We start from the raw sequence: 143,604 nt of genomic DNA, 5'->3' as shown, positions 1-143,604 counted from the left end.
TCAAGAAAGGGAGAAGCGGTCACACCAGGGAGGGACAAGAAACACCCCCGAGCCTTATGGGGATTCCAGCTACACCTCTTTGTTTGCTTTGTTTTTCAAGATAGGCTTTTGTTGTAGACCAGGCTGGTCTTGAACTCACAGCGATCTGCCTGCCCCTGCCTCCCTAGTGCTGGGATTAAAGGCGTGAACCACCACCACCTGGCCCAGCTACACCTCTTAACACACTGGGCTCAGCCTTGCAAACAGAAGTGCTTACCCGTCACCGTCGCTGTGCTTCTGGACAAAGCGACGCCAGATGCCTTTCTCCTCCCCAGTTCCACTGAGGGAAACTGAGGCAATAAACTTCCTTTCAATAGCCTGTAGATAGACTCGGGCTAGCTTTCCAGTGGCTCATCAGATAATAGCAGCGCTATTTATGTGTTTTGTGCGAAGTGCGGTGAAAGGGATCTTTTTTTTTTTTTTTTTTGGTTTTTTTCAAGACAGGGTTTCTCTGTGTAGCCTTGGCCATCCTGGACTCACTTTGTAGACCAGGCTGGCCTCGAACTCACAGCGATCCGCCTGCCTCTGCCTCCCGAGTGCTGGGATTAAAGGTGTGCGCCACCACGCCCGGCTCGGTGAAAGGGATCTTAAGGAGCTAGGATGCTACTATTTCCACTGCTCAGAAGAGAAGAAGGAAAGAAAGTCTTCCAGGCTCACATGTATCTGGAAACCCTGTGCTGAGGCCCAGCAGCTCACTGGCATAGACTGCCCACCTCTTGGGAAAAAGCAATTAGTAAGAGTCAGGCAGAGTTTATCCTCTGGATGCGGGACCACAGGGTGGGTGTGTTTAGGAGACTTGAGCCTAGAGCACATGGCTGAGCCCTCTGTGACAGCGTTTAGCCAGGATGCTGGAAAAGCCAGCTGCAGTGGGGGAGCCATGGAGGAGAGAGTGAGTGAGAAGTCAGCTTGTCCTGCAGGAAGTCAGGACAGGAGCCACAGAAAGACTGTATAAGAGCAAGACTTGCCGGGCGTGGTGGCGCACGCCTTTAATCCCAGCACTCAGGAGGCAGAGGCAGGTGGATCGCTGTGAGTTCGAGGCCAGCCTGGTCTACAAAGTGAGTCCAGGATAGCCAAGGCTACACAGAGAAACCCTGTCTCGAAAAACCAAAAAAAAAAAAAAAAAGAGCAAGACTCAGGTCCTGTGGCTGACCGCCAAGTTAGCAGCTAGCAGCAGCTGGTTACGGACCTGAGCCCGGCTGCAGTCCCTGGGTTTGGCGGGCTGGGCCCACTTCAAAGGCCTCTGGGTCTGTAGACAGACCTATGCTGAGTGTCTGCAGAACTTGCGGGATGGGGGACAGCTCTCTGCTTTGCTTTGCTCCCCGCATCTAGGGTGTGTCCTTTATCTTATTCTAACTTATTTGTCCCGGTGCCTGCTGCAGAGAAGCTGGGCTCATAGCATCAGGCATGCAGGAGAGCAAGCTGTTCCATGTTGAAGGCAGGGTCACTGTCCTGCAAAGGCATGCAAGCAGCCACAATGGTGGAAGGGTCTGAGCAATATAACCTCCACAGGCCAGCAATCCGTGTCTCCTTCACCAGTGAGAATGCACTCTCTGGAACTGGGCAAAACCCCTCAACACTCTCCAGGAGAACCCCACTCCCCTCTGAACAGTAAATAAAGCTAGTCACTAAAACGTGTCTTCTGGTCAGCAATCAATCTCAAGGAGGTTTTAGTTTATGGTCTGGAGACAAAACAGGGGAAACGTACCTCCTGTCACTGAGGAGGCAAAACATAAAAGACCCTTTAATGGACCCAGACATCTCTGGGCCAGCATGACAGTATGTCTCCTCCCTGGCAAGCACACAGGCTCCTTAACTGGGAACTTTATTGCCAGCAGCACAATGGAGCTTTGTTTATAGTTGCAAAAAGGTCATAGGAGGTGCAAGATGTCTTGAGGCCACGAATCTTAGACTCCTCCCTGCCCCTGTCTGGGGTTGAAAACAGGGATGGTCATCCATGTGTGCCACTGTGCACCTTGATCTGTTGTGCCTGCTTCCTTGTCAGGTGTCTCTCTCCAGGACCAAGTGTCTGCCCTAACTAAGATCCCCGCTGGTGTGTCTCTCACAGTGCACTGTAGGGTGAGACTACTCAGTCCAAAGCAGGTATGCCACGGGGAGCTGGGTAAGGGGACCAAGAATCACAGGGTTCACTCTGCCTCAACACTGGGGTGTGTGTGGACTGCCTGTGCCTTGTAGGACACTTGGCAGTATACCTGCTCTCCACCAGCTTGATACCAACAGCAGGCTGCCCACCTGCTGGACAACCAAAACTGCCCCCTTCACATTGCTCGGGGACAAGTTACCTGGCTGAGAACTGGAGCTGCAGGTGGGTATGGCACTAGTCTGTGGATAGAAAGTGTTGAGAGCTGTCTATGATGGCTCAAGCCAGTAACCTCGCAGGAGGCTGAGGCAGGAGGATTTCCTTGAGTTCAAGGGCAGCTTGGACTGCTTTGTGAGTTCTAAGCTAGCCTGAGCTATAGTTTGAGACCCTGCCTCAAAACAAAACAAAGCTAAAAACAAAAAGAATGATGTGTCAGGTTATTTTGTTGTTGCTGTTTGTTTTGGTTTTTCAAGACAGGGTCTCTCTGTGTAGCCTTGGCTGTCCTAGACTCACTTTGTAGACCAGGCTGGCCTCGAACTCACAGCGATCCTCTTGCCTCTGCCTCCTGAGTGCTGGGATTAAAGATGTGCACCGGCCACTACTCCCGGCTGAGGTTATTTGAATAAGAATGTGTGGTGGCACACACCTTTAATCCCAGTACCATTGCTGTGAGTTCGAGGCCAGCCTGGTCTACAAAGTGAGTCCAGGACAGCCAAGGCTACACACAGAAACCCTGTCTCAAAAAACAAAACAAAACAAAACAAAACAAAAAAATGGCTTCCACAGGCAGCTATGTTTTGAATGCTGGGTGGAACTGTTCAGGGAAGGATTAGGAGGTGTGGCCTCATTGGAGGGGGTGTGTCACTAGGGGCCCAAGCCAGGCTCTTAGCTACTGCTCTAATGCCATGCCTGCCTGAAGCTATGCTCCCAGCCCTCTGAAACAGTAAGCAAGCCCCCAATTAAGTGTTTTCTGTATGAGTTGCTTGCTCATGGTGTCTCTTCATGTCAGTAGAAAAGTAGCTAAGGCAATGAATACCAATAAAAGTGAGAGTTAGCCGTGGTGGCGCACGCCTTTAATCCCAGCACTTGTGAGACAGAGGCAGGCAGATCTCTGTGAGTTTGAGGCCAATTTGGTCTACAAAATGAGTCCAGGACAGGCAAGGTTACGCAGAGAAACCCTGTCCTGAAAAACAAACAAACAGACAAACAAACAACAATAAAAACAAGAACTGCCACTTACAGAAAGCAGAAGCACCAGGCTCAGTTCTGAGTGCTTCACTCACAATAGCGTCAACTTTACAGCATCCCCAGTGTCTACGTGACCAAACCAAGACTTGGAAAGTTTCTTTTGGCCAAGGTGACGCAGCTAGGAGCTACAGTGATGCTGATAACAGTGTTAAGTGAAAGAATCTGGTAAGAAAATGGTAGTTAGCTGCGCGTATCTTTACTCCCTGCACTCGAGAGGCAGAGGCAAGCAGATCTCTGAGAGTTTGAAGCCAGCCTGGCCTACAAAGTGAATTCTAGGACAGCCAGGGCTATTACACAGAAAAACTTTGTCTCAAAAGGAAAAAAAGAAAGAAAGGAAGAAAGAAAAAGATACTCACAGTTGTTAGCATACCTGCCCCCAGGTTGCTTAGCGACCTCTGATGTCATCACCTGCCGCCACCACCACCTGCCCAGGATATAAAAAAGACAAACTTACCTTGTCTCTTCCTCTCTTCCTCTCTCTTGCTGTTTCAGTCTCTCTTGGGCGCCCTCCCTTTTTCCTGCTCTCCCCATGCCTCTACAATAAACTTCTTCATATCATATTTTTTGCCTGGCATCTTGGTTTTCATATTTAATGACAGTATGGTTTCATTTTTAAACACATACATGCTGCCGGGCGTGGTGGCACACACCTTTAATCCCAGCACTCGGGAGGCAGAGGCAGGCGGATCGCTGTGAGTTCGAGGCCAGCCTGGTCTACAAAGTGAGTCCAGGATGGCCAAGGTTACACAGAGAAACCCTGTCTCGAAAAACCAAAAACAAACAAACAAAAAAACCACATACATGCATGCATGCAACTATCACAAAAAGACGTATTAGTGGTGATGGGTTAAAAGATTGCAAGGGAATCTTATTTTACCTTCTTAGACAGACCCTAGTCTTAGAAGTAAGGTCTCTATCCCAGTTACTTCCTATCGCTGTGATAAAACCTTCCAAAAGGAGGAAGGTTTATTTGGGCTCACAGTTGAAGGCACACTCTATCACAGGGTGTATCTGCAGTCAGGAAGTAGAATGATGAATGCTTGCGCTCTGCTCCCTGCCACTCACAATGGCCAGGTCTCCCCATCTCAGTTAACCTACTCTCCCATGTGCCACAAGTATGCTCAGAGAGAGGTCCATCTCTTGGCTAATCCTGGATCTCAGTAAGTTGTCAACTGAGGTCAACCATCACAGTGTCCATGCACATGACAAATAAGCATGTTAGCTCTGAATGAGGCAGACCCTGATGGTTCGGCCTGTCCACAGAACCCTGTGTGGAGATGAAGGGGGGGGGGGTGTACAGTAGCAGCTACCTTAGTGGCAGTCTCTAGGGAAGCTGTTTGCCAATCTTTTTTAGAAGGTGTCAGGAAAAGGGGGTGCTATGGTTGGCATTTTAGTATTGGCTATTAGAAAGCACTGAATCTGGCTGAATTGCCCTCTGGAGGCAAGCCATTGGTCGTAGGGTGACTGTTCAAGGTGTCCAGCAGGCAGGGATCCGGGCAAACGAGTTGGCCTAAAACGATGACCTGTGTTAAAATTATGGTAATAGCACCCATGACATTTTTTAAAAAGTATTTATTTATTTTTATTTTATGTACATTTGTGTTTTGACTGCATGTATGTCTGTGTGAGGGTGTCAGATCCCCTAAAACAGGACTTACAGATAGTTGTGAACTGGGAATTGAACCCAAGTCCTCTGAAAGAGCAGTCAGTGGTCTTAACTGCTGAGCCGTCTCTCCAGCCCCCGTGACATATTTTTTATGAGAAAATTATACGATAGATAGCATATCTTACTGTTCCTAAAACACTCAGCTTCTTTTACATTTGTAAAAGGAATTTGAAAATATAAAATAATTACTTTGAAAGCTTAAAAAAAGCGTAAAGGCTAAAACTAATGGGAGCAGAATAGAAGCTGTGGTAGAAATGGACTTTGACATCAGAAGGATCTGAACTGATCCCCACGGCACCAGCGCCAGTCCTTCCTTGAAGAGCTCAGGGTCCTTGGCCGGTATGGATGAGGAAGGCTGTGCGTGGCTGGGGTTCTCTCGGGGCACACAAAACCTTTTTCCTGACACAGTTTTGTTTAATGAATAATCACTGTTATTTTCTTTTTATACTTCAGTCAGATAGATATAGGCATAATTATTTTTAGAATCAGGGGGGAAAAAATCTCATGAAACAAAGTAAAGGTGGTGAAAGGTTTACAGGAAGCAAAGGGCAAACCGGGAGCCTCTCTTTAGAACGTGCTCTCGGGGCTGGAATCTGACATTCCCTGAGAGAGGCTGAGCAAGGAGGAGGCGGTGCAGCTCTCGCAGCTTTCCCGACAGTGAACTTCCTGCCTTTGAGCCGACTCACCACACTCCCCTTACAGATCTCAGGGAAACCCCAGCGCCACGGTGCCACACACCCCCGCACGTACACCCACACCGGGGCCCAAGTATCGGGTAGGATTCTTACTGGGACTTGAAATAGCCTGTGTGGTCTCTTGTTCTCAATTACCCCATCTCATCAGCAGGGGCTTCCCCAGAGCAAAAGATGTCATCAGCTCAAGGGGACAAATTCATTTGTTGTTGTTGCTCTTTTTCTTTCATCATCTTTCTTTTACTATGCTTTATTTTAAATATTTTAAGTCCTTCCATTAGATGAACTGTATTTCATTAAAATGTCAACTTTGTACATTAAAACGTGATCCACAGAGTAAAAAGACCACACATAAGAGAAAATGCAAATTATGTATCTGATTAAAAAAAAACAATGTCCGGGATATACAAGGAACTCCTACAAGCTGCCATCATCAAGAGCAACACAAACCAACTCAAACATAAGCAATTGCCGGGGCATGGTGGCGCATGCCTTTAATCTCAGCACTCAGGAGGCAGAGGCAGGAGGATCACTGTGAGTTCGTGAGTTCCAGGCCAGCCTGGTCTACAAAGTGAATCTAGGACAACCAGGGCAACACAGAGAAACCCTGTCTCAAACCCCCCCCCAAAAAAAAGAAAAAGAAAGAAAGAAAAAGAAACAAACAAACACAAGCAACTAGGCAACGACTTGATGTTTTCCCTACAAGTCATAAAAACGGTCAACAACAATGAACTGGACACCTGAGTCACAGGAGAAATGCAAATCAAACCCACAATTAGATTTGATCTCATGCCCATCAGAGCGCTATCATTTAAAGAGATAAGTAATGTTGGTCAGATGCCCTGGGCTCTCTAGGTGGGAAACGAACATGACTGCCTCTGCAGAACACAGTTTTTTTCTTGAAGAGAGGAAGGGAAAAGAGAAGAGAAAGAAATAGAATTATGGTATGGTCCAGCAATTCCATTTGTAGGTAGGAACACAAAAGACTGTTTTAAAAGTCAAGGAGGAGAGCCGGGCACAGTGGCGCACGCCTTTAACCTCAGCACTCAGTGAAGCAGAGGCAGGCGGATCGAGGCCAGCCTGGTCTATGAAGGCTGAGGCATGGCAGAAAGGCAGGGTCTAGCTCTATCTTCTGAGTTACCTGGCAGCCATTGTGGCCAAGTTGGTATTTTGTGTGGAAGGTGGTGGCCGTATACTGCATCGATATTTTTGGCAGTTTCTGCAGAAACAAGTTAAGATAACTGGCCTTTCATGGAATACAGATGGACACCAGTCCTTCCGACCTTGGCTTGAAGGCAGCCATTTCAACTTCCCACCAAAGAAAGAGGGGGGCCTGAGTGCTGGAAGAAGGGGACAGAGACGCTTTCCTCCAGTAACATGCCAGAATATTCCAGAATTCAGACTTTTGAGGTCTGATTCCATTTCATAGCAAAGCCCCCTTAAGCCCACCACGAGCCTCCACAGTGAGGCAACACCCGGTGTCCAATCCGCGCATTTGCCAGGCACCGTCACAGGCATATCTGGCCCAAGAGGAGGGCGTGGGTTTGAGTAAGACCCAGGCTCTGTCCCCATTTGACCCAAGTGTCAGATGGATCGCAGAAATATGAAGTGGTGATGTGGAAACTCGCACACAAAAAAACTGGGCAAAAAGCCAAAACAAAACACAACACAAAACAAAACTCTCCTCAACTCAGAAGTGGCTGAAATTCAAATATGCATTTCCCCAAAGAAACCCAAATGGCCCATAAGTATGTAAAAAGAGGCAGGCATTATTACTCAGCTGGAAAATGCAAATCCAAGCCACAGTGACAAGCCACTTCATGTCCACCAGGTTAGGAAAAAGGACAGATGCTGTCGGGAAAGGTGAGGACATTGGCATTCTCTCTCTCTCTTTTTTTTTTTTTTTTTTTCCCAAGACAGGGTTTCTCTGTGTAGCCTTGACTGTTCTGGACTCACTTTGTAGACCAGGCTGGCCTCGAACTCATAGTGATCCTCCTGCCTCTGCCTCCCAAGTGCTGGGATTAAAGGCGTGCGCCACCACTGCCTGGCTGACATTGGCATTCTCACACAGAACTGGTGGGCACATAAACAAAGCAGCTATCTTCAACAGTTACCTTGCCAGGCATGGTGGCACACGCCTTTAACCCCAGCACTTGGGAGGCAGGCGGATCGCTGTGAATTTGAGCCTGGTCTACAAAGCGAGTCCAGGACAACCAAGGCCACACAGAAAGACCCTGTCTGGAAAAACAAACAAACAAAACAAAAAAAGAAAGAAAGAAAGAAAAAGGAAAGTTTTAAAATTAGGAAATGAAAGTTGCAAGTGAGTTAGGATTCTGAAAAGAAAAAAATCTAAGACTTTATACTCAAAATGCATTGCTTTTCTTCCTGGCAGAAAAAAAATGAAACATAATCCTTAAAAATCACTATTTATTAAATTTATATGATAAATACATGTAAGCCGCATTGGACTATTTTTTATTATACTTCTAATTTATCTAAATATATTTTGAGAATAAACAACCAAGGAATTAGGAATATTAATAGATTTTATCCATAGGGATTTCCCCCCTAAATCTTGTATTTAAATCAGTAGTTCTCAGCCTGTGGGTATCGATCTCTCTTACAGGGGTTGCCTAAAACCATCAGAAAACATAGATATTTACATTATAATTAATAACAGCAAAATTACAGTTTTGAAGTTACAACAGAAATAATTTCATGCTTGGCGGTCAGCACACCATGAGGAAGTGTATTAAAGGGCCCCAGCATTTGGAAGGTTGTGAACCACTGCTTTAAATGTTTTCTTTTTAAAGGGCTGGGGATAGCTTTGTTGGTAAAGTGCCTGCTGCAAAAAACGTAAGGGCCTGAATCTGTATTCCTAGCACACACAAGAAGCTGTTAACAGCAGCTGGTGCCTGTGACCCATCACACTGGGTAACCTGTGCCCACCCTCTGAGCCAGACACTGAACTGCATACTAAAAAAGAGCACGTGTTGGGCTGGAGAGATGGCTCAGAGGTTAAGAGCACTGGCTGTTCTTCCGGAGGTCCTGAGTTCAATTCCCAGGACAAACATGGTGGCTCATAACCATCTATGATGAGATCTGATGCCCTGTTCTGGCCTGCTGGCTCTCATGCAGACAGAATACTGGTAAATAATAATAAATCTTAAAGAAGAGAGAGAGAGAGAGAGAGAGAGAGAGAGAGAGAGAGAGAGAGAGAAAGTGTTATGTTCTATGATTGTATCTTTATTTTGGCTTTATTTTTCCAGAGCTGAGGACCAAACCCAGAGCCTTGCCAGAGAGAGAGAGATTTCAAAATGCTTACCATTTCAAACACCCAGTAACCATAGTATCTGATGGACTCAACACAAGGCCCAGGATGACAGCCCCTCTCCAGCATCCCTCTTAAGGTCACAGGCCCAAGAGCACCTGTTCCTCAACAATACCACTCAGTAGAGTCTTAGGAGCTGGTTCAGCAGGCACTGGTCTTCCACTTGTCCTTGCCTTGGCTACATTGGTTCCTGCGTATTGTCGCAGATTTCCCACACCTCCACTCCATCTCTGATGCAGGCCCAAGATTGGGGCCGGGGAGAGGTGTCAAAGGTAAGTCACAGGAGTCAGAGGAGGAAAGTGGGTCTGAATACAGGATGGTATTAAAGGAAAGGTGGAGACAGAAGATCAGAAGCCAAAGGCTGGGGCTTCCCAACACGACAGTGGCACACCAGGCTGGTCTGATCTGCCCTTGGCTAGGAGGTGGGGCTTGAGGTGGAACCATCTAAAGGAGACACTGACATATGCACTGAGGAGAAGACATAACAGGTGGCAGGCAAGGGTCAGAGGTCCTACTTCCACAGGCAGAGAAGGGAGCATAGGGCAGCCGGAGTGTAGACAAAAAGAGGACTCATGAAGGATCCTGACTCTCAGGCTATTTCTTCCCACACAGAAGCCTTGGAGCAGGACGCAGAGGTGACGATGGTCTCTGGGCCAGCTGGCCTGAGGTTCAACTTCGCTTTGCAAGGAGGATGTTTATTTAAAGCAAATCGCTATGTTTACTCAAAGCTTTGTGCTGTGGGCCCTCAGTGAGGAATTATCAGTGAAAGCTAAGCTATTAATCAATTGTGTGGCCTGGCTCCCCTTCCGGGAGCCAGTGAGAGGGACAGAGGAGATAGGGAGGAAGGGAGCGTGAGGGCAGTGTGGGAATGAGTGCCCTCCTGAGCAGGAAGGTCGCAAGGGAAGTGGCCTTGAGGTGGTGCCAGGGGCAGGAGTGGAGTGGAGGGTGGTGTTCCATGGCTTGGCAGTCATGAGACAAAGCTGGCCGGAAATCACATTGTGGGACACTTTCTGGTCAAGGCCAGGCTGCCCAGAGAGGAAGGACAAGTTTCCTGGACAGACACTGTGACACTGTGCCCTGGGGATGGGAGCCGTTATGCTGCTGGGCAACCGAGTTTCTCCAGGCCAGATTTCTGGATCTTGTTCAAAGTCTAAGCACAAGATGTTTTGCAGGTACCTATGCTAGACATGGAGATGAGGTCCACCTGCACCACCTCGTGCCTTCCCATGTGCCCTTAGTCTTGCTTGGCTAGCCTGGTTTGATGAAGCTGTTGGCCCATACTACAGGTGAGCAGGCTGGGCAGGTAGGGTAGGCTCTCACAACAGTGCTTGGCTAAAAGGCCTACCCTGGAGCAGCCTCAGAACTGAGAGAATAATTAGCCCATAAAAGCATGTATGGAGGAAGACATGCTCACATGTGCACCTGGGACTTTGAGCAACTTGAGCTCACCCACTCTACAGTAGCCAACACAAGGTCCTTTTTAATGCACTTGGACCAGAGCAGAACAGGTTTTTCTAGGAATCTGGACCATAGTTTAGGAGAAACAATGCTGTGTGAACTCCAGAAGTATTAGGTGGGTGAGTGGATGGATGGATGGATGTGTGAATGGATGGGGAGGTGGGTGGTTGGGTGTATAAATGGGTGGATGAAGGGATGGATGGATGGATGGGGAGGTGGGTGGTTGGGTGGATAAATGGGTGGATGAAGGGATGGATGGATGGATGGATGGATGGATGGATGGGGAGGTGGGTGGTTGGGTGGATGAAGGGATGGATGGATGGATGGATGGATGGATGGATGGATGGGGAGGTGGGTGGTTGGGTGGATAAATGGGTGGATGAAGGGATGGATGGATGGATGGATGGATGGATGGGGAGGTGGGTGGTTGGGTGGATAAATGGGTGGATGAAGGGATGGATGGATGGATGGATGGATGGATGGATGGATGGATGGAGAAATGAATGAATGGGTGTGTGGATAAATGAATGGGTAGATGGATGGATGTGTGGATAAATGGGTAGATGGGTGGATGAAGAAATGGATATATAGGTAGATGGATGAATGGATGGGTCAGGAATGGGTGGGAGGATGAACGAATGACTGGATGGGTGGATGGATGGGTAGATGGATGTATTCTAGTCTCACTTCTGTTGCTGTGATAAAATACCCTGACAAAAGCAGCTTGGAGCTAAAGGGGTTTGTTTCAGCTTTTCCAGTCCAGGTTGTAGTCCATCCTTGTGAGGAAGCCAAGGCCAGTTCTTTCAATAACCAGTGAGGTCACATCCACAGCCAATAGCAGGGAGAGAGTGAATGAGTGCTGGCTACTTGCTGGCACTCACGTCAATTTCTACACTCCTTTGCAGTCCAGGACCCCTGCCTAGGGCATTATACCTCCCACAGTGGGCTGGTCCTCCTCTATCAACTGATTTACTAAAGACATCCCACCACAGACAGTTCCTCACAGAGACTCTTCCCTGGTTATTCTAGGTTGTATCAAGTTGACAAAACTAACTGTCTCGGATGGATGGATGGGTAATTCTTGATGATGATATCAGTAATACCTACGCTGTCACAGTGATGGTGAAAAAAAATGCAACTACAGGTAAAGCAAAAGGCGGAGGACCAACTAACAGCTCAGCAAATGCCACCAGTGTTCTTACTACAGTTGCTTTGGGCATGCCAGGGCTTCATGTCTCATGCCCACTTCGCTCACATGAGTGCCTCTTGCCACACAGACCCTCATGAACATTCAACATAAACATTCAACTTGCTAAGCTGGGTGTGCTGGCACACACCTTTAATCTCAGCACTCGGGAGACTGAGGCAGGCAGATCACTGTGAATTAGAGGCCAGCCTGTTCTACAAAAGCGAGTCCAGGACAGTCAAGGTTACAGAAACCCTATCTCGAGAAAACAAAACAAAACAAAACAAAACAAAACAAAACATTCAACTTGCTGTTCTGGGCTCATAGCACCTAGATACCACCGGATAGCTGCACGATCATGAGCTGCTTTCTTTAAATCCCTATACCACAGTTTCCCTGTAGGCAAAATAAAGGAATAGACCAACACATGTGACGTGATGGCTGACACTCACTCTTAGGGATGTGAGTGTTCTTTGTGTTCCTGTTCAGACACGTGGTGAGGGCAGGGGCAGTGGGCTTGCCCCTACCCTGGGAGCCATCACCAGCTCTTAGAGTTTGAACACAGAAATCCAGGTTAGCAGAGGCGAGAGGGGCCCACCCACACCAGGTCAGCAACCCCAATTCTTCTTGGAAAATCTCTTACCTCCTCCTTGAATGAGGTCATCTCATTCAACCAGAGACCTGCACAGATAACAAACTCCAGTGATGCCTCCTGCACCATTTAAGCTTTCACATTCTGTGAACACGAAACAGGAAACTTAAGAAGATGGCCCTGGCCATGGGCAGGCGAGATGACTCAACAGGTAGAGCAACTTGCTGCCAAACTGATGACCCGAATTTGATCCCTAGAGCCAGAGATGGGAGGAGAGGACGGACTCCCACTTGCATGCCACGGCCTGGATGTACCTGATCTCATACACATGGAGACAGACAGATAAACTTTAAAACCTGGTTTCTCTGTGCTGTCTTTTAAAATGGGGGGTGGGCTTGAGCATGTGGCACAGCAGAAGCCCAGGAGTGTTCTTGGTGGGGAGGGGAGGGTGGTTCATGGTGCATTGGCTGGTGGCTGTGGGAGGTGGAGGTAAAAGGTGAGGGAGCCTATCAGAGGTGGTGGGAGCTTTGGGAGATTTTCCAGGTCTTGGCAGAGTGAATCTGTCCCTAGAAGCTCAGTTCTGCTCCATCAGTCCCCTTAACGCTCTCCTAGGGGGAGACTAAGCTCTCCTGGGGCCCTTCTGTAGGGCCTGGTGCCACCAAAGGCAGGGCGGGAAGTTCCTGGAGCAATGGCTCCTCCTCTTCCCCTGCTTGCTTTAGCTATGTTAATAGCTATGCTTTAGCTATGTTAATAGAAAGTTCTGTTCCTGACAGCTGTGGGAGCCACTGAGGATCCTGACAGGACAGGCTACAGGCCATTACAACTTTTTTGGGGGGTGGGGGGTGTTCAAGACAGGGTTTCTCTGTGTATCTTTGGCTGTCCTGGACTCACTTTGTAGACCAGGCTGGCCTCGAACTCACAGCGATCTGCCTGTCTCTGCCTCCCGAGTGCTGGGATTAAAGGCGTGCGCCACCATGCCTGGCTGCCATTACAACTTTTATGGACATTTCTTGTCCTTCCCCCTCTTAGACCCTCACCACTGCTCTCTGAATACCTAAAGATCCGAAATAGCTGAGCATGGGGATCTCAGCATGTGGGAAACTAAGGCACACGGGGTGGGGTTGCGGGGATCCAGAGTCAAGATCTCCCTGAGGTATATTGGGAAACCTTGTCAACAATGAAAAACGCCAACCTGGTCTACAAAGAGAGTCTAGGACAGCCAAGGCTATGCAGAGAAACCCTGTCTCGAAAAACAAAACAAAAAGAATGAGAAAAACAAGGAAGGAAGGAAGGAGGATGGATGGAGGAAGGGGGAGAGAGGGGAGAAGAAGACAGCCATGCAGAAGCCTCCTTGGTTTGCTGGAAGGCTAAGCAAGAGCCAAGCTGCCTCCTCTCTCCAAGTTGGCACAGGGGGTTGGGGTAGGGCAAGGCTGCCCATACTCGACTGATCGTGCTTGAGTGTGGATCTAAGCTCTGCCATTCCCACAAGGACAGCGCAGCTGTAACTCATTGCTGTGTTGTGTGTGAGGCTCGGTGCTGAGCATCCAAGTGTGTTCTTTCCTGGAGTCTAGACATCCCATAACTTTTAGATACAGATGAGAAAAATCGAGGCTGAAAGAGAGAGGCTAAGTAACTTGATATGGGCGAGTGACATGGCTGGCACATAGCAAAATCAAGATCGAAACCCAGAGCCGGAATAAGGGACGCGCACTCATTCCTAAAGGACATGTGTTCATTCCTTTTCGGCTGACAGGATCCCATGAAGGAATCTGCCTTCAAATTCCTTGTCTAGCACAAATCCTTAAAAGGACCTTCCTGCTTTCTAATTATATTTATTTAGTTATTTTGAGCTTTTCTTCCTTCCTTCCTTCCTTCCTTTCTTCCTCCCTCCCTCCCTCCCTCTCTCTCTGTCAGGCCTGGAATTAGAAAACTCTCTGCTTAGCCTCCTGAGTGCTGGGATTACAAGCACGTGGCCCACACACAGCTTCTCTCTGCCTTGTGTGGAGGGGACAATGAGACTGTCCCTCATGTGATTAACCACTTGCGTGCCCTATGCCCTGACACCCATGGCTTTGGGAGGAAAGGCCTGGGGCAGAGTGTTGCTGTGTGTAAGCTAAACTGACACTTTCTTGTGCTGTAGCCCAGGCTGGCCTTGAGCTTGTGACCCCTTGCCTCAGTTTCTCACGTGCTGGGCTTAGGGGCCTGTACTGGTCACATCGTAGGGCTTCCCTCAGCCAGTACTGACCACAACATGTCTCTGGGGCTGGCTCATTCCTGGCCACAGCAGACTCCTCTATCTGTGCAACCATCCATCCGTTCATCCATCCACCCCGCATCTGTGTGTTTTTGTGTGCACACTAAGTCCTGAACACAGAGGGTGACAGAGGGAACCGGGAACGTTCGAGGCGCCTCCAGCCTGGAGAGAGAACCGGTAACGACTCAAGCAGAGAACCAGGAGTTTCTAGGTAAAAGTCAAGTGAGTTTCTATTTCCCCTTCACACCACTTAGACTTCTCCTCTCGCCCACAGTGGGGTAGGGTGGGGCGGGATGAGGTTTATCTGAAAGGGCAGCTAGCTTCTCAGGGGACTGCTTCTGCCCTGTGGATCTGAGTCAGCCCAGAGGTCTGTCAGTGATGACACAGCCCCGGACTCCGCCGAGAGCTACTCCGTGTCACTTCCCTGAGACACCGAGACAGGAGAGAAGGCCCGTCATGCAGCCTTATTTCTGTTACTTCTACTTTCTTCTACCACAACAGACGCCATCATGAGTGACGCTGAATTCTTTGTTCCTCCAAGAGCTTTCTACATGTGACACAAAATGCTGGGAAACCAAGGCTCTTCAGGAATGTTTCTCAAGTGTTGGCCTCTTCTCTTCTCCTCCTATAGGAAAACAAACAAAAAAAGATGCCATTGAATAAGTGTTGAGAGAGCCGGACGTGGTGGCGCACGCCTTTAATCCCAGCACTCGGGAGGCAGAGGCAGGAGGATCGCTGTGAGTTCGAGAAACCCTGTCTCCAAAAAACAAACAAACAAACAAACAAACAAAAACAAAAAAAGAGAGAATAAGTGTTGAGGAGAAGAGCCCAAGAGAAAGGAGGTTGGCAGGGGTCAGGCATCGTGGCACGCTTGCCCTCACAAAGACAGCTCTGAGTTCAGCATTGAGGTGTTACAGTTGAGCCCCGCCAGACCCCACAGAGGAAGCCCATTTCACAGATGGCAACACTGAGAGCTCAGAGAAGATAAAAAGAACCTGAGTTCATGACAACAGAGGCCCAGGGACAGGGTGAATCTGCTGCCTGGCAGGGGTGGGGTGGGGGTGGGAGGGGGTGGGGGCATTTGCATAAGGGCAGCCCAGGCCCAGACCATCCAGACTGAGGCTTGGCTACATGCTGCTCTGTGGCCTTCTTACCAGGTTCCTGACATGTGCCGGGCTCTGCCCAACCCTCAGGCCCATCAAGTTCCAAGATAAAAGATGGGTCTAGTGATCAGCAAACTTCCGTTTTTCTTTCAAAGCTAAACTAGATGTGGGGCTGTCTGAAATGCAGTCCTGGGTGGGTAAGGGACAGAGTTTCATCTTTCTTCATATGGAAAAGGTCCAATAAAAGATTTAAGTTCTACCCGGGGTAAGAAAATAGGGCAGTAAGAATGCCATGCTCTCTGAAGAGAGATTAGATCAACCTCAGAGGTCTGAATCAGGCTCAGTGAGGAAGGAAAAATCACAAATTTGAAGCTCAGCTGAAGAGTGCTTAACTAACAAGGCCCTAGGTTCAATTTAGAAGGGGTAGAGCCCTTTCTAGCATGTGTGAGGACAGTTTGGAAACCACGTGTGCCTCTCACTGCCCGCTGAGGTCCTGTGTGTATGGGAGGGGCCAGAAGCAGGGGCAAGCAGGGGCTCTAGTCAGCAAGGCTTGCGAAGGGATCACTGAATCACAGGCAGCCTTTGCCTGAATCTCACTTAATCCTTATTGCAAGAGGAAGATGGCCAGGCATGGTGGCGCACGCCTTTAATCCCAGCACTTGGGAGACAGAGGCTGGCAGATCGCTGTGAGTTCAAGGCTAGCCTGGTCTACAAAGTGAGTCCAGGACAACCAAGGCTATACAGAGAAACCCTGTCTCAAAAACAAACAAACAAAACAAAAACAAAGAGGAAGATGATGCCCATTTTTGCAGATGAGGAAGCAGGGTTAGAGGGCCTATATCTGCCGAGTGTTAGAGCTGGGATTTGGGTTCTGGTGTGACTTTAGAAGCTGTGAAAGCAGAGTTCTAGAAGTCTAGAAGCCACCTGGGTAGGAATCTCCCAAGGCTGATCAAAGCACTGTGTCTAGGGGCAAAAACTCACTAAATCAGAAGAACTTAAAAGAATGGGGCCCAGAAGCTGCCCATGGCAAGCCTTCCAGTCTTTCCAGGTGGTTCTTACGCATATAAAGCTGAGGTCTCCTGCCTGTGCATCAGTAACCCCTGCACGGAGACAAGGGACAGGTGGAATACGGAGAAGAAGGCCCTAGGCTGCTAGGGTCCTCAGACATACGCTGACGGAAGGAATTACTTCTGTGACTTTCGGCAAGCCCCTCCAGTCAGCTTCCCAGCCCGAGCCTGGGGACTAGTGGAAGCTCATCATCTCGGATAGGCCGGCCGGCCAATCAATCTCCCCAGTAGGGCCTGTGCTGGGTTACAGGCATGTGCAGTATTACGGACATCTGCAGCATTACATGCCTGGCTTTCACATGAGTGTGGGGACTGACTAGACCCTTGTGCTTGCACACGAAGTGCTGGGTCCCACAGAGCCACCTCCCCAGCCCCCCCCCCCCTTTTGTGCTATTTTTATCTGGCTTCGCCTGATCTGGGTGGGTGGACAGGATTTGTTTGCACAGTTCCATTAGCGGGCCTGGTCCCGCCCAGGAGAAGAAGAAGGCAAAGTCGTCTTCTTGGAATCTTGAAGAATCTCCTGCAGGAACTTAGGAAGAGGCTGGGACCACCAGGAAGGGCACTCCATGCAGACATCTGCAAACTGACAACTGCAAATCACCTGACCACTCCTGACCCAACTGCATGACCATGTTCTTCTTGAAATGACTATCAGTACCCATATCTGTCTGTCTGTCTGTCTCTAACCTATCTTTTCTTTCTTTTTCTTACTCTGTAGCCCAGGCTAGAATTAAGCATGTAATCTTTCTTCTCTAACCCCCCAGATGCTGGCATTGCAAGCTAGTGCTTCAGCACCCTATCTTTTTTTGTTTTTGTTTTTCGAGACAGGGTTTCTCTATGTAACCTTGATTGTCCTGGACTCACTTTGTAGACCAGGCTGGCCTTGAACTAACAGAGATCTGCCTGCCTCTGTCTCCCAGTGTGCTGGGATTTCCAGTGGCTCTCAGCACCCTATCTTAATGACATCTGCAGCCATGAAGGACCGCAGCCCTAGACCCTCTGGAAGCAGCCTAGACCTCTCTGTGATGACAGATGAGGCCTCCTCCTCATGTCTTCCAGAATAAGAAGGATGCAGTCAGACAAGAAACACTCTGTCTGTTTGGGGATGGAAGATCCAGACAGCAAGTTCTGTTCTTTCTCCATCTGGCTTCCGTGGTGAACTTTCTCCTGAACTCCTTCCAGCCTGTGGGCAGCTCTTCTGCCAGGAGGAGCCGGTGCCAGGAGAACAGAGTAATTGCCTCTCGTGTTGTGCATGCAGAGCCTTCATTAACACATCCGTGGAGTGGCTTTTGCCGCCCTCTGCCACAGCATCCCGCCACGGCCCAGCGTGCAATTCATCACGCTTACATGCTTACACCTCAGAAGAGCCAGTTGGCTTTCTGCTTCTGTGTGCTGCCTCACTGGGATCGTCACATGGGGTGATAACGCAATGGGGTGTCGTCTACAGAGAAGACCATTGGCTTGCTCGCTCAATGGCACGTGTTAGTGACCAGGCCCCGACACACTCTGCTTTCCATCCTACCCTCTGCGTAGGGAAGTGGTGCTTTTATTCCATGAAGCTCATGGATGCCAGGCCGTATTCTGAGGTCAGAAGACCTGGAGTTTAGTAGTTAGTAGATCTGACAAACATCTATGCACTTGACTGTACACTTCTGAATGCCGTTTTCTTTATATACAAAACAAGAGGGATGGCATCGACACACAGACTGCCAGAATATAGCCACCTGCCATTTTATACAGAGAAAAACTAAAGCCTAGAGGTGGCCCTTTCAGCTCATCCAAAGTCATAGCTAAGATAACATTAAGACCTGAGATTTCAAGCCTTTGAGATTTGGATGAGATCAGACAAAAGGTGTGTGTCATGTGTATGTGTGTGTGTGTGTGTGTATGTCCGTCCAAGAACCCAAGTCAGGCCATCAGGCTTGGAGTCTTGACTCCGTTAGCCATCTTACTGGCCCAAGCTATACGAAGAGGCAAGGAAAAGATTCCTTTGTGTGCAGCAGCGACTATTGGGGTGACTTCCTTTGTGTGCAGCGGTGACTGTTGGGGTGACTTCCCTCCACTTGACAGGTCCCGCTGCTTACAGTGGCTAATTCTTTCCCAATGGCAATTGTCCCTTGATGGGATGTTTTTGGTTGTTCTGACTGGAGTGGGAAAAGAAGCAGTGTGAAGGGAAAATTCTACCTGGCCCACTCCTGTGTCCAAGCGGTGATCGTTTATGAAGGGTGATCGCCAGAGCTGGCCACTCTGCTAAGCTTCCATCACCCCCTCTGCTCTACCACACTGGGAAACAGGCTCCCAGTGCACGCTCATATCCAACCCTCAGCAGGATGGACACCTATATAAATCTCTGGGTCCACTAAAAGTACTAAAGAAGTCTGATTAATCTCTTTCTACAAATATCAACAGTGAGGTTGAAAAAGCACCATGCTTCCCCCAGGTCATGTGATTCTTGAGAGGAGGAGCTAGGATTAGGATTTAACCCCAGGCACCTGGTGCCACAATCATGTATGTATTCCTTCTTGAAGTTTTTCAGGCTCCTTGAAATCGGCCTGTGCCTGTCCACCTGTCTCTACACCAAGAGGCAGAAGGAGCCGCCTGTGGTCCAGGGAGGCCCCAGGCAAGGCAAAGGGAGATCATAGAGTCTACCCTGACTCCTTGGCTGTGGGAACCTCTGACCTGCTCTATGAGTTGCAAGGTAGCTTCGTGGGTGACAGGTGTCCTACCTAAGGTTACAAGATGCCAAGCACTTTCAGGCCCGTGGGCTGGAGGCATCCGGAAGCCCATTCTGTAGGTGCTTGCTTCCTGATTTCTTGCATTAAGTGTCTCATGGCGGGTGGCCATGTGTGAGCTCACCCTGCAGACATCTGTTTGTGAGAGGGACAGTGTCCTTCCTAACAGAGGCAACGAACTCTAGCTGGTTAGGAGGGCAGGTCTTGTCTGGGCTATGTCAGGGGAAGACAAGTGTGTCCTTCTTAAATCATCAGCCCTCCCTTCCCGGTCAGGCTCAGCTCTGCTTGCCAAGGTTCTGAAGTTGTTATTTGTGAAACTTCCGAGGGGTTCATTCCTGTTTCACAGTGTGGCTGAGCCTCTAACTCACCTTCAGCTCCACCTCAAGGCCAGTTCTGCCAACAAAGCCATCATCTTAAACAAGCCTCAACATCTCCATCTACAAAATGGGACCATCACTCAACCTCAAAGAGCGTGAAACTGATGCCAGAGAAAAACTAGTGTTCGTTGTCGCCTCCTTTCCAGTGGGGTGGAGAGGGAGAGCGGATGGCAGGGCACTTGGGAGACATGGGGGTTGGATTGGGGGTGCTGGGAGGGGCAGGCTTCGGAATAACCTGGTCCCTCCAGACTTGTTCCACCTGGAGCTATGGTGGAGGGTAATCTCCCCACTGATGCTGACAGCCTTGCTCATACACACTCAGCTATTCACGCTGACTAAAGCTGCTGCTCTCACTGCTGTGTGAGCTCAGAGTAGTCTCCATGAGGAAGTGGTTCGGAGGCTCCTGGCTGCCTGGCACAGAGGATCTGCCATTGGTCAGCCTGTTTTCCCATTTGTTAATGTGGGTTGTTGATATCCTATTGGTTTCCTGGATTAAGTTAGATCCTGTATGGACTGGGCTGCCTCAGAGCCTGGCCTGTGGGTTGTGCTGTATCAAGGCTACGAGATATTTACCGTTGTTGTCATAGCAGTCCTAGCTACAGATGGTGTCCTTAGCCTGACTTAGTCTTGGAGACATGTCCGCCGAGAGAGTGTAGCTGGTTGCCCTGGACCCACCTTAGTCCCATTGCCTGAGTGGCAGCCTGCTGAGCCAGCCTCACCCTGAGGAAGAGCAGCGAGGAAGATGTCAGCAAGGGCTGCAACAGTCTTTCTTGGTAGAAACTTTAAAGTAGAAGACACCATTCAGGGAGGAAGGGAGAGCATTCCACAAGGCCAGCCCTGTTGACTATTAGGTAACCTTGCCTGAGGTCACTGCAGAGTGTAAGGAGGAGCAATGATGTGACTGTGTTCATGGCCGCCTTGAGGTGGATACAGGATGGGGGAGGGTAGGCTGAGAACAGAGGAGATGAAAGACTTCTACCTTAGGTCTTTCACAAGGCTCCTGAAAACAGAATTCTGGTCCTTCCTCCAGAATATCCTTGGAACAAGCCTCTGAAAGCCATGTCCACCTCCCATGTTCCTCCTCCTAATCCTCGTCTCCTGTTCCTCTTGAGGAAGTGTCTGGGCTTGGGGTGAAGCTCAGTTGACTCTTCGGACTGATGGACTCTCCTGGTACAGTGAGGAGCCTTGGAGGCCCCCCATGGTGACACATACACAGGGCCTGGATCCTTCAGCTGGGGACTTCCAGAGCAATTGGGGAACTGACCTCACACTAGGTCTACAGGTCTCAGGCTGAGAAGAGCCCTGAGCTTCTCAGTGCAAGGAGAGGGAGCAGCCATATAAACAAACAGCTAAGTCCACAAACCAGTTCCGGCTCCTCGTTTGTACTAGATGAACACAAATGAGTCACTTGGCTATCTGTGCCTCAGTTTCCTTCTGTAAAAAAGGGGATTCAGCCGGGCGTGGTGGCGCACGCCTTTAATCCCAGCACTCAGGAGGCAGAGGCAGGCGGATCGCTGTGCGTTCGAGGCCAGCCTGGTCTACAAAGTGAGTCCAGGACAGCCAAGGCTACACAGAGAAACCCTGTCTCAAAAACAAAAACAAAAAACAAAAAACAAAAAAAGGGGGGGATTCAGCTGTGGCTTTTCCAGTTTCAGTTATCTGAGGTCCGCTCTGATCAGAAATATTGAAAGCAAAAGTCCAGGGGGAAAAAAAACAAGTTAGAAATTTCAAATAATTTATTGTAGTATATTTTTATAATTTTTCTATTTTACTGTCAGTTGCAATGTTGATATCTTATCATTTCTAACGTGTTATGTACACAGGGAAGGCACAGTACAGAACACAGCCAAGCACCGCTTGTAGTTTCTAGTATGCCGCCTTGAAAGGTGTCTCCTACAGATGAAGGGACTCATGCACCCGCCTCACTGTGTGGATTTCATGAGAATTAAACGATGTTATATGAGACAATCCATTTAGAATAGGGGTGTGTTACACATTCTGTCCTCGGTGATGTGTTCAGATGCTGCGGGCATGGCGTAGTGATCAACTGGAACAAAGAGAGTCACTGGTGCTGAGGTTGCTAGCGGGGTTGCTGCAGGCTCTTGGAGGACTGTGCTTATGGGATGGCTCGGGCAGAAAAGCACCTGCTGGGCAAGTGTGAGGGTCTGAGTTTGGTCCCCAGCACACACATAAAAAGCTGGGTACGGCAGAGGCTTCTAATCCCAGGGCTAAAAAGCCAGAGAGAGGGGCAGATCCCTGGGGCTCACTGACCGGTCAGCCCATTAGTGATCTCCCTAATCGGTGATCTCCAGGCTAATTAGAAAGAAAAATCTCTATATAAGGTGATGAAACCCAGAGTAGCAACACTTGAAGTTATCTTCTGGCTGGCACTCACTCACACACACACACATTCACACACTCACTCACACACACTCACTCACACACACACATTCACACACTCACATACACACGTTCACACACCCACACACTCACACACACATTCACACTCACTCACACACACACACACATACACACACACACTCACTCCTACAGAAAGTGATGCTTTGAATATGAGCTGTTAATGATGGGACGGTGAACAGGGCTAAAGGTGGGACACAGGCTGGCACCCTATGGCAGCCAAGAATGGTTTTGCTTTCCCCAGACCCTAAGGTGAGTTTGGAAAGTGCAGCCTGGAGATGGGCATAAAAGTCCATCCTGGACTGTCTTGGAGGTTAGGCCGAGGTGAAGAAGACCGCAGTGGGGCAGGGAGGGAGGACAGGCAAGACAAAGCTGGAGGCAGGAGGCCCATCTTGGACAGGAGGGGGCTGTCAGGGTGAAGAAGTGGCAGGAGTGGCCTGGGTGACAGGAAATGAGATGTACAGAATAAATACACATAGTTCCCCAGGCTGCCCTATGTGCTAGTGAGAGGGGGAGGGGAGGCCACTGCCTGCTTCTGGCTGGGAGACTGGAGGGAAAACAGTGCTGTTCTAGGAAGTGGGGCAGCCAGGAGAAGGTAAAATGACAGGTTCTCAGGGAGGACGTCTAGTGCCGGGTACCATACTTAGAAGGCTTCACCTTGCTCTCAAAATGTCTCTAAAATGTGCCTTAAAATCAGCCTTAACCAGGAACTGCGAAGGCTCTAGAACTCTGATGTCAATGGGCATGGTGGTGCACGCTTTTAATCCCAGCACTCAGGAGGCAGAAGCAGGTGGATCACTGTGAGTTCGAGGCTAACCTGGTCTACAAAGTGAGTATAGGACAGCCAAGGCTACACTGAGAAACCCTGTCTCAAAAAAAAAAAAAAAAAAATTAGAATTCTGATTTGAAATTCCTTATCACATTGCCTGTTTATCTTCCATCATCTCACAAATCAAGCCTGGGGGCACACCTCCAGACCGTTGAATCAGATGTTATGAGTCAAAGCTGTCTCACGGAGCTTGTAAACGCTGTAACTTCAACTTTGTTCAACTAAGCCAAGAGCAGCTAAGAGCATCGTTCCTGGGCAGTTTGTTCATGAAACCTCAGAATCCAGAGATGCAGCCTCTGAGCAGAAGGAAATGGGCAGGCTCAGAGGTGAAATGTATTTCCCGTGTGTCTTAAGAAGGTAGAGAGCTGGGAGCCCAGGGCTCTTGTGAATCCTGGGCTTTCATCCGATATAGAAAGCTCAGTTGCTCCCAGAGTGGGGCAGAGCATAGGCCAACTTGTCATGTGGTAGGCAGAAGGTACCAGCAGGTAGTATTTCTACCTTGAGACAGAGCCAGTGGCTACATCATTTTGTTACTTAGGAAGAAGGTAATTCACCGATGTTTACTGAGTGTTGCTTCAGGTTTCCTCACAGTAACACGCATGAGATTTTCTCCTCAAGGATGAAGACCCAGGACCTCAGAGATGCTGAGATCCGTCTAATTCACACAGACAAGGGGACGTGGACTTAAGGTTTGCATGGGTCCAAGGAGTCCTCCACAGCCCAGCTTCTTTCAGATGTTGCTTTTCTTTTGTTTCTTTCCCTTTTTTAGGTCTTGGGGTTGGGGTTGAAGACTGAAGGTGGGGTTTGCTATTTTGTACAAGGGACCTGTCTCACACGTCATCCAAACCCCAAGTTCCGTTTGCGGAGGAAGTGAGAGGTGAGAGAGTCGGTCATGCAGAACGCAGCTGGGCTGCCTGAAAGGGAGACCGAGGTTGCTGTGAAGGTGTGGGCTTGGGTAGCTCTGGCTTGAGTCACAGCAGGTGCCACTCCCATGTCAGTACTCATTAGAGGGTCATTGTCCCACTGGCCTTGGTCACTCACTCAGGTCATTTCCTCCCCAGTCTCTGAAGTCCACATGAAAGGAAAAGAAGGAAAGAAAGAAAGAAGCAAAGAAACAAAGAAAGAAAGGGCTTGGGTAAGGAAAAGAAAAGAAGCAGGAAGCAGCAGCTGCCCAGGCATCCTCTGCGAACATCCCAGACCCAGGAGTAAAAGGTTGTAGGCTTCATGGGGTCCAAGGATTTGCAGTTTGAGTCATCTTTTAATAAAAAAGAATATAAAACTATGGGAACAAAACTAAATTAAAACAAATATTTATCTCACAGGGAGGCAGAGGCAGGTGGATCTTTGTGAGTTCGAGGCCAGCCTGGTCTACAAAGCGATTCCAGGATAGTCAAGGAAACACAGAGAAACCTTGTCTCAGGAAATAAATAAATAAATATGGGTAGGAAGCACAGTGTCAGTGCCACCTTAGAGTCACACCTCTTTACTACAGTGTCTCTAGAGGTGGTTTACCACAAATGAAAGCGTTATACTTCCTGTTTGTGGCTGATCTCCCTTCCCCAGGACCCCCTGCCCCTCCACGCTGTGTGAGGACCCAACACTTCAGTAAATACACTTATGATACACTTATGATGTCATTGTCAGACCTGAACATTGTGGGCTTGTGGCTGTCACCCAGACAGGTGTTCCCAATTTTTGGGGGGGAATTGAATGACAGCCACAGACACCTTTCTATATGTTTCACATGCAATTTGAGGGGTTCTTAAGCCCTCTAAAGCATATCTGTGAGTCTCAGGAATGAAACCTTAACCTAGCACATTTCTCTTAAGTAGCACATAGTGTGTGTTCGTGTGTGTGTGTGTGTGTGTGTGTGTGTGTGTGTGTGTGTGTGTGTGTCTGACCCAGGAGGCTAGGACACAATAAACAGCACGGGCTGGAACTCTGACTCCTCCCCTCCTCCACAGTGGCTGCTCTGCCTTTAGGACCCAGCAGAGTGAGCTCTCTGAGAGAGGAAATCCTAAATTCTACCCTCTCCCCTTAGAAGTTCTGTCTTGTGTTTCTCCTTTTCAGACTTGTATTTTTGCTCAGTGTAAGGCCAAGGGCAGAAATGACGGCGTGGAAACACACAGGCAGGAAGCAGGGATGCCCCCGTGTCTATGAACATGTTCAGAAATGAGAGTGCGGGGGAGGAGGGTAGTACCAAGCATCTCTGCAGAGACAGAACTTAGCCCTGGGGAAGTCCCAGGAGAGTCCAGCCTGAGTCCTGAGCTCTCTCCTCTCCTCCGCAGCGTGGGTGGTCGGTTGGGGTGCCCTCGGGGGCCCCATGTGGTGCGCTCTGCAGGTGTGCCGAGGACTCCGTCCCATTCTTCAGCTCACCACCTCCCTCCCCCAGATTTGCCTACTTCCTCTAAGCCACCAGTTAAGGTCTGGCGCCTCACCCTTGCCACCTGACCCTCTTCTGCCACAGCAGAGTGATTTTCAGTTTTGTATATGTTGGTTTCAGGCCCGTGTGCTGCTCCATTAGGCGTGAAGTTCAGTGTGAGCAGGTTCTGGATCCTTGGTATCTTCGGTCCGGTACATGAGGCTTTTCTACAGTCATTTAGTAATGTAAATAAATGATGGCATGGGGTAGAGTTCTAGATTCCTTAGGTTGCTGTGATAAAATACTCTGACCGAAAGCAATTTAGCGGAGGGAAGGATTTACTTGGGTTACACTTCCAGGTTGCACTCCATCTTGTGGGGGAAGTCAGGGCAGGAAGTCAAGCAGGAGCTTGAAGCTGAAGCCACGGAGGAATGTTGCTTGCTGATTCGGTCTTAACTAAACTTTCTTATTCAGCCCCAGAGCCACCTGCACAGGGAATGGTGCCACCCACAGTGGGCTGGGTCCTGCTTTACCAAGGAACAATCAAAACAAGTCCCACAGATGTGACTACCAGCCAGTCTGATCTGGCCAACCTCTCACTCGAGACTTCCTTCTTGGGTGACTGTAGGCTGTGCCAAGTTCACAGTTAAAGCTCCTGGAATGAGTGCCCTCTGCCCCTCGTTTCTGAAGTCTTAGACAGGCCTGCGTGTAGCTGGGTACTTGCTTCAACTCCTAGAGTGGGGAGTGGTGCCCAGCCTCTCAGAGGAAAGGTTCCACCCAGCAAGGGCACACATCCGGACTGGACTCTCTGGAGTTATAAGTCTGCTCTTTTTTTAAAATTTTATATATATATATGTATATATATATATATATATATGTGTGTGTGTGTGTGTGTGTGTGTGTGTGTGTGTATATAATACTTTTATTTTATTACACATACAGCAGGGAGAACCATGTGACAATCATGAGAATAATGAGTTCTATACATGTTGCATTCATAGTGACTTGGCCACTGCATTCATCTCGTTTGAAGTGTTTTTCCTGTCTTGTTGGGTCTAAATTTCTGAAAGAGATTCAATATTTATCCTATCTCAACTCTAATACCTTAACTTCTTTATCTTGATCTAAAATAATCTTGTCCCCTCACCGTCTGCTCTTTTTTTTAACAGCGCCTTGGAACTGTGGGAGTGCTTTGTGGCCCTCCTACCCGCAGCTAGCCTGCCCACTAGCAGGCTAGTGAGGGGCTGTCAGCCAAGGTTAGAAGCATGGGACTCCCTTGAGGCCCGCAGGCACCGAGGCAGAATTAAGAACTCAGAAACAGGGCCTTCTGCCTTCTGGGCCTGTCTCCAAATAATGGGGCTGTGCAGAGAGAAGACTGTTAATTCACACACGGTAATGTTTTTCTTTCTTTCTTTCATTCATTCATTCTTTCTTTCTTTTTTCCACTTAGTGTGGGGTGGAATATATTCTTTTTTTCTTCCTTTTTTTTTTTTTTTTTTTTTTTTTACCTGACACCCACAGCTTCATAAGCTGTCACACTAGCAAGGCAACCCTGACGACCAAATATTCTTTGTCCTTCCTCTTGTTCCTCTCAGTATCGGGTGGGGGTGGGGAGGCGAAAGATTGACGCCACAAAGAAAGCCCTGAGGCACAGCCTGGTTTCTCCTCCCTGGCTCCAGCCTGGGGAGTGGGAGGTGTGGGTGGAGAGTACTGGTACCAACCACTGGGTACTAGCCTCCTGAGCAGTCAGGTCCTCTTCTTTCAAGTGCCCCCAGAAACAGGAAGGTGGAGTCTGACCATGGCATGCATCAGGGAACCGCAAGTGCAGGGGGCAGGTGAGTTCCGCTCAGTAGGTAGGTCGGCCCCTATGGCCGGATTCCTCTTCAGTAAGCTCCAGTTCCTGCCTCCCGCCCACCTCAGGTGAAAAGATGAGCATGAAAAGACTTTGCCTTTCTGCAAACGTCAAGTCTTTACTTTTCTTGTACCAATCACCTTTGCAGGAGAATGAGAACTGAGCTGTGATAGGATAGTCAGGCAGCCGAAGACAGCTGATTGGTGCTAATGGGTGTGGGGCGTGGGCTGCCCCTGTTCTACCTTCTCTGGTTAATCACGGAGGCTTTTCGCGGAATCCAACAACCTGGGTAGACGCGAACCTTCCTCACGACCCGGCTGACTAGTCTCGGAGCGTCGTGATAGGGGCCCACAACATCCCGCCCCGCCTTACTCAGCTGGTGACTCTGTCTTAGATCACTGCTCTGTGGCTTGAGCACTTTGTCTCTGTTCCGGAAGAGGCTTTGCTCTGTCATAGATCTCCTCCTCCGGAGGCCAGTGCATCAAAAGAGAGTCAGCACCCTGTAGAGTTGGGTTCCTAGGTGAGTGAGTGGCAGGCGTTGGTTGCTGAGATTAAAATGTTAAGAAAATGCCTAAGGAGAAAGAAACAGTTGGTTCTTTGTTTGAGCATTCCACGCCGGCCTCGCTCCATACCTTCTGGAAGGGACTTTTGAATACCTAGGATTCCTAAGGCTGAGAGAAGTAGAGGCCCTGGGGGGGAGGCGGGGGTGGGAGGTGGGAGGGGAGCCATACGCAGCCCAGGGGGAAATCCTGCCTCTGTCTGCTGTGCACTAGTTGTGTGAACTCCAGAACTTGATCTCTTGGTACCCCTAATTTCCTCATGAATAAAATGGGGGTGACAATAATAATAATAATAATAATAATAATAAATTCTTCTGTGTAAAGCATTTTAAAAGTTGGCTGATACACAACAATCGTTGTACACATATGCTGTTATGAACACTAAGCTGTAAGTCTGCAGAATTCCTTACTACCTGTAACTAGGAGCTGTGACTATTTTTCTTTATTTTTTCAAAGAAAAAAATGTTTTAAAGATTTCTTTATGTCGCTTGGCATGGTGGTGCATGCCTTTAATCCCAGCACTTGGGAGGTAGAGGCAAGTGGATCTCTGGGAGTTTGAGGTCAGCCTGGTCTACATAGTGAGTTCCAGGACTACTGGGACTGAACTTCCGTCCGCTGGAGGACGAGCAAGTGTTCATGATAACGGAGCCATCTCTCCAACACTAAGACGTGTGTGTGTGTGTGTGTGTGTGTGTGTGTGTGTGTGTGACTTTTGAGACCAGAGAAGCTGGCTGTTCCTGGAGCTGGGAGTTAAAGGCAGCTAGGAGCTGCCTGACATGAGTTCTGGGAATTGAGTAGACGGCGCTTTTAACTGCTGAGCCATCAGTCCCGGCCCTCACCTTAGAGACATTCAATCCTCGCACCCAAATGGAGCCATCTAGTGGAAAGGAGTTATCCTGCAAGCCACAGTTTGCCAACTCCTGATCTGTGGTAATTCCTCGCAAGAACATTGTTTGCCATCCTTTCTTTACCAGAGTCTTCTGCCACAAAGCTTGACTACGGGGCTGAGTGTTTGTTTTTCTCTAGGAGAAAATTACAAAACATACAGATGTGGGAATTTGGGGGTTAATTCTGGGAATTGATTATTTATTTAATATTATATTTTTGTTGTTGATTTGTTTTGTTTTTCGAGACCAAGTTTCTCTGTGTGTAGCTTTGGCTGTCCTGGACTTTGTAGACTCCAGGCTGGCCTTGAACTCACAGAGATTCGCCTGCCTTTGCCTCCCTGAGTGCTAGGATTACAGGTGTGCACTACTGTACCTGGCTGGGAGGTAATTCTTTTTTTGTTTATTTGTTTGGTTGGTTTTTGACGACAAGGAAGTAACTCTTAATGTCTACTCTTGGCTGTAGCAGGGAGTGATGAAACAGAAGCTCCGACTATGTGTATGAAAACCAACTTCCTTCCAGAAGTTTAAGTCTTCCGTTGGTCCATCTTTCTGGCTAGCATCTTCAAAACGGATTTAGAACGTTTTGTTTTGTTTTGTTTGAGACAGAGTTTCTCTGTGTAGGCTTGGCTGTCCTGGACTCACTTTGTAGACCAGGCTACCCTCGAATTCATAGAGATCCACCTGCCTCTGCCTCCTGTACTGGGATTAAAGGCGTGCGCCACCGCTCCCGGCATTTTACTCCCTTTTATAAGGTAGTTTGAAAACGCATCTGGAGTAGACTTGTTAGCTGGCGCATGGAGTTCTGTGCGCTGTCTGATGCTGCTCCACTGGTTCTCCTTCCGCCTAACTGTGGGCCCCCAGCAAGCTCTAAGCTTCTCTGGTGACTGCTGTTGTTTTCTAGGGCTCATGGTGAATGGATCCTACCTGATCCAGTCCTGGCATGCATTAATCTGGTATGTTAGCATCCAGGGCCTAGGACTCTTGCAGGAATTTCACTGTGGTGTGCCCCCCAGAGGTTGGAGGATAGCTAATGGTTGACCAGCTGGGTCCCCACGGGAGTCAAGGAAGAAGAAAGAGCACATTGGACTATCCTGCACCACTCTGGTCATCAGTGACAGGAGCTGGTGTATGGAACAGCCACCGAAGAGACCGAGAGAAGGTAATAGGAATGGAGAGACGGCCTCCACCCCAGCTCTCAGCCTTGTTCTGAGCATCAGGCCTCGGGGTAGAACTGAAGCGTGTGGCTCACATTGAGTCCTTGTAGAACACAAACAGCAGCCTCACTGGATATCCCGGTGCACCCCTCCCGAGATGATACTCAGGGATGGGGTGTTGGGGGTTGGCCTGATGTATTTTGATGCTAATTAATAAAAAAGCCTTCGCAATTGGTGCAGGACAGATATTATTCTCCTAAACCACTTCCCGTAGTGGGGCAGGTACGGGATACCTGCCCCAATCCCATGCCATCTGCTTCTAATAATTTCTATCAATCTACCTCCCAGCCATAATCCCAAATACTTGCTAATGTTCTTCATCTGGGCCAAATCTCCATCCACACTGGCCACGTGCTTCTCTTCCATTGCGGCGCAACCTTCTTCTTCTCTCCTCGGGTCTCCTTTTCCAGCATTCTCTCTGTCTCTCTCCAACCCTGGGAACTTTAGCCATACCTATGTCCTTTTTGCCCTATCCAAGTGATGGTCTTTTATTGGTCAAAAGATGGGTCTCCAACAATGGGGGCAACCCCAAAGGCCACCACTCTGTAACTCACACTCTGGACATTTCTGGGGCTTTGCTGTAGAGAAAAAGGCAACTCCCCGCAACCCTGGGCTCAGGGGACCCATGTGAATTAGACTGGGAACAGCTCTCATCATATGGGGAGGGTACAGACAGAGGCAGCGAAGGACTAGGCTGCTCCCTGGGGCTGGCATCAGGGTAGGCCTAGCGGCGGCAGATCTCCTAAACACAAGTGCAGTCCCCGCAGGCACTGTCAGACCGTGCAAGGTGGCCTGGCCTGGAGGTCACTCTCAGCAGTGGAGATGGCTTCCGATTGCTTTTGCTTAGTGCATCCCACTTTCATTTAAAAATAGCAATGATCCTGAGTAGGTCAGGAAAAATCAATGGATCCACGTAGACCTCAAACAAAAAGCAAGTAAGCACAAAGTTTTCGGGAAAGAACAGGGAAAGCTATTCTCCCTGCCCAGCTAAATGTCAGTTCTAGGAGATCAGGCCTTTGAAGAGGGGACCGTGAGGAGGGCCTCCACATGTGAGCAGCTGGAGGCAGACAGCTTGGCCAACAACAAGAGATTTGGGCCAAAGCGCTCCTGGAGGCTGGGGAGCTTTGTTCTGCTTGAATGTGGTGGACACGTAAAACCCAGTGAGAAAAGAACAAATGATGCTACAGACACCTGTAAGTTGCTGAGGCATTGTGGGAAGTTCAGCTTAGGTAAGGGGCTGGATTTTATGAGTGAGCCCCACTGTGCACCAGGGCCTTCATGCTGTCTTTATCCCAAAATGCTCCCATCGAGTGTGGCTTGGTTTGGACCTGAATCCAGGCCCTGACCAACATGACCTGCACGCCAGCGCGGGGCTGTGTCCTCTGCTCTCGTAGGTTTGCTAACCATTTCCCTGGGTATAGTGAGGCTCACCAGGCATCAGGGCGTGGTGCCTGTTCCTGCAGAGTGCCTATCCCTGGGTTTTATCCATTTTTGTTTGAATCACCTTTCTTCCTCCCCTCTCCTCCCTGGACAATTCATGTATCACAAACCTCCACGCACGCTAAGACTTTTTTTTTTCTTTTTTCTTTTTGGTTTTTTGAGACAGGGTTTCTCTGTTTGGCTTTGAGACAGGGTTTCTCTGTTTGGCCTTGGCTGTCCTAGACTTGCTTTGTAGACTAGGCTGGCCTCAAACTCACAGTGATCCACCTGCCTCTGCCTCTCAAGTGCTGGGATTAAAGGCGTGAGCCACCACTGCCCGGCCTTCCATAGAAAGATTTTTACATCTATTTTAGTGCTTTTCAAACTATACCAGGTGATGGATCTAGTTTGTCTGTTTATTGTTTTAATTTCCATAGTTGCTGACTAGTATGTTGTAATAGGTGATTAAGATATTAAAGAAAATTAAATGTAAAAACCAAACTCAACAAAAAGTACTAAATTTTCATGGCAGTCATGAGTCCTGTTCTGTGACTTTCCTTGAAGTAAAGCACCTGTGCCCCAGACACATTTGCATACTCAACAGACACTTTAGAGTTGAGAATAGAGAGGATCAAAATATCACGCAGGTCTGGAATGGGAAAATGGAGCTGAAAGGAAGGAAAGCTGGCAGCCATTGAGATGGTCTAGAACCTTGTGCAGCCAGAAATGAACAGGCAACACTGTGATCTACCCCATTTACATGCCATTACCCAGGATGCTCTGGGGCTCCTTCCTTCCTTCCTTGTTTTAAGAATGCTGCTGAGATGTAATATGAATAAATTAATTAAAAAAAAAAAGAATGCTGCTAATGTCAGAGCCTGGCTACAAAAGCAAATTAATTTTAGATATGACAAGATTATCAATTCTAGTTGCTAACGAGATTGTTGGTTGACATTTTGGGGTTTATAACACCTGATGTCAATTTGTCCAAACGATCAGGTAGCTTCTGGAGTATTCTCTAAACCGTAAGGCTCTATTGGAGGAAAACCCAGAATGGCCCATTCCTCCTTTAAAAGCCATAAAACAAGTTAACTTTTTGTTGAGCTGACAAGTGAATGAGTCGCCTTTCTGGGCCAGCTTTTCTATAGTTAAAGATGGAGGTCGAAAGAGAGGGGCCAGAACCGAGACTCCACAGGGTCCTTACGTCTTCACATGTAGGGACTGCCTGCCTGCTATCTCCTTTCCATCGGTCTGCGGGCAGATAAGGCATGAAATCAACGTTGTAGAAGGCAGATAATGTTTCCCTGGTTCCTTACCGGTTGTCACCCTTCTGGATTGGTGGGCAACAGTCAAAGAAATCCCAGCATCTCAGATAGTGAGCCAATGCTACCTATCTGCATGAACGCTGCCCGTGTGGGCAGAGTGTGTGTGCTCAACGTGTCTGTTGTCTACGTATATGTGTTGAGTACATCAGTGCGTGCTGAGTATGGGTGATTGTGTGTGCGGGGGGTGGGGGTGGGGTGGGGGGTGTATTTTTTTTTCCTTGAAAGCTTTTTGTTTATTCCCTCCCAAAAGACCAACTGCAATCAAATGAGGTGAATCAAAGCTCATGATTTATCGTCTTCATAACAAAATCGGCTTAGAGCTGGATCGCGTGGCCCTTTCTCATCCCCTCCCAGTTCAAAATGCTCCCTCTCTTAACAGCCAGCACTCTCTAGATCTGCGCTTGGGCTCCACACGCTCCAGTCTCAGCACAATCTTCTTTGTAGCTTTAGCCTTTTTGCGGAAAATAGGCTTAGTCTGCCCACCATAGCCACTCCGTTTCCTGTCACAACGCCGCTTTCTCTGGGCATATAAAGAATCCTTGTCCTTCGTGTACTATGTCACTTAGTGGAGTTGGTGTTTGCCACATCTCTTGCAGGGGTCTGTGTAGTGATTGTGTTTTGGATGTGTATTAAGTGTCTGGGTGTGAGTGTGCATGCCATTGAGTGTGGAATGTGTGTATGCATGGGCAATGCCTATGTGACTCCGTGGCCTGGAACTCACAGAGAACTGCCTGCCTCTGTCTGCTGGGATTAAAGGTGGGCACCGCCACTGCCTGGCTAGAAACTCATTTCTTTTGTTTGGCTTGCAGTTTGGCATAAACAAGACAAAGAAGACGGGGACCTTTTTATTAAGCGGTAAAAGCAGAGGCCGTCAGTGCTGCTCCTGTGATTGCTGTCTTTTCAGTGTTTCTTCACTGTTACACAAAGGCTAGCCTCTTCCAAGTTAAAAATAAACTACTTAGGGGCAAGCCACATGACTCAGTGGGTAAAGGCGCTTGCCACCAAGCCTGAGTTCAGTCCTTGGGATCCACACGGCAGAGGGAGTGAACCAACTCCCACGCAAGTTGCCCTCTGAGCTCCAGGTATGAGTCATGGCTTGCATGCCACCGCCCCCCTCTACACACACATAAATAAGTAAATGCAATAAAGTGTCTATTTTAAACTCTCTCTCTCTCTCTCTCTCTCTCTCTCTGTGTGTGTATGTGTATGTGTGTGTGCATGTGTACTGTGTGTGTGTGTCTTTGGGTGCCCACAGAAGCTAGAATCAGGCATCAGATCCCCTGGAGCGAGAGTTACTCGGGTCTTCTGCAGAAGCAGCACATAGCACATAATTAACCAAGGAAACTCTAGACCATAAATTTAGCAACTTTTGTTTTGTTTTTGCAAGACAGGCTCTTAAATAACCAATTACAAAATAAATAAATACATGAGAGCTGGGTGTGGTGGCACACACCTGTAATCCTAGCACTTGGGAGGCAGAGGCGGGAGGACCTCTGTGAGTTCAAGGCCAGCCTGGTCTACAAGGTGAGTCCAGGACATTCAAGTCTACACAGAGAAACCCTGCCTCAAAAAAAGCAAAGCAAGCAAAGAAAAAAACAAAAATAAATGAGAATGAATGAGTGGCCCAGTGAACAGTAGCTGACATGTGATCGCCATGGCTCCCAAAGCCAGTGGTCCTCAGAGCCACTTGGGGAGATTTCTCCATGTGACACCTAGGAGCCCAGAGATTCCTTAGAACAACACAGCAAGAACTTGTCATCACAAGCTCCCTGTGACTGCCGTGTCCAGCCAAACTTGGGGACTACTGGCCTCAGGTGTGCCAATGCTGTCAAAATATGTACTTTCTGTGGTGTTTGTCCCAGTGGCCTGTGAAGATGTTCAGAATAAAATCCATGCAATGCAGAGGCTGCCTAACTCGTCAATAGCATGTGTCTTCTGTCTCTAGCCTACATGGAACGTAACTCCAGCCTTCTTCAGACCTTTCCTTCGGGTTTGGTTTGGTTATTGCTGTCATTGAGGCAGCAGCCTCTCACTAGATAACCCTTGGTGGACCATAGCTTGCTATGTAGATCAGGCTGCTCTGGAACACACTCCACCTGCCTCTGCCTCTTCTGGCCCTTCTACAGAAAAAAGAAAGGATGTGAAAATGTTAACTTAGACACCAAGTAGTCGTAAAACTGTCTCTTGGCATCTTCTGGGAAAAACTCTGATGACACCTGAAGAAGAGAGTCTTTCCACGCTTTCCTGGGCCTGTTTAAGGGTGGTGCTGGACTTTAGGAGGGGAACCCTCCATCAAACCCAAAGAAGCTGTATGTCTCCTCTCTAAATCTTGTCTGGGGTTACAGCTGGAGAAAAGAAAATTTTATATATATATATATATATATATATATATATATATATATATATATATATAGAGAGAGAGAGAGAGAGAGAGAGAGAGAGAGAGAGAGAGTTTCAGGTTGGCCAGAGCCCAGTGGAGGCCTCCAAACCTAGAGGAGGGGACCAGCCTCCCCAGAAATGAATACAGCCTGTTTGACTGCTTGCTCAGAGGGCCGTGTGGTGCTGGAGCACAGGACCATTTCCCACAATCAGACTTGTAGCCAGCTGAAACACCCTGGGCACCAAGGAAAGAAAGGACAAGGACAGAAGAGCTAGGAAGTGGGAAGGCAAGGCCCGGCCTCCCTGCTGTCCCCATCCAGCCTCCAGGGCTCTGAGGAGCCAGCTGGTGCAGCATCACTTTCCCACTTCTCAAACCTAGAACCAGCACAGGAGAGCACAGTTCCGTTGGCCTTCCTCCGGGGGAGAAGGAGGGAGTGGAGAGTTCAGGATGCCTTGCAATCTGGATCTCTGGAATGCAGAAGGAACAGGCTGCCTGCTGCCTTGGCGCTGTGCCTCCCCTGAAATTTGACTCATCCTTGGTGGTTCATTGTGTTTTCGGCTCCTTTTCCTTGTGACACAGGAGTAGGTGAGTAATGCTATCTGCCGGGAGAGAAAAATAGATCCTCAAATGCCTTCTATTATGCTGAAGGCCTTGTCACCGGCTGTGGTGGCAGGGGGTGTGGTGACCGTGCATTAGCACAGGCAGATGCAGAACCCCACTCCCTCTGATGAGACTATTTGTGATTCTAAGAGCCCGAGCAAGCATAGAAAGCCAATAAACACAGATCAGGCTAAAAGGCCCTGCTGGAAGTCTTGGGGAGTCAGAGTGGTCAAGAGTCCTCGGCTGGGGTGGGGGGAGCCCAAAGCCCACTGCTGAAGGGGGCACAGTTAGACCTCCTGGCTCGCCCCTTCAGATAGCTGTAAGGACCATCTCTTCCACCCACGTCCAGTTCCTGTTACACGCCAGGCTGCCAGGCTCTGGGTGGAACATTTCCTGTGTTGTTGTTATTCATGCACACACAACATGGATATACAACCTTATGAGAATATCCGCTTGGTTAAACTTGGGTGTTTGGATAGTGAGCAAGCGAAGCGAGATGTTGTTGCTTCATTTGTTTTGCTCTATAGACCATCACCGTTTCGTGCCAGAGACTGCACTCCTGACAGACAGATGGGTCAGCCCAGACTTCCTCAAAGCATGTTTGTGACTATCAACAAGGAGAAAAAGAGGCTGAAGTCACTCTTAGCAAGGAGACAGAGAGCACAGATAATTAATGATCTCTGTATATATATACCCCGACCACCCCCAGGAAACTTGGGGTTTGGATCTGGGGAGATGATCCAGTAAGGAAGTGTTTGCTGACTGACAACATGAGGAATGAGTCTGGATCCTGGCCTCTGCATAAAGTCTGAGCACTCAGCACCTCCAGTGCTGCGGGGTCGGGAGGGCAGAGACAGGCACATCCTCAGGGACGCCAACAAGTAGTCTAGCCAAAACAGCAAAGCCTCAGGTTTAATGAGAGATGCTATATCAAAAAATAAAGGGAAAGGTTATTAAAGAAGCCATTCCAGCTGGGCGTGGTGATGCACGCCTTTCATCCCAGCACTCGGGAGGCAGAGGCAAGTGGATCGCTGTGAGTTCGAGGCTAGCCTGGTCTACAAAGCCAGTGCAGGACAGCCAAGGCTACACAGAGAAACCCTGCCTCAGAAAAAAAAAAAAAAAAAAAGAAGAAGAAAAAAAAAAAAGCCATTCCAGTGTAAACCCCCTGACCTCTACATATACCCAATGGGTGAATGTACCACCCCCCCATACACATATAGTGAGACTTGCCTTGTTTTGTTTTTTTAAACAGGGTCTGAGCTGGCCAGTGATAGTGCACATCTTTAATCCCAGCACTCAGGAGGCAGAAGCAGGTGGATCTCTGAGTTTGAGACCAGCCCGGTCTACAGAGGACAGCCAGGGCTACACACAGAAATCCTATCTCTGACCCTCCTGAACAAAACAACAACAACAACAACACAGTCTGTAGGCCAGGCAGCCCTCCAACTCCTTATGTAACCAAAGATGATCTCCAATTTCTGACCCTCCACCTCCATCTCTCAAAAGCTATGGTCATGGGCATTGTAAACCCTGGCTTGCTTGAGAAGTGCTGGAGACTGAATCCAGGGCTTCAGCACTGCCAGGCAAGCACTCTACCAACTGAGCTACATGCCGGCCTTCCCACAGAAACAAGACACAAAACAAACGCCTCAAAGCCCCATCTTCTCCCAGACAGCTCAAAACATGCTCTAAGTTCTATCAATTCCAGAAACACCTTTGGGCCCTGCCCTGCCCAGCAGGAGCCATGCTGGGAGAAAAAGAAATGTTTGTCTCAATAGCACTGTCTTATTCAACTGACTTTTTTTTTCCCCCAAGCATAACAATAATGCTCAAACATCTGAACACCTAATTATCACTATCTTTTTGTTTTCCCTGTCATTAACCTCACAGCTGCCTTGCTGGTGTCAAGTGGGACCACAGGGATGTCAGTTCCTGAGAGGCAGAACAGGAAAGAGGCTAGACCTGTAATTCTCAGCAAGGCTGCAGCAGCGCACACATGGGAGAGACCACTGTGGAATAGACAGGTCCTTTCCCACTACAGGAAGGATTCAGGCTGGGGGCGCTAAGCAAGTCGCCCAGGCTCACACCGCTAGTCACCTTCAGTGCTGGACGTGATGCTCAGAGCTCCTGGTTTCTTGATATTTCTGTTTTCAGCTGAAGCATGCGCATAGAAAAGTGCGCACATCTAAGGTGTATGGGCATGGAAGTTATCTTTACATGAACACATCAGTAACCCCCGGGCAGGTCAAGGGGCAGATGATGTGCAGCGCCCCGCAAGGCCTCTGGCGCTCCCCTCCCGCTTCCATGAGAGTTCCTCCCAGGCAACCACTGTCCTGGGACCACAGGTTGGTTTGGTTTGGTGATGCGCCTCCCAGAACCGGCTGGCCCATCTGCTCTGCTGCTATTCAAATCTAAAGAAATGAACTTTGGGCAAGTGAGGTAGCTCATGAGGTAAACAGGGCCCACTACCCAGACTGACAACCTGAGTTTGATCCCTGTGACCTACAGAGTAGAGAGAGAGAGAACCGGCTCCTGCTGGATATCTTCTGACCTCTCAGGAACACACCAAACGAAAATGTAAATAAAAATTTAAAAACAAACTTTATCTTTCTTTTTTATTTAATTTTAATTTATGTGCATTGGTGTGGGGGTGTCAGATCTTGGAGTTACAGACAGTTGTGAGCTGCCATGTGGTTGCTGGGAATTAAACCCGGGTCCTTTGGAAGAGCAGGCAGTGCTCTTAACCACCGAGCCATCTCTCCAGCCCCAAACGTTATCTTTCATGAAATATATTAAAGTAGGCACTAAGGTGGCATGTTGGAGTGGGTAGAGAACTAAGATGGTGTCTGGGAGTTGCTACAGGGCTCAGGGGTCTACCGTTTATCTACAATGCAGACAAATCCAATCTCCAAGATTTTGATACAAAATAAGTCAGTAAAGTCACACAAAAACTTGTCTTCAAAGAAAGCCGCCTGCCTGCTAAGGAGGAAGGAGGAAGGAAGGGTCTCCTTCTAGAAGCTGCTTTGGAATAGACAAGGGGACTGTGCTGCACCTCCCAAGTACTGGGCAGAACAAACTGCTTACTTTTTAATGATTAATTTTGTGTTATATAAATTTCATTTCAAGTAAAATAAAACCTCATCACTTAAGACATGTGTTTTGTAGCTGGGAGCAGTAGTGCATGCCTGTAATCCCAGGGAGGCAGAGGCAGGCGGGTCTCTGTGAGTTCCAGGACAGCCTTGTCTACAAATCAAGTACAGGACAGTCAAGTCTACACAGAGAAACTCTGCCTCAAAAACTAAAACCAAAAATAAAAAATAAAAAAGACATGTATTTCATTATTTGTAAATTTAAACAAACAAACAAACAAACAAAAAAACCCTGCTGGGCAATGGTGGTGCAGATCTTTAATCCCAGCACTCAGGAGGCAGAGGCAGGTGGACCTCTGTGAGTTCGAGGCCAGCCTGGTCTACAGAGCTAGTTCTAGGATGGCCAAGGCTACACAGAGAAACCCTGCTTCAAAAAACCAAACCAAACAAACAAAAAAATATCCAATTCTTGGAAAAGGATGTCTTCTCTCTGCCAGGGGCCATCAGTGTATCCCAGATTTTACCTACTCCCCACAGCCTGGCCAGGAAACCTCCTGAGATCCGCAGGGCACCTTCCTCCAGCTCTCTTCTTGCACGTGGCTGTCATCCTCAGCCCTCCACCAGGCAGGGGGGCGTCTTACCAAACCTCACGGTTAGGTCCTCATCTTAGGCAAGTGAGCATATCCCCGCTGGGCAACAGCGCACTCGCCTAGGCTTCTGTGACACCACATTGGTTTGCTTTTCTTTCTTCCTCATGGGCTCTTCCTCACTCTTCTCATCTTTAGAATGGGCAGTACTCGGAGCTGTGTGTAACTGTATCCCCGCTGTCCTTTAACTGGGTGACCCTGTTCCATTCCTCTCTATATCTGTGTCTGTGACTTACACCTAAGTACCCCTAGACTAAACATCACCCCTCAACTCTGGCCACGCTCTGTCTTATGGCCATTTGTCATCACTGCTTGATGTCTCACTGGGCTGAGAAAGATACCCTGAATCCCTTCCGACCCTAGCGAAGGCTTCTCATTTTTGTAAATGACACCAGCACTCGTCCAGCTGCTCAGGCTAAATTGAGTCACGCTTGAATCATCTGCTTCCTCACACCTCACTTCTAGCCCACAGTACCTCTGAGCGCCTCTGCCTCCGGTGTGTCCCGACCACTCTGCCCTCCCCGCATCCCTCTCCAACCCTGGTCCACCACGCCTTACATCTTCTTCCAAGCTCCCCCCCCCACTGCTCCCCTTATTGCAGTGCAACCTTCACCCTTTAGCCAGCCTGATGCTTCCAAAGGTAAATCGGGTCTTGGCAGCCCACTGAGTGCCCACTGCGCTCAGAATGAAGTCTAAACAGGATCTAGGCCATCGCCTTTGCATGTCCCTCTATCCTAGTTTCTCTCCTTGTCTCCTCATGCACAGTGCTGTAGCCACAGTGCCTTCTCCGTGTCCCCAGTGCTGGCTGCTCCGGCTCCTGTTTTGGATTTGGAGTCTCCCTCCTGCCTCGGATACTCTACTCCAGTCTCTGAACAGCTGCGTCTCCTCATCACATGGCTGCCTCAACTCAAACTTCCCTCACAGAGAACAGCCTCCCTGCTTTCACAGGTGTCTCCTGTTCACTCTTTTTTTAAAATTATTTTTAAAGATTTGTTGTTGTTGTTGTTTCTCGAGACAGGGTTTCTCTGTGTAGCCTTGGCTGTCCTGGACTTGCTTTGTAGACCAGGCTGGCCTCGAACTCACAGAGATCCACCTGCCTCTGCCTCCCAAGTGCTGGGATTAAAGGCGTGCGCTACCACACTCGGCGATTTATTTATTTTTATTCTATGTATATATGACTGCTTTTGCCTGGATTATATTTCTGTGCACAATGTATACAGCCCTAGAGCCCAGAAGAGGGCATAAGATCTCCTGGAACTAGAGTTACAGATGGTTGTGAGCCAACGGTCAGTGCTGAGGAATTGAACCCAGGTCTTCTGGAAGAGCAGCAGCAAGTGCTCTTAACCACTGAGCCTCTCCTGTTCAATCTTGATAGTTCATTTCCAGATCTGAATCTTCCCTAGGCGTTTATGGTTGATGTTTGATGTTACTATTAACGGCAGTCTCTTCCTGCTGTAATACAAGGTCCCTGAGGGCAAGGACCCTCCCTCATGCTCTCTCACAACGCTCTGGCCAGCACCTTGTAGCAGAAAGCACTGTAAAGTTGATGAGACGGACCTCAAGGACCCTGAGAAGACAGAAGAACAACACCTGTGAGGTGTGTCACACCAGCCTTATCAGATACCTCCTACTCTTGTGGAGGTAACCTTTATCAGGCTCCCTTCTGTCAGCTGATGTTGAGTTTTATGACAAGAGCTGGCTGTCAGGACCAAGTCAAAGGTCTTCCTCTTGGCTTCCCCAGTGCCCAGGCTTCCCAGCCTCCTCAGCTTGAAGCTGGCTGTTGCCTAGCGCCATTGTTGATCTCTCCTCCCTGCCCTGCTCCTTGGAATCTGCTCTCTGGTCAGGCCAGACCTGCCTTCATTTCTTTTTCTTTTTTTTTTTTTTGGTTTTTCGAGACAGGGTTTCTCTATGTAACCTTGGCTGTCCTGGACTCACTTTGTAGACCAGGCTGGCCTCGAACTCACAGTGATCGCCTGCCTCTGCCTCCCGAGTGCTGGGATTAAAGGCGTGCACCACCACTTCTTTGGTTCACTTTCCAGGCTACTCTTCCTCCATCCCTGTGGTGAACCCTTATCCTAGCTGCTCTTCTCTGGAGATGTTACAGGCAGGCCATGCGGTAGACTGACCTTAAATAAGACTCCCAAGCAAAACTCCCTCTATGGGAGATTGTCAATCAGTTTAAGAGGCACTGGATGGCCTTTAGTAGAAGGCATCCTCATGTTGGCTGCTTTAAGTAGACAGAAGTTGCAGGCCTGAGCTGGGCCTACCCCTCCTGATCCTTTCACATGGACATCTACACTGGGTAGGCTGTTAGTTTCCTCTGCTCTCGATCCCACTCACTTACTAAATCAGGCCTGGGTATGGGAACATCTTAAGCCTGTAATCTCAGTACTTAAGAAATAGAAGCAGGAAAATTAGGAGTTCAAGGCCAACCTTGGCTACACAGTGAGTTAAAGGCCAACCTGGTCTACATGACTGTCTCAAAACACTACAATAAAACAAAGGTAAAAGAAACAACGTTTTCCTAACTCTTTTACACTGTGGCCCCCAGCTCTTTTCTATAGTTCCCTGTCTTGTGTCTGGGGGCTGAGATGTCGGATCAGGAACACTGTAGCTTTTCCTCTGAGTCATAAACTCAAGGGACAGGCTTTTCTTCAAGATCTCAGCTGTCATTTCCTTTTTCTTTAACTGCAGAAAGTTATCCTGGCAATTAGGTGAATTCCTGAACAGTCAGCCTGCGGCCTAAGGGCTTCTAGTCTAATCTCTTGTATTGGTGGAACCTACTTGCAACAGTAGAAACAAAAAGCTTGTTTATCTAGAAAGGCTGCTAATCTGACACGCAAGCCAAATTTTATTCCCACAAGAACATAGACTTGAGGCAGGCGGATTGCTGTGAGTTCGAGGCCAGCCTGGTCTACATAAGCGAGTCCAGGACAACTAGGGCTACACAGAGAAACTCTGTCTTGAAAAAACCTTAAAAACAAACAAAAACCCGAACAACAACAAAAACATAGAATCTGTAAGGACAGCATCTTTGTTTAGTCATACTATACCCTCAGTCCTCAGCATATTCATTCATTCATTCATTCATTCATTCATTCATTCGCTCATATCGTTCCTAAGCAGAACACTGTCAGGTGACGCCTGAAATAAGAGAAATAAGGGAAAAGGTATCCAGGAGTGTATTTTGGCTACAAGTAATAGAACTAGCTTAATCAGCAAGGCAATAGTACCTACAAAAAGACAGGCCAATTTAGACAGCTCAGGTTTCTGTTCAACCCACACCATTTAGGAGCCGAGTTTGTCTGTCTGGTGTGTCTGTATGTTAACATGCACGGTCCTTCAGTGATGGCAAAGGACTGGGTCTCCTCTCAGTGGGTTGTCCAAATCACCAACAGAGTGGTTCTCGTGGTCCTCCAAAGTGATGAGCCCTTAGACATTTGTAGTTTTGAGTGTGTGAACACTGCAGGTTCAGCTGCCTAGCCAGCACTGCACACTTAGCTGTCAGCTAAGCAGCACCATCCAATGGGTGTACAAATGAGAACTGGCCTAGTCCCCGGAAGAGCTATAATAATGCCAATGAGCAGATTTTTGACAGATGTCCGAGGCGGTCAGAGAAAAAGCTCCCCACTGGGCAAATATAGAGCAGGGAGCTTGGGAGACAGCGGGGCCTCAGGAGATGAGTAAGTCTTTAGAAGACAGGGGGAGCAGTGTAGCCAGAAGGGCACAGCATGAGCAGGCAGGGGAGACAGGGAACATTTGTCACACTCATGTGTCATCTTTGTCAGAGGACAAGCTGATCTCTGGCTCATTGACATATTAGTTTGTGGGAAAGGGAAGTTTGCTCATCTTGAACCAACAACTAAAGAAACTGAGGTTCATTTCCAGAGCCCAGAGAATCAGTGTGCCCTGAGATTCCCTGATGCTTTGCCGAATTGTTTGCTAAGCTTCCTCTTTGAGCACAAGGGGGTTTTAAAAGGCAAACCTGGGACTTTCACATACTTGTGTTTCTAAAACCCCATCCACTAAATGGAAAAACCCTGCGAGGTCACCTCTGCAAGCTACCCAGTCATCTTCTCAGACAAGATGGCGTGGCCAGTCTTCTTCAACGCCAACAAAGATAAACAGGCAGAACTAGAAGCCTACGGAAGTGATTAGGAAGGCTGCTGGGAACAGTCGCAGAGTACCAGAAGTCGGCACCTTGGCTGGTGATTGGATTTTATGTTAGGATGCAATTAGCTCAGATTCGGACCAGAGATGTCTTCAGTGAGTGAGCATGCCAACCGCCAGGCAGGGACCAGCCGCGACGATAACACAGAATGTGATTCAGCCAGCCCTGGCTGAGTCAGCCAGGCTGGAACAAATGTCACCCACTCGCTTTGATGGATGCACCCCATTCATAGAAATATGTGGACAGATACTGATTTTTTTTTTTTTTTTAACTCCACCGTTACTCAGTGTTCTTGGCGACAACTTGCTTCCTTGGCTTAGCTTTGTTGATGCTATTGTTGCTGCTAACAAATTGCAAGTTAGTAAACCAACCACAAAGGAGTCTCCGCACAACCTGGACTCCAGAGCAGTGGTCTTCAACCTGTGGGTCACGACCCCTGGGGGATTTCAGATGACCTTTTCCCAGGGGTCCCCTGAGACCATCAGAAAACACTGATATTTACGTTATGATTCCTAACAGTAGCAAAAATTAGTTATGATGTAGCAACAAAAATAATCTTTTGGTTGGGGGTCACTATAATATGAGAACCTATATTAAAGCGTTTTGAGAACTGCTGCTCTGAAATACTGCTTCTCCCAGGTTTTCAGATCCTTACCTGTTATCTAGGACATAGGAACTCTGAGGTAGTCAAAAGAAAGCTACAGGGAGTTCTAGGGTGATAATTAGCTTCTGAAGCAAAAAGAAACCATCTGCGTATCTTTCTTTCTTTTTTTTTTTTTTTTTTTTTTTGGTTTTTCTTTTCAAGACAGGGTTTCTCTGTGCAGCCTTGGCTGTCCTAGATTCACTTTGTAGACCAGTCTGGCCTCGAACTCACAGCACTCCACATGCCTCTGCCTCCCGACTGCTGGGATTAAAGGCGTGCGCCACCACCACCCGGCTCTGCGTATCTTTCAAGTAAGGGCCATGACGTAGCCTCTAGAAGAGGTGGCTGCCATTTGGGAGGACTGTGAGAAAGAAAGGAAGAAATCAAAGAAATTCCTCAGCACACATGCCAAGTTCCTCTGTCTAGGCTGCAGGCCCAGGCTGTTCTCTCGGTTCTCACCTGGATATTTTTATCTGGAAAGGATTATTGTAGCAGAACTTGGCTGCTAAGAAATAGACAGGCTCCCTGTAGGCAGCCAGAGTTAGCTCTGTCCCACTCACACATTCTTACATCCAACACACCCCATCACCTTCTGTTGGCCATGTTTGGAAGTTCTCTACAGATGGGCACGGCAACGTGAGCCTCAGGGAGAGGACAACAGAACACTAGACACATTAAGATGTCACCCAGGGAGGACATCCAGTTCCAGGGTGACAGGGATATTTCCCAAAATGACATGATTCTTCAGCTGAGGGATAGGTACAAAGTAGTCAGAAAAAAAAAGGGGGGGGACCTAATCAACGTCAACAACCCCACAGAGGCTGACCCTCAGCTCAGTCCACAGCAGCGAGGCCCACTGAAGGTGGAACCCTGTCAAGCCCAGTGGGAGGAACTGCCATGGCACGCTAAATCACTGAAACTTGATTTCTGAAGGGATGGGGCCCGCAGGGGACCACTGAAAAGGGATAAAAAGTGACAAGATCAGAATTGAGGCTTAAAACGACCATTGTGGCAGGAAGGAGGAGAGAGCAGGGTGACATGTTAGGAGGCTCCTAAGCCACAGCTCCTAAGCAGCTGTGACAGGCAAGGCAGGTAAGCTCTATAGTGGCGAAGCTGGTGGAGCTGGGTCCACTGAGGAAAAAAGGATGAGAACACAGGTGTTCCAGGTGCCCCCACTAGGACAGCGTGGCAGGTGGCATCTTTGCTGAGGAAAGACATACAGGATGGGTGCAGGATGGAGGAAGGACAGTCAAGTCCCTTTCCCCTGACAGGCCTGAGGAGTGAACCTAGGGCTTCACATAAGCTAGGCTGCACCCAGCTCCAGTTCCACTCCTAACATGTGCTTAGAGGTGCTCAGCTTCTTTTGCTTTCAAAGCAAAAGCTCCAAGTAGAGTTCCCAGCCTATGTATCTGGCTTAGCATTTACTAAGTTGGGGAAAATTCCAGGCTCTATCGTTAAACAAACAAACAAAATTATTATTTTCTCTGGATTGCACTAACACGTGCTTAAGATTTTGACACTTACCTGGAGGCCAGTGTGGCTCTATTATTTTTATTTTGGTCAAAGTATCTCTTATCTTCCGTTCTAACCATTGATATGTTTTCAAAGGTTTACTTATATATATATTTATGTATTCTATGTACATGGGTGTATGACTTCACAGTATATAGGGATGGTTATGATCTGCTGTATGGGGGCTGGGAATTGAACTCAGGACCTCTGGAAGAACACTCAGTGCTCTGAACCACTGAGCCATCTCAGCGGCCTCCTTCGATGTGTTTTCAAATTCACCAACTCTTTCATCTGCCAGCCACAGTCTTCTGTGAAGTTCATCAAGTTGATTTCTTTATTTCTGATACTTAGGTGATAAAATTAGAAACAAGAACCTAGGAACGTAAATTATTGGCATGAACATTATTCAATAGAAACTGGAATAAATGCAAAGATTCGTGTGAAAAAAGAGGCCACGAGCTTGAAGGAGAGCAGGGAGGGGTATGTGGGGATGTTTGGAGGGAGGAAAGGGATGAATACTGTAATTATAATCTCAAATACAAAAAATGCAAAAACGCAAAGAGGAATGATCTTCCTGTAGCTGAGAAAAGTGAAAAGCCATGTTTTAAAGTTTACTTTTGTGCCGGGCGTGGTGGCGCATGCCTTTAATCCCAGCACTCGGGAGGCAGAAGCAGGCGGATTGCTGTGAGTTCGAGGCCAGCCTGGTCTACAAAGTGAGTCCAGGACAGCCAAGGCTACACAGAGAAACCCTGTCTTGAAAAACCAAAACCAAACCAAAACAAATAAAGTTTACTTTTGCTTCTGGAATTTCTTTCTTCCTTTCTAAGTTTCTGATCTTCTGCTAAGATTCCCTTGTTCAGTCATGATGAATGTAATTTTATGTTCCTGCGTAGAGTGGCTGCAGCCATTTAAAAATAACTCCAATTTCAACTTGTGTGTCATCTAAGAGTCACCAGTCTCCGTCTCTCTCCTTTTCTCTTGGATATATCTGTGTTGCAGTTTTCTTTCTCTGACTGTCCAGTGAACTGAGATTGTGATCTCCACGTCACGACTAATATACAGGCTGTAGTTTCCCTTAATTCTTCCGGAAAGCTCCAAGTCATCTGCTTTACTGAAGAGTTAATATTGGGATCAGGTGATATCCTCCTCTCCGCTATCTCAGGCTGAACACGCAGCAGCTTTCCAGGTGCTATCTTGCCCTAAGTGGCTCCATTTTACAAGCAGCTTTTGACTCCACTTTGAGGGAGAAGCCCTAGGTGGACACAGGACACCATCCATTGGTATCGCCAACCAGGCACAGACTGATGCATGAGTCATTCCTGGGAACAGGAAGGGAGCCTCCAGATGAACTGATTTGTGGGGACACCATGAGCGTCTTAAAACCCTATTAGCACACTTATTGGATATAACCAAGCAAGGAAAGGATATAACTCTCTCTCCTTTTTGTGAGGGACACTTTTGGCGATAGATACCAAACCCTGGCCGGGCGTGGTGGCGCACGCCTTTAATCCCAGCACTCGGGAGGCAGAGGCAGGTGGATCGCTGTGAGTTCGAGGCCAGCCTGGTCTACAAAGTGAGTCCAGGATGACCAAGGCTACACAGAGAAACCCTGTCTCGAAAAACCAAAAAAAAAAAAACAAACAAAAACCAAACCCTGGTGTGGGCAGATTACACACCAGGCCAACACCTAATAGACCTGGCGTGTGCATAGAGGACCAAAGACTCCCGGACTGTTTCTGGAGCTCTGGCTCAGTGCAGTCTTCTGCTGTTGATGTGCCCTATTCAACTGCTTGCCCACCCACCTGTTTGCCTGTCTGGACCTCACCAGCCATTTCTGCTCCAGGCCTGGTTTGGTCTTTACCTCAAGTGTCAACTAATTGTGTCTTGTCTGTTTACTCTTTGATTTTTGTAGACAATTTCCTCCTCAGAGTTCATCATTGTTGTCTGCAGAACAGTTAAACCAGTATGAACCACTCACTCCATTATTAGCAAGCATGGGACTCCAGGTTCTCAATAAATACTTGTCAAATATAATAAATTCAAGTACATACTTCATATTTCTAATTGACATGAGTAGCCACCACACACTTAATTTAGGCAGGTTGAGCTAAACCTCAGATTGTCTCTCTCCTACTCCCCACTTCAGAACATCTGCTCTTCCTCTGGTAACCTTCTGTCTGTCTGTCTATTATCTTCCCCATGTGCCTTGACATGTCTATGTGATCCTCAGCCTTTCAAACTTAACAAATCAGAAACGAGTGATTTCACCTGGCTGAGCTGCCTGCACTGACTGGCCCTTCACCAGCAGCTGCCTGCCTCATAATTCCTACTCAGGTCTCATCCTCAGCCATTTTTTTTGGATGATACTTTCCTGACAGTTTGTTCCAAAATGAATATAATCTATTCTTTCCTTTTTCACAACCTCCCCCTTATCATTTTTCTCTATGGCACCTATTTGCTGACAATTACAGATCTGCTTTTAAAACTTCTAGTTTCTCCCCTAACAAAGTGTAAGCTCTTTGAGGCATGGCCTTTCCAATGCTGAAAAAAGAGCAGAGCTTGGGCACACCTTTAATCCCAGCACTCGGGAGGCAGAGGCAGGTGGATCACTCTGAATTCAAGGCCAGCCTGGTCTACAAAGTGAGTCCAGGACAGCCAAGGCTACACAGAGAAACCCTGCTCGAAAAACAAAACAAAACAAAACAAAACAAACAAACAAACAAAAAAAGCAGAGCTTGGACTAGGTGTCCAGTTTAAAAAAAAAATTTTTTTTTAATTAAATGACCGTTGAAGCTACCTATTTTAAGAGTGAGAAAAGCTGGGCTTGGTGGTACACAGCTTTAGTGTCAGCATGCTCAAGGCAGATCTCTGTGAATTCTAGGCCACCTTGGTCTATATAGCAAGTTTCAGGCCAGCAATGAATACATACGCCATGTCTAAGGGGGTTGGGGGGGGAGAGAGACATGAACAGAAGGTGGACTGATGGACACACAGAGACAGAGGGAGGGACGGAGGGAGGGAGGGAGGGAGGGAGGGAGGGAGGGAGGGAGGGAGGGAGAGAGAGATCCTGGTAAGGGGGAACAGAAGCCACAGAGGAGAGATTAATGTCACAGAAGCTACATTTCATATGAAAGAGGTAAGGATTCAGAAGATTGCCTGGTGTGGAGACTGCAGTGGCTTTGGGGAGTTAGGTGATTTGATGACTTTGATTGTGTATGACATTTATTTTGCTGGTGTAGCAGAAGGAAGCAGACCACAGTGGGATATAAAGCAGCAGCCAAAAGAGACACAAGGTCAGAGGCTGGAAGAAAGGGCAGCAGGGGAGTCAAGGGTGCAGCTGTGAGAACAGAGGAGGCAGAGGCAAGAGCGGAAGTGATGAGCTCAGCTCAGTGTTTGCCTCTGTCGTCTGCCTGACAAAGAAGGAAAGAAGAGGGCTCAACCTGTATGCTGCAGTCAGGGCTGCTACCCATGGCTGGCGCTGCCTATGTCATGTAGACCAGCTCTAGACCATCTGGAACCTTCTGTCCTCCAAACCACAAACCCTGGAGAAGAGATGTGGTTTTCTAATGTAGCACATAAGGCATATCTCTCTGGGGTGGGAGCATCTGCTGGAGTGGTGTCATTTCCTGTAGTTTAGGGAAATGGCCTGCCTGCCTGCCTGCTTTCCTCCTCTTCCTCTTCCTTCTTCTCTTCCTCCTCTTGCTTCTTTTTCAACAAGATTTCTCTGTTGTAGCCCTGGCTATCCTAGAACTTGCTCTGTAGACCAGGCTGGCCTCAAATTCACAGAGGCCTGCCTGCCTCTGTCTCCCCAGTGCTGGGATTAAAGGCGTGCACTACCACCACCAAGCTCCTTTCTTCGTAAACATGCTAGGCACACACATGCGCTGAACCAGTGCTCCAGCCCTCTTTAATGACCTTTTATTGACATCTTTGGTTCTATATGCTAATGGAAGTTCAATACGGCCATTATCACAGTTTATACTCAATAATATAGACTGGATAGTTTATAAGTAGCAAGGATTTATTAAATCATAATTCTGGACTTACAAATTGACGGCTAAAATCCTATGGCCACTGCATCTGGGCTTACAGACTGACTGCTAAAAGCAGTTACTATGTTTACATCAACTCATGAGAGTCCAGGGACACAAAACGTAAAGTGATTTGACCCTGGTCCCTTTACAAGTCACAACAAAAGACAGCAAATGAACGTGGCTTCCGATGAACCCAAGACCACCAGGCCCTTACATCACAAGCACCTTCCTGTCTCAGTTTCATGGAGTTAGTCCTTCAGGGTGGCAGGGTAACTGGCTCTACTTCCTTTTGCCTATGGAGAAAGTACCCAGCTTAGTCGTATAGTCACTAACAGAAAAGCGAAGCCAGGGATAACGCTGACTAAATGACTGAGGATCAAGCTGCTCCTGTGGTTCGTACTTTTTCAATCGCTGTGCTTCCCAGCACGTCCAAGATTGTAAGACCCATTTCCAGTGGCCTGCAAGAGAAAGCTGTAAGTGGGCTCAACCGGACGCTTTGCTCTGAAGATGCCTAAAATACTACTTTTCTCTATTGTACTATAGATCTGGCACATTCTAGTGTTAGAGAAGCCAAACACCAACCACAATTCGGAATATTCACCAATGTGCAATATAATGTTTGCTGATATCGAAGAATTGACCCAAGATGTTCTCAGGAGTAGTTCTCAGTCCAGCTAGGTAGGTTACAGAGCCTCCACTAGTGCCGTGCAAACCTTGCAGGGGTTGAAGGAGTGCCGCGTGGTTACTGCCCCATGTATGCGGCCAAAAGGGCCTGCTTCTAATACTACTGAGTGTGCTTGTAATAGATGCAAACCCCAAGGGAGCAGAGGTAGGAACTCTAGCTCTCAGGCTCGGTGCACTGGCTTCCTTGCCCATCTAAATTCCAAGACAGTCTTTTGGGCAGAGTGGGAAGAGGCACCTGAGGTAGAACATACATTAGAGGCAAAGGCAGTAAGGTGCAAAGAGGCAGGGCAGGTCTGTTCTTGGTTTTTTGTGGGTTTTTTGTTTTGTTTTTTTTTTTGTTTTTTTGTTTTTCGAGACAAGGTTTCTCTGTGTAGCCATGGCTGTCCTAGACTCCCTTTGTAGACCAGGCTGGCCTCGAACTCACAGTGATCCACCTGCCTCTGCCTCCTGAGTGCTGGGATTAAAGGCGTGCGCCACCACGCCTGGCTAGAGGCAGGGCAGGTGTGTACACGGAGTACGCTGCTGCATGTGGTAAAGTCTGACCACAGCACCGATGTGCTGTGTTCTGAGCTGCTCACAATCTGGGTGCATAACAGGTGCGTGAATATCTAGAAGGCCAATCTGACTGACACGTGTGGAAGGCGAGTCAGGGGAAGAGTCCCATTCTTACATCACAGCATCAGGCCACGCGGGAAGTGCTGATGGCCCAGTGCGCAGAATAGGAGAAGGAATGCATGCTAGAGACCTTTAGGGGTCACTAAGGGTGTGGGGGCAATGCCTCCAGCGGAAACTGAAAAAAAAAAACAAAAAACAAAAACGGGAAAAATTCCAGTGGTAACAAGATAAAAGAGAGGTGAAAGCCAGACAAAAGTTTTACAATCTTTTGTTTTGTTTTTTTAGGTTTTTTGAGACAGGGTTTCTCTATGTAGCCTTGGCTGTCCTGGACTCGCTTTGTAGACCAGGCTGGCCTCGAACTCACAGCGATCCGCCTGCCTCTACCTCCCGAGTGCTGGGATTAAAGGCATGCGCCACTACACCTGGCCTTACAATCTTTTAAATAAATGGTTAGACATACATTTACTACCTGCGAAGAGGCTGTTTCTGGAGAATATTTATTGTTCTCCACCCCTTCTAAAACATAAAACTCACTCTCATGATGTTTGGTATGCTGAAGTAAATAATCACCAGCCACAGACCGGATGTGGTGGCGCACACCTTTAGTCCTAACACTCAGGAGGCAGAGGAAGAGGAAGCTCAGGCGGTTGAAGCCAGCTTGGTCTACACAGTGAGTTCCAGGCCAGCCAGGGCTACACATTAAGGCCCCATCTCAAAAGAACAAAAGAAAACAAAAATGGTAATAACTAATTATGTTTAAAAATAAGAAAATTCTTCAACAGAGGAAACGCTTGATTTTTATACCTGAGGTGCTTATGCCTAAGAAAGCTCTTCTACAGTCAGCCGCAAACCAAGCGGCACCGTCTGCAGCAAGTGCAGTCGTGTCCTCATTAGCTATCACTCAAGAAAAACATGACAAAAGGGGGGTGTCTGTCACAATTTCTTTTCTTTTTCTTTTTTTTAAAGATTTATTTATTTATTATTGTGTATACAGTGCTCTGCCTGCATGTACACCTGCAGGCCAGAAGAGGGCACCAGATCTCATTATAGATGGTTTTGAGCCACCACGGGGTTGCTGGGAATTGAACTCAGGACCTTTGGAAGAGCAGTCAGTGCTCTTAACCTCTCAGCCATCTCTCCAGCCCCACAATTTCTTTTTAAAAAGTATTATTTCTCTAATTATATGAATGGGGTGTGTGTGTGTGTGCACATAAGTGCAGGTGCCTGAGTAGGTCATAAGAGAGCGCCGGAGAGTCATAGTTGGTTGTGAGCTGTACACGTGGGTGCAGGGGAACTGAACTCGGGTCCTCTCCTGCAACACTCTGGTCTGCTGGGCCATCCCTCCAGCTCAGGCTTCCATTGTTTCTGATATGGGTAGCTTCTGAGACAAAACTTCCACGAAAGACATCAAACCCAGGATTCTTGCCTCCTGTGGTGTACACCTAGTCTGCTGTCCAAACTCTCCTTTAGAGTAAGCCGCTTGGGTTTCCCAGCAGCAGGAACCTTGGCTCTTCATGGAGCAATTAACAGGCTGATGGATTAGGGTGGGTGGGGGATTCTTCTACGGGATTGCCTAGGCCTCCCAGAGCAACTGCCCTTTGCCCCCCAGCTCACTCTCCAATGACCTTAAACAGAAATATGAGTAGAAAGCCCAGCAGGAGCACAGAGAGCCTCTCTGGAGCAGCAGTTACAAAACATGAAAATGGTACTGTAAAACATCTATTAAACGTAGCAGGGTCGGAAGCAAAGTGAGCCGGGCATCCTAAGCATCTTTTAACAACGCAAAGTTGTGAACCATATGTATGGTGGTCTGAAAGGTGTATGAAAGAAGTCATGAGATGGATTGAAGGACCGCGGTACACATGAGAACCCGTGTATTCACCTACAACCAGAGCTGAGCGCAGACGGCGTGCAGTCCTGCATCCTTTGGTTATTTTATTTACTTATTTACTATACTAGCCACAGTTAGTGTGCGTATTTATTTTTCCTTCCTCCATCTTCTCCAAAATTTCCCTTTGGCAATGCTTCTAAACCATGGTTTCATCACTGTTAAAAGGTGTAAAAAAAAAAAAAAAAAAAAAAAAAAAATCAGGGAGACCTGGATCCTGACTGCCATCTAGTGGAATTTTTGTTGTTTTGTTTGGTTTTTGGTTTTCCAAACAGGGTTTCTCTGTGTGGTCTTGGCCGTCCTGGACTCACTTTGTAGACCAGGCTGGCCTCGAACTGACAGAGACCCGCCTGCCTCTGTCTCTTGAGTGCTGGGATTAAAGACGTGCACCACCACACCCAGCTCTAGTAATTGTTTTATTTTCTGTAAAATGGCTGAATATGGCCATATCAAACTATGGGCTACTGGTCATGAAAGGGTGAAACTCTGAGGCTCATTTTGGTTCCTGTAAAAATAGGAGTTGCTGTGGTCTTAGGAGATTGCTTAGTTTAGTGGGTCTCAGCCTTCCTAATGCTGCGACCCTTCAATACAGTTCCTCCTGGTGTGGTGACCCCCAACCTGGGATTATTTTTGTTGCTACCCCATAACTGTAATTTTGCTGTTATGAATCATACTGTAAATATCTGATATGCAGGATATCTGGTATATGACCCGCAGGTTGAAAACCACTGGCTTAGGGGGCTGGAGAGATGGCTCAGAGGTGAAGAGCACTGACTGCTCTTCCAGAGGTCCTGAGTTCAATTCCCAGCTACCACATGGTGGCTCATAACAATCTATGAGATCTACTGCCCTCTTCTAGTGGGTAGGCACACATGCAGGCAGAATGATGCATACATAATAAATACATTTTTTTAAAAAAGAAAAGAAAACCAGTGGCTTAGTGGGTAAATCATTTGTCATGAAAATACAAAGACCAGAGTTCTAATCCCTGGAAGCTCTGTAAAAGCTGCGCATGGCAGCGACTCTGCAATCCCAGGGCTTCTCTAGCAGCCCTGGAGGCCAAGACGGGAGGATCCCTGGACGTTAAAGAACCAGCCAGGGAGTCTGGGGCTGACAGCATGAACAACTGTCTCGAAGTGGAAAGCAAGGACTGACACCTGAAGCCCTCTCCGGGCCTCCACATGAATGCCGTGCCATGTGTGCACTCAGGGTTAGGGTTACACACACACACACACACACACACACACACACATACACACACTACACATAAAAAATTAAAAAGTCAAATGGCTGCCTTTTCCTTTTTCTTTCTTTTCTTCTCTTTTAGGTTTCTCCCTCTTCCCTCTTCCTACATGTAGGGACACATTCCACTGTCACCTGTGGTTTATTGGCTCAATAATCCTTTTGAAAAAATGGTTGTTCTAAGCCGGGCATGGTGGTGCACGCCTTTAGTCCCAGCACTTGGGAGGCAGAGGCAGGTGGGTCACTATGAGTTCAAGGCCAGCCTGGTCTACAAAGCGAGTCCAGGACAGCCAAGGCTACACAGAGAAACTCTGTTGCAAAACAAAACAAGGTTGTTCTGCCATACACTGTGCAGTAAAAATGATGTGAATTATTTCTCATTTTCTCTTTGTTCTAACGTCTAAGAGAACAGACATATAGGCTTCCTGCATGTGGAGGTGGAAATGCCCCGTAAAGAGGATGCTATCTGGAGCTGGGATGCTGAGTGATACAGTAACTCCTCTTTCTTTCTTTCTTTTTTATTTTATTTTATGTGCATTGATGTTTTGCTTGCATGTATGTTTGTGTGAGAGTATGAGATCGCCTGGAACTGGAGTTACAGACAGTTGTGAGCTGCCATGGGTTTGCTGGGAATTGAACTTGGGTCTTCTGGAAGAGCAGCCAGCGTTCTTCATTTCGGGGTGAGCTATCTCTTCAGCGCCAGTAACTCCACTTTCAAAGGCCACCTGAAGGAGTTGGAGAGACGGCTCAGCAGTTGGGAGCACTTGTTGCTCCTCCAGAGTACTAAGGTTTGATTCCCAGCATCACAAGATGGCTTACAACCATCTTTAACTACCGGCCGTGGTGGTGCACGCCTTTAATCCCATCTCTCAGGAGGCAGAGGCTGGCGGATCGCTGTGAGTTCAAGGCCAGCCTGGTCTACAGAGTGAGTCCAGGACAGCCTAAGTTACACAGAGAAACCCTGTCTCAACAAACAACCATCTTTAACTACAGTCCCAGGAAATCCTGTACCCTTTCTGGCATCCATGAGGACTGCATGCATGTGGTACAGACACATGCAGGCAGAACACCTGTACACACAAAATAAAAAATGACGGCTTTAAAAAGCTCCATCAGAGGTCATCTTGAATAACTCCCTTGACTGAGTACTTATACATACGTTCCGTCCAAGCCTTCAAAGCGCTCCTGGTGACCACCGCCTTCACTGCCACATCTTCTTGATGTCTTTCTACTGAAAGGCCCCAGTCTGCTGTCTTTTGTTTGTTTTGGTTTTTTGAAACAGGGTTTCTCTGAGCAGCCTTGGCTGTCCTTGACTGGATTTGTAGACCAGGCTGGCCTTGAACTCACAGCGATCCTCCTGCCTCTGCCTCCTGAGTGCTGGGATTAAAGGCGTGCGCCACCATGCACGGCTTGTCTTTTGTTTCTGAGGACCATGTCTGTACTTGTAATCTTACTTTCTGTCTGTGCTTACCAAGCAATCACTCAGTTTCCCTCCATTCGCCATCTACACACACACACACACACACACACACACACACACACACACACACGAAATCATTCAAAAATCTATTCTTGCCAGGCTATAAATACTTTCTCTCATATTTTCATTTTGAAAATTGTCAAATATGCTGGGCATGGTGGCGCACGCCTGTAATCCCAGCACTCGGGAGGCAGAGGCAGGCGGATCGCTGTGAGTTCCAGGCCAGCCTGGTCTACAAAGTGAGTTCAGGACAGCTGAGGCTACACAGAGAAACCCTGTCTCGAAAAAACAAAACAAAAACAAAAATACAAAAAAAAGAAAATTGTCAAATATACAAGAAAGTTAGGAGGTTAGAACCATGGACTGTTATACATTCTCCATTAAATTCAAAGACTCTAAACAGTTTGCTTTTTAAATTTTATGTGAACACTCACATGAAATATGAACACAGATATAAGCATATATGTATGTATGAAGCTGGGCGTGATGGCACACGCCTTTAGTCCCAGCACTCAGGACACAGAGGCAGGTGTGTCTCTGTAAATTCAAGGCTAGCCTGATCTACAAAGAGGGTCCAGGACAGGCAAGGCTACACAGAGAAATCCTGTCTCAAAAAACAAACCAACAGCCTGGCCTGGTGGTGCACGCCTTTAATCCCCAGCACTTGGGAGGCAGAGGCAGGCGGATCTCTGTGAGTTCAAGGCCAGCCTGGTCTACAGAGCGAGTTCCAGGACAGCCAAGGCTAGAGAGAAACCCTGTCTCAAAAAAACCCAAAAAAGAAAGTATATGTATGTTCAAATTATGTAAATATTTTACATCATTTTTATTGCTTGAGAAGTCTCATGTAGCCTAGACTAACTTTGAACTCACCACATATCTGAGGCTGGCCTCAATTTCCTTTTCCTCATAATGCCAACAAGCTATAGGCATGTGCTGCCACACCCAGCTATGTAATGTGGTATTTGCCCATACCATTTGAAGGTATCTCTAAAACCTAACCATGAGCCTTTCCCCTAAGTAACTAAGATAAACTTCACACCTAACTAGCAATTGAGCATATCATAGAATATCAAATGCTAGCATCATCTAATATGGTTTATGTTCACATTTCCACACATAATGGTTTGGGTATGTGTGTTGGGAGGGTGATAGGACTTTGTGTGTGTGAACATCACCAGCCTGTCCTGTCCACAATTTTATTTATATCATCATCATCATCATCACTATTAGTATTTTGACTTTTCCAGTCAGGGTTTCTCTGTGTAGCTTTTGCTGTCCTGGAACTCACTCTGTAGACTAGGCTGGTCTGGAGCTCACCTACCTGTGAGTGGTGGGAATAAAGGTGTGACACTACCACCTGGCTTGTTCAATTTTTATAGCCATAGTTTTTGTTTGTTTGTTTGCTTTGTTTTGTTTTTTGTTTTGTTTTTTTGAGAGTTTCTCCGTGTATCCTTGGCTGTCCTGGAACTCACTCTGTAGACTAACTTTTCATTGTGATTATTTATCCTCTGTGGAATATGGTGCTTCATACTTGTTTTTTGTTTTGTTTTGTTTTGTTTTTTTGTTTTTTCGAGACAGGGTTTCTCTGTGTAACCTTGGCCGTCCTGGACTCACTTTGTAGACCAGGCTGGCCTCGAACTCACAGCTATCCGCCTGCCTCTGCCTCCCGAGTGCTGGGATTAAAGGCGTGCGCCACCACGCTCAGCGGTGCTTCATACTTGTGACACTTTGTGTAAATAACCCCTTTCTCTACTTCCTTTCACCACATGACTTTTAGCTCCTATGTGTGATGTCTACGCACCCCAATTGGTCACTCTGTCATTTCACTTACTTTTACTGGCTACACCTATTTTTTACACAACAACAAAACAAACAAAACTTCCCTTCTCTTGGCGTACAAGGTCCCGCTATTGCAGCCTTGGCTGGCCCGGAACTCGCTATGCAGACCGTGCCTGCCTCACACTCAGATCCCCCCTGCCTCGGCCCCCGCGGCGCTGGGACGGAAGGCACGCGCTGTCACGCCCGGCCCATCTTCTTTCGTATCAGCGCCACCGCTTGCCGGAAAAGATCACACGAGTTAACGCCCCTGGGAACCTGACTATCCCCGACAACAGAGCCACTCGCCACGCCCACCACAAGGCGGAACTGACGTCAGACGAACCAGCCCTGGGCTCCTGGCGCAGCCCAGGCACGCCACTTCCTGCCTATTAGGCCACACCCACTCCGCGTTCTGAGGCCGCAAACGCAGGCCGCTTAGAGGACGCCGCGGGTCACGTGACTCAAGCTCCATTTCGCGAGAGTTTATGTGTTCGCGAGATCTCGCTCGCCTTGTCTTTTCCTTTTGCCTGAGCCCGGCTCTCCTCCCCTCCCCCTTCGCCGCCGGAGTTATTCCTTTTGCGACCGAATCTTCTCGTCGTCGTGGGTGTTTTCCCCGCCGCCGCTGCCCCTGCCGCCGTTGTGCTCGCTTCCCCGACCCCTGCCCGCCGTCCCGTCCCCAACCCCGCCCAAGGTAAGGAGCCTCTGGGGGAGGGCGAGCCAGGCCGAGCCGGGCCTCGGGCTGGAGTTGGGACGGAGGCCCGCAGACGAGGCGCCGGCACGGGCAGTGTTAGGAGCCGGCTGTCCTCGCTCCCCGGGCGGGTGGCCCTGGCCTGCGTCGGGGCTTCCGGGCCGACGCGGTGAGCGTGGCCGTCATGGGGGACCCGTCGGTTTCCATGGGAGCTGAAGGGTTGAGCTTCCTGCTCGGATGTGGTGGGCAGGAATTAATGGCGGGCCTTGGAGAGCTGGGTGACCGGGAGAAAAGCTGGCTTATTTGAACCCTAAAGACTGGAAGGGTCTGCCCGGACGGATTCCAGGGTTCCGGCGAACAGGAATGTTCCAGAGATGGTCCACAGAGGACCCGTATGTTTTCGTACCCCTTAAGGAGGAAGGCTTCTCTGTGTCTCACTGTTTAGGACATCGAGCTGTATTTTGGATTTGGCGAAAGGCGGGTTCTCCTATGTATGAAGAATATTCGTGCCCTGAGGAATATGTACACTTGGAGTTGGGTAGTAGAGAAAGGAATTTGTGTAGTTAACCAAAAACAAACAAACAAAAAAAAGCAAAAAAACAAAAACAAAAACAAAACAAAAAAACAAAAAACGTTTTATCTGCTAACATTTCCGATTTTGGCTTTTCCAACTTTTTGTTTTTGACACAGGGTTTCTCTGTGTAGCTTGGCTGTCCTGGAACTCAGGACCAGGCTGGCCTCAGATGTTTGTCTGTCTCCCAAGTACTGGGATTAAAGACGTGCTCCACTACACGCTGGCTTCATTTTTTCCAAACTTTAAGTATGTTGCAGCCTTATTATTTATTTATTTTTTGTTTAAGTTTTTATTTGTTCAAGATAGGGTTTCTATGTGTGGCCCTGGCTTCTGTCCTGGACTTGGCTTTGAAGACCAGTCTGGCCTCGAATTCACAGAGAGACATGCCTTTTCCTCCTTAGACTTGGCTTTCTTCTTTTTTTTAATAGCATGCTCTTTGGGAGATTTTTTTTTCCCGATACAGGGTTTCTCTATGTAGCCTTAGCTGCCCTAGAGTCATTTTGTAGACCAGGCTGGCCTGGAACTTACAGAGATCCGCCTGCCTCTGCCTCTTTCGGGCTGGGAGCTGGGATTAAAGGGATTAAAGGCGTGTGCCACCATATTTGTAATTAAGAGTTTATTGCCTTGAAGTTTGTGGATTAGTTAAATAAATCTGAAGAAAGTAAAACTGAATAAAAATTTGGAGCAAAAGTGATAAAATTAGGCAGGCCAGAGAAACATTTTTGTGATTTGGTATTTGACCTGATTTGTATGGTCCATTTTCATTTTCCTTAGATGTCAGAGGATCTAGCAAAACAGTTGGCTAGCTACAAAGCTCAACTCCAGCAAGTAGAAGCTGCTCTATCTGGAAACGGAGAAAATGAAGATCTGCTGAAACTAAAGAAAGATTTGCAGGTAAGAATAGGTGGACAGTTGTAGTTGATGATGTCTGGAAAGAATATTTGTCTTTAAGTCCGATCTTGTTCAGAGTCCATTGGCATTCAGAGCGTCTGTGAGGAAGGTGCTCCTGCTTGACTGTACACGTGCACCTGTGTATAGGCACTGAGACTTCTCAAGTTGCTTCCTGTATTTGGTGTACATCAGCATGAATGAAAAAATACAATTTCATGAGCAGAAACCTTGGAACTGGTTAAGTTTTTAGTTTTAAAGACGTGAGAAGAAAACCTAGTTCAAAAAGTAGTGCTATTAAAAGAGGAGTGTATAACCTGATTAAGATCCTTTTTAGTGACATGAGATTATTTAAAGATGAAATGTGGGCTTATTTTACGAAGTTAATGAGCTATTCCTTTTATTAAAACTACGTTGTGAACATGTGTTAAGAGGTAACATTCTGTCTGTATGGATGTGATATAGGCATTTGAACTTAAGACTATGCTTTGTAGGTGTTGAGCCTTGTTGAAAATGAATTAGTGTCAAAAGGAGATTTAGCCTTTCATTCTAGGATTTAGGAAGAATGAAACACTGGAATTTCAGGACAAACTTAAACATCTGTTGTTACTCAGAACACCAGGTTAATAAAACTACTTGTTGGCTCTGTTTCTTAACAATTAGACTTTATAAAAGCCTATAAAAGTGGTGGTGCACGCCTTTAATCCCAGTACTTGGGAGGCCGAGGCAGGTGTATCTCTGAGTTGGAGGCCAGCCTGGTCTACAAAGGGAGTCCAGGACAGCCAAGGCAAACACAGAGACCCTGTCTTGAAAAACAGACAAAAAACCAAAAACAAAACAATTAGACTTTATTATACAATCCTATACAAGAAGGAAGAAGGGTTAAAGGGAAACAAGAGTAAACCTTCCGGTATCTGTTTCACGGGACAGATCCCCAGGTGTCTCTGGCCTGTAAGCTGGTCTCTGCCCAAATCCACGGGCGATCCTGCTCCAAAAGATGCAGCCTTCTCTCTCCTCCACCTGCGTCTCTCTCGGGTGTGCAATGGCCGATCTGGGTCAGGATCCCTGTCCCCATTGATTAGAACCGGAGTCCCCCAGTTTATTTCCTGAATTTCAGATCCAGGGTGGCTCCATTCAGTCCGTCCCTGGTGTTTCCAAGGACAAAGCCCGCCAAGACTGCTTTCACCTGGGACAAAGTTTACAATCTTTCCCACAAATACTAAATGTAATTAATACTGTATATGGAAATTTTGATCTTTAGAATGTTCTTCTTGGCCAGGCATGGCGGTGGCACATGCCTTTAATCCCAGCAGTCTGGTGAGAGGCAGCGGCAGACTAATCTCTGAGTTTGAGGACAGCCTGGTCTTCAAAGAGAGTTCCAAGACAGCCAGAGCTATACAGAGAAACCCTGTCTCATAAAACAACAAAGAATGTTCTTAAATTCTGAGCCTGATCTTAGAAGTTTTCAGATCATGTTTTGATGATCTCTGCTTATTCTGTGTTCCATCTAAACAGTCATTCTTTTTATCTCAAAACAACAACAAAAACCCAAAACGAAATCTCCCCCACACAATTTCCAGTGTAATTTACTTGGAAGGGCTTAATAAATTTGGAATTCTGAAAGAGCTTACCTGTAGTTTAAAATGAGTTGTTTTTTTCAAACTCAGATTTTATACTTAAAGTTGTTTTAAAAAAGATTTATTTATTATGTATACCATGTTCTGCCTGCATGTGTGCCTACTACACTCCAGAAGAGGGCATCAGATCACATTATAGATGGTTATGAGCCACCATGTGGTAGCTGGGAATTGAACTCAGGACCTCTGGAAGAGCAGTCTGTGCTCTTAAACCCAAGTATGTGTTATTTTTAAAAACAAAAATATGTAGGGTAGTTTTACTTTGAATAAGACTCTCCTTTAGTGGCCAGAAGGCAGGCCTATGAAGTGCACGTGCCATTCAGTAAGAAGTGTTGAGGAAACAATTCCTCCGCTCCCAGGTCTTGTGTAAACAGTAACCCAGTGTTTGTTTCCTGTCTGCTCATTTGGTGCAGTGAAGGTTAGATGACAGAAACAAACTCAACCCCACCCATCTGTCTTAAAGGGCAGCAGGAGGGGAGTGTGATGTAGAGATGTTAGAGCAGGAGGTGGGAGTCTAGTTTCAAATATTATTACCAGGTCTTTTTACCGTTCTAAGGTAAACTATCTTGGAGTATGGGGTCAGCTATCTTGATATAAATCTATAATGGAAAAGTATGATAGGGAGAAACCCTGTAGTAAACATAGTGTTTACCTAAAAGGTTTCAGTTAATAATGATTTGGAGGCTGGTAATATAGCTGCTTAGAGAATACATAAGGCTCTACAGTTCCATTCCCTGCACTGGGGGAAAAAATCAACAAAACACAAGCAAATCAGGCATAGGCAGGCAGATTTCTTATGTGTTTGAGGCCAACCTGGTTAACATAGAGAATTCCAGGCTAGCCAGGGTGACAATGAGGCTTTGTCTCAAAAAAGGCAAAGGAGTAATGACTTTGAAGTCATTTGTTTACGAAAGTGTCTTTAATATAGCCTTTAGAACAACCTGGTGGAATTTGCTTCTGTGATGGTGAATACGTCCTGTGCCTGCCGTTTAATGCCATAGCCACGTGTAGCCACTAGCCACGTGCAGCCACTAGCCACGTGTAGCCACTGGCTAAATGAGTGAGATATAACTTGGGTAACTGAGAAGCTATTTATTTGTTTGTTTTTTATTTATTTTAAATAACTACAGTTGATCAAACACCGGATGGTACAGATTACAAGCTTAAGTAGTGAAAGTATTGGCCCATCTTCATCAATATTTTTCTCTTATTATTTAAAAGAAGCTTGATTTTGGTTACTAGGTATGATTTGGACTGAAAACTATTGGAAAGTGGAAATCATCTCTTAGGATTAGGTAAAATTATGAGAACTATTTGGATATGTGCTCCCAACCAAGTATTGATATGTGCTCAGTGTGTTTGCATTGAGACTAGAGAGTAGCTTCTGTTTCTAGGTGGCTCTCTCCTCTACCCACTTGCTGCTGTGGGGAACCTAAAAGCCACTATTATTTAAATTCTGTCTGATTAGATTATTAAGCTTGTAGCTTCTCCATTTTCTTTTTTTGGGGGCCATCAAAATGGCTTCTAATTTCTTATGTTTATTTTTCCAGCAAGGTTTCCATGTTTCTGTCTTTCCTATAGAATATTAAATCCAGGCTACAGATTAATCTTTTGAAGTCCTTGAACTGCTTTTTCATTTTTTACTTAGAAAGTAGGTATAGTAAAATCAGGCTAGTTAGTTCATTATTTCCCTGGGCAGTCTATAGTAATCACAAAATAGTCAATTTATTAGGCTGTGTTGCTGAATAAACTGGTTCTAAAGGAGGCAGGGGTCAAGTCACTTGTCTCATATATTACAGTGGCTCTCTGCATCCCCGAAACGCCTTCCTTCAGTAAGCAGAGTGCTTGGGTGCACCCCCTTTGACCTGCTGATATGTAGATCACAACACCTGATGCTTCCTGGAATTGCCGGTTACTGTAACTGCTGCCCATCTGTCAATGAAGGAGCAGTTTCAGAACTCAGACTTGGGGGAGGAAAAGTAATTAATGGTATGTACCTTCAAGAACCCCCTCATACATAAAAGGTTTTTCTAATACTTTGGTCCGTCTACACATGTGAAGACAAAAATTGAAAAGGTTCTTCATAAATTACTGGGAGGGACATGTAAAATGACAGTTACAGGACAGTAGGAATAAATGCTCTGGATTCTGTTTTTATAAGAAGGGCCTTCTTGGCACAGAGCTTTAAAAATTAAGCACAGCTTTTCATTTAATATAGTTTCTTATAAATGTGATGGAAATGTTCTGTCATATAAGAAAAGGTTTTAAACAGAGACTTCTTACAGAGCTAGAACTCATGTTTGTGCTTTAAATACGTGATCCCTGGAAGGAGAGACAAATATTTAATGATAGAGACAGTAGGCTCTGAGTTAGGCCTATTTTTTGGCTTATATCCCTGGCCATGAATGTGGTTCAGAGAACAAAATTGGGTAATTTATTCTTATTGGAAACACTCCTGCTTTGTTTACATAGAATTGTTTAGAAACATGTTTGAGGGCTATTGGTGTAACAGTAGTAGAGAACTTGCTGGTTCAGTCTTCAGTGTTGGAGAGCTAATGAACTCATGCATCACCTCCACGACTTAGAAAAGGAGAGGAAAAAAAGATGTCTACTTGGCAATCCTTAAAGATTTTTTAAAAATTAAAATTTCAACTCACCTACTTTGTTTTGTTTAACTCACAAAACTGACCCTACCTTAGAGGTGATTTTTATTAAATTTTCAACCCAAATCTAGCACCCCCCCCCCACCCCCCAGTTTTTTGAGACAGGGTTTCTCTGTGTAACAACAGCTTTGGCTGTCCTGGATCTTGCTCTATAGTCCAGGCTGGCCTCAAACTCACAGAGATCCACCTGCCTTTGCTTCTTGAGTGCTGGGATTAAAGGTGTGTGCTGCCACCACCTGGTTTTGTTTTGTTTTAATTCACAAAACGGATCCTTCTCCAGGTACCTTTAAAAAAATACTAGTTTTTCAAAAGTAGCCAGTAAGATGTACAGTCTTTAGGAGAGGTAATATTTAACTTTCCTTGGCTACTGACCCAAAACAACTATTACTAAACTTCAGAGGGTGCCTGAGGAGTCTTAATAGTTTACTTTCACTGTATTTGTCCCCAAACATAGAATGTGATTTTTAAATGCAGCATTGAAGGAAACCAGTAGACAAGTTCTTTGAAAATCAGACAATAATATACATCTTCATTAGAACATAGCAGATAGTTAAGAACCTGTTTATAGTTTTTAACTATTCCTAACATACCACTGAGTCAAACTAATAAATAGAAGCCTGAATTAAAAATGTCTACCACACACAGAGGCACTGCCTGCCTGTGTGTTAATTTTTTCCTTTTTAAAGCGAAGCTGTGCCATGGTGCTTGATAAGTGGGTGTAGGTTATTTTAAATCTAATTAGATGATTAGCAGTAAAATGGGGTGAAAAATTACTGGTTTATGCTTTACAGTATTTTAGTAGAAATGTGTATAAGAATTTTGTGTTTGTGCTAATCAGACTTTTCCAGTGTTTGGGGGAACTTATAGAGGAGGTGTATTGGACACACAGTTGATATTTCTGCCAAATAATGCCTTATAAAGCTGTGGGTGCAGGAAATACACACTGCAGTCGTAAAAGTTACCTTGAATCAAATTCAGTCCCTATTATCTGTGGAGAAATGTTAAATCACAAAGGCACTTAAAAGTCAGACATGACTGAAATGTGTGTGTGTAATGCTGTTCCTCAGTGTCTATATGGGCATGGGAACAATATTCTCAGTAGCACTAGGAGCTGCATATGCAACATACATAGCTGCTCTGTGATAAAGAATTGCCACTAAAAGCCAAAAGAAAGTAGTTGACAGTATTAAATTCCAAGTGTTACGGGTTTTGTTTTCTATTTTAGGAAGTTATAGAATTGACCAAGGACCTTCTGTCAACTCAACCTTCAGAAACTCTTGCAAGTTCGGACAGTTTTGCTTCTACTCAGCCTACTCATTCATGGAAAGTAGGGGACAAGTGTATGGCGATCTGGAGTGAAGATGGACAGTAAGTGTAGAAAAACAACCCTTAAGTATAACATGAATTAATAATATACGATGGTAAGATGTTTTTATTCAGTTTGGACTACCGCATTTTAATCACCTGTGTAGGTAATGTGATATATAAAACTAGTGTAATTCTTGCGTGGTTGCCATTAACACAACTTAATATTGGACTTAGTTTAAGTTTTGGGGAGAAGCATGATTTGGATCCTAAAGGAAAGGAAGGCGAATGGGTGTTTTCTAAAATGATCTGAATTGTTTTTTCCTCAAATTAAAAAGTATAAATGGCTGGTAATCTCATTGCACTCAAGTGCATACATTGAAAGTAATCATTTAAAGAATTAGCTTTTCTCAAAGAGATTTCGTACAGTGAGTAGATGTGTAAGAGATACTTCTGGTAATTATTATTTAGGACTTTTTAATATCAGGTACCTAACTTTAAACTTTTTGTACAATTTTTGCCAAAAGGGCCATTTGATTGCAGAAGCTGATTTTAGAGACATGATAATTGAATCACTGCAGTATAAGTCTTGTAGGCTGAGTACTAAATCTTTACTCACCTGCTTACAGCCATGATATCTTTACAGGTGTTATGAAGCGGAGATTGAGGAGATAGATGAAGAAAATGGCACCGCTGCAATCACCTTTGCTGGTTATGGCAATGCCGAAGTGACTCCATTGTTGAACCTCAAGCCTGTCGAAGAAGGAAGGAAGGCAAAAGAGGACAGTGGTAACAAGCCAATGTCGAAGTGAGTGGCCTTATTTCCTGAGTCAGGCGGACGTTGACTGTATGGCCATGCTTCTCACTCTTCCCTGGGTCTTTTGAGTACTCAGGTTGCCCCAAGAGTCTGCTTAAAGTGACTGACTTTACCTTTTGCATGTTAGAGTTTCTCCCTTTGGGGACTTGAAGTAATGTGCAAAGATAGCCATGTAGGCTCCATTGGAGTGTGGTTCTACTATTTAACGTTGTCCTGAAGTTTGCAGCAGCAGATTAGTGTGTGTGCACCTGGGTACAGTGGAGACTGTCCTGAGTATATACTAGAACATCCACTGAAGAGGACAGTGTACTAAGAGCACCTACTGTTATTTTTGTCAGTCAGGTTCTAAGGCTAAACTACAATGGGCACATTCTTGAGCCTTATCTATATTCAGAAAAGAACATATAGGGAAGTGTTTAGGACTAGGGATGTAGCCTGGGTATGGAGCCTAAATTCCTAGTACCACTAAAGGTGCAGGTGGTAAAGGGCTGGGGGGGGGGGGCATAAACAGTCAAGTGTAGAAGTGTAGAAACGGAAGGGACATAGCAGTTGTTTTTTAGTTTTTGGTTTGGTTTGGCTTAATTTTTTTTCAGACAGGGTTTTTCTGTGTTGTTGTGGCTGTCCTGGACTCGATTGGTAGACCAGGCTGTCCTTGAACTCAGAGTTGCACCTCCCTCTGCCTGGGATTACCACACCTGGTTGCATGGCAGTGGTTTTAAGGGGACAAAAAAGAGGCATCATAGTGACCAGTAGTTTCCAGACCAGACATCTAAATTAATGATCAAAATAAAAGTTAGCAAAGTAAACAACAGAAGCACTGTGACATTGGTTACATTACATACTTTGTCTGACCTTTCTCTCTAATTGATGTTGAACAAATCTAACATCTGCCTCATCTCTAAAGTAAAGTGTATAATAGTTCTTAGCCTGTTCCTGATTTTTTTTTTTTTTAAGTGGGAGCTACAAAAGTAACAAAAATTTGGGACCAGAGGTAGATAAGACAAATTATAGAAGACAAGGTTCTGAGTCCATGTGCTTCTGTGTACAATGCAGACTGCTGAGTCCTGTGTTTCATGTTCTTGTGTGTGTATGTGAGGGGTGTGTGTGTAACTGAAAATGTGTTTATGATTTTGTAAACTTGCAAAACTTAAGTTGGCTACATAAATGCCCTTGAACTTAGAAAAATATCACTTGTTAAAATAACATTTAAACATCCTGATGAAGAAAAGCAGATTGTAAAACATGTTTAGTTTCTTGTTTCACTCTTGTCTTCTGTATGAAAAAACAAAACACTTAGCTTCAGATTGGTTATTTGGTGGAGGGGGGTCAGGATTTGTTCTTAAAAACCTTTCATCTTTTCAGTTGCTGTTAGCAAGCAGACTATTAGTTGCTTAGGCTCTGGTTCTCCTTGGAGCCCAGGTTGTTGCTGTCTGTCATTACTGAGAATATTGGCTGTGCCGTTCTGCCAGTCTTGGTTGCTGTCTTCCTCCGATTTTGTTGAGTTTTATCTGCATTAAATTACTTCATACAGTTTTCCCAAGTGTTGCATACATTGCACTTGTTAATTGTATTTTTAGAAATTGATAAAGGCTTAGCTTTTTTTTAAAGACTGGGTTTCATGTAGCGTAGGCTAGAGGCACAATTTAAATTCCTGATCCACCTCCTCTATCTTAGAAGTACTAGGATTATATGTTTATACCATCACATTTATTGAATATTAATATTCCTAAAGTACAACAAGCAAAAGCTGTATTAAAAAACAAACAAACAAAAAACAAACAAGTCTTGGGCTGGAGCGATGGCTCAGAGGTTAACGGCACTGACTTCTCCTCGAAAGGTCCTGAGTTCAGTTCCCAGCTACCACATGGTGACTCAAGGATCTATAATGTGATCTGGTGCCCTCTTCTGGCTTGCAGGTGTGCATGCAGGCAGATCACGGCACACATAATAAACAAATAAGTCTTTGCTGAAAGAGCTGATGTACATTGTAGTAGAGCTAAGTATATGTACACACAAGTTTTTGTTGTCATTTTCCGGGCAGAGTCCATGGTCTTGGCATGCTTAGCAAGTGTTCTACCATTGAGCTCTATCTACTTTCATTTACAGAAGAACATGTCTTAGGAGTACTCAGTGAGTGGCATTGTTTATTTTACATTTATTTACTGTTGGGTTCACATATGCACTACAGTATAAGTGGAGGTCAGAGGACAACTTGAAGGAGGTGAGCCTCCTTCCACATGTAGGTCCCAGGGTCAAGCTCAGGTGAGCTAACGAGGTCTGGCTTGGTGGCTGGTTTTAGGTATTGAGCCATCTTTCTTCCACCTAAACATCCTGCCCACCAGAAGAGCGCACCAGATCTTGTTATGGATGGCTGTGAGCCACCATGTGGTTGCTGGGAATTGAACTCAAGAACTCTGGAAGAGCAGCCAGTGCTCTTAACCTCTGAGCCATCTCTCCAGCCCTTGATTTTCTTTTTTTAATTTTTGTTTTTGGATTTTTCGAGACAGGGTTTCTCTGTAACCTTGACTGTCCTGGACTGGATTTGTAGACCAGGCTGGCCTCTAACTCACAGCGATCTGCCTGCCTCTCTGCCTCCCAAGTGCTGGGATTAAAGGTGTCCGCCATCATGCCTGGCTTGTTTTTCTTTCTTTAAGTCATGCTCTGGTGTGTCCCAGACTGGCCTTTAGCTTAGAAGGGGGACTTTGAAAACTCCGACCCTCTTGTTTCCACCTAGGATTACAGGAATGCTATACCATACCTAGATGTTGGCATTGTTTTTTAATGAAAAGTTGTGCTTTCATTAATAAATTAGTATGTAAGTCTTGTTTTTACACTGTTAAAAGGACATCGTCTTTTAAATCTTAATAATTGACATGTCTGGGTTTTCACACAGAAAAGAAATGATTGCTCAGCAGCGTGAATATAAAAAGAAGAAAGCGTTGAAAAAAGCACAGAGAATAAAAGAGCTTGAGCAGGAACGAGAGGACCAGAAGGTGAAATGGCAGCAGTTCAACAACAGGGCTTACTCTAAAAACAAAAAAGGCCAGGTTGGTACATCTTTCATTACTTTGTAGATCTGAAAATGCTTTCATTAAAATAACTTGAAAATGAGAAGTGGAGGTGTAGATTTCCCAAAGGACATGGTTTTAACCAGTTCTTGATTGCCAAGCTTTGTCAGTAGTCATTAACCACTTTTTGCAATAAACCTTTGCATAAGAAATTGTAAGACTGTTTGGTGGTGCCTTTAGCACTCAGAAAACACACTGAGCTTTGCTTTTTAAAAAAATACGTGTTTATTCTGAGTATCCCTTTTAAGTTCCTTGAGTAGAAAATAACTGTAGAATTCAGATACTCAAACTAAGGATGCTCACCCATAGGTTAGCCTCTCATTGCTGTCAAAGGAGCCACTCCACAAGACGTACTGCTGATGAGCACTGCTTCTTCTGGTACTGCGGGGTTCTGTACCACAGCTGCCCTCACCATAAAATTCATTGTAGTCAGTGTTCTGTTCATACCAGAATAGATAGCTCATACTTTAAATAGGATTTGAGACTGAAAACCTAAAAGCTTGCTTGAGACAAGTAAGCTTTCTACTAGTAAGAAGTAATGATATTTTCTACAAAAGCAATGCATTTTGTGAAAATTGGAACTTGATTATATTTTTACATTAATGTTTGAGATTTGCTTTTGGACACTGATCAGAAATTGTTTGGTTTTGTTCTCAGGTCAAGAGGAGTATTTTTGCTTCGCCAGAAAGTGTAACAGGCAAAGTTGGAGTAGGAACTTGTGGAATTGCTGACAAGCCTATGACACAGTATCAAGATACATCTAAATACAACGTCAGGCATTTGATGCCTCAATAGTCAGAGAAACTGTTGGATTTCATCTCTGCAGGGCTTTACATTTACCTTTTTATCCTTATATTTTTCTAAAGGTAAATTATTTGTTAGTAAGGAAGATACATTGTTGTCTTTGTTTGGCTTTGGTAGACTGACACTTGAAGACATTTGATAACTGCTACCATTTTCCTTTTCATTACTTCTTAACCACAATTCTCAGAGTTGTTGAACAAGGCAACTTTTCTAGGTAAAAGCTGCTCAAGCCAGCACTTATGTGACTTACTGAACTGAGGCCCCCACTTATCTCCTGTTGTGTAGACATTTTGTAAGTCCTCAGTTGGACTTTTCAGATGCTCTGCACTTGACTTATTCCAGCAGTCCATTAGAACATCGAGGCACAAGGCCAAACCTGCTAACAAGAACTTCTTCAGTTTTATAACCTGGCCATTGTCCAAACAAGCCGAAATATAGGTTAATTTATAAATGGCAAAGTTTATTTTGAGGTTCTTTTTCCTTGAATTAATTGTTTCCTGGGCCTATTAGGTCACCTCCAGAATTGACTCACCTTGTAGTTTTTGTCATTGAATTTGAATTTTATATTAAAAACCAAACAAACCATGTTTAGGATGTGTTCCCCTTCTCTGGTGTTTATTTGGTGGTGTTTGTTTTTTTTCCTTGATTTTTTTTTTTTTTTTTTTTTTTAAACATGTGGTAGTGGTACCATATTTGGGATGTGTAATGTTTATATGGAAAAACAAAAAGCTGATGTACAGCCCTGTATACAATGTAGATACTATTTTTATAAGAAAACAAAACAAAACCCAAGGCTAAATTAATGAACAAGAGTACTGAATGTTTCATGATTAGATTTTTCCTGTATTTCTTGTGCATTAATCTGACCATAATTTCCCTGTATATTATGTTCATGTAGCTGAGTTTGTAATTTTTATTAACTAGATCAAGTTATCAGCATTTGTTGGTATAAATGAGCACCATAGTTATCCCAGGTTGAGTTTAAGCCAAAAACACAGGAACAAAAGGGTCTTCCTGTTATTGGAAGAAGACAATTTTTAGGGTGTGTTAATTTCAGTTTTTGTATGTTTAACTTTATAATAAATAAAGCGTTTTTAAAATCTCTAGTGTGTTAACACAAGAGCGGAGTCTGCAGCTGCCAGCTTTGCTGTAGTAAGCCTCAGACTCGCACACAGAACTACTGTGGAAGAGAATGCTGAGTCTGATGTTTCATAAATTCTCAAGGATTTCTTCATTGGGTATAAGAAATTGAATCATGAGCTGGTGAGATAGGCCAGTGGTTAAGAGACATCTTCCAGAAATCCTGAGTTCAATGACCATCTATAAAAAAAAGATCTAATGCCTTCTGGCATGCACATATACACGCAGACAGACCATTCATATGTAAATTAACACATTTTTAGAGAATTGATAAAAGATTAATGTGTGTATGAGATTATTTGTTTTTGTTTTGTTTCTTGAGACAGGGTTTCTCCGTAGTCATGGCTGTTCTGGAACTCACTCTGTAGAGCAGGCTGGCCTTCAACTCACAGAGACCTTCCTGCCTCCACCTTCTGAATGCTGCCACCACTGCCAGGCCATATAAGATTATTTGTAAATTAAACTATTTTATAAATTTTTTGGCAAATTGAAATGTTTGTGGCAGTGTGAGGTAAATTCCTCTTTTCTTTTCCTAACCCAGAAGGTTGGGATTTTCTTTGTAAATATGTAGGACAAGGAGAAACACAAGGTACAAGAGGAAAGGGCCGTGTGCTGAGGATAGTGAGCGGTGCTGCTTGCCTAGCACTCATGGTCACACCACTCACTTAGGACCTGCCCCCCCACTACCACAGGTGGAGGGTATTAAAGCTTCAAAATTCCTAAGTGAAAACTTTTTAAAATTCATCTAGGGGGCTGGAGAGATGGCTCAGAGGTTAAGAGGACCTGAGTTCAATTCCCAGCAACCACTGGTGGCTCACAACCATTTATAATGTGATCTGATGCCCTCTTCTGGCATGCAGGAGTACACGCGGACAGAGCACTGTATACATAATAATAAATAAAAATAAAATCTTAACAGAACAGTGCTTAAAAAAATTCATCTTGGTATTTTAACAATAACAGGTTATAAATAGCATAACAGTTGCAAGGAAATTCTTTGATGAGAACAAAACAGTCCCTTGTGTGGCCCCCAGAACAGTTTGTTACAACAGTATGCGGTGCTTATCTTGACAGTTCTCTTGAAACAGACCGTTCTGCCCTTAAGCAGCGGGCCTTTTCTCTGTGTTTGTTTTCTTTAAGGGCTTTGTCTTAGAAAAGGAATAGAAGTGAGCTTATGTATTGTTCTGGAAACAGGTGTGCAATATAAGGTCAGCAGCTTTTGTGTCTGATCTAGACAGGGCCCTTGGGGATATCCTAGCGCTTTGTTGACCTCTTTGGACCTGTCTTTAGTGCTAACGTTGGAAAGATGCTTCGTACTGAGACCAGTTTACAAATGAGAGGGCTTAAGCTTTCTATTCCAAAACTGAATAGGAAATCTAGGTGTGCCGTGTTTTGCTATAAAAACTGAAACTCCTAAGTAGGAATGGTTTTTAAGTATCTTCTCAAAGCTTCATTGTTTTTTGTTTTTGTTTTTGTTTTTTTTTTGAGACAGGGTTTCTCTGTAGCCTTGGCTATCCTGGACTTGCTTTGTAGACCAGGCTGGCCTCGAACTCACAGCAATCTGCCTGCCTCTACCTCCCGAGTGCTGGGATTAAAGGCATGTGCCACCATGCTCAGCCAGTAACAAAAAATTTTAACAGTTAGCAAACTCTGTTCTAATTAACATGTAGCAAGGCTATAGAGCATAGTAGAAGAGCAGTAGACTCTAGAACCAAACTGTTGCCTGTAACCTGACTTAACTAGCTGTATATAATTTCTCATTTTCTTCAAGAATTGAGCTATTATGTACTAAGACACTATAGGGATGTTTGCCACTAACTGGAATGACAGTGAATATCTGGTTTCCTTTACATGATACTGCCACTGAAATGCCGTCAAGTCTATCCTGGCTCTTAATTTTTACTCTAGAACATACTTAATGGAAAAGGAGTGAAGTTCATAATAAAAACTAAAGAATCCTGTCTGGATCTAACATTGCAGGTGATTCTTGTGTGCATCCTTAGCTGTGAACTATGCTGCAGATTAAATATATAATAGCTTTGGTATATAGCAGGAAACTATATATAGTGTTCATTTTATTAGTCTAATTATGAAGATCAGGCATCAAACTAAAAGGCATCAATTTATTCTAACTCAAAATTTAAGTTTTGTTTTTTTTTTTCATAGTGAAGTGTGGGTGTCCATGTCCAGTGTGGTGTAGTTTTAATGTTGAGTGCTCAGTTTATTTCTCTTGAAAATACAAAGGGAGTGGCGCTCATGCCTGTAATCCCAGCATTCTGGGAGGCAGAAGCAGGCAGATCTCTATGAGTTCAAGGCCAGCCTGGTCTACAAAGTGAGTTCAGGACAGCCAAGGCTACACAGAAACCCTGTCTTGAAAAGCCAAAAACAACAAAGGGGAAAACAAAGGGATACCCATTAGGTAACAAAGGACAAATAACTATCACTTGTGTTAATACCTTAGGATTTTATCATTTACAACCAGAATATGTTGTAAATTGGCTAAAAATTTATTCAAAATTTGAGTTGGCCTTTTCCCCCTAACTTGGATAGTAACTGAAATACTCTAAAGGGAAAAGTAGATTCAAACCAGCAAGGTTTTATGTGTTTAAAATCCTTACAGTGGTCCAACAAGTATCTGCCCAATTGTTTTATTTGTGCTATAGAGCAGTCACTATAAATTTATTTTGGCAGATTATACCAAATTTTTACCGCAGTGGGGAAGGAGAGCATGACAGGTGGTTCAATAGTTTTAACAAACAAGAAACCCAGTAACTGAGTTCCCTTTCCTCTCCTTTTTAAAAAGCATGCTCACACTGCCCCCCAGCATATACATGTGTGCATAAGTATAGACAGAAGTGATTCTGAAACTAGATAGATGAGACATTGTAAAAAATTGGTCTAGCCAAAGTGTTCAATAAAGACAAGGGTTCACTTCATCCAGCTACCTTCTCAGCTTAAGTATTTTTGTGGCCCAGTGCTCTCATGAGAATAGAATGTCTGAAGTGGCTGATAATTTGAAATTAACGAACAGGTCTTACTCACTTCCCACAGTAAACATCGGTAGCTAGCTTATGCTATGCACTTTTAAGAGTTAATTTTATTTAAGTCACTGGAATATTTGTTTCCTAAATTTTAAGACCTAGCTAAATGAGTTGTGGTTAAACTCATTAGGAAGGTAGGCATTTAAGAGCTTTCAGTTTGGGACCCAGAGTTGTCATGATCGTTTTGCTGATTCCCCTTCTTGGTTAGGCTAATTTGCTGGTCACCCACCCCACCCACCCTTTCAAGCTTTGTGTTACTTGATGAAGTTAATCAGCCCACGCCACCCCAGACAAGGTTTCTGTGTATCCTGTGTTCCTGGCTACCTGGGAACTCTGAAGACCAAGCTGGACTTGGGACGTGCCTGTCTCTGACTCCCAAGTGCTAGAATTAAAGGTGTGTGTCTCCCCCCCCCCACCCCCCAGCAGCCCAAGGTGCAGTGAATTTCTGAGAAGAATTAAGGCTTGGAGGAAACATTTGTTTCCTGTATCCTGGAAATGTAGACCTCAACGCCAAGATCTGCAGCTAGGGTAGACTTTAATAGATGGTAATTATCCAGTTTTTTTGTTTGTTTGTTTGTTTTTAATAATCACTTAGAAGCAGCAAGGAAGGAGGAAAGAGTATTATACCTTGTTTTTGCCTGGAATTTGGTCTCCAAAAGTAGGTTGGTTTACCGTAACTTAGAAACTCTGATGACACCATCTACTTAGAACCTCTTAGAGTATCTTTAATGTGTTTCTTAGAAACAACTTATGGCCTGTGCTAAATTTTTAAACAATGCTTTCTGGTGCCTGGTGTGAACACCTAAAATACTCCAATTACTGCCTCAGCAGTGTAACTTTTAAGCACTCTATAAACTCCAAAGTGAAATTAATTTTGTTGAGGCAGAGTACCATGTAGCTCAGGCTGGTCTCAAGTTTGCTGTATCTCAGAAAGTGACTGATGATCCTGCCACCCCTCAAGTGCTGGGATCACAGGCCTGTGTCATCCCACCCAGGTTATGGATACTGGGGAGGAAGCCTGGTGATTTGAACATGCCAGGCAAGCATTTTACCCAGTCCAGTTTATAAAAGTGTAGTGCTTTACTTATGCCATTGTTAATAAATTACAGTTAAAAAGGGTAAAACCAAGTAAAATTGGCTGGTAGTAAATATACCTGGAACTGTACAACTACACTGGTGTATTTCTTGGAAGAGCATTTATTTCATAGCGTGTGTAAAAGCATCAGGTTCAAACCCCTAGCATCACAAGACCAAAAAAAAGGGGGGAGGGCAAGAAAAGCAGTTTACTGTTAGAGATGGCAAGAAGACAGTTTTATAGCTGAGCATATCACTAAATATTAACTTAGGCAGTGGTCATCACTGTAGAGTGTCCTCAGCCTTGGGTTAGGTTACAAAAATGAGGCAATCACTAAAATGTGATAAACTTATCTTACATAGCCTTTCTTTCAGGAAGTATTTAAGGTTGAGGTGGACCATCTGAAGTTAATAAAGTTTTATGTATATTCACAATATTTAAGAAATTGGACTTTTCCTGTAAAACAGTCCAAATAACTAAAATTTGAAATTAGAGATGGATTCCTTCATTTGGGGGGGGGGGTGGGTTTAGGTAGTTAGGACTGGAAAGATGGTTCAGTTTTAAAACTTTCCCTTGCAAGCATGGGGACTCAAGTTCAAGCCTCAAACTTTTTTTTTCTTAAGTTAAGGAGTCAATCTTTAATTCTAGTGCTCTGGGAGGCAAAGGCGGGTTGATCTCTTTGAGTTCTGATCCAGACTTGTCAACAGCAAGTTCCAGGACAGTCAATAGTGAGACTTTGTCTCGAGATATTAATATAAGTCAGTAGGTTGGAGAAGTTGGTTCAGCTGTTAGGAACATTGGATGTTCTTCCAGAGGACTGGTGTTCGATTCCCAGCGTTCTCATGGTAGTTTACAATCATCTGTAAACTGTAGCTTCCTTAGGGCTCTCTGTGCACTAACGATACAGAGCTGACATATAAGGAAACACACACCCCTACCTACAGGGTATCTTTGCAGTTCCAGCACCAAAGAATTATACACTGGAGGATTCCTGGGGCTTGCTAGCTAGCCAGCCTTGTCTATTTGCTAAATTCCAGGCCAATGAGGGCCCAGTCTCAAAAAATAAGATAGCCGGACGGTGGTGGCGCAGGCCTTTAATTCCAGCACTTGGGAGGCAGAGGCAGGTGGATCTCTGAGTTTGAGGCCAGCCTGGACTACAGAGAGAGTTCCAGGACAGCCCGAGCTGTTACACAAAGAAACCCTGCCTTGGGGGAAAAAATGGCCAAAGTTGTTTGGTTTCCTTTTTAGTACTACAGCTTTCTAAGGGCATGGAAGTCATTTACATGTGTTAGTTTAAACCCTTGACATTTCACGGCCAAGACAGTCCAAAAGTAACTCTGGTAGCAAATGGGCTCAATGGAGAAGGCATCACGTTGGGATGAGGGTAAACTATAAAATATTTATTATTTCTCTTAAGAGGCTGGTTTGGGTAGGTATGTTGGGAATATTGCTTTGGTTTTAATGGGAGGGTTTTTTTGTTTTTCTCTTTAGGTGGGAGAGCAAAAGGGTAAAGACTGGCTTCAGGTGAAAGAAAAGGTGACTTGAGTATTTCAGGCTCAGTTATTCCTCAGGATATAGGAACCAGGAAACCATATGGCCCTGGGTTAAGGGCTCTGCCTCAATTCCCACTCCTCCCATCCCCTAGAACAGGGTTTCTCTGTGTAACAGCTCTAGCTATCCTGGAACTGCCTTTGTAGACCAGGCTGGCCTCAAATTCACAGCACTTCCGCCTGCCTCTGCCTCCTGAGTGCTGGGATTAAAAACGTGAGCCACCATGTCTGCCTAATTCTCTACTTTTAAAATCTTCGGAATTCTAAAATCAATTGCCATGAAGACTTGGGGGGGGGGGATCTTTTCCCTCTATAGTTCTTTTACTTCGAAACCAGAAGCCAAGACAAAACGACTTGTCAGGCTCCTTTGGTACACAAACAAGTATGGGAGTTACCTGTACCTCTTCACAGAAGAAGACAGGTAGAAGTGGGCATTTCTGAGTTGAAAGCCAGCCCTTTTTTTTTTTTTTTTTTTAAAGATTTATTTATTACATTTTGCCTGCATGTATACCAGGAGAGGGTACCAGGTCTCATTATAGATGGTTGTGAGCCACCATGTGGTAGCTGGGAACTGAACTCAGGACCTCTAGAAGAGCAAGCAGTGCTCTTAACCTCTGAGCTATCTCTCCAGCCCTAAAGCCTGCCAGTCTTAAAAACAAAACAAAACCCCCACACATTACAGGCTTTAGAATACCCTAAATAAGGTTAATGAGGCAGTGTGAACTAGTAGGCTTCAGTTTCCACATGGTGGCTGAACAGATTCCCAAAAGGATATCTTTTTTTTTTTTTCCTTCTGTTTTTTGGGTGGGGGGTGTTGAGACAAGGTTTCTCTTGTAGCCTTGGCTGTCCTGGACTGGCTTTGTAGAACAGGCTGGCCTCGAACTCCCAGCGATCCACCTGCCTCTGCCTACTGAGTGCTGGGATTGAATGTGTGCACCAGCACCGCCCGGCGAGGACATCTTTGTGATGCTTGAAAGCAGTTATCAAGACAGGAAAGTACTAGTCAGGATGTGTAGAGCAAAGGTAGACACTGGTTAGGCTTTATAGTAGCAATGGTAGTTGTAATTCATACTGCTATCACTGCTATTCTAAATTTCTGATATAACGCAAAATACATTTAGGAGATAGTTAACTATGTGGCTACTCGAGTAATTTTTCATTCACAGAGATGGTATTAACAAAAATAACTTGGGTATTCATTTTTTCCGGTATAACTTTTATCTTTAAGCTGGTTGGTGGCACACGCCTTTAATCTCAGCACTTGGGAGGCAGAGGCAGGCAGATTACTGTGAGTTTGAGCACAGCCTGGTCTACAAAGCAAGTCCAGGACAGCCAAGGCTACACAGAGAAACCCTGTCTCGAAAAACCAAAAATAATTAAAAAACAATTAATACTTAATCACACAATCTACCCAAGTCTTCCTTCCTTCCCCAAGAACAGCCAACCTGGAGAGGCAGTGTTGGAACATCTAGTTGATGTCTGTGTAGCAGACTTGGAAAAAAAAAGCTTCCTAGCCCATTATCCCATTATGTATACACAACTGGCAGCATTTTGCCTGAATGATGTTCCAAATTCTAGTCCTGGCCAAGATGGTACCAGTCATCCAAGGGCACAGAGGAATGAAGCCGTTGCCCGGTGTGGTAGCACAGGCCTTTAATCCCAGCACTTGGGGCAGAGACAAGTGGATCTCTGAGTTCTGAGACAGCCTAGTCTACAAAAAAGCAAGTTCCAGGACAGCCAGGCCTACACAGAGAAACCTTGTCTCAAAAAAGCAAACCAAAGCCGGGCGGTGGTGGTGCACACGTCTTTAATCCAGCTCTCAGGAGGCAGAGGCAGGCAGATCACTGTGAGTTCTAGGACAGCCAGGGCTACACAAAGAAACCCTGTCTCGAAACACCCCCACCCCGCCGCCAAAAAAAAAAAACCAAACCAAAACCTGGAAGAGGAGAAGAAAACTGAAGCCACTCAATGGCTTCCATTTACTGTCCATGGCAAGGACACACTTTTAAGAGAAAGTTCGTCCAGGACAGCCAAGGCTACACAAAGAGACCCTGTCTTGAAAAACCCCCCCAAAAAAAAAGGTTCAAAGGTGGCAAGTACACAGAGCACCCCTTACCTGGCTGGGAGTGACTGTAAGGGAAGCCAGAGGGTTTCTCGTTATATCCCCAGCAACCTGAAGTGTGGGGCAGGTTGCTGAGAACCTAGAGGCATGAAGTGCTCCACACACACACACCTACTTCAAAGAACTTTGCTCAAACAGCACAGGCAAGAAAGAACACCAGGTAGTGTGTGTGCTGAGGCCTTATGCATGACCATGATGGTACATTTCATATACAGAAAAGACAGCTCTGACATTAACACACAACTCAACTGCACTGCTAAATATGGTTGTTTTTATTTTCTTTTTCCTTGCCCAGCCCTATCTAAACATAAAATAAACTACAGGACTGAAATTAACAACCCATTAAAATCAGCAATAAGTTACGAAAATCATAAAGCTTTTTTTTTTTTTTAAGTAATTAAGGGTAGTTAAATTATTTAAAGAATACAAAGTCCAAACAGCTGGGGGTAAGTCTCCAGAAAGGCTTCCCAGGGCAAAGCAGAGGCCCAGAGAGAAACCTCAGAGTTTGAAAGACAAAAGGGACACATGACATCAAAGTGCAGGCTAGAAATTTCACTTAGAAGATAACATTTCTGAAGATATTCATAAGAGCAACAATAGCACCTGCACAGTGGGGTTGTGAGGGAGGAAATTGCCTGTAGAAAATGCAAATCTTTACATTAAATGAGACAAGTGCTGAACTTAACTATGTTAACTATGATAGTATGCCTACTATGGAGATCAGATGGTTAAAGCTGGTAAAAGGGAATGATCCTAAAAGAAAACAAAAACAGCATTGACCTTTGTCTACCCAGCCCAGACCTCATTCATCTTGTGCACTATAAAGAGTGAGGTGTGAGGTGTTTTATCATTATCAAATGCTGCATCAAAATAGACGATTTTCCCCACATGTTTTTTTTCCACTATAAAAGACATCTATGTTTACTTATGGACAAGCTTTAAAAAGATGTCATTTTGGTTTTTAACACATATAAACAGTTATCAAAATCTCAAATAAAAATGCTGCCGTGGCTCAGACCTTGGCCTGCTATACTCGTGCACAACTCTTCAGATTCGCGCAGAGGCACATGGAGCTTTTCCTCCTGTGATACAGGCTGTCATGCATGGGCTGCCCCTCCCGGCTGAAGGGTGGCGAGCGGGTGGCTGGGTGCCCTAGTGCTAACAATGCAGGTGAGGTTAGCTGGCTGAGCATGGAATCCAACAGAAAGCTGAGCTGCATGGTGATCTCTTTCAAAAGGCTTCATGGGAGTCCCTCCTTTTGTAGAGCACAAAATGAGCTTTTTAAAAATTCATTTTTTAAAAGAATTGATCATCCACAGGCTCCATGATAAACTGAGGCTGAGTTTTAATAGCTCTAGCTATCCGAGGTTAATGCCTGATTATCCTGTCTTTTCCTTACTCTAAGTCTGATTTTGGTTCTAGGGCCAAGAAGCTCAGGAAGGGTTCACAGCCCATCCTAAGTGTCTACTCAGCGCAGCATGAGCAAACTAGAGAAGGAGAAAGGAGTCTCTATTGTCTCTCAAGTCAACTCGAGAGAATGACACGCACTTTCTGCTGCTCTTAGAAACTCCATCTTTCCAATATATGAATATTTGTTCTAGTGGGGAGACTCCACCCCACTTTTTCTTAAGTATTTGCTTAAATACAGGTCTTCTGACCCTTTTGTTCAAGTATAGTTTTTAGTTTTAAAGAGGAGACTACATCATGAACCCAATTTAAGAGACGGTACTGAATTGGCCCAGTGAATATTTCGCCCTGCACTGTTATGTCATGCTGGGTTCTAGGAAGTGAAGGAAAGTTTGACACTGGCACTGGAGTAACCCTCGTCACTCCCAATACTCTGCAGGCTGCTGTGGTCATCAATGTCACTGATGCTGGTGGTGCTGATGCTGTCCACTTCTCCATGGGAGAACTCTGTGCTTTCAACATCCACTTCAATCTCCTCTGCCAAAGGAGAGAGAGAAAAGCAACATCAATAATCCATATGTGCACTTACCAGAGTTCAAACGGTTATTCAATGGGTTTATCAGTGATCTCTGGGAACCAGGGACTCTTCCACAAAGAGGAATTCTGGTACACAGCAGTGGTGGTCTTAATTTAGGCAGCAAGTTTACTAAAACCCTTTGACGCCAGTCCGTCTAGACCTCCCACTAAAAGCACTTGGCCTATTTGGGAATTAGTACTTAATATTAAAAGATCCCAAACCCAAGTGGTTTAACAACATCTGTTTTACATTAAACCAAAAACTAATTTACAGCGTTGTTTATTAGGGTTGCTTTAAAGGGGGTGGGTGGGTTGGGGGAATTAAAGATAGAGACCTTATGATTATGCATCCATTTTTTGGTGGTATTACTCTAAAGATATATCTGTAGATTTCTAAGATTTATCAACAAATTCTGAATATTTAGTAACTAAGTCAACCATGAAGTCAGTTTAGAGATTTGTATTTGATTTTTCTTTCACCAAATACAGCTTCAAGCCATTAACCTTTGTGTGTGTGTGTCTGTCTGTCTGTCTGTCTGTGTGGTATCTGTGTATGTGTATGGTGTCTGCTTGTATGTCAACTGTGTGAGCGGTATCTCTGTGTGTGTGTGTCTGTGTGTGGTATCTGTGTGTGTTTCAGCTGTATGAGTGGTGTCTGTGTGTGTGTGTCAGCTGTGTGAGTAGTATGTGTGTGTGTCCATCCATGTGATCTGTGTGTGTGTTCCTGTCCGTGAGATCTGTGTGTGTGTGTTATGCTTGTGTAGGGTGGGGGTGGATGTGATGCTTGGAGTTGAACCAATGCCTTGAGGTTACCAAGTGCACAGTCCTTAAACACAGCCTGAAACAAGTGGCACAGTCCTAGCCACACTCAACAAAAATATACAGCAATACACATTTTAAAAACAAAAGGCAGTCAAATATTGTTTTTTCTCATAAAGTAGAATTAAGAAGTCAGGTCTTGGAGCCAGGCATGGTGGCGTACGCCTTTAATCCCAGCAGAGACAGGCAGATGGCTGTGAGTTGTAAGTTCAAGGCCAGCCTGATCTACAAAACAAGTCCACGACAGCCAAAGCTATACATAGAAACTCGGTCTTGAAAAATCACAACTCAGTTTTCAATTTTCTTCTTCCTCAAAGCCCAGTATTTTACATTCATTCATAAAACAGGAGTGGCAGACTGTTGACAGCTGTTATCACGATGACTGCACACATAGAAGTTTCATTATTTTCATTTCTGTGCCTCTGAGTATGTATAGAAGTTTCCACTAAAAAGAGGGAAAAAAAATCAAGTCTTCAAAAACAAAGTTACTTGTCTAATATTTGAAAATTCTCAAGATTTCATGAGCTCTGCTTTCCCAAATGTCAGGTTAAGGATCACTGTTATTTAATTCTGGGAATCTGTGGTCCAGGGCGAAGGGGCAGAAGGCAAGGATGAACAGACCAGTAACACCCAAACCTTTTGAGCTTGATTTTTGTTCTTAATTTTGTGAAAGGCAAATGTTCTAGAACACACAGAAAGAGAAATGGTATGGTACTTTAAAATGTACAGATAAAAATGAGTGTCACAAATGATAAGACATCACTGTCTGTTTCTGATAGTGAACTGAAAGGCAACCAATAAAATCTGGATAAAGCCTAGGTTGGATAGTAAGTAGCATTTTATCAATGCTAACATCTTGGTTTTAGTAACTGTAGTATAAGGAGAAACTGAATGAAGGGCACTTTTTCTCTTTAAAGATTTATATAATATGTACAGTGCTCTCACGTTATAGATGGCTGTGAGCCACCATGTTGTTGCTGGGATTTGAACTCAGCACCTCTAGAGGAATATCCAGTGCTTTTAACTGCTGAGCCATTTCTCCAGCCCTCACCCTTTCTTTTTTGTTTGGCTTTTCAAGACGGGGTTTCTCTGTCTATCCCTGGCTGTTCTGGTACTCACTTTGTAGACCAGGCTGGCCTCGAACTCCTGAGTATGCCACCACCACCCCACCAGAACCCTGCATTTTTAAACAAAATTTTTCTAAAATCCTAAAACTGTTTCTGTATACATGTATGACAATTTGTAGTTCAGAGGTACTGCCAGATACTGTTTGGGTGCATAAATCCCACAGTGGGGAGTCTGGAGCATTGTTTACGGTGGTCCAGTTGGACCGACCCTGCACATGCTACAAGCCGGCTTTGGTCTCTAGCCCCCAAACAACACAACCTAGAACATCACAGTGCTGACTAACGAGAGAGCAGATGCAGTGTCTGCCAGTCTTCCCCTGTTTCCAGAGACTCAGTACGCCCTTGGGGAAGAGGCACTGCCTACCTCGCTCTGAGTCAGAGCGATCTGAAGAGATGGTTGAGCCAATGCTGTCCATTCGTATCCGCTCCATCTCCTGAGGACCCTGCAGCTGCTCCAGTCGCCGCTTTAAGAATCTCTGTTCTCGTTCCAGGTTCTCAAGCTGGTGCTGGCTCTTCCTTTCAGCTTCTTCAAGTTTCTAAAATAATGAAAATTTATTTACATTTATAGTTCAGTCTAAAACAACAAAACTGATGTGTTTTTCCTTGGCAGAGAAAATATGAATGGATAAACACACACAAACACACACATCTACATGCCCTTATATATAAAAACAGATAAGCACTTATTTTTTAAACACACAAAAAAAATAGCTGTCTTTTTTGTGTATGCATGCTACATTACTTGAACAAGATGGAACTATAAAAGCCCATGAGGTAATCTCCACAAAGAGACGCCTCCTGCAGTGTGGTATCTGATGGAAAAATACTGAGAGATGCAGCCAAATAACGTTATCTCCACAAGAGGGCACAACTGCCTTCCTTCTGGGTATCAGAAAAGTAATTGTTCTTTCCCTAGCATTCCCAGGTCTAAACGGCCACACTGTAAAACCTTTCATTTGTTGACGTTACACTGCTCCATAGGATCAGCTGGCAAGGTTTCATAAGGGTTTCACTGAGGTCAGTTAGCAGAGAGGATGGTCTAGTGAGCTGCATACGGACCTGGAATCGGTGCTAATAATTAAAACAGGACCCAGGGACCGGTGCAGACGTGGAAGTGAAGATTCTCACCTTGATGTGTGCTTTGGCTTTGTTCAGCAAACCGAGTGTCGTATGTCTGGTGCAGTCTGGGCCCAGCGGGATCAGAACTTTCAATCGTTCTAAACACAGGCGCAGGTGAGCTCGTCTGAGAAAGACATCAGCCAGTCAGCACAGCCTGGACATCATCAGACACACAGTCTAAAGACGGCAACTGTCAGCTGCTAGCCAACAACCATGTTTCACTCTTTACCTGTTGGGGCATCTGCACCCCATGCCCATCACTGCTGCGCTCCGCAGACAAGTTACTTTATAGTCTATCCCCCCACAGAAATCTGTCAGACACTATATCCTCTACCCGATCCATAAGCCCCCACGGTGCTGTTAAGGTGAAAAGGGATTTCTGAATGCCTAAAAACACAGGCCGGAGCAGGCTTCCGGTACAGTTCCTCAAGGAGATTTAAAATGCACCAAGGTTTCATTTCCTGCCACCTTTTAATTACAGATTCACACACACCCTCACTGCTCAGTAACTGTAGCAGCCTTTGTGGCTGGCTGGCTGTTGTTTATGTAATAGGTTGAACCACATGGCCACTTCCTGATCTTCAAACATTTCGGTACTTCTAAAAAGCTGGCAATTTCATGTACTCCAGCACAACATAAACAACAAAACTGCGTGACTAAGTAGGATGAGGTGAGCGGCTCAGACGCTCAAGCCTCCACATTACTGTAAGTGCGCTACTACACAGTAGTTTACCGATTTCCCTTCCATCCCATGACTTACCCCAGATTGTCCACACAAGGGAAACAGGTGACAGAATTGTTTGCTTAATAGTCCTGAATTCTCTGGGAAAACCAGAGGGAAATTTTCCTGGAAATGCTACCAGAGAGCCTCATGGACTCACCTTCCCCAGCTACGACGACAATGCAGACAGCAGAGCCTGCTGCTCTCTGTGTGCGTCTGTGCTTCACAAAGTCCAACAGCCCATTGCGCGCAGCGTGTGGGAACCTTTGGGGCTGTAACTCAACTGTTTACAACAGTCTCAGCTGCACCAGGAGTAAAACAAGGCCCAGTCTCCTTTCGAAGGGGACTAAAATAACTTCATTAGTTCACCAGGTCTTAATATATAAGAAATGGTGTCAATGAAACTTTCATACGTAGTGATTTGAAACAGGGGTAGGAAAAGGTGACAAGCGGCCAACTGTCACTGACAAGCAGGATGATTAAGGGTAGTGAGGTCAGAGGTCTGGCTGGTGCCCAGGGTTTCAGCATCCACACCCCCAGCCATGATTAACCAACCATCTGAAGAGAACTTCAAATATTTTTCCTGAATCCATCATCTCAAGTCTAATACTTGACTCTAGGCTGCAACGGGATACACCTAATGTAGATAAAGGAAGGTTTATATTTATATTTAACAATTTTAAAGTTGACCTACTGTGCTAACTACCTAAATCGCCTAGGTTCCTCTCGTTGCTAAGCATGCCAGAATCAAGGCCGAAACCACACACAAGGTAAAGTGCCTTCAGGTCCTCACTAGCTAGGTCGCTGTGGTGTCGCCTAGCAACTGCCTTCATACGACGCGGCTGGAGGTCAGACCGAGGCTGGAGGTTTGTTCTCTGAAGGATCAGGGAGGTCTGCCTTCTACAAAAGTAAACAAAGGAACTAGAAAAAGTAAGGAAACAGGACAGAGAAACAGCACTGCTGACCCTGTTCAAATCACTCAGCTACAGAAGCCTGGTGCACACAGCAATTTATCTTTTAACATTTTAGGTTTTAAAACTAGTTTTATACCAAGTGAAAAAGGCAGGTCACACTCATGTTCTGTCACGCTAAAACCTATACTGACAGCAAAGCACTGAGAGTGTGACTCAGCAGTACGGTGCTTAGCTGGCACGTCCCGTGTCCTCCCACATCACAACATGGATAAAATAAGAAAAGAGCCAATAATAACAACATGTCACCCCCCCCCCACTTGTGAAGTTTATTCACATGGATCTGCCATCTTTCCTTTGTGTATTCAAACTACTTCAGACATTTCTTTGGTTGAGGAAAGCAAATAATAATAAATACTTTAAAAAAAAAAATCAAAACTTTGAAGGGCTTATAGTCCCGACTCCAGAGTGTTCCACTCTGTACGCTGTACGCTGAGGGAGTCACGCAAATATCAAGCAAACAATTCAAGGACAGGGACATTTGGCTGGAGGAGGTGGTAGACCTTTAAAAGTAGTTGAAACTTGGTTTGAAACGTTAAGGATTTCCCAGGTTATTAAAAGCGGAAAAAAGGACCTAAATATACCCGCTGAGATTACAGGCAGAGAGGGGAGTCCATGGTAAAATCACCACCAAGCACGCACCAGGTACTGGCTCATTCTCCGGGGCTGAACACAGCTAAAAACAAAACACCATACAAAACAAAACCTGATTAAAGATTAAAAATGCCTTCGCTTCTTTCATACAAGAGGAAACAGCTGAGGTGGCATTCCATCAGGAAGTACCAACTATGTCCAGTTACCGGGCCTTAATAAACTACTTAAATTTATTAATTAACCAAGTCAAAAATCTAATGCCCAGAATGAATAGGGAAGGCAAGACTCTGTTCTGTATAAGTTTCTCTTAGCCACAATGAACGAACATGTCTTCAGTCAAGTAATTATAAATATATTCCAAGATAAAGTGTACAGAGCAAGAGAGCACACCCAGAGGGTCGAGAGCCAGGCCACCTGGTGAATACAGTAGCCCAAAGGAAGTGTCCCTCTGAAGGACGATGGCCACCTCACACTCATCCTAAGGAGGAGGCGGGCCTGTGGAGACCAAATGTCACTTCCTCTAGCTTTTGTACTTCAAAGTGAAACAAGGCATTTGGAAAGTCATGAGGGTTTAGCGGCAGTTGAGGGCTGGAGCTGACCAAGTGAGAGCTTTCCAGAATCCCACGTATGTTTACAGGCCACTTCCTTCTAGGACACTGGGTACACTCTGACCATAAACGTACGGTAATCATCTCCTCTCTCTACAGCAAATTCCGACAAGAGCCGAGCGGCTGCTCCTTACCACGCTGCCCCTCTATACCCTATGCCCCGGGTCTCTGTTGGAAAACGGACTGCAAGCTGAACCACTCATGGCCTACACTGACCTATCTTTTGATGCCATCTGCTCTTTCCCCGCCTCCGTTCACACGTGACTGAGGGGTGGCCGGATCATGGGCCACGAGAGACTCAACACAGAAGGCATGGTTTGATTTGAAAATCCACACTCACTGAGAAAAAAAAATCAAATACATAATGATGTTTTTCAAAGTCTCCAAGAAGAAGTGATATCCAGAATAAGGTTTTGCAAAAGGTACGAATAGTCCTGCATGTCACATTACAAAACTGATGGTGGCACACTTGATGGAAAATGGTTTCTTAAAAATGTTAACTTCCTGGTCAGCATTTACCTGACTTTTACTTAACATATGGATACTCTATAGCACACGGTTAGCTCCAAACTAGGTTAAAATGTGTTGGAAGTGAGCATGAATGACAGCACAGCAAGGTTAGGAGCCTATGATCCGCAGCAAGAAGAAAACCCTGCCTGCATTCCCGGACGGAGCGGCCGGAGAACAAAGAGAGACATTTTGAAATCTGGTTTGTTTTTTGGTTTTTGTTTTTCGAGACAGGGTTTCTGTGTAGCCTTGGCCATCCTGGACTCACTTTGCAGACCAGGCTGGCCTGGAACTCACAGCGATCCACCTGCCTCTCCCTCCCGAGTGCTGGGATTAAAGGTGTGCACCACCATGCCTGGCTTGAAGTCTGTTTTAAAATGAGATTTTCCAAGTAATTCCTAGCCAACAACTCTATGAAAAAGGTCCTATCGAAGTTGCCCACATCTTCAAAATGGTCAAGCCACTGGCATCTGCCTGCCTTTATTTTGGTCGGGTGGGGGTGGGGGGTCATTTTTCCCTGAAGGAACCAATTTTTTTTTTATTTCAAGCCTTGTAAACTTCACTGATGAACAGTGTGTCACAAACGGAAGAAAAAGACTTACTACAAATTAGGATACTTTGAAGGACAGTACCTCAACCAAAAGCAAATACATCTATGGAGAGAAAGAATTCCCTTTTAGGAAAAGAAAACCCAAACACACAAAACATCACATGCTGGTGCTTTTCAATTCCGATGTTTTTGAATCCTCTCTGGAAACTCTAACCCTGCCCAGCAATGAGAGCGCCAGCCCTGCCCGGCCCTGCAGCCGGCGCTGGCTGATGCCCTCGGCCCTTCACTCTTCTGCTGCGGGATATGAAGACTTTGCCAAGTAACTAAATCAGAATGGAAACACGTGAAGCAACGGGGACAGGGCTTGCATTTTCCTCTCTGCCGAATGTTACGCAATGGGCCGGGAGTCCTCCCGGGAGTCCTCCCATGAGCCGCACTCTTCAAGCTACCCTGGCTGGGGGCCAGTTCTCACTCCCTACACACTCCTGCACACGACAACACATAGCTGCTACCCCATACATTCTATATACCGAAGCTTCTCTACAATTTAATGTAGAGACTCTCTAAAGATAGACAAAAATCTGTCTGCTTACTTAAAAAAAAAAAAAAAAAAATCAAGCATACTGCTTCCTGCTCGTGAATTTTATTTATGAAAACATATATGATCATATTCTGCTCATCTTATTCTGTTTATCAAACAAGGAGGCTGGATAAGCTGCTCCTACAGAACAGTACCTGGTAACTGTGCGTCGCCTACTGCGCACTGGCAGGTGGCGGTTTCCTAGAGTGCGACTTGACTGTGGTAGCCGTGGGGTTCAACGACAACAGAAACAGAAACAGGAGAGCTGGTCCCCTCTTTGTGCTTTTCGAAAAGAAACTGCTTTTACTTCATGTTGTTCTCGTCCGGCATTATAAAACAGCCGTAGGGAAAACAAAAAGCCTGGCAATGAGGTTGCAAACACACGCGCACACGCACAGAGTTTACGACCCTTCTGCCCTCCTGCCCTATCCCGCTAAGGGCGCCACTCTTCCCACTGGAGAGTCTTAAAAGCCACTTGCTCCCAATAAATCTGAGAGGCTCAGAGGGTAAGCTGTGTACACCCTCGGGGTAGAGGGATTCATCACTGAGCCAGAGGGCATTTGAAGACTTAAGGTTAAATATGGTATCTTCCAGAAGTCATACTTTTTTCAAAAAAAGAAAAACCATTATTTTATAGATAAATAAGCAGACATAATACAAAATGCACTTATACAATAAAAGAAGTGGGGCTAGAGAAATGGCTCAGGGGTTAAGAGTGCGAACTGCTCTGGCAGAGGACTGGAGTTCAATTGCCAGCACCTCTGTGATGCTGCTCACCAGCATATTAGCTCCAGGGGATCTAGTGCCATCTTCTGTCCTCCAAGGGTATGTGCATTCATATGTGCATACCCACACATACAGGCCACACACACACACACAAATTAAAATTTTTAATTAATTAAGAATAAAATAAGCCATTAAATATCACATTACTTTAAATATCTCAAGACCTCCAGAAGCCTATGTTCAAGCTGCTGAAGTAGAGTTCTGGACTTAAGAACGTCATTCCTGACTCAGGGCTGTGAGGATGGATCCCCAAGGTTTGGAGGGTAGAGAAGAACAGACAGGGAAGCAGGGGTAAGAGGACGTGAGAAAGAGACAAGGCGGGGTGGGGCAGGGTGGGGGGAGCGGGTGGGGTGCGGGCGTGTGTAAAGAAAGCACATTTGGCCGGAATGTCACTCAGTGTTTACAGTCCAGAGGCAGGAAGAGCATGAAGCCCCAGCTAGTCAGAACCAGTGGCCACCAGCAGACAGTAAGCCCACCCTACTTGCCTCTGAGCTACATGCTATAAAGATTTCTTAAAGTTTCCAGGAGTGATCTTTGCCCCTTTGAAAATGTAACTTAGCTCTCTACGTCCCACCTCTGCAGCCATGTTTCTCACTGTTCACACGCTCATACATGTCACCCACATCCACACGTGTGTCTATCCTTGTCTGTTACTGTTCGAATGGTCAGCATTTAGCATTTAGTTAGATTTTGTTTTTTAAATCTTGCTATATAAACCAGGTTGACCTCCCTCAATCACTACCTAGCCTTCTGAACGTTGAGATTTTAGGTGTATGCCACCACACTAGCCAACCTGCTATTAATTTCCCTTCGTGAGACCCTTCCTTTACATATGCCTTCAGATAGTTAATACTAGTTATAGTAATTACATCGTTATTTTAAAAGATTATTTATTTATTATGTATACAGTGTTCTGTCTGCATGTACTCCTGCACGCCAGAAGAGAGCACCAGATCTGACTATAGATGGTTGTGAGCTACCATGTGGTCACTAGGAATTGAACTTAGGACCTTTGGAAGAACAGACAGTGCTCTTAACCTCTAAGCCATCTCTCTAGCTCTACACTGTATTTCTTAAGAAGATGTATCATGTGTCTATGTTGCCTACATATATGTAAGTGCACCACCATGTGTATGCAATACCCACAGAAACTGAAGATGGCACTGGGTTTCCTGGCTTTGGAGTCAGAGATGTAGACCGGGGTGATACAGACCACGTGAATGATGGAAACTAAACCCCGATCCTCCGCAAGAGCAGCACATGCTTAGCCACTAAGCCATCTTATTATATTCTAGTTGAGATTAAGTTTATACTTTTTATTATTTCAATTTTTCCAATATTAATCAGAATGACCACATAAAAGGGAAAAGAAATAGAATTTCCAGTACATGCATCTGGAACTCTCTGGCTCATCAAAGTTGACCTAATAATCAGTTCTAGAGTCTCTAAACAGTATAATCAGATGTCGGGACAACATTTGTGAGACCTGTTCCTGAGGGCCGGAACCCTAGCCACTGGCTTATTCTGACTCTGATGCAATTACAATCACCAGTATGTTACAGCGTGATGTACCAAAGAAACAAGAAACCAACAGGCTTCAACCTAGCTCCTAGAGTTGATGTTTCTTTAATAAAGAGTATATAAATAAAGTGGAAGGTTTAAGAATGTCATTCGGGGCTGGAGAGATGGCTCAGAGGTTAAGAGCACTGGCTGCTCTTCCAAAGGTCCTGAGTTCAATTCCCAGCAATCACATGGTGGCTCACAACCATCTGTAATGTGATTTAGTGCTCTCTCCTGGTGTGCAGGCAAAACACTGTATACTTATTAAATACATAAGTCTTAAAAAATAAAAAAATAAATAAATAGAAAAAAAAAAAAAGAATGTCACTCATAGCAATGTGTGGTGGCGCACACTTTTAACCCCAGCACTTGGGAGGCAGAAGCAGGCAGATCTTTGTGAGTTTAAGGCCAGCCTGGTCTACAGAGTGAGTTCTAGGACAGCCAGGGCTGTTACACAGAGAAACTTTGTCTCAAAAACAAAAGGAAAGAATGGCACTCATGATGGGCTGGAGAGATGTTGGGCAGTTAGGAGGGCTGACTTCTCTGTCAGAGGACCAGGGGCTCAGGTCCCAGCACTTGAGGGAATGACCGGATGCCCTTCACTCCAAGGGACTCAATGTTCTGAGGACGGCGGGCACCCAATCATACGCACTTCGCGCTCCCTCTTCCCTCCCAAAGTGCACCAATGAACAGAATGACTTTATCAAAGTGTTTACAGTGATAATAAGCTAGCACAGTACTGCCAAAGACACTAAAGTTTGTTAAAGTCCATTTTGGGGGTCAGTTCCAAGCTTCTGACTTTGTATATCTTCTAGAAAAGAGAAATTAGTTTTTAACTTTCAAACTTTAAGCCCATGAGCTGGGTAACTGATAAGACACATGCTCTATGGGCACCAGGCATGTGTGGGGTAAACAGACATGAATGTGAGCAAAACACTCACACGTAAGATAAACACAAACACAGGAATAAAGTTTAAGCTCAAGCAGTAGTAACAGTTACAAGTATTTGACAGGAAGGCAACCATGAAGGAGAAAACAGAAAACAAATGGCCCAGAATTTCCTTTTCATTTTGTTCCTTGGCAAAGTCTTGGTATTCTACAGTGGAAGAATGGAAACTCATATTTAGTGATAAAAAGGAAGAAAATAGAATAAAATCCCCGATGGCTTTTACCTTTTCTTGTCTGTTTCGTTTTGAGACAGAGTCTCTCGACATAGCCCTGGCTATCTTGGAATTCACTGTGCAAACCAGGCTGTCCTTGAACTAAAAGATCCAGTTGCCTCTGCCTCCTGAGTGCAGGGAGTAAGTACACGTAGTCAGGCCCAGACAACTACCTTTGGCTGGCAGGGAGAACACGTAAACAATTTTCTTTTAATGCTCCGTACTCATCTCTAAAGAAAAATTAACCCTTATTTTTTTTTTTTTTTTAATTTTTATTTTTAAGAACTGGTAATCTCGTGTAGCCAAGGCAGGCCTGATACTTACCATCTTCATCGCCACCCGGAAGGAGCTCAGTTTACATAGTTGAGGCACCATGCCTGGGTCAAGGCTTCACTTTAGACAGCCTGCCTCACTTGGAAAAAAGAACCATCAAGATCTTGTTCTAGAAGCGGATGCCCTCCACTGGACCTCCAACTGGGAGCCGTGCAGCGACTTAACAGAAACTGCTCACTCACCCGTGAGCATCTTGTGCTAAATCTAGTTTCCATGCATGCTCCCCTCGCTTATCTGTCTGCAAGGATTTGGGGTTGTTGGTGCTTTTCTTGTTTTTTTGCTTTAAACAAAAACAAAAAGTAGCTTCATCATTCATTCAGCATATTTCTTCAGTCACACAAGAACTTTCTGTATTCCAGGTTTCAAGGTCTGGGAAATAGGGCTACATCACTGGAGAAAACAGTGGCAATTTGTTCTAAATACAAAATAGCTTATTTTCTTCTGGCGACTCTCCAGGGATCTGGGTGGAGGGAAAGGAGACTCCTCTCTGGAGAGAGATCAGGCTCTGGACCTGGACTACTGTCAAAACTTAGCTGTGGGTGGGAGGGATTTTTTTTTAATTATCTTTCACATCAGTTTGGAAACAGATTAAAGATTTCTGCCTTATTAACAGTTTTCTATTCTTTGGCCCTTTGTTGGTGTTCATCCCTTTTCTGGCAGCCCCCATCGGCTGATTTAATGGTACCAAGGGGCTGAGAAGTATTACTGTCCGAAGGAAAAAGCATTCTCTCACAGGGACTGGGAAAGCAACCCGCACTCACAACAGTAGCTACTTGTTAATCTTCTATCTGAGACTCAGTGATGTCAATAGTATTGTACCCTGCCAGCCACCATGGGGTAAAGTACATTTTGAAACCAAAACAAACTTCCTACATGCTGGCAAATCAGATGTGAGACACAGTGATAAGCTGCTACGAGGCACTGTCTTATTTCCACACACAAAATGCACACAAGAAGTGCGTCTCTTCTATACAAGTTTACGCCTGTTCTCACACCACCACTCCAACCGAGAGCTAGGTGCTGCTACTGTTTTGCTGTATCACTGCTCAGCATGACAGAGAAATGGCATTGTTACTGGTCTCAGTAAAGTGGTGATCCTACACAGCACAACCAACCTTGCAGACTGCTTTATAACTTAACTGCTTAGAAGCTAGAAATAACAATAGAAAACTGCGTCCTTAAAAATGGCCCCATTTCTCAGATGTGTTAGTGTAACAGCTCATTTTAAGGGGCCTATAAATGTAGGAGGAAACACATGTCTTATTAAATCAACAAGAGCAAGCCTAGGAATTAATGCATCATGAAACTGTGAATATTCGGTCTGCGCTGAGAACGGGTAACGTGAAATGGAGAGCTGAGTCACTGACAGTGGGAACCGCGCTTCCTCCGTAGCAGATGGCAAACGGTTTGACATTGCTGGACACCCGCCAATTCAGTCAAGCTAGCGAGGGAGTATTTTTAAAGTTCCGTTTTATCATAATTTCCCCCAAATCAAAATGTTGTGGTTTTGTTTGGGGGAGAAGGAGGGGTGGTGAAATTTGGGGCAGGAAAAGGACAACACAGAACAAATGTTGGCCAATGTGTTTTGCTTCACAAACATTAACCTGAGATTTAGAACCTCTGAGAAAATAAAATTCACAGAATGTAAGATATGCTAGTCTTGGTAATTATGTAGAACTGATATTTTGGTACATTGTCTTATTTCTAAATTATTTACTGTGTGAATTTTGTCTTTCATTATCCTATGACACTGGTGTGTGTGTGTGTGTGTGTGTGTGTGTGTGTGTGTGTCTCCTAACCACAAACAGCCTAAGTGAAGAGTAATTTATGGATGATTTTGGGGGACATCCCAGCAGAGCAGAGCACCTGGCACTGGTCTGCAGCACTTCTTTGGTAAAAAGGACAGCAAGTCCTTCTAAAGTAAGTAGAACAGTAACGTGCCTTACAAACTTCTGTATTAAAAGAAAAAAAAAAGAAAGAAAGAAAGAAAAGAAAAAGAAAAAAGAAAAGGAAGAAAGGAAGAAAGAAAGAAAAGAGAAAGGTGTTCAATGACCTAAATAGTCCCTAAAAGACTTGAGTCAAAGTATGTGACCCAAAGTGCAATGTCCCAACACAGTATTCTGACTTGGCTCTTCTGGAAAAGCGCAGGGAGCATGAAGAGAGAGAGGGCTGAGAACCCCTCCACTCTCAGCTCTGTGGTGTTGATTTTCTGTACAGACCTTGCTTTATGAATAAGCTGTTCCTTGGTTTATTTACTTTTAACTCACAAATAATTGTACACTTTGATTACATCAATAGCTCTAGAAAACAACACAGAAAAAAAATCATGTATTTCCACAGATTTGAGAAAAGGATGAGCTGGGCGTGGTGGCGCACGCCTTTAATCCCAGCGCTTGGGAGGCAGAGGCAGGCGGATCTCTGAGTTCAAGGCCAGTCTGGTCTACCAAGTAAGTCCAGTATTGCCAAGGCTGTTACACAGAGAAACCCTGTCTCAAAAAACAAAAACAAAAAACAAAAAACAAAAAACAAAAAAACAAAACAAAACAAAAAAACAAAAAAGGGAGAGAGAGAAAAGGAAAAGCCAAGCTGAAGGAAAGTTATTATGTTCTGTGTTCCCTGGCGCTGGAAATCCTCACTCCTCATCACAGGAGATGATACAGCTCTCCCTCTGGTCTACACATAGCAGAACAGCAAGAGATGAAAACTATTGCTCCAACTAAAGAAGCCAATGGGATTTGGAGAGTATGTCTGCCACATGTGTCTGTGTTTCCTTTCAAATACTATAGGTCAAAATCCTGAAACAGCATTGGGGATCACCAACATCTCTTATCTTCAAAGGTATAAGCAGGATCCTTGGAAATGGTTAAAGATAATACTCAGTACTTATTCAATTTTTCTTGTAAAATACCAGAATTTAACATTGTAAGCCAAGAAAACCACGTTCCCTCCTTGTGTGACTCAGTAACACCCAGCAGAAAATTCCACGTGCTTCTGAGAGAGCTCTAGGGACGCAGTGTGCCTTCTCCTTCACAAGCCCTCAGCCTGACCTAACCTGTGCCATGTCTGACCTCAAAGGTGGGGTGTTTCTAATTGAAAAAAGGAACCTAACTGGAAGAGAGTGATTTTTTTTAATAGCTTTGCAAAATATAAGCTGTTCTCTAAAGGGATAATTGTGAACTGGGCTAGTTGTGACTGGGCCAGACTAAAATGAACCAAGAAGTTTAAAGACACAGACATTCCAGTCCGAGTCACAGCAACGGCCCAGTGCACTGACCGATGGACAGAACAGCTCAGAGAGCTTCCACCTGGTCATGACCTAAACATCACCTTATAAAGCCCAAAAGCACTGTTTACAGTTAACATATACTGTATTAAATAGGGCTGTCCTTTAAAAAAAAAAAAAAAAAGTGAAAAAAATGTGAAATTTCTCCTTTAGGCTTTAAAGTTTCCTGGTTTGTATTGTTATTATTTTGGTTTTTATTTTCAGACAGGCTTTTGCTGTGTAACAAGAGCCCAGGCTGGCCCTGAACTCACAGAGACCTACCTCTCTGTGCCTCCCGAGTGCTGGGATTAAGGGCGTGCATCATCATGCCCAGCAAGTTTCCTGAATTTTAGGAATTCATGTTTTTGGTGAAAAAAAAAAAATCTGTGTTCTTTTACATTTTACAAATTACTCACATACACTAATTTAGCCTTTGCATTTTCAGATTAGGAGATTTGTATCTTTCTTGTGTGGATCTTTTTTTCCCATATAGGTCTTTTAACTGAGCCAGACTTGCTCCAATTACTTCAGGATCAAAGTACTGGAAAGTAACCGTGTGTGTGTGTGTGTGTGTGTGTGTGTGTGTGTGTGTGTGTGTGTGTGTGTGTGTGTGTGTGTGTGTGTGTGTAGTTCTGACATACAATCTCATGCCAACATCGGTTCTTAGGCAAGATTAAGAGAAAGGTTCAGAAATTCTTTTAAATTACAAAACTCTGCATCACTTAGGGCTTACTAGATAGAATTCAAATGAACACTTTCGACATTAGTCCAAACAGCATGGTGTTTAGGAGACTCTGGAGGGTTAGGTAACCGGTCCACCCCCTTCCTTTGTCCCCCAGAACCTCTTAAATATCACTCTGTGTTGGAGCACTGCTGTAAATGTTAATTTTACTCTAGTAAGCCCAAATTGAAATCTTCAACATGAGTGTGGAGACCTCAAGTTTTTGTTTATTTTCACAAGACGCTTAGGCCTTCACCAGCATTTCCATCACAAAAAAAGAGTGTTTTGCCAAGTGCCCTGTCACAGGAAACTCTTAACTATTAGATACGACACTGTGACCACCTGCAAAGGGAAAGTTAGCTTCTCCAAGAGAGTCTCACTGGGGATATAAACCACACAAGAACAGGCCGTATGCCTAGCATGAGACAGCAAGCACGAGACAGCCAGCACGAGACAGCCAGTGCAAATAAACTCAATGGTATTTTGGAGATTTTCTGCCTAATAATGCACTGTCTGACGCGCCCCCCTTTTTTTTTTAAACCTTACTGGTCTTTTGTTTGTATACTATGGTCTCCAATTTTGTGGTTTTTTTAATGTGTTTTGCTCGTATGTCTGTGTGTTGATGGAGTGTGTGTGTGTTGATGCACGTGCCTGTGCATGTCTGAAGAACAGGGGAGAGCATCAGGTGTCCTCCTGTCATTTTCTGCCTTATTCCTTTGATGGCCTGAGTCTGATCTCCAGAATCCATGGTGGAAGGAGATCCAGTCCTCAAGGCTGTTCGCCACATGCCCATTGTGACGTGCATGCTCACAGTAGCAAAAATGTTTCAACCATCAGGGTGGCTGGAAGATGCGTAAATGCCCGTTGCTCAAACACATGGCACTAAATTCAGATTCCCAGGGCCCATGCAAGGGCCAGGCATGGTGGCAGGTGCCGGCGACTGCAGCCCTGCAGGAAGAGGTGGGCAGACAGACAAGTGGACCCCTGAAGCCCACTGACACACATATGTGCACAGATGGCTCAGGGGTTAAGACCTCTTGCCGCACAACCATGAAGATCTGAGTTAAGATCCCAGCGAGCGCATTTAGCTGCTCAGTCATCCTGCTACCCACTCCGCTGACAATTTTTAAACAAAAAGAATTTTATTGTTTTATTATGGTAAACTCTAAGACCAATTAAAATTGGTTTGTATTACATTTACTTATGCGTGTGTGTGGAGCAAGCATGTGCCACAGCATGCATGCAGAGGTCATGTTGAGCGCTAGTTCTCTTTCTACCGTGTGGATGCCGGGGACTGGACTCAGGTTTGGTACCTGCAGAGCCATTGCTCTAGCTTCCAATTACAAATTTAAAAATCAGGGGCTGGCGAGATGGCTCAGTGGTTAAGAGCACTGGCTGCTCTTCCAGAGGTCCCAGGTTCAATTCCCAGCAACCACATGGCAGCTCACAGCTATAACTCCTGTCCTAGGGGAGCTGATACTCTCACACCAATGCACGAAAATAATATTAAGTAAATTCATTTTTTAAATGGTCAACTTAAAAAATTAATGACCGGTAAATGCCAATTCATTTTTTAAAAGACAGTATTTTGATTATGTGTTTGTGTGACAGTATGTGAACATAAGTGCTGGTGCCCAAAAAGACTAGAAGCAACTGACCCCTCTAAAGCTGGAGTTACAGGCAATTGTGTCACGTGACTCGTGTGCTGGGGACAGAACTCAGGTTCTCTGGTGCGCGACATAGGGTCTTCACCACTGAGCGATCTCCCCAATTCATCTTAAGCAAATTAACCCACCAATTTTTAAACGAGCCAAACTTTAAATTGCTGTTAGGCTAAATAATGACTTTAAGTCCAATCTATTCTACATAATAGAACTTGGCTCAAATGTGAGTGAGTGTGTATGTGTATTTTTTTATAGTAAAAAAGAGAGGTCTTTTTTTTTTTTAATGACATTTATTTTAAAAGTCAGATTGTAACTGAGTACTTGGTCAGCTCTAACTGGACCTTGAAAGAAATGAAGCCCAGCATCTGTGACGTCATCCCACCCAAGAGCCCCTGTCCCACGGTGCACGCGCTTCAGCAGAGGGCCGTCATGAAGCCCAGCATCTGCAACGTCATCCCACCCAAGAGCCCCTGTCCCACGGTGCACGCGCTTCAGCAGGGGGCCGTCATGAAGCCCAGCATCTGTGACGTCATCTCACCCAAGAGCCCCTGTCCCACGGTTCACGTGCTTCAGCAGGGGGCCGTCATGAAGCCCAGCATCTGTGACGTCATCTCACCCAAGAGCCCCTGTCCCATGGTGCACGTGCTTCAGCAGAGGGCTGTCATGAAGCCCAGCATCTGTGACGTCATCCCACCCAAGAGCCCCTGTCCCACGGTGCACGTGCTTCAGCAGAGGGCCCGTCATGAAGCACAGTCAACCACGTCCTTCCTAAGTGGGTCACATTACCTAGAATACCCTATGGGGACAGACTGTTCTCTCTGAAGCAGGAATGGAGAACAAAACTATTTTCTTTGGACGGGAAAGATGTTTGCAACTATCTTGCGTTGTGTCTTCCTAAAATATTTTCCATCTTGAGGTGGCACAGTTCAAGAGGAGGAGGAGCAGGCACAGCTTAATTTGACTCGGCACTGAACTCTTCTCTCCTAGCCTAGCAAAAGATGCGAGCTGCCTCGGGAAGGTATGAACTTCCAGGCACCTGGAGCTGAACGCAGGTTCCGTGTGCCGGATACAGAAGCCTGTGCTCTCATGGGTGTGCGCAAGCTCTAGCTGGGGATTAGAAAGTCAGAGCTTCTACCATACCTTTGTCACTAACCACTGTGGTGATGGTGGGGGGAGGCATATAGTCCAAAGGGAGGGACTTGAGGTTCACAACTAAGACACCTTTGTTACAAGGACTCCAACAATGAAGTCAATGTGGTATCACCCCTCAAATCTCACTACCTTATTAGCAGGAGTGCCAACTGACATGTGTCTTTTTTTCTGTCATGTACCTTCCTCACACATTTACACTCTCAAATATGATTTTACTTTGTGAGGTAAATATGATAAAAACTATAAAAATCCACTTTAATTTTACTTTAAATATTATTAATTAAGGCATTATTGGAAGTTCTGCCTAGCCAGTTTTTGTTTTTCCTCCTAATGAAACAAGTGTTCGTTTTTTCCAGAATGTGTTTGCTGTGCATGAAAGTGTACAGTCTTTTGTTTTGTTCTGTTTTTTTTAAGACAGGGTTTCTTTGTGCACCCTTTGGTGTCCTGAACTTGCTCTGTAGACCAGGTTAGCCTCGAACTCACAGCAATCCACCTGCCTCTACCTCCCAAGTGCTGGGATTAAAGGTATACGCCCAGCTCAGTCTTTTGTTGTTAAACAAATGTCATACAAGCATACAGAACCTCTATAGCTAAAACCAAATAAGAAAGAAACGCTTCTTCCACCAAGGAATCCTAAACTGTAAGGTGATGAAGGTAGACCAAAACATGGGCACAGGGGAGAGTCTGAAGGGAAAAAAGTACTCATTACCATAACCAAACATTTGCAATAACCAGAACATCAGAAATTCTAATATGGGGCTGGAGAGATGACTCAGAAGTTAAGAGCACTGGCTGCTCTTCCAAAGATCCTGAGTTCAATTCCCAGCAACCACATGGTGGCTCACAACCATTTATTATGAGATCTGGTGCCTTCTCCTGTTGTACAGGTGTACACGCAGACAGAACACTTATACACAATAAATAAATAACTCTTTTAAAAGAATTCTAACACACCTTTAATCTCAGCACAAAGGAAGCAGAAGCAAGTGCATCTCTCTAGTTCTAGGCCAGCCAGCGGTACATAGGGAGACCCTGTCTCAAAATGATAAAAACAAAAATTCTTCTAATGTATGTATGCAGGTTTTCTTCATGAAAATACTTAAGCATTCTCAATTAATAGAATAAGACCTCACAGAATACAAACTTTATCAAGGAAACTGGCTCCTTTTGTCTATGACCAATCCTTATTTGTGTATTAATGCACAGAGGCACTAAGCAACCAGAAAAAGTGACTGACTCTCTGCCAGGTAAGAACACCTTAAAAAGTTCCCATTTATAAACTTTTCTCACATAATTTGTCTACATTTCAGTAATTCATTAAATTTTCCATTTCCCTCCGTGAAGTTGTTACTCCTGCTGAGATCTCAGAGTAGTTTATATATCCCTCAGTTTTCATTAATAACTATAATTTGAAATATTGACCAGTAGACAGACAGTGAGCGTATGCTTAAACCCTGGGCCTCACACATGCAGGTGGCTGTTCTACCACTGAGGAGATGGCCGAGGACTGAGAACAACTAATGATTAAGAACTAAAGAAAAAGCACCAAGTCCCTAGATGGAACCAGGCACAGTGCTTTTGTGGGGCTGGGGTGGGGCATATCAGCTGGACCACAGGAGATGGGACAGAGCAGTGAGATGTGCAGGCCACAGGCTTTAAATAACTTAACTAGGAAGCAGCTACAGGACCGCACACACAGAAATAACAGCACACTTGCCGCTCTGTGAGTGAAAAGAACTGAGTGAGCAGCAGCAGTTAAGCGTTTCTCACCCTCTCCCCTTCTGTCCCCAGACAACCTGGGCACTGGCTCTTGTCTCCTCACACCCACAGACACCCTCAAAAGCACCCAAACTGGTCTCCCTTCTTCTGTAGCTACATTTTATTTTATTATTTACTCCCAATTGGTCTCATGTACCCCAAGGCTGGCCTCAAACTGGCTATGTAGTAGAGGCTGGCCTTCAAGTCATGAGGACTCTTCTGCCTCCACCATCTAAGTAGGGATTTTAAGTACGCACCACCAGCTACTAGGGCCTCTCCTCAACCCACGCTCTGCTCATGCCACATCTTCCCCACTAAAGCCCAAGTCTTCTGGGCTGTGTAACTAATGGCTTCAGTGGTATACCTACCTAGCCAAAGGCCCTCGGGTTCAACTCCTGATACTACAAAAACAGTCAAAAGCCTCAAATATCACTACCAACAAAATGAAGTCCAAAACAGCACTGCACGATCTAAGCCCGAACTACTTTTCTGGTCTTACCTCCTACTACTGACTGGATAGACTCTGCTATCCCACCAATGTGGGCGATTCGTTCCTAGACCTAATTTACATGCACGATGTGTTACTACTGTGTGTGCATGTATATCTGATGAATGTGAGCGTGTGGACACTGGGGCCACAGTGCCCATGCGAAGGTCAGAGGGTTAACTCTGGGAGAGGAAATCCTGTCCTTCCACTGTGGGGTCCTGGGCTTGAAAGGGCATTGTCAAGTCTGTGTGTGGGAAGCACTTGTAACCACTGAGCAACCTCGCTGGCCCATGGTCTTAATTCCTTGTGTGAACCTCCTGCTTCTGCACGTCTGTTCACACTGACCATCTTCCCAATGCTTCATGGTTTAACACACAGTCTTCTTGGTGACCCGGTATCTCTTACTACAACCTACAACAGCTTAACGTCATTATTGAGTTTAAGCAGTTTTTGCAATTCAACATTTCCCTTCACTTCATGAGAAGTACTGTGGTGCTGTCTGTCCTGTCTTCTTGCCACAGTGGCTCACTAAATCACCCATTACTGCTGGGTCTACGTTTTCAGGTTGAGAACACTGTCAATGCAGTTTGCAGACATCAGCGGGTCACTAAACAAGACCACATCACTGAAAGGGGAGAACTATAAATACCAAGGCATGACGGCTTTAACTTTAAGGATACAGAATAAAGCCTGAATCATATTCTTCACCTTATACATCACAATGCCAAGTATTTATGAATCACCACTGAAGAAAAAGATTAATAACAAACACAGACACATTTACGATTGGACAGGAGTGGCTGGGACTGTGTTATGTTCACATCCATCTTGTTTCAAATTGGGATTGTGATGGCCAAAAATGGCCATTTCTCAATAACACTATGACCCACAGTTTCTGTTCTCCTACCTTCTGGAATCGAGGAACAGCCTATGTGATGGGGAACACAGTAAGAACTCCGTAAATTTAACGTCATCCCTCCCTGGGTGTGTGTGAACATCTGTGTGTGTGGAGGATACTATTATCATCCCCGGGGTACCATTCTCTCTCACCACAGTCATTCTCCCTCCGCCTAACAACGCGCTCTTACTCCAGGGTCCTCACTCCGCCCTCCCAGCTTTGCCAAAGCCGTAAGAAGGGTAAGGCTTGTGTTTCAGCGGACGGCAGCTACTAAGGTTGAATGGCCTCCCCTGCAGCCAGCACCAAGGCTCCTGACCATTAAAGTCCTGTTAAAGTTGGTGACTCTGTTGAAAACATCACTAGCAATCTGAATTAAGAAAACGAAAAGCCAATGAAATGGCCCCCAAATCTGTACTGAATAGCTTCTTTTCTGCCAAAGGACCAAACGCATAAGCCAATGGACAAAGTAAATTCTTAATACCTCAACCTCAAAGACTCATTAAGTTTACCGTGAGATAGTTTGCACAGGTTCCTGAGGAACGTGGAGCCTCTGAGTGTGCCCTGCTTCCCCTCCAGTGACAGCCTGTGTGGGGATGACGTGAATAGGGACAGTACACAAGCAGCATACTCTACAGCAGGTGACCACGGCCAGCCTGGTGCTAGGAGAAAACAAGCTCCAGACACCTCCAAAGATGTGTCTGAAACTACTGAAAGCCCCTTAGTGACTGAGTTACAGGCAAATGAGTAATGGTAGATTTGAACAAGGCACTATGGGTGTCCCTGGCCCCAAGGCTCCACCACTGTGCTTTGAGACCTAGGAGTAGGAACCTCAGCATTTGCTAGCCACTGTCTCTTCAGGGCCAGAGCCCAGGCCTTCTAGAGAACAGCCTGGTTCTCTACTGTTAGTCTTGTACACCACCCACTGCCAGTCTCACAGCATTGCCTCATACACCTCGCCAACCCAAAGAGCTTTATGTAAAGATCTTAGAGCGAACTAAAAAGAAAATGCTTTTTCTGACAAGAATATCGTACGTGTAAAGCGGTGAAGTTTCGAGAATACAAACTACTCCAAGAATGCCTTTTCAGGGTGAAGACAAACCCAACTGCTGCTTTGATACGGAGCTACTTTCCTCACTTAAGATCCCGTTCTTTAATCCCAGCACTCGGGGAAGCATAGACAAGCCGATCACCGTGAGTTCGAGGCCAGCCTGGTCTGCAAAGCAAGTCCAGGACAGCCAAGGCTACACAGAGAGACCCTGTGTGAAGAAATTCCTGTTCTAAGGCTGATGGCAACGAAAGACAGAATTCCAACCTCCTTAAAAGATGCAAAATCCAGGTTGACCTCAATATGGATAAGAACCCGCACTGGAAAACACGACTATGAGGTGATTCTGTAGCAACGGTCTGGGCTGAACTCTCAGACGTTCCTGTGCTGTCTTCCTGTTAAACAATCTCCATACGAAGCCTCTCTGTGTCTTTCTAGACCACAAGCTGGTAATGTTCCAGAAGGTGGGTGGGTACAAGTTATCAAATCCAATTTTCCTTTAGGCATTGGCTCTCTTACGCATGCTGCTAAAGTAGAACTCTATTGCCGATGGTAAAAATTCTTTTGTCTTGGAAGGGTTACTATGTCAGCTTTCAGCGATGCCTCAGGGAATGAAGGAAGAGAATAACACAAGCAGACAAACAACATTAAAGGAGAAGACTGTGTGTTAGCTTTTCCAAGAAGAGTGTCAGCAGCTGACCATGGGGCATGCCTTAAGGAAGGCCCTGGAACACAACTTCTGCGACCTAACTAAACCGCTCACGGGGTGTAGCAAAGCGATACTGTGAGGCGTAAGCGCCATTTTCATATTTTTACACTGTGATCAAGCCAGAGGTGACATGCACTAATAACTAAAAGACTTGAAAAGTTCTTACCCCCAGTTCCCAAAGTGCCTCTTTACTCATGTTAAGAGTTTTTTCGCTGGGTTTTTAATGGAGGCCTACTAAGAGCCACATCCACACAGATAAAATAATGATAAAATTCACATGTTTCAACCTATGTGGCCCAAGATATTTTCTAATTTTCTTGCTGTTTTGTATTATTTTCTTTGTTTGAGTGTGCACGTATGCATACGTACCATGCCTAGTGCCCAGGGAGGTCAGAAGAGGGCATCAGATCTACTGGAACTGAGTTTATAGGTGGTTGTGAGCCACCATGTGGACGCTGGGAACTGAACGTGGGTCCTCTGTAAGAATAGCAAGTACTCTTAACTGCTTTGCCATCTCTCCAAAGGTAGGGATGTTCAGATGTGTGACACCATGCCTGGCTCTCTGTGCACTGTTTTTATTTTTATATTTTGCAACGCTAGTGATAGAACCCGGTGCTTTCGTGCATGCTACAATCTTTTATGCTTAGACATTAAAGAGTTAAGTGGTCTTCCAAGATGACCTTTCAGCGAGTCCCTTTGGCTTTCCCATTATCATACCTAATACTTTCTCACCCGTAAAATCTGAGTTCTTTAAGGACAAGAACAACCTCAAACATTCTTATGTTTTCTAAGCCAATTACTCAGTCTATCTGGCAATGAGATATTATAGCTCATAATTGATAAGCAAACTACAAAGATTCAATGCACTTGTTTGTCACACTTACTACCTGACTCAGGAACCTAAGCCTAGAGTAAGACCATGTTTTTAAGCCAGGAACCCATCTCAAAGGACAGACGGAAGCCATTTGTAATCTCAAATTCAAATGAGCTTAGTGACATGTTTGCTTCTTAATTCTTTTTTCAGAAAATATGTATCACAATCATGACAAGCTATACAACTTAAAAATAACAACTATATACACACTCTCAGTCACTTTAGTTTCTCACATAAAATGGCAAGTTTGATTCCAAACAAATGAAAGCTGCACCTCATCACTGACTCACCGGTTCTTTTCCAACTCATTGTGTGTAGATCTAAAAGAAGGAGGGGGAAAAAAAAAAAAAAAGAAGAGCATTAGCCAAACTTGTTCATACGGCTTAAGGCATATCAGCTTTATCAGTTGTGTATCACAATCAGTGGATTTAACAACACAGCATCCATGACATGAGTAGTTATACTAAATGACTGTTACAATGGCTAACAACTTATACGAAACAGCAAAATACAGTGAGCTGGTTGTCAGGTGAGCGTTCCATGCAGTTCGGGAACCATCCAACTCATGGTGTGGCTGAGACTAGCCTTAGGCTTCTGGTTCTGTCTCCACCTCCCAAGTGCTGGGGTCACACGCATGCGCCATTATACCTGATTTTATGTGACACCGGGACTGAACCCGTGATCTCATGCATGCAAGGCATGCACTCACTCCTCAGCAAGTTACAACCCCCACATGTCACTTTACATTCTCTTGTTAATGCCAAATGCTTCCAGAATATCACATTACTGACTGCTGTAATTTTACTACCCACCCTCCCAGGCACATAGATATTTAATGCTAGATTCACAAACCTTAACAAGTATTTTTGTGAGCCCAACAAATTGTGTGAATTTACCTAGTGTCTTGAGTTTAACACTCAGAGGACTGAGTTTCTGTCTGTCTGTCTACAATTTGCTTTACTGGCACTTTCATAAAGTTCCACAGGGTGAAAAAGACTGATACTTGCTTTAAAGAGATTATCTTAATAAGAGCACTTCCCTCAAAAAAGGAAAAAAAAAATCTTATGATGCCTTAAGAGTTCAGCCAAGTAAGCAGCAAATACATGTACAATTCAGGCAGAGGAAACTATAAAAACATACAACTTGTAGCTTAACAGCTCAGAGCTTAAAGCTTCTACTATTCTATGCTTATTAAAAGTTTTGATTTTTTTTGTTTGTTTGTTTGCATGAAATGCTCAAGCAGAAAAGTTAAAAAGGAAAATGTCATAGTTTATCATTCCTCACTCTTATATTGTATACATGTGTATATGTGGGGGCACTTGTACCACGGTATACATGGAAGTCAGAGAACAACTGGGTGGGGACCGGAGAGATGGCTCAGCACTAAAGAGCACTTACTGCTCTTCCAGAGGTCCTCTGTTCAATTCCCAGCAACCACATGGTGGCTCACAGCCATCTGTAATGTGATCTGATGCCCTCTTCTGGCCTGCAGGTGTACATGCAGGCAGAGCACTTATATACATTAAATTAATTAATTGTTGAGAGAGAGAGAAACAACTTTGTGTAGGAAGTTTCTCCATCCACTGCTACGTGGGTTCTAAGGTTTGAACTCAGGTTGCCAGGTTTACACAGCAAAAGCCATCTCAGTGGCCCCCAAAAGGCATACTTTAGAAATTTAACTTTTAAAAAAGCCTTCAAAATCAATGGTAAGACTTCTTGTGCCCTCCTGGCAAGCAAGTTTGGGTTTAGCTGCATTTCTCTAAAAATAAAACTGATAGCAAGTAACACAAGAATAGGAGACAATCTCTATATAAAACTCCATAGTACACGATCAACAGCAATGACATATTTACAGACTGGTAGATGCTGGTTTACCACGACGCATTCTGATCTATCTGGTAACCCCACTGACAGCCATAAATACAAAGGGCAATACATTCAGCAATAGCCAGTGGTAGAATTCCAACATTATATTGAGCCTATTAGAAAAAGCTAGGACTGAAAGAGCATACTCAGAGCCACTGCTGTGAACAAAATTAAAACAGCAGGTCCCTCCTGCCTCTCCTGAACAGACTCATTATTTGTCTTAATAAAAAAAAAAAAAAAAAAAAAAAAAAAAAAAAAGGTAAGAATCGGAGCCTTTTCACTAAGGTAGGAAATGCAGGACACACGTCTAGTTAAGTTATACTACCACAGAATTTATCTAGACTCCCAAGAAGCAAGAAACAAAATGGTCACACACACTAATGATTTCCACACCGCCTTATTCTTCCAATGTCTATTCCTATTTTGTTTAGGTTTTACATATAGACAGCAGAGACGGTATGCTCTCAGTGTTCAACACTGACTTAGACTACAAGGAATGGAAAGAGTTTCTGACTGGTAAATTCACACATGTATAGGAGTAATTATAACCAAAGGTAAATACATTCATATAGAAAAATACAAATGGCCACAGAAGCGCAAAGATGACTTCAGCATGGGGCTACTGAGAAATCTGGGGGAGAGGCTTGATTTGGGGCTTAAATGATTAATATATCTGGTTTCAGTCAAGTCTAGAACCAACAAAAGGAGTTATTTTAACTGAACAGGTAGGCAAACAGAGTTGTGAAGTCCAAAGCAACACCAAGAAGCACCAATGTGTAGAAGTCACACAGGCCCAAGGTGGCAGCTAACAAAAGCCCCAAGCTTAGCATTAACTGTCACTGACAATAGCTGTGTAACTTTACGACAGATTACTTAACCTGGTTCACAGTTTCCTAATTGGGAAACTCAAAGATCATCATGCCATGCAAGGAGAGAGAGAGGAGAAAGGGGAGAGAGAGGGGGGAGGGGAGAGAGGGGAGAGACAGGGAGAGGGATAGGGAGAGGGGAGAGGGGGGAGAGAGAGGGGGGGAAAAGGAGGAAGAGATGGGGAGGGGGGAGAGAGGGAGAGAGGGGAGGGGGAGGGGGAGAGAGGGAGAGGGGGGAGAGATGGGGAGAGGGGGAGAAAGGGAGAGTGGGGGAGAAGGAGGGAGAGGGAGGGAGGGAGGGAGGGAGGGATGGGGGAGGGGAACACACAAAAGATTCTGACACACATCAAGTATTCAGGAAAGATTCGCTCCTAACTGGTTCAAGGCATGGCCTCACTATGTAGCCAAGGCTGGCCTCAAACTCCTGATCAGCCTTGCAAATGCTAGAATTACAGGCTACACCACTCTATCTAGGTAATTTTTAAATTTTTCATATATATGGGTGTTTTGCCTGCATGTATGTCTGAGTAGCACTGTGCGCCTAGTGCCCTCAGAGGCCAGAAAGGGCATTACATGTCCAGAGCTAAAGTTACAGAGTCGTGAGCTACCTACCACATGGGTGCTGGGACTCGAACCCTGGTGCTCTGAAGGGACATCCAACACTCTGACCGTCTGAACCATCTCTGCAGTCCCAGTCATTTTATTTTTTTAACAAAACTAAAAATATACTAAACACTGTAAAATATACTACATAAGACAATTTGACAGGTGTTCAGTAACCCATGAAATTCACTTGGAAATAAACCAATAATCCTAACATGGAAAAGAGAAACCAAAGGACAAGTGACTGAAGCCACCTGGTCATGTAGCCAACTCTGCACATGGTACAAGGTTTAGCGAGCGGTGTGAGAGACAAGAGTGGTTCAAATGATGCTACAAGTGAGTGAATGAACCTACTGCACACCCACACACGCGCAAACAACCCTGCCTGAACAACCTGAGTGTCCACCTGAGTCCTTCCAATATGTCACGGAGCAGGAATTACAGGCTCTCCGCAGGTCAGATGCTCTGACTAAGCCACTTGGTTTTAGCTCAGGTGTCCTATTAGAATGCAGCTCTAGAGCAAACACCAGTGAGGAGACCTTGTCTTCCACTCAGACACCTCTGCTTAACCAACTCCCAAGGACAGAAGAACATCTCTCAGAACTAGCACTGGGTCATGAGCAATCTACTAATAACACTTCTGTAAGACAGTCTCAGCCGGGTGCAGTGGCGCACACCTGGAACCCCAGTGCTCAGGAGGCAGGCAGGAGGATCTCTGTGAGTTCAAGGCCAGCCTGGTCTACAAAGTGAGTCTAGGATAGGACAGCCAAGGCTACACAGAGAAACCCTGTCTTGAAAGAAACCCACTCACCCTCTAAAAGCCCCCCAAAACCAACCAAAGAGTCTATGTATCCCATATTTGAATGAGAACAATTTTTTCAAGTAGATCCCTGCGTTTTCTGACTACAGCATAACTCTAATGGCTGAATTTTTCAGTGTTTAGGGTGCAGTTTGGTACAGTTAAGGGGCTGACAGGAGAGCTGAACCTGCACAAAATGGCTGCATTTGACTCAAATGTATCACTGCCAAGGGGGGCGGGGGGACCCAGAAACTTGTTACCAGACCAAGAAAGGAGCCATTTTCAATTAGTTACATTTTTGTCATTTGCTTTCTAACCCCTCAAGTACCTGATCAATGTGTCTCTCACACAATAGACATAATCTATGAAGCCAAATGAGTAATGCAAACCTTAGTTTGTAATATATATATATATATTTTTTCTTTCTATCTATGTAGCTAGCTAGCTAGCTAGCTAGCTAGCTATCTATCTATCTATCTATCTATCTATCTATCTATCTATATCTGGGACTCAAACACCAGAAATAGGGTGGGGGTTGGGTGTCTCTGAAGTAAGTTTATATCCAAAAAGGGTTGACAAGGAAACTGTGGGAATCAATGGAACAAAACATCACCTCTTCTCTGCTTAATCAACTTCCAAGAGCAGAAAAACATCTCTTTAAGAGACACAGTCTAAAGCAGGCCTGTGGTGGTGCACACACCTGTAATCCAGCACTCAGAAGGTTGAGGCAAACAAATCTCTGTGAGGCCAGCCTGGTCTACAGAGTAAGTACAGGACACAGGGAAACCCTGTCTTTAAGGAAAAAAAAAAAAAAAAAAAGTATTTTTTGGTCTATGTTCCACCAAAGATACATCTAATATTTATTTATTTATTTATTTTAGAGAAAGGCAGTAAAAGACATTAAAGATGATAAATTTTGAATTCTGTAAACTTTTAGGAGGAAGGTCTCATAACATGTTTTTCCTTGATATCAGAACCCTCAACCAACCCAGTAATTATCCCCTTCCGCACTGTGTGACTATCCCTGACTCCCCCACTGACTGGTGGGTGGACATGACAACCGCTTCCAGCCTTTTGGTGACTGAATGACAGGCTAGCACCACTGACAGACAAGTCTAAGTCACCTTCAAGGACTGCACCTCATTTTTCTTATACTTTATCATTAACACTTAGGCTTACACTTGTGAAAATGGTCAACGCCACCAGACACATACTGGTATCTAATAGGTAAATGCTTTGTTGGAAGGTACATTTCCCCACCATGATGAGCTGTACCTCAAATTGTGAACCGAAATAAAATTCCTTCTCCTGTAGATTCACTGTTTGTTGGGTATTTTATCACAGTAATACGTAAGTAATGCATTCAGCTGTTTCTGGTTAACACAAGTCTCAGACTGTGCTCTGTGTGTGTGTGTGTGTGTGTGTGTGTGTGTGCACATATAAAGGCCAGAGGTTGACACAGGGTGACTTCCTCAACTGCCGACAAGATGTATCACTGACTGTGGAATTTAGGGATTTGGCCAGACTGGCTTGCAGCAAGCCCTAAGAATCTTCTGTCTCTGCCTCAGATTTCAAATGTTTGAAAAAAGGGAGGGAAAGAAAAAAAAAAAAAAAAAAAAAAAAAAAAAAAAAAAAACCCTATCTCTAATGAGTACACATGCTAAAAAATAAAAATCAGAATCAAGATTTTTAAACATTTCTATATTTCTTTCACCTAAAGCAATCAAGTAAGCCTACGTTTCCCCAAAAAATCTTCCCAATGATGTGTCAAGATCTCATACAAAACACTAATTTCTGTGAGCTTGCTCATATATGCAACAATAGCCAATGTTCCTTGAGTATCTGCACTGGGAAGATAAATACTCTAAATTACAAAGTGTTCCTACCACTCCTAGCACTACAAAGTGCTCATTTCACACTGACCTTTGCAAAAAGTAAATAATGAAGGGCTCATTAAAAAAAACAACAATCACGGACTCCATCTCAGGAAAAGAAGGGGGGAAAAAAAGGAAGGAACAGAAAGGAAAAGAAACTAATTCCGGGGTCTAGAGAAATGGCTCAGTGGTTAAGAGCACTTGCAGCTCTTGCAGAGGACCTGCGTTCGGTTCTCAGCACCCACATGATGGCTCTCAGCCCCCTGTAACTCCAACTTTAGGAGATCAGACACTTCTCTGGCATCCAAAGGCATCAGGCATATGTGCAGTACATACACATACACATACACATACAGGCAAAATACTCACACAGGTAAGAATAGCTAACTGTGGTGGCGCTCGCCTTTAATTCCAGCACTTAGGAGGGAGAGGCAGGTGGATCTCTGAGAGTTTGAGACCAGCCTGGTCTACAGAGCTAGTTCCAGGACAACTAGAGCTGTTACACAGAGAAACCCTGTCTCGAGGGAAACACACACACACACACACACACACACACACACACACACACACACACACACACACACACACCCCAAACCAAACAAAGAGAATAATACACAAGTCTTTTAAAAAGGAAACTAACCACATACCCTTCACACTTACATTGTTAGATAATTAAACATTTACATTTTATATAGGTAAGTCTTGGTTTCTGTAAAGAATTTCAGGATTGAGTAATAAGATGCTAAATTTTATAAAACTACTTGATTAGAGAGCTTTTGATAATGTTAATATCCCCAATCAACAATGATTCCAAAGAGAAATGAGAGAGGACTATTTTTTTTTATCTTATGGTATCTTCGGGAATACCAGTCTGCCAGTGAGGGTTGGTTTTGAATGTCCACGTGAGTTAATGCAGAGTCACCTGGGAAAGGCGGTTGTTTTGATTAGGTTGGCCTGTGGTACACATGTGAAGGCGTTTATCAGTTGTGCTAACTGAGGCAGGGAGGCCACCCTGAATGTGAAAGCAGCACAGCCTAGGGGCCTCTGCACTAGTACACACACATGTGGCCTTTCCTCACTTCCTGACTCTGGCTGCAGTGGGCTCAGCTGAAGCTCCTGCTGCGGTGCTTTTTGACAGGCTGTGACCTGGAGCTGTGTGAGCCAGGCTAAAGGCTTTCTCCCAGCTGATTCTGTCAGAGTGTTCATCACAGAAACAAAAACAAAACTCAGTACCTTCGGAAGACAACTGACTGGGTAACATGGGATGTGAAAGCAATAATACTGCTGTGAGTGTGGCAGTGTGTACCTGTCATCCCAGCATGTGGGAGAGGCTGAGGCAGGAGGATCACTTCCAGTTCAAGAACAGCCGGGGCCACAGAGTAAGATCAAGCATTATAGAAACTAATCTTAGCACATTCAGCATGGATGAGAACACATTGGTCAGAGTTTTTGTAAGAACCAGAGATCACTTAATTCTAGGTGATGGCAGGATGATGGTGGGGGTCAAAATCAAACACTGGAAAATTCACATTTCTTCTTAGTATCAATGCAAACTTACTACGCATGATCTTGAAATTTCTTTTATTAGAGTGTCTTCAAAGATTTATTCGACTGGTTCATTAACTAGATTCGGGATGAGAGATAATCCACAGCTTTAATAAATTTTGAATCACTAAAGACAAAACAGCAGCCTCACTATAAAGGGTTAAAACAGAGCATTGATAGGAGGCATCAGCCATCAGCCACGGACCACGTGACTCTGGCATCTGACGGAAAGGAAGAATGCCCACATGTAAAAGGCAGGTTTGAGGGGAAGGAGGTCCCCCTCAGTCAGTCATAGTCATAGGGGAGGGGAGGTAGTAAGGGGGAAATGGGACGGAGGGAGGAATGGGAGGATACAAGGGATGGGATAACCATTAAAATCTAATATGAATAAATTAATACAATTAAAAAAAAGTTGTATATACCCAATTTTTAATGATAAAAATATCCAGCTGGATAAGTTATATTTATATATAAATGTGGTTATATATAAGGAGAAAAAAGGTTATGTTAGAGTCAATGGAAAGATAAAAACTAGAGTACCTTGAATAAATACTTTGGAGTTTAAAAAAAAAAAAAAAAAAAGGCAGGTTTGGGCCGCTGAGACTTAATTTTCAAGCAGATTATTACTAAAAAAAAGTATTTGCTAGTCCTTGAGAAACAAATCTAAGGTCTTTGATTCATCCTCTAGTTCTACCAGGAAGTTGCCTTCAAGTACAAGTCCAGTTTCCTTAAGAAGAAGAAAAGAATCCACTTCATACAAGTATCTGAGAGGACATGTTACGGACTTTAGAAAGCATAGCTGGGATATAATTACTGCTATTTTAATAATATGGAATCTACCTTTTTTTCTCCTTTTTCTTTCTGAGATAGGTCATACTATGTAGACAAAGCTGGCCTAACGTTCTCAATCCCCTGCCTCAGCCTTTACAGTACTGGGAATACAGGACGCACCTCTGTGCCCACATGAATGCACCCTTTGACACACAATTCTAGTCTTCATGTATGTAACAAACACGAAATTAAAAAGGCACAGCAAAATTCAGCCCTGCTTCGAATGACATAAAAGCACCTCAGACTATCTGAACGTCATCAAAAACGTCTGGATTAATAAACTGCTACTCAAAGCATGACACCCTACAGTAACTTAAGACGTCACAGGTACACATGAAAAAATGTTTAAAGACTACAACTTCTTCAGCCACAAAGAAAATGAAATTCTTATAGGAAAACAGGTGCACCTGCAGGTATCACATTAATTGAACTAAGCCAGTTTCAGAAAGACAAGTATGTTTCCCCTCTTAGTTGCTACACACACACACACACACACACACACACACACACACACACACACCACATAAAATCATATCTGTGACATGAGTGGAACAAAGCGAACTAACAGGAGAGGGAGTGAAAACAGAGGGAGGTGGGCCAGGAACTTAGCATGCACCATATCCTTGTAGGAAAACTTTTTAAAAGTAAGTTTTTTACATGTTCAGGATAAGTAAGAGCAAGGTTCTAACAGGCTCCAAACCACAAAGCTCTCCCTCAGGGAGCAATAAGCAGGTTATATACCTCACTGGATTTGTTTTTCCTGTATGAAACTCATCATATTTTGAAATAATACATTCTTGTGCTTATCTGCTTCTTTCATTAGTAAGTTTCATGAGAACAGAAATAAGCATGCCTATGTAAATACACAAAAACATCTACATATGCAAAGTGGGGAGGGAAATGTGCCAACATTTTTAAATACAGATGTGCTGGTTGGTTAGCTGTTTTTGCCAACTTGACACAGAATGAGGGTTGACTGGGAGGAGGGAACCTCAGTTTGCGATAATGCCTCCCTCAGACTGGCCTGCAGGCAAGTCAGTGGGGAATTTTCTTGATCTATGAATGATGGAGATGGGCCAAGCCCACTGTAAGGAGTGTCAGCCTTGAGTGGGTCATCCTGGGATGTACAGAAAAGTGAACTGAGCAAGCTGTAATCAGCCCTCCTCCATAGTGTCCCCTTCAACCCCAGCTCCTAGCTCCTGTCTTCACTTCCCCTGAGCACGGACTGTAACTTGTAAGCCAAATAAACCTTTCCTTTACATGGTGCTTTTGGTCATGGTATTTTATCACTGTAAAAGAGAGCAAACTAGGACAACAGGAAATCAAAATAAAAAAAACCATATATAAACAAAAAATGAGAGAGAGAGAGGAGAGAGAAGTTCTATAATGCATGCTTAGATTACATTAGCTCTATAACAAACTAAAAACAATATCTGGAAATGCAATTTGTCAACCATGCTATCAAATTAATCTGATTAGATTAATATTTGGAAAACTATCTTCACCATTAAAAAATGACACAGAAGTATATAAAGAATGAAAGAGACAATGCTGCTTTCCTTCTAAGAAGAGATCAAGGCGTGAAAGCTGTCCTCAGACCACAGTCCCTGCACCAAGTTACAATGATGGACTTATGCCTTGAAACTCAGCTTGCGACTAAAAACAGCTCTAATATTCATACATGCATATAATGTGTCCTGATCAAATCTATGTCCCCTCCTCTCCAATTTCACTGCTATCTCCTCACTTTCCCCTCACAACTTCCTGTGCTTTTCTTTTTTGAATTTAACATCCACCAGAATCTTTTACTGGTACCTGCATGTGCACGGGCACGGGGTCACCACTGGAGTGTGAGTGTCAACTCAGAGCCAGAATCCCTGAGGAAAATGGACTTCCCCTCACAGCAGGGATGACAGCTCCTCAGAGAGGAGTGGGACTCCCGGATCCCCCCGGCCATTCCGAAATTTTGGCTAGCTTGATCCTCCTGTGCAGGGCCTGGTCATGTAGTCCCAGCCAACGTTGTTTTCACATGTTATTGCAGATGTCTACTAGCCCTGGCTCTTAAGATCTTTCTGTGGTGGCTACTGAGCCCCCAGGGAAGGGATGTGACATGGATGTCCCATTTAGAGCTGAGTGCTCCAGTCTTTATTCTCTGCATATTAACCAGTTGTGGGTTTCTGTATTAATCACCATCCATTATAAAAAGAAGATTCTTGGATGAGGGTTGAACGATGTATTAAGCAGAGGGCGGGAACAGGCGAAATGGAGCACCCGGGAGTGGACATGCCCCCTGTGCAGTTAAAGGACCAGGAACCCCAGGCGGGAGCATCAGCAGAAAGAGGACCCCCGAGGAGGAGGCCAGCGCAGCGGCAGCCAGTGCCAACCGCCAGCTGCCAGGACCTTTCTCCTCCTGAAGAAGAGCGCCCAGGAGCTGACTAAAAAAACATCAAGAAGAAGAGAATTACAAAGATGGTGAATGTGGTCTTCTGCTAAGAGGCCCCGTCCTAACGACAGTCACCAAGAAAAGGCACAGAGGCTACTGTTTGAGCCACAATGATGTTTGTGCTAACTAACTACCAAGGGTGACAAGGCTAGCCCTGACATAGCCTTAGCAAATTCAGCCAGCCTACACCTACAGTGGATTAAGTGTTTGATTTCCAAAAAGAGAGAAAGAAAGATGTATTGATAATCTTAGAGGGCAGTTTAATATAATGCTCATGTTAGAGTGATAGTGCCAGGTTCTCTCCCAGGCTCTATGACTTAGCTAGTCACACTTAACAGCACCAGGCACGGGCTCTATTCTGTGGAGTGGGCTTTAAACCCAATGAATAAGTGGTGGGTTACTTCCATAACATATGTGTTATACAAGTGGGCGTATAGTATTAGGCCAGTCGTTACCGTAGTGCACAAGCAAGGTTCACAGCTCAGGAGGATGGTTGGCAACTTTTTTCCCCTAGTAGCATTTGTTGAGCCTTGTAGCTCTATGAAAGTTACACAGCAGAGACCATGCTTTTAGGTTAATACCTGCTTGATTGTTAGACAATAGGGTTTAATGATCAAGTTCTGCAGGGTAACAAAGAGCAAAGGCAATAGCCTATAACGCTGGGGACCTATGGACCTCACAGCCAACAACTCAAAAAGAAGTGGCTTTTTACTTAACAACATGTCTAGGGGATGCAACTTCCCCCCCATTATTAAAGTTAATCACTACCTGTGGTACAGCTAAGTCTTAAGCAAATCACTTTACAGCATCTCTTGGCCACATGTGATTTAAAGCAGAGAACTGTATCAGATGCAACCTAGAATTACCTTTTAAGATATAATCTTCCATGTCATATGTTTACTATTTGGACAAAAAAAATTGTCTCTTTAAATAAAGAGAAGCAGTTTTCTACTGACCTATAAGAAATCATCTTTTAAGTCCTCAAAACCTAAAAGCAAGCTGGGCGTGGAGGTGCACACCTTTAATCCCAGCATTCAGGAGAGGTAGGCGGATCCCTGTGAGTTCCAGACCAGTCCGGTCTACAGAGTGAGCCCAGGACACCCAAAGCTACACAGAGAAACCCTGTCTCAAAAAACCAGGGAAAAAAAGAAAGAAAGAAAGAAAGAAAAAGCAGGAATCCCATGGACTACGTAAAGATCTCACCCACTACCAACCGTGTTGGCTTATGCCTATAACCTCAGCACTTGACAGGTGGAAGGCAGGGGATCAGGAGTTCAAGGACAGCCTTAACCTCAAGGTGAGTTTGATGCCAGCTTACACAACATGAAACTCTGTCTCAAAGAGACCTGAGGTACCACAGCAGATGAGGAATGGCTTCCCTGAAGATGCTATAACTACACTGAAGAGAGAGTGCTAGGAGACAGAGATGATTTGGCAAGGAGGGAGGAAAATGATCGCCAACAGGGAACAGAGACCATACAAGGAAACATGATAGGTTAAAGGCACTGAAAGAAAGCCAGCCAAGGTAATTCCTGAGGAGCGTAGCTGCAAGCACACCACAGAGGGGGTTTCCACACTTGTTCAGTTGAGAGGAAGGCTGAGTGTAGGATATTTCTAGTAAAGTCAAGAAAAAAAGAAGATATATTTGAGAAATACTTGTGAATAAATCAGTGTGGCAGTAAAATGGTGGTTCATTTAGTAGTTTTAAAGCTGACAGATCTTGAGACTTTCTTCAGTTATGAGACAAAACAGTGATGCTGAGGTTCTGAGCTTTGTTGCTCCCCAGAAGACAGATGCCTACTGCAACAAGTTTCCCTGACTGCAGCAACATCTGAGCAAGTTCAATTTTTGGAAGTGTGCCAAAAACTGTGACCAAGATTACAGTAAAACCAAGCATGTATTTAAAAAAATAATTATATATTATAGGTCCCACCTCCCAACTGTCAGATAAAATTACTAGCATTTGCAAGATACATTTTATCAGAGTATAGCCTTCATTTTTTTTTTCTTTTGTACTTCTGTAAAAATACGATTTTGAGACTTAGAGGGAAGAGGGAGAAGGAATTTATAAGCCAAATAACTCCCAACATAAATTTACAGAGTAACATTTGTATCAGGAATACTACAGTATACTTGAGAACATCAGGGGAAAGTCGGCCAGAAAACAACTATTGCTTTATGACATATGGAATCACAGCATTGGTAACATAGCACATCAGTGTTGGGCTAGAAGTAGAGCTCAGTGGGTGGGGGTGGGGACACTTAGCTGGCATATGCAAAGCAATTGGTTCAATCCCAAGTGTCAAACACGAGAGAGAGAGAGAGAGAGAGAGAGGGGGGGGGGGGGGGAAGAAAAGGTTAACAATGTTTAAGTTATAAAAAAGGAACCCTGACTTCTACACAGAGAACTGAGTAGGAAATAGCAGCACATATATATGCTCTGTTCTCATCAGAGATGACAAAGAAACTGAAATTTCAACACATATAGCCTTTTTATTTTATGTAAGCAGTATAAATAAAAATCTATTCAATCTAATGGCAAGCTTGAAGATAGGAAGCGAACAGTGGCCCCCCGACAGACTATTTCCAAAATATGTGGCATTAGGAGTTTACATTCAGCTCCCCTATGTCCACAGACCAAAAATATTACATAAATGGCTAATAAGAAGTAATTTCTAGTATTTTGCTTTAATAAACTAGTTCTCTGTCATAGGTCTCAGCCTAACCTACATATAGACCTATAATAATATAATATATCCTAAAATCAATTTCTTTTTCTTGTTTGCTTGTTATTTAAATTCCCAAGGGGGGAAAAAAAAAATACCTTTTCCAGTTTTAAGTAGTCCATGGATATTTTCCCTGGATATTATCAGAACCTAAAAGTGCTTATAGTTTTACAATGTGTCTGACATGTTATGCTAAAACACAACAATTAACACTGTGGCTTCATATAATACACAAGAATCCTAATAACAGTAACATGAACAACAATCTGAGTCAACCCCAAGTTAGCGAAGCGCTAGGTGTAAGAAAATAAGGGATGGCCAAGTGGTGGTGGCACACAACTTTAATCCAGCACTTGGGAGCCAGAGGCAGGCGGATCTCTGAGAGTTTTGAGGCCAGCCGGGTCTACAGAGCAAGTTCCAGAAAAGCCAAGGCTACACTGAGACACCCTGTCTTGAAAACAACATCAAAACAAAACAAGGAAAAAAAAAAAAGAGAGAGGAAATAAGGGATGAAAACCTTTATATTAATGCATTATAATTAGTAGAATCTAGAAATGCCCATCTTATTACTGTCTCTGCTAACTAGGAGCTGTTAGTAAAAATGCCACATGTGCAACAATGGGGAGACACACACAATTCATTACCTACGGTAACCAGGTCCTAAAGCTGTCAGTACAGACTCAGGACAAGAAGGAAACCTGGTGGGTCTCTAATACAGCTTCTTATTTTATATACGAAACAGTAAGAGACAAGAAGAGAAGTGTAGGGGGCTGGAGAGATGGCTCAGAGGTTAAGAAAGAACATTGACTACTCTTCCAAAGGTCGTGAGTTCAATTCCCAGCAAGCACATGGTGGCTTACAACCACCTATAACGTGATCTGATTCCCTTTTCTGGCCTGCAGATATACATGCAGGCAGAGCACTATATACATAATAATAAATAAGTAAATCTTAAGAAAAAAGTATAATGAGGTCATATATCTGACCTTTTTTCTTTCTTTCTTTCTCTTTTCTTTTCCAGACAGGGTTTCTCTGTGTAGCCTTGACTGTCCTGGACTCACTTTGAAGACCAGGCTGGCCTTAAACGCACACAGATCTGCCTGCCTCTGCCTCATATATCTGACTTCAAGAAGACAGGGATTCAAACATTTGAAACAGGACTGAACCCAGGCCCAACTTCCTAAATGGCACTCTTTCCATGCATGTTAAAAAAAATTCTTTTTATTTTTTGTTTAAATTTTGTGGTAGTTTGAATGAGAACGGCCTCCAAGGGTACATATATTTCAGTGCTTGGTCCCAGTTGGTGAGTTGGTGGAAGTGTTTGGGAAGGATTAGGAGGCGTGGCCTCGTCAGAGGAGCTATGTCACTGGGGTGGGCTTGAAGGTTTCAAAAGCCTACATATGCCATCTCAGTTAAGATCTCTTTCACTGCCTTGTGCCTGCAGATTAGATGTAAGCTCCCAGCTTCTGCTCCAGAGCCATGCTCCCCACTGCATGGTGATGGAGTCATTCTCTGAAACAGTAAGGATGTTCCCAGTAAACTCTTCCTTCTGTAAGTTGCCCTGGTATTTGTCACAGGAATAGAAAGTAACTATGACAAATCTACATATGGATTAAAAGGTAAATTCCTGAATATATCTTAATTTCTAACAGAGTAACCAGAAAATTAGAGATAAACAGATACATGTTTTTAAATGTATATCATTTTCTATGTATATATTTAAATGTGCATATATACAAATGCATACATATTATACCACAGGAGACTATCTAGACTCATAAATAAATACAGCATATTAGACTTAAGGCTATTTTTATAATTTAAAAAGTTATGCTTAAAAAAATATCATACAGTCCTGAGAAAACAAGCAGCCCTAAAGGCATGAATAAAGGGAGGAAAATGAATTCAGTTTTGTCTCAGGGATGTCAAAATGCAGGTGGAAAGATTCAATCTCATGATTTGTAACTGTTATCTACAGGAGCCTAGGGATGCTACCCAGTCCCCACAGCCCACAGGGATCTGTAGTTATCTAATCCCTGCCAAATTCATCATTCTTTTTTTTCTAGACAGGATGAGAAGGGACAGTCTCCTTCAACTTCCTCCTATCAATGGAAAAAACCCTTCTCTAAAGAAAGGTTTCTTGAAAACTGCATATTGACACAAAGCCTTAGGGCTCACTGGCTTTCTGGAACCAAAATACTGAAGAGTCAGCCAGACACTACCAAAAGAGGAAGTCGGTTGCGCCTCGGCTCCTCTAAGCAAGCATGTTCTGGAAAAGAAATCTGTCCGGGAGGACTGGAGTTGTTCTTTATCCTGCTCTAAAAACCTCCTTGCCAACAGCCACTTTCCACTCAAATGTAACACAGGATGTTCTTAACAAATGGACCAGGCCCATTTCTAAGTCTCTATGTCTTTAACAAAGCCCTTGATTCTCACACATCTATCACCAGGACTATTTCTGGTTTTGAAAAATTCTTCTTGGACTATCATAAACTTGGGTGGGCGGGTGGAATAAAAGCTGGTCAGAGATTAATTACTTTTAGCATGGACAAAGGCTACTGAGTCTCAATTCCCTGTCCCCTAGGTTGATGATGGAGACATTGCAACAGCCAACAAGAACTATTTTAATTGCCTTTTTAAGGATTATATTCCTTGTTTTTTTTTCCTACTGTATTTCACTTTTAAAGAGGAAGTCTGGGGGGGGGGGGCATTGGTGCCCTGGAGTTGGCACTGGAGGAGAAACAACACTCCTAGCCCTGGGGTCCGCGCTCCTTCACTGTCCCCTAGCCCTGGGGTCCGCGCTCCTTCACTGTCCCCTAGCCCTGGGGTCCACGCTCCTTCACTGTCCCCTAGCTTCCTCATCTTGCTACCTGTTGGCAGTGCTGGTGTTGCTGCTCCCACTGCTGTGTTTCTGTGCCCGGCTCAACCTCCTTGGGGGCTTTGAATGCTGTAGCCGGGGGCTCGGCATGGGGGGGAACGATGAGGCGTAGCCATGTTCACACTCTGAAAACAGTAAGAAAAGAAAAAAGGTGTAAGAACACAGCCTCCCAAACCGCACGGATCCACAGACCCGAGGCCCTTGTAGTAACACATGCTCTGAAAGTAGACAAAGTAAAACGGGTCTACTCTCGGGTTAGAAGATTAAAGAGCTTGCTTAGCGAGGTTGGTATCCCTTTAATTCCAGCACTGAGGAGGCCAGTCAAGAAGATCCTGAGTCCAAGACCAGCCTGGGTTACTTGGCAAGATCCAACCCTAGGGGGGGAAAATCCATTCGCTGTCCGGAGATCAATCTGGAGACATATACAGACCCAACCCACTGCCAAGAGAGGATGCCCATACCTCTTCTAAACCAGTTTCTCCCTCCTCACCAAGATCTTTTCCTTCAAGAAGTCTTTTCTAAGGTTTAACTTTTATGTGTACGTAAGTGTGCAGGAGTCGTATATGCATGTTTTCTGGAAAGCCAGAGGAAACCACTAATCTCCTGGAACTGGAGCTACAGGCCGCAGAGAAAGGGCCAACATGGGTGCTGGGAACCGACCCTGGGTCCCCATAACAGCAACAAGGAGTCTTAACGGCTGAGCCCCCTCTCTAGCACCAAGAACTAAAAGTAAAAAATATCCTAATTTCAAATACCAGCTACTCATTCACTTCAAAAGATTGCACTTGCCTTAAAAAAGAAAAAAGTAGCCTCCGCATTTTTGCGTGTCCCAGCTCTTTAGAACAAAGTCTTACGAAGGACTTCTTCTCTCCAGCGCGTCACACTCCAATACCCTAGTCTCTCTATTCCACCGCCTATGGCCACCTCCAAGGTGATCCCAACTCACTGCATCTTGGATGCTCACAACAGTAGGACGCCCCTCCCTCAGCTCTTAGGCCCTCCTCCCCTTGCCCGTCCCCCGCCCCAAGCTCACACAGGCCACGCCTCCCGCACCCACACTTCCCCAGCAGCCACCCACCCCCCTCTAGTCCCTCCAGCAGTCTCAAGCACAAGAGCTCCGCGTCCACCGCCCACCGCCCTCTCCACAGGTCCGCTCAGCAGCTGCCCCTGCGCGGCTCACGGGTCCCTCCCTTGCAGCCCGGAGCCCCCTTCCCCTCCGCCCAAGACACGCTCACAGCGCATTCACGCACGCACAGATGCCTGTCCCCGCTCGCCAGCTTCTCACACGCCTCCACTCCGGAACTCACCTGCACTCCTGAGCAAACCTCCCTCCCCGCGCGCCCACCTCTCCAGCCGCGCGCGGACTTCCACGCGCGCGCCCCTCTTGTTGCACACGCGCGGGCGCGCGCCTCCCCTCACCGGTGCACGCACTTCCACACACGCGCGCACCTCCCCTCACCAGCCGCGCCGCACTCCCCGCGTGGAGCCCGAGATCGGCGGTCGAAGCGACGGCGCCGAGCCGTTACCTCGCTCCCTGCGCTCCAAAAACTCGGCAGCCTCCAGCAGGCGCTGCACGTTGATCATCCGCACCCGCTCCATGGGCTCCGCGCTCCCGCCCCCGGCCGACAGGAGGCGCCACAGACGGCTACAGTCCCACGACGCCCCGGGACATGTGCGGCGGGCGGGCGGGCCAGCTCGGCCCAGGCTCGGCGCGCTCTCCGCGGCCCCAGCCGTGCCCGCCGCGCCCGCCGCGCCCGCCGCGCCGCCTGCAGCCCGCGCGCGGTTTGTTTACTTCTCCGCGCGAGCACGGGGGGCGGGGGGGAGGGACCGGAGCAGCGGCAAGGCCCGCCCCCGTCCGCCCCTTACGCTGCCCCCTGGGAAATGTAGTCCCGCCCCCGCCACGGCACGACGGGTGTCGAGGGACACAAGCCGCCTCAGTGCGCCTGCGCAAGGACGACTCCGCGATGGCCTCTGGGAGATGTAGTCTCTCCTTGGCTTTCTTTTTCTCGTTCCAAGGATGGAAAAACTAACAACTTACATAGCTTTGCTTCTGAGGAAAAGATTTGGTTGAGCTTTGGGTTTGCTCCCACGGAGACTCATTTCTTAGCTGGTGCTCCGGGCCTAGAGTATTCATTATTGAACTGATATGGTCGCCTAGCTACTGCTTTCTTGTGGAACTTCAGTGCCTCACGCAGTTTCTTCAACCTCTTAAGAAAAGAAAAGTAGTAACATTATCTGCAAGGACAGCATCACAGATACACTTGAGAAGCACGAGTCGCTGTTCAGAAACGAGATCACTTAATGGGAGCCACAGAGGACGTCCTTATGGTCCTCCTTTCCCTCAGCTGCGACACTGAATTGTATTCTTCCTCAGTGTGTCATTAGTGTTTTTAGACAGAAACCCTGATCTGGTGATACAAGGAAAGGACATGAAGATTTGGTGTTGTTTTCATATTGATCTCAGTTCAAATCCGAGCTCTGGCTTTGTGGACTCTGTCAAGCTTCCTTTCCTCCTATATAAAATGGACTTAATTCTCCCATTTATGCGCGGTTTTGAGGCCAGAAGCTTGCCAGGCACTGAACCAGACTTTATGTATATGGTACTGAGAGAGGCAGAAATGGACCTTGTTCCCAGGAAACATATTTAGTAAGCTTCATTGTGAAGTGGAAATGAAGTAATTCCATCATATAATGCATGAAAGCTATAATGATGACTGCTCTCCTCTCTTCAAAGGCAACTGACAACAGAGACCTTAAAAAACGGGAGTACCCGCCGCTCTCAACCACCACCCTCTTCGGGTCCCTCTTGTAATGGACGCCTTAACCTCGGCATTACTGAACACTTTGGACCCCCTGGCTCCTCCTTGGAGCCAGATTCGGGTCTGTGCATTGTTGAATGCTCAGCAGCATCCCTATCCCTAACCCTAGCCCACTAGATGCCGGTAGCACACCACCAGCCCTTGGGCATGACAACCAAAATACCTCCAGATACTGCTACATGTCCCCTAGGACACAAAACCACCAATGCCTGAGGGGGCAAGGAAAGACAAGACCACGGGAAGTGCTGCATGCTTTCTCTCGGAGCAAGCCGGGAGCTGTGGGAACTAGCCATAACCTGCCTCACTCTATGTTCACCTGCTGGTGGACTTCCAAGGTGACAGAGCTCTTGCTGAGGAGGGTTGTCCCCTTCCTGTGGTCATGCTGTTGGCTTCTGTGAACACACATGTCCTTATTCCTTCACAAACATCATGGTCTTTGTGCTGCATTTTAAATCCTCTCTGCCCTCTTCCCTCCTCCTTCAAAGTGAGCAATCTCTCCAGTGAGGTCACAGGCTACAAAATTCCACCGGCCCTGTTAATTATTATACTTGGCACAACATTTAAGAAGTGGATGTTCATCAAATTTGGGGAGACCCAAAAGGAGAAGTAGTCACAAGCCACCGTGGGGGTGGGGTGGGGACCGTTCTAGACTTTGAAGGGACTGTGCTTTTTCAGCTGTTGGGTAGGTCATATGGGTTTTCCGGTTGTGTACTGGTAACGGCCACCCTCCGCCCCAGCCAAAGGCATTACTGGAGAGAGGTAGGAAGAAATTCTCTCTCTCTCTCTCTCTCTCTCTCTCTCTCTCTCCTTCTTTTATATCATTCACTCTGCCAGGTGTGGTGGCTCATACCTTTAACCAGCACTCAAGAGACAAAGGCAGGCAGTTTTCTATGAGTTTTGGTCTCTATAGTGAGTTCCAGGACACCCAGGATTACATAGAGTGACCCTGTGTCTAAACAACAACACAACAAAAATAATTATCATTCCTTTAGAACATCTGTTGGCTTGGAAAAAAAAAAAAAAAAGGCGAAAGGATAGGTGTGGTGGTGCAAGCCTTTAATTCTAGCACTCTCAGAAAGACAAATTTCTGTGAGTTCAAGACCAGCCTGATCTACACACCAAGTCAGTGAATTCCAAGTTAACTACAGCTGTATTGTGAAACCCTGTCTGGGGTGGGGAAGAATGAAGAAGAAGAAGAAAAAAAAAAAAAAGATTATGAACTTAAAAATTCACTTTTACTGCCGGGCATGGTGGCGCACACCTTTAATCCCAGCACTCGGGAGGCAGAGGCAGGTGGATTGACCTGAGTTCGAGGCCAGCCTGGTCTACAAAGGGAGTCCAGGACAGCCAAGGCTACACAGAGAAACCCTGTCTCAAAAAACCAAAAACTAATAATAATAATAATTAATAAATAAATAAATTACTTTTACCATTTGCAGAACCCCTTAAAGTATTCAATTCCAAATTCCAAAAGCTCTGAGAAGTTAAGTCACTTTTATAGCAGGTAAACTGTGTGGCATGCAGTCAAGAAATGTAGAACCTTTTGCTAATTGAAAATGGCGTTTAAGTCTATTGAGTAAATTATAGAGCCAATGGTAGCTTAGTGGGAAAAGGCTTGATAGGTGTCACAGTTAACCCCACATGAACAAGTCTAGAGCATGAGCCAAGAGGCAGATGAAGAGATGGAAGAGTCACCAAAGGGCCACCTGCTCATGTGTTAGGGCACTGGCAACGGTGACAGTGGGCTGGCACATCTACAGAACTCTCCAGCCTTTTCCATTCCCAAACGAACAGGCTGCTATCAACCCCCTCCACCCCACCCCCAGCTCTGTGTTAGCCACTGGGAGCCCAGCAACAGCCATGGCTTTGCTTTTGGTAAGAAGAAGCCAGTTTATACTACAAACGTGGTTGGGAAAACAGGAAAGCAAGGGTTCCATGTCTATAGATACAAGAACTGGGATGTTTTCAGTCTCTGGTTCAACTCTCTCACTAAAGAAAGTCAGTCAGGGGGCTGGAGAGATGGCTCAGCAGTTAAGAGTACTGCTATTCCAGAAGTCCTGAGTTCAATTCCCAGCAACCACATGGTGGCTCACAACCATCTGTAATATGATCTGGTGTCCTTTTCTGGTGTGCATGAAGACAGTGTACGCATATACATAAAATAAATATTTAAAAAAGAAAGTCTCTCTCTCTCTCTTCCTCTCTCTCTCTCTCTCTCTGTGTGTGTGTGTGTGTGTGTTTGTCTGTCTCTGTCTCCCTCCCTCTCCCCTCTCCTCTTTCCCTTCCCCCTCTCCCTCCTTATTTGAAAACTGCACAAGTCCCCCAGCTTTACCACAATCGAGGGTGGATGAAGCAGGCCAAACTCTCCATTCTTTAGGGTCTCGCCCCTCCCCCTCACCCCACACACACTCCCTAGTACAGTTAGGAGATGCAAATTCCCAAGTGATGTATTTGCAAACGGATACTTGAGGCTGATTAGCATCTCGTTCTATAGGCAGGTGAGATGGAGAAAGAAGAAGAGGTCCGTGAGGTCACTTACAAGCCCATAGTCCTTGCTGCTGGGGACCCCTGGGTTGTTCAGGTTCCGAATCTGCAAAGTGCTTTCTTTAAAGCTTTCAGATAACCAGGTTTGGACAGGGAATATGAGTTCCGAGGCCCTAGACACTAACTGCATCCACATTACCATTTTTACACCCCCTCCCTGCTCCTACACGAAGACAGCAACCTCTTCCCCTCTTCTTCCTCCAGGGCCAAGAAACGTGAAAGCCACAGAAAACCTTGGTTCTGCCAGTGAGTCAGCCTTGTCTAACTTCGTGCGTAAGCTCTCAAGTCAGCAGCAGCTCGGAGCTGCGGAGCTGTGTGCAGCCGAGATAAATTTGGGTCTAAAGGGATGACGTAATGCTAAACCCGAGAGGTGGCTGCTGTCTCCCAGGGCTCCAGTCGCCAGGGCTGCCGGCTGACTCCCCAACCACATAGAAACGCACCGAGCGACCCAGGTGCCCAGGCTGGGGAGAAAAGGAGAGGACGAGGAGGGGGGTAGCTGCAGAGGAGGCAGTGGGTCAGCCCAGATCGCTGAATCTGGAAGTTTGTTGCTTTTAACTCCAGTTTTTCTAGTGAGATCAGACCACTGGCAAAGGCTCAAACAGCTGCACTTGACTTCCATTCTGACCCATCGCTTGCCTGAGAAAAGAGCTTTTTACATTTTACTAAATGGTCCTTATTACAACTGCCTATTTCAATGATTATAACGGCATAGTAACCTCTCAAACGTCCCCTTCCTCCTTTTCCCCCATGTACTTGGATCCAAGAAGTCTGCATTGCAGGATTCAGTTACTGTGGACTTATAAGTAGCTTGCTCACCACCTCAACCCCCGGACTGTTGGGGGGTACCAGGAGGCAGGTGGTAAAGGAACTCAAAAGGATTTTGCTAGAGTAGTGCCAAGTGAATGCTCCCCCAGAACGTTTCATAGTTTGTGTCTTGGAAGTTTCTATCATTAAGCTGAATTCTCCGTCCAAGTGTCCATGTTTTCAGTTCAGAATATCCAAGCTCAGAAGTATGTGAACCTGCCAAAAGCAACAAAGCCAGTACACGGTGAGGGGGCTGACACCCAAACCTTAAGCTGCATGCTCCCTTCAGCGCTAGAATTTTCTTTTTTGAGTGACTCGTGTTTAAAAGAGAGGAAAATGGAAAATGGACTCTCTCTCTCTCTCTCTCTCTCTCTCTCTCTCTCTCTCTCTCTCTCTCTCTCTCTCCCTCCCTCCCTCCTCCCTCCCTCCCTCCTCCCTCCCCCCTCCCCTCCCTCCCTCCCTCCTCCCTCTCCCTCTCTCTCTCTCTCTCTCTCTCTCTCTCTCCCCCCCTCCCCAATACATTTTCTGATATTTTAGATCTATGGAACCCCAACCTCAACTCTTTAAATGTCACTATTAAGTTATATTCTTAAAGGGTCGGAAAGCATCCCAAATCTGCTTTGTTTTTCTGTTCAAGGTTCATTTCTCCCTAAAGAAAGGTTGCTCTGTTAGCTGTTTTTCTGTGGTGATGACCACAAGCCCCAGACCTAGCCTCAGCATCCCTCTCCAGTGAAATGGCTCCTACCCCCAGCTCTGCCATGCCACTCATCTGCCTTCTTTAGGGATGCCTGCTGAGTCCTTTTCTCAAGATCTCATCGCTGTCGCTGGTGTCACTTAGTAGTCTCCTGTAATTTGTTTTTGTAGTCATTAGGCTGGTGGCTCTCATGATGTCAGCCACTCCTGTGCACATGACCTGGTCAACCATGGGATGGGTTTCTCCCACCCCAAACGCCGGAGCCTTACTCAGAGCCATAAATTTATATTTTGTTTAGAATGTTTCACCTATATTCAAGCACAGGAATAAATTAGAAAAGGCTGGGGTCTGCTTCAATGATAAAAGCTTGCCTTGCCTTCCTCAAGATCCTAGACTCCACACCAACCACAAAAATAAATAAATAAATTATGATTTTTGCTTTGTTTTGAGACAGAGTCTAATGTAGCCCAGGGTGGCCTCAAATTCACTATGCAGCCAAGGATGACCTTGAACTCCTTGATCTTCCTGCCTCCACCTCCCCAAGTGCTGGGATTGCAGGCATGTGCCACCATGCCAGGCTAATTTTCTTTCTTCTTGTTTTTTATTTAGCTATTACATTTATGAGGTTTTGCTAGTGTAAAGATCCTGTTTCTTTCTAATTAACTTGTCTGTATGTGTGTGTGTATGTGTGTTTGTGTATGTGTGTGTGTTTGTGTGTGTGTGTTTGTGTATGTATGTGTGTTTGTGTATGTGTTTTTGTGTGTGTTTGTGTGTGTGTGTCCCCACATTTGTGCATGTGAAAGCATACTCATTTAGAGGTCAGAGGATGGCCTTGGGTGTCCTCTCTACCACTTTCTGAGAGAAGGTCTCCCACTGAACCTGGAGCTTGCTGTTCTCAGCCAAGCTGAATGGCCAGCAAACCCAGCAATCCTTGCATCTCTCTCTGCAGCTACTCAGGCAGAGCTGGAGTTACAACGGTGCAGACTTTGCTGTGAGTGCTGCAGAACGGGGGTTCTCAAGCACGTGCGCAGGCAGCTACCTACTGACTGTCCCCTACCTCAGATAGAAGCAACTTGATTTTAAAGCCATCAAAAATAATAAATAAAATAAAATAAAGAAAAGATCTGAGTGTCTTGGGACACACTTTTAACTCCTGGATTAACTCTGGAAGGCAGAGGCAGGCCAATCGCTGTGAATTTGAAGCCAGCCTGGCCTACATAGCAGTCCCATGCCAGAAGGGATATGTAGCGAGGCCCTGTCTAAAACAAAAACAAACTAAACTAAAAACAAAACCAAAAAAATTGCCAGAGGCCAACCCCACTGCTAAGACTCGGCCTTATAGCCTTGATGCCATCCCAGGTCCCATTGCTCTCCTTTCTCCTTTGAGGAACTGGCTTGGAGCAGCCCTGTCCCTGCGCTCAGCTCAGGTGATGTCACTACCCTTTCCTGGTGGCACAGACTGGCGAAGGCTCATAACAGCCTCAGCAGGCCCTGGGCACTAAATTACACGCCTACCCCTTCTGCGGCAGGTCTTCAGGCTCAGCTTCTGGTGCAGCAGTTACGACAAAAACACAGGCTCTTGCTTGTCCGAAGATATGGATGAGGTCACCTCTCCCTCACTTCTGGCTCCAACCTTGATTCTAGAAAGTTGGGAGTCTCGGGAGAGCCCAGAGCAAAATGAATCCATTGACCAACTTGCTGCCATGTAACTGTGTCTTGGCCAGTGCTCTGTTGCTGTGAAGAGACACCCTGATGTGACAACTGTTATAAAGGAAAGCATTTATTTGGGGCTACCTTATGGTTCAAAGGTTTAGTCCATCATCATCATGGTGGGAAGCATGGTAGCACACAGGCAGACATGGTGCTGGATGGATGAGGTAGGCTGGAGTTCTACATCTGGATCCACAGGCGGCAGGAAGAGGGAGTGACACACTGGGCCTGGCTTGAGCATATGAAACCTCAGAGCCTACCCACAGTGACAGATTTCCTCACTCCAACGAGACCACACCCACTTCAACAAGACCACACCTACTCCAACAAGACCACACCTACTTCAACAAGACCACACCTACTCCAACAAGGCCACACCCACTCCAACAAGGCCACACCTCCTAATCCTTTGACACCTTGCCACTCTCCAGGAGCCTATGGGGTCATTTTCATTCATTTGCATGCACAGTGCAGCATCTGCATCAGCTCTGTATCTCCCAGCACACCTCTGAGACTTTTACAGAAGAGGCCCAGAAAGAGTAAGGGATTTGCTTAAGGTCACACAGGCCACAACTAGATTCAAAGCTATATCTTTGGACACCACCCATCCCATCCCATCACATAGAATATTTGGCCAGGCAAAACTGGTTAGGTCAAGGGTCTCAACCTATGCTTCTGGGTGGCTTTGGGAATGTGTTAGAATGGGATTCCCATAGCAATTAGTGGGCAGGAACCAAGGATGCTAAAATCCCGCAATGTTCTAGACTAATCTGCACCATTGTCTAACTAATAGCTCTTGGCTTTTGTTTGGTTTTGTTTGGGGGCTTTCTCTTAAGACAAAGTCTCAGCCGGGTGTGGTGGCGCACGCCTTTAATCCCAGCACTCGGGAGGCAGAGGCAGGCGGATCGCTGTGAGTTCGAGGCCACCCTGGTCTACAAAGTGAGTCCAGGATGGCCAAGGCTACACAGAGAAACCCTGTCTCGAAAAACCAAAAAGAAAAAAAGAAAAAAGAAAAAAGAAAAAAAAAAAGAAAAGAAAAGACAAAGGCTCATTATGTAGCCAAGGCTATCCTAAAAGTTGTTATGCATACCAGGCTATCCTTAAATCCCAAATCTTCCTGCCTCAGCCTCCACAGTGCTGGGATTATAGCTGTGAACTACCACGACCGGCACAACAGTGTTCTTGTGAAAAGGTAGCTCAGAAAATTCACCATTCGGAAAATATCCCCTAGATATCTGCCAGAAAGCCCCAGCGAACAAAACCAAGCTCGCTCCCTGTCCTCAGGGTGTTTATATTCTTGCCACCTAGATTGAGGATAAGCAAGGAAAACAACTGTAAATGGTGGTAAGGGTGCTAAGGGGTTAAACGATAAAGAACCATGGTAACTGCAGATCCTGACTTAGCTGATGTGGGACAGAGCACATGGGAAGCTAAGCCATGGCAGAAGCAAGAGCACCCATCCCATAATATCACTACACTCCGAAAATTAAGGATGAAAGTCATGGCAGGTGGTAGGTGCTTACCCTACGAGAGGCAAGGAACAATCTTTGGAAGGGCTGCACGCAAGTGAGTGACAGGAACCCAGCTCTACTTAACATCACTCTTGTTTCTAGAGCTCACTCGCTCTCTTGAGACAGGAGGAGGCTGGGCCTCTGCTGTCTGACGGGAACCATCTGGTCCACACTGTCACTGCCACAACTGGGACCTCAAGCCCACGTCAGAAATCCACTCCGCCTTTCTCCTGCGCTTTCTCTGCGGAAGCCCATGGCGCCAAGCACTGGCCAGTCCAGTTGTCCTACAAGCTGGGGCGTCCCAGAAAGTCTTGGAGCCTGACAGGGTGTGGACCCACAGCCTGTAGGGCTACAGGTGCCCTACTGGTCGGGTGAGTTTCTCAGAGGGTGCTGGCACAGTGGCAGAAGCAAGCAAGCAAAACTACCCCAGACCATCAGCACTCCAGGGAGTGGGTAGAGAAACCCTGGAAGCTTCTGGCTGCTTCTCTCCATCCTCCTAGGATGAATGGGAGAAAAGGGGGTGACTCTAGGGAGCTATCTTCCTGGAGCCTTCAGTCTGTACCTCAAACATTCCAGACTCCACTTCTTGCCTCTTGTTAGCTCCCAAGCTCCCCGAGGCTTCTCCCAACCCCCTAAGGAAGAACAGTGGACTTAAGTCCCAGCCCCAAGGCTGCTAGCATGTGGCCTTGAGAAAGTGAGGCAGCCTTCCTGAGGCTTGGGGAGCTATAAACATGAAGGTGATTACAGCACCTCCCTACTGGATGTTTGTGAGGATTTAATATAGAGCACTTAGCATTGTGCTGGCCATAGTAAATGCCCAGTAAAAGGGAGCCATTAGTGCCATTCCTCTGGAAAACAGAGGAGACTGCACTTGTCAGCAGCTCGCTCAGGGGCTGGTTAGCAGACTCCCAGGAGACAGACTAGAACTGTGTATTGGTTTCTATTTGGCTAATATCTGAGCTGGAGTATGCACCTGAACTGGAGAGCTGACACACTTTACTCTCTGAGCGCCAAGCACAGGCAGAGTTTGGCTCCTGGCTGTTCTAGGTAATTCTTGTTGCATGAAAGCCGGATTCCATGGCTGGTAAAAATGATGATGAAAAGTTATATGCAAGGCGCTCAGAGTTTCAGGGACTAAGAAATATGACAGGGATGGTGAGGTTGCTGTGGGAGGCAGCACAGGGAGCCATTCTGGCCCCTGTAAAGATAAAAACAAGAATGACACCAGTTCCTGTTTGCCACCCACAGCTAGAAGTCACATAGCCTGGGCCTGCCCTCTACTTTAATACAATAGCCTGTCTATTGGAACTCCCAAGCTATCTTCATCCCTGTGTCCTTGTAATGACAAGAAATATACAAAACAAAACATTTCAAATACTAGATAGTCCAAATCTCACCTTTTTGGTTTCTCCTAATCTCACCCTCCCTCTGGACAGTGTGTTTATCTAGGTTTGCTCTGCTTCGTTGGGTTCCTTAGGAGACATCGGAGCTGAGTGGCCAAGGGCATGCTCTGCGGGCATTGGGTGGGTAGTGTGACTGGTGAAAACTACCCGAGTGTAGAAGGGCCATCATATTTGTTGAAGTTAGGAGGGCAAACATAAGAACACAAAACAGTTTAAGTGTTTGGTTGGGGCCAGGAGTGGTGGCGCACACCTTTAATCCCAGCACTTGGGAGGCAGAGGCAGGTGGATCACCATGAGTTCAAGACCAAAGTGAGTCTAGGACAGCCAAGGCTTCACAGAGAAACCCTGTCTCAAAAAACAAAACAACAACAACAACAAAAAGTTTGATTGGGGGCTATGGTGCAGCTGGGGGCTGGGGAGGGGAGGGCAGGGCAGTTAGAAAGGAATCTCCCATCTCCCACTTTTGTTTTCCCATGAAAGGGTTTCTCTGTGTAGCCATGACTGTCCTGGAACTCGCTCTGTAGACCAGGCTAGCCTGAAAATTGAGAGATCCACCTGCCTTTGCCTCCCAATTTCTGGAATTAAAGGTGTGTGCTACCACATCTGGTTGGAACTCCTTTTGGAACCTCAGGATGAATTTTTATTCTAACCATATTGGGGGGGTGGAGCCAAAGACACAAATCTCCAGTCAGATTCTGCAGCCCACTGTTGGGATTCACTTGGAGACAACTGAATTTCTGAGGAGAGATGAAATCCGTGCTTGACTTCACATCTATACCCAATGCAGTAGTGCGTGCCTGTAATCCCTGCACTGCAAGGTGAAGGAAGGCAGGTGACTCAGAACTCCAAGGTCTTCTTCAGCCACATAGTGAGTTTCATGGCTAGCCTGGGCTAAACGAGACTCTTAAAAAAAAAAAAAAAAAAAAAGAAGAGGAATTTGTAAAGCCTGACATTGAATAGAGCACACACTCCATGAAGACAATGACCACACTGCTAGAACCCAGCACCGTGCCAACCTTACGGCAAAGCCGGACTCCGGAAGTGACCATTAAACAAATAAAAAGACCAACACACATAACTGATTTAGGGAGAATTACTGACCCACAATGTAATTCCGTCTTATCAAAGTAGTTGCCACAAAGCCTTTAAGAGGGATTTCCCTGGTTTAAAATATTTTGAAAGGCATTCTGTTTATATGTGTTTCCTGGAGACCTGTTGCTTAAAGCCTGTCACCTGAACTTTCAAAATGCTTTACAAGTGAGGGGCCTAGCATGACAATCCTACCAAGATGAGGAAGCCACCACTGAGCCTCCAGCTGGGATCACAGGGGCAGGTGCCCTGGGTCTGCCAGAGAATCAAGTCAGGCTTTTGCCAGCTTTAAGTCCTCCAGCCAGGCCGCTCAGAGACAGTGTGCCAGAGGCAGTTGCTGCCATACATTTAGAAAAGACCCAGATGGGAGGTCCACCCCTGCTGCCTATGCCAGTCCTCCCTTCCTCTCTCTGTCTCCCTCTCTTTCCCCCACTTCTCTCTCTTCCCTCACTCTGAGTCTGGAACTCCACCCAGTATCCTTGGGAAGACTTGAATTTCCTCATTCAGTCAGGCTTAGAGTGGCTGTCACTGCCACCGCTCTCGGCTCCTTCCCCACCACCCCTCATCTAAGAGAGAAGATATTTTTCTTAGTACAGCAAAGTCAAATGAGCTTCGTTTTGAAAGACTACTTAGAATGTTGCAATGACCTTTGCAATAAGCAGACACACCCAGGGCTCAGTAACCAGGCTTGAGAACTGCTGAGTTTATGAGCACCTGACCTGTAAAACAAAAGCTGCTTGGAGCTCTATCTATGACCCATTCTCCTATCACACAGATGAGAACACGGCACAGAAAGGCCTTGTTCTGCCTCCGCTGTGCCACTGTGGGAAAGCCACTGTCCCTCTCTGGGCCTCCGCCTCCTTGTCCCGTAGTGAGGGTGACTGTTCTGTGGCTGCTGGGGCTCCCATGGTCAAGATGTCTCTTTACCACCTGCCTCCTTTAAACACAAAACCGGAAATGGAGGGCAAAAAAGAATGAGATTCCTGTCCGCTGAAAACCTCTTGCTTCGTTTTGCAGAACATCTCGTTCTTACTCAGCTGTTATCTCTCTCACTCTCTTTTTTTTTTTGCTTTCTTTTTTCCTTTTCTCCCTTGAAGAAAAAGAAAAGCCACAAAACCACAACTCACCTCCCCAAACGTGTCACTTGGAAGCCAGGGCCATGTGGGGTTAGGTGTGTCAGGCTTGACATGCGGTGGTATTTAAGCGAAGACCAGGCCAGGGCAAGCATGTGTTTCTCCTCCAGAAACCCAGTTTAAATCAATATTTATCCAACTGTATTTATAGCAAGTGGTGGTGGCAGGAATAGGGGATAGGGTGGGGAGCAGTGGGGATCTAAAAGAGTACAAGCCACAAGGACTGAAGCAAAGCTTAATCTTCCTGGCCAATTCCCTTCTTTAGGGCCTGGCTTTTTTTTTTTTTTTTTTGGCAAAAGACTTAGCATTTGATGAACCTGCTGTTGGCCTCAGTACCATAGCAACAGCCCTAAGTCCTTTAATATGCCCACAGACTTGGGGGAAAGGCAGCAGGAGGGAGGGGTGGTTTCCTAGGAGCCCTGAACTTGAGTTAAGGCCAAGACAGTTGAATAACTAAGAATTGCGGGAGGGGTGGGGGAGCCCACAAAAACAAAACAAAACAAAACAACTTCTCTGATTGGCTACTCCATCTCACGTTTCTAAACAAGGTGTGTACAGGAAGACTTTGGAAGATCAACAGGGTGTTCCAAATACCAGCTCTGCTTCACGTGGCTGGGTGACCTCAAGCAAGTGGTTCCTCCTGTCTGGACTTCATTCCTTGGCTGTAAAATGAGTCCACGTATGTATGGTGAAAAGGTACATGGGGCTCTGAAGCTGGAGGCCCAGATGGCAAACAGCTCTGCCATCTTCCAGCCACATGACCTTTAAGGAAGTCACTTAGCATCCCTGCTCCGCAGTCCCTCAACCCCCAACTGCAAAATAGAGGTAACAGAGTCATACATGCTACAGGGTGGCTGTGGCCTGGAGAAGACACCTCCTGGCTGATCTCAGGCTAAGCACTGTCAATATTCAATAGATGCTAGTCAGCTCTGATATTATGCAACGTGACTGGATGCCACAGCTGCTGTTGGCTGTGCTCTTTATTTCCCTGCTTCACCTCTAGACTCTTGCTCAGCCATCTCCAAATGAACACCCCCATACCTGGGTGTTGGAGTTAGAGACAGAACACATGTGAGCACCTAAGGCTTTGACTTTGTAGTTGATGGAGGTCCTCTCACCCCACCCCATAGCAGCAACAGCCCAATTCGACTTCTCTTCATCCCCCGGGTGCCCTTTACACGGTACAGAGTACCCTGCAGCTCCGGAGTTCTGAAAGCCAGAATGACCATCTCAAAAGTCTCTTCCCTGTGGCATCTATCTCATTTTAAACCTGCACCAAATCCAAAAGCACAGGTTAAAATGTGGATGAAATGGGGCCCTGGTTTAGCAATGATCTTTACACAACTCTTCTAAAAATGAGCCCCCTACCTCTCCACCTCAATGTGACTCAACCCACGGTGTTTGCAGGGGGAAAAAGGCAATCACAGAGCAAACACTCAGTGCTTATTATGGAACCAGTGGGCTCATACAGAGATACCTCCTGGCAGAGATATGACCTGCTGGAACGCTAACGGCCTCCATTGTAGCACAAGTCCCTCTAGTCCCCTACTTCCTGAGTAAGAATTAATTCATTCTTCAGATCACAGCGGTTGATAGAATGTAGATTCAGCTGTCCAGAACTGGCCCGTTATCTCCTTGCAGGTCCTGTACTTACTGACCCAAAACAATCAGAACCCAGTATTTCCAGCTTTGGTCATGTCTCTGACCTCCAAACCCAATCAAACGCCATAGGCAAGAAACGGCAAAGGCAACCCATCAAGAAATCTATAGCAAGTGCCCGCTGTACAGAGGGTAAGTACCAAAATACTGTGGTGACCTGATCCTGTAAGACCTTAATAAGGGAGTGGGAGAGATGGCTCAGTGTGTAAAGCATCTGCCAATCAATTGTGACGACCTCAGTCTGGATCCGCAGCATCCATAAACAAGCCAGGTGTGTGGTGTTGCCCATTGGTGACCCCAGTGCTGGGGGCAGGACAGAGACAGGCAAATCCCAGGAGTTCACTGAGCAACCATTCTAACTAATCAGTGAGCTCCAAGTTTATTAAGAGACTGTCTCAAAAAAATGCTTCCGGCCTCTACAGGGCATACATGAGGGAAACACACACACATACACACACACACACACACACACGACACAACTGCATGTATGTACATACTACACTCATACACACACAAGATGTTGTCAGTCTTCCTGCAGAGATAAAGCTAACACACTGGAAACAAGTAGAAGGCTGTCAAGCTTAAAAAAAAAATGTGTATATGTGAGTGTCTCTCTGGTATGTAGGTATGTGTGTGTGTGTGTGTGTGTGTGTGTGTGTGTGTGTGTGTGTGTGTCTGTGTATCAAGTCTAAGGTGCTCAAGGAGGCCAAAAGAAGGCGTCGTATTGCCAGGAGCTAGAGTCAAGGCAGGTGTGTGTGCTAGGAACAGAACTCCGATCCTCTGTAAGAGCATCACAGACTTAATCGCTGATCTCTCTCTCCAGCCCCCTAAGATACTATTTATTGAGCAGGCACTGTATTTCAGGTGTACATGAAATGTTTAAAACTGGCGGTGACTGAGGCTCTCTGTGGTGACATAAGGGAGGTGCTATCACGGTGTTCACATGCCCCACTTTCAAAATGCGGCCTCAGAGAAGGCTGAGCAGCCTGTGTCCAAACAACAGAGTAGGAATCTGGACCTCTGCCCCTTTCTGACTGCAAAGCATTTCATTCTCTCCACTAATCTGACTCAAGAATTAACACCCAGGGAGCTGAAACAGTCCATTGGCTTCAAGGAGGAGGTAAGACTCAGCCTAAGTCATGAACGAAGGGTTGGACACGGAAGCCCTAGGGAGTCCAGTGAGGGCGTCCTCACTGAGTCAAGTGCAGGGGCATGACTGGGAAGCCTGCTTGCCGGTGGACCTGCTGGACTGGAGTTGAGGTTTCATGGCCAGGCTGAGGAGATTGTCAGGAAGGCAGGGTGGGGCCAAATGACACCACACAGCTGCAACTTCCAGCAGAGGCTTCCTACACCAACAGGAAGAGGCTGCTTCAGGGCCTTGCCCCTGGCCCTAGGAACACACCCAGTCTACTTCAGAAGGTGAACCCGGCTTCAGTTCTCTTCCAGTCACTCTCCTGGTCTGATGCTGCCTCCAAAGGACCTGCCCCAAACACCGGAAGGTGTCTTTCTCCTCCAGGCCTCAGCTACCACCGTACGTTTCTCCATTTACAGGTGTTTTATTTGTTTTTAGGATTTATATGTGCATATATGTTTACACCTATGGAAATGCCCTTGGAGGGCAGAGGTATTGTGTCTCCTTGGAGCTTGACATGTAACTGAGACTACAACTCATGGCCTCTGGAAGAGTAGCATGCACTCTTAACTGCTGGGACGTCTCTCCAGCTCCCCAACTTTCAGTTTTTATTTGGATAACAATTCTTTTGTAAATGCTAAGCTTTGCCAGAGATAACCCTTTTTCTAATTAGTACTTCTTAATTGTTACCCTTCCGTTGGATTCCACTCGCAAATAGGCAATGATGCCACGGGCTATTTCTGAATCTGTGATAACAGGGTCACTGCCCACATGATAAATATTTCTGGAAGCTTTTGAGATTCATAGATTCATACCAGGTGACATTTCAGGAGACTGCACCTGTGCTACCTAGGGAACTCCTAGGTTGCACATGGTCAACACTGGGTAACTATTTCAACTGCTCCCTCAAGAAAATCACCCCATCTAATGGAAACACTTCATCACTTCACTGCGGCCAAAACTTGGTGAACACTCTCAGCACGGAAACCTCAAAGAGGCAATAAAAAGTAGTTCTGGCTACAGTGGAAAATAAGCCAAGTTCCTGCCAAGTTGAGTTCTTTGCAAACACTGAAAACCAAACGTGTGAACGCGTGATCAGATGCTACCGGCGCATCTCAAGAAGAAATCGGGTAACCCGAAAGGGCACTTGTCTGGGAGAAGAAAGTCCCTTTAAGAAAATACTGGACTAGCTGGCTACACTACTGAGCCTAGTGATTTCCTGGCTCACGTCCTGGCTCCGCCCCCCCAGCCTCCGGCCTCAGCAACGCGTGACGTCATAAGAGGCGGATGCTGCCGATTGGATGGGCGAAGCAGCTAGGTCAAGTCCAGTCGGAGGAAAGAAGTTTGTCTCCATGTGGAAACCATGTGTCTAGTGCTGGGGAGGGGGGAGTTGGGGGGGGGGCGAGGAGGCGGAGAAACTGAGATCAAGTGATTAGAGGGGAACTCGCTGAAACGAAGGCGGGAGGTTGTGCACCTGAACCAGCCAGCCATGCCCTTTGCAGTAGCGACCTAAAAAAAAAAAAAAAAAAAAGACTCGCACAACAAACAAAACCTGGGCACCCACCCCCATCACAATAACTACAAAGCATAGGTGGGGAGGGTCTTTACTTCCTCCAAAACAGCCTAAGGCAGGGAAATGCTGAAATCTTATTGGAACGCCCAGATCTTACCCCCACCCCCGCCCCGACACACACACAACTGAATGATGTAAGCGTTTCGGAAAGCAGAGCTCTGGAGCAAAACAAGCCCCGCGCGCGCGGAGCGACCCGCAGTGCCCGAGCCCGGCGCACGCACGACCCGCCCCCCGACTCGCGTTATTGCTGTGCACACGCGGACCGCCGTGACGCGCGGGCATTGTGTGCAGCGAGCAGAAAACAACAGCGAGCGCCGGCTGCGCGGAGAAGCACCCCCAATAAAGCGAGACAGATGTAGGGCCCTGCGTTTGCCGTACTGGGACGGGGGGGGGGGTACCCAGACCGCGCGGAGAAGGAGGACGAGAGTGAGGCGAATAAAGTGGCCAGAGTGGGCCGCTTCTGTTAGCAAGGGTGGATAATCTGGGGGTCCGGCGGGTGGTCTCCCCGAGTTTGCGGGAGAGTCACCCCCGCCTGTGTGAGCTGTCGCGGAGGGAGCGAGGGCCTGGAGCCGAGTCCCTGCAGCCGAGCCAGGCACGGCGCAGCGCCCCACGCTCTCGGGGAAATCTGGGGGCTGCTGGCATCACGTCATTTCGAGCCAAACAGCAGCGGCGAAAAGACGCGAGAGTGCTAAAAATACTCCCGCGGGGAGCCGGTCGGAGGAGGGGGGCTGCGGGCCGAGGGGCTGATTACGCACACGAAGTTGACTTTGACTGGGGTGCAGAGGCTCTGGAGCCCCTCTCTGGGGCCAATTGGCTTGCCTAGCGGACAGCCCGGGAGAGGGGCCGGGAGGAAGCCCCTCAAGTGCACCGGCCTCTGGAGCCTTGGCTTGGCCACCACAGGCCCGCCCCGCGCGGGGCAGCCCAGCCGGGCGCGCCCGGCTCTCTGCTTACGTGACTGGTGGCCACGCCGGAGCCCCGACACGGGGTAAACAAGGAGGTGGAGGCGGCCAGGGCGCGGGGAGGTGGGGGGTGGAGGAGGAAGATAGGACTCTGATTGTCTGCCGGTATGAAGTGGGGGGGGAGGCACGAGACGTTGGGGATCTCCGGCCACCACCTCGTTGCGGGGGTGGGGGACGAGGTTCGCTGAAGGTGCCTTCTTTGAGTGCACCCCCCTCCCCGAGTCAGAGTTGGAACCTCGGGACAGACTCCAGAAACTGGGGATCCGCGAGGGGGACGACTAAAGAAATCGCGCCCCTCCCCCTGCAACAAAAGCAAACACACCAAACAAAACCACCTCTTCACACAGCTCCCTACTAGCCTGGGCTTTTCAGAAACTATTCTCCAGACGAATGCACCCCCCCCACACACACACACACCCCAATGAATAATCGCTCGGCGACTCGGCTACGCAGCCTGACTGCGATGCGCCTCTCACAAGCCAGGCAGGCACCCGGAGCAGAGAGACGACGGGAGAAAGAAAAGATCGCACCACCGACCCCTTGTTTGGGTCTTACCACTTCCCCACAATTGCGCTGCCAACACTCGGTTACCTTAACCCTAAAGGCCCGGGCGTTATTTGTTGAAGATGTTTTTTGTGTTTTGAGGGTTGTTGTTGTGTTCTTGGGGGGGGGGGTGTCTTGCAAGATCTGACACGTTGCAATCAGGTGTCTGTTCTGTCTGTCTGTCTGTCTGTGTCTCTCATCGATCTCCTAGTTGTTCTGACAGATTACACATCTTGTTTTTCTCTTCTCTGTGAGTCTTTCTCCCCCTCAGCCGGTCTTCCTTTTCACAGCCACAGCTATTATCCCCATGGTGCTGGAGGCGCAGCACATGCGTGCCCCCGTTAGGGTGCTGAGGCGAATGCCTGGTGAGAGCTGGGGGCCCAGACAGGCAGGGTCAAAAATGAAACAAATACAAAAAGGAAGCCCAGGCCCGGGTGGGGTTCCTAGCATCGGTGTCCGTAGGGGATGGGGGGGGGGGAAGGGGAGGGAGAGAGAAAGACGGACATGGAACCCAGTAAGGCGTTTGCCTTGCTCGCCCAGAGTGTCTCTCAGAAAATAAAGAAAACGCATACAACAACCCACGTCTTCCCCAACTATTGTTTCTGCGGAATCCTAAAGTTTGCTGGTAGCCGCATCCCCCCCCCCCATCCCCTCGCCAAGTCTCTCCCCCCCCCCCCCCCCCAGCGCGCGTAGGACAGCAGGTCTAGAGAAAGCTGCGGGTGCAGCCTGGTTCCACCGGCCTGTTTCTTTGAGGAGACCAGAGGCCGTGGCATCCCAGAGGCAAGGAGGCACAGGGGAACAGTGTCTGTAGACACGATGGCCTGAGCCCAGTCCTGCTGTGGGGAGGAAAAACAAAGTAGGCATAAAGAACAGCCGGAGCGGAGTCCACGGCGTGGAGAGCTGTTTGGTGGTGGTGGCTGTTATTGTTGTAATGTGTGTCTATGTTTTTCTTTCTGAGCTCCTGCTTAGGGTTTCCAACTTTCAGCTTCTAATTCCCACCCAGCCCTAGAACAAGCGACAAAACAAAACAAAAACACTTGTCTGCCCGAGAAGGCTCCGGAAAGAAAAAGAAAGGAAGAAAGGCGACCTCGGAGAGACGAGCTCGCAGCGGCGCAGCTCAGTTGTCAGCAAACAACAACACTCCCCCACTCCTCGGCCAGGCCGTCCACCGGGCCTGCTCGAGAGCGACAGACCAAGGCAGCGACAGGCCCCCTCTCTGTCTTTGTTACATCTTTAGCAGCTTTGTGCGTGCGTGCGTGTCCTTTCTCCGGTGTCATCGGCTTTACTGCCGAGGGTTCGTGTTTGTGTGTGTTGGGGGGGGTGGTTGTGGTGAGGGCGAGCCGAGCAGGCGACAAGGGTCGCCCAAGGGGGCGAGAAAGAAAGAGGTGGGCGCCGGTGAGCAGCCGGGGGCCCCCAAACTTACTTTTGTTTTCTTTCTCGATCTGCTCCAGGTAGCTGGCTGCCTCGAGCAGAATCTGCACGTTCTGCAGAAAAGTGTTGATGTGCTTCTCCATCGAGTTCTCGCTGGTGTTGAAAATGTCCGAGAAGGGGCACCGGGGCTTGGCCCCCGCCGGCTCCTCCGGCTGCGCCGGGGGCTGGGGCGCGGCTGCGGCCGGGGGCATGGCCGGGGGTGCGATGGGGACCAGCCCCGCGCCCTCGCAGCGCGCCTCCTTGCGCGGCCGCCCGCGTTTGCCCATGGAGGCACGGGGGTCCGCCGAGCTAGTCTAGTCCCGGGCTGAGCGGCCGGTCGAGCTGTGGGCCCCCTGGGAGATCCGGCCTGCTGGTGCCGAGGAGGCGCCGGGACACGGAGCCGGCCTGACTTGTCGAGCCTCGCTGCGTGCAGTTGTGAGTGTGAGTGTGTGTCGCTCTCGCTGTGTGGGTCTGTGTGTATAGGAGATTGAATGAACCTACAGGACCGACGGAGGCGCTGTGGCGCCTGGGTCCTAGTGCGAGCCAGTCGCCATCTGACGGGTCAAAATAAATGGTGGAGAATAAGGACGCAGGGCCCGCCCCTTGCCGATCCCAGCACCCTTACCCGCACCTCCGCAAATCCTAGCTGCAGGGAGAGCACTGTGCATTTAACACGAATGGAAAAAATACTCGGATGTCTCTGGGTGCATCTGCATAAAAGCAATTTTCTCTACAGAAAAATAACTCAGCACAATGGCTGGCACATAGTAGGTCCCCAGTAAACGATGACTGCTAGGGCTTTTTTCTTTTTTTTAAATAAAAAACCCAGAGACAGGAAGATCTCAAGTTCAAGGCTAACCTGAGCTAAACAGTAAGACTTTATTTCAAAATCAAACAATAAAAGCCCAGTTCTGACGGAAAGAATAGAAACATCACGTGAAACTAGAAAACTCCTCCCAACACAAACATTTTGCACATGAACGTGCAGGCACGCACGCGCGAGCACACACACACACACACACACACACACACACACACACACACACACACACACACACACACCTGTGTGTACCTTCACACAGGCAGATGATGTCTCCAGGCTACCCTGTCCGGGTTACAGATTTACCCGCCCCTTCGCAACCGTTCAAATGCAAAGTTATTTTCCGGGAAGGAGGAGGAGATGTGAGCATCTCTCCATACTCATCAAATGCAGCTGTGCAAAGCTCACAGCAGGTTATCTCCACAACAGGGTCCCTTTTATGTGGCAGAGTGGCCCAAAGACAGAAGTGGTAGCCTAGGAACCACCTCCACTCCCCAA

The 143,604-nt window shown here is 45.9% G+C and overlaps 2 protein-coding genes across 6 annotated transcripts; one reads left to right on the top strand and one right to left on the bottom strand.

The window, feature by feature from the left end:
• The first annotated feature begins 59,536 nt into the window (after positions 1-59,536).
• Positions 59,537-70,607, top strand: Smndc1 (survival motor neuron domain containing 1). 2 transcript variants are annotated; one of them, XM_051146778.1, is made up of 6 exons: positions 59,537-59,668; positions 63,099-63,288; positions 65,188-65,330; positions 65,914-66,075; positions 68,978-69,131; positions 69,810-70,607. In XM_051146778.1, exons 2-6 carry the CDS (start codon positions 63,286-63,288, stop codon positions 69,945-69,947), a joined length of 600 nt encoding a protein of 199 aa, XP_051002735.1. In that variant the 5' UTR covers positions 59,537-59,668; positions 63,099-63,285; the 3' UTR covers positions 69,948-70,607. The 2 variants fall into 2 exon arrangements, with proteins under 2 accessions (XP_051002735.1, XP_051002734.1); XM_051146777.1 differs by lacking the exon at positions 63,099-63,288.
• Positions 70,608-80,402: 9,795 nt separating this feature from the next.
• On the bottom strand, positions 80,403-142,776 carry Mxi1 (MAX interactor 1, dimerization protein). 4 transcript variants are annotated; one of them, XM_051146772.1, is made up of 6 exons: positions 142,300-142,776; positions 121,296-121,428; positions 105,163-105,192; positions 83,942-84,056; positions 83,178-83,349; positions 80,403-80,828 (listed from the first exon to the last, which is right to left on the bottom strand). In XM_051146772.1, exons 1-6 carry the CDS (start codon positions 142,571-142,573, stop codon positions 80,665-80,667), a joined length of 888 nt encoding a protein of 295 aa, XP_051002729.1. In that variant the 5' UTR covers positions 142,574-142,776; the 3' UTR covers positions 80,403-80,664. The 4 variants fall into 4 exon arrangements, with proteins under 4 accessions (XP_051002729.1, XP_051002731.1, XP_051002732.1 ...); XM_051146774.1 differs by lacking the exon at positions 142,300-142,776 and adding an exon at positions 122,830-123,010; XM_051146775.1 differs by lacking the exon at positions 142,300-142,776 and adding an exon at positions 122,611-122,724.
• Between the last annotated feature and the right edge of the window lie 828 nt (positions 142,777-143,604).

This window comes from Acomys russatus, chromosome 5 (genome assembly GCF_903995435.1).
Source record: "Acomys russatus chromosome 5, mAcoRus1.1, whole genome shotgun sequence".
Lineage (NCBI taxonomy): Eukaryota > Metazoa > Chordata > Mammalia > Rodentia > Muridae > Acomys > Acomys russatus.
This window is presented reverse-complemented; position numbering and strand designations above follow the sequence as displayed.

Excerpts from the sequence above, each read along its gene's own strand:
- Smndc1 (XM_051146777.1), top strand. The coding sequence starts at position 59,549 with ATGTCAGAGGATCTAGCAAAACAGTTGGCTAGCTACAAAGCTCAACTC. Across the intron at positions 66,076-68,977 it reads GGTAACAAGCCAATGTCGAA|AAAAGAAATGATTGCTCAGC; the intron begins GTGAGTGGCCTT and ends GTTTTCACACAG. Across the intron at positions 69,132-69,809 it reads CTAAAAACAAAAAAGGCCAG|GTCAAGAGGAGTATTTTTGC; the intron begins GTTGGTACATCT and ends TTTTGTTCTCAG.
- Mxi1 (XM_051146772.1), bottom strand. The coding sequence starts at position 142,573 with ATGGGCAAACGCGGGCGGCCGCGCAAGGAGGCGCGCTGCGAGGGCGCG. Across the intron at positions 84,057-105,162 it reads AATGAGTTGGAAAAGAACCG|ACGAGCTCACCTGCGCCTGT; the intron begins GTGAGTCAGTGA and ends TGTCTTTCTCAG. Across the intron at positions 80,829-83,177 it reads TCGCTCTGACTCAGAGCGAG|AGGAGATTGAAGTGGATGTT; the intron begins GTAGGCAGTGCC and ends CTCCTTTGGCAG.